General features: G+C 44.8%; 1 protein-coding gene, 1 long non-coding RNA gene and 1 pseudogene across 2 annotated transcripts; all 3 read left to right on the plus strand.

Moving 5' to 3' along the window:
- Window positions 1-22705: 22705 nt before the first annotated feature.
- On the plus strand, window positions 22706-36447 carry LOC141133746 (uncharacterized). Its single transcript, XR_012243117.1, has 3 exons — window positions 22706-23004; window positions 32690-32755; window positions 36372-36447. It is a non-coding gene; the product is annotated as an uncharacterized lncRNA (long non-coding RNA).
- Window positions 36448-45601: 9154 nt separating this feature from the next.
- Window positions 45602-74295, plus strand: LOC141133745 (NACHT, LRR and PYD domains-containing protein 12-like). The gene is made up of 6 exons (XM_073623279.1): window positions 45602-45658; window positions 46577-48293; window positions 54863-54985; window positions 67406-67582; window positions 73999-74072; window positions 74165-74295. The coding sequence occupies exons 1-5, from the start codon at window positions 45634-45636 to the stop codon at window positions 74036-74038; spliced, it is 2082 nt and encodes a 693-aa protein (XP_073479380.1). The 5' UTR covers window positions 45602-45633; the 3' UTR covers window positions 74039-74072; window positions 74165-74295.
- An 863-nt stretch (window positions 74296-75158) lies between these two features.
- On the plus strand, window positions 75159-109014 carry LOC141134381 (nuclear factor 7, ovary-like; annotated as a pseudogene).
- The last annotated feature ends 35165 nt before the right edge of the window (window positions 109015-144179 follow it).

Raw genomic sequence — 144179 nt, forward strand, 5'->3', positions numbered from 1 at the left:
GGAAGGGTGAATTTGATAATGCAGGTGGCAGTGTCTCCACCCAAAACAGGACCTCTGAACAGAGGAGGATCCCTTCCTGGGAAATTCACAATTAATTTAAGTGTAGTGGGACCCCCGTAGGAGTCAACAATTCTATAGGTCCCTGAGTCTTTTCCCCACAACCAAGCACATGTGGGCATTCATCAATGTCCCGCAGCTAGGCATATACGCCTTCAGCTCAAGAAACAGTCCAGGGTTGGCATTTTGAGGTTATAATAAAGTGTTGAACTTGGATGGGGATGGGAAAAAAAATGGGATACTCCAATATATTCCTAGAATAAGCGTGAGTATGCTAAAACTTGCTTCTTTGAACACTGAACACTGTGTTGGGGTGTTTAATGGACTCAAAGACAAAGCTTCTGGGCAAACAAATCTGCAAAGATGAGAATAAAGATAACAAGGAAAACAACTGTCATTGTTAGTATAAGAACACAATGCTGTAGGTGAGCATACACTATACAATCTGATTGTACAATCTCTGCACAATCGCCTTTAGATTTACCAAAACTTTGTAATATATGGACAAACCTAAACAATTAATTTAAGTCATATCCAATCAGGCAGGACTTTGTACTACATAGTTGGTGATAGATCCAAAAGATATTGTACAATCAGGTTGTATAGTGTTTGGTAAGCTGTAGGCTGGCCATAGATGAATCAGTTCTTTTTTTTAGTCCATGTCTGATAAAAAAAAACTGAGCAGATCCCCCCCATCCACACAACTAAGGTGGATGAGGGAATCCTTTCCGCTGAGACATCGATGTCAGCGCTGCAGATCAAAGGAAACATTTTTGCTGGTTTGAGAGAAGTTGATCATTAAAAATATACTTCACCTTGAGCAGGAATGGCCATTGATGGATTGAAACGTATCCGATCATTGCTGTACCAGTCAAATTTCCATCCATCTATGGCCAGCTTTATGTGTAAAATCCCTGTTTTCTTATACCTGGGGAGTTGGGGAGCTTACTAATGCCACGTACACGCGATCGGAATTTCAGCCCGCAAAAGACCGATGAGAGTTTTTCGTCTGAAAATGCAACCGTGTGTATGCTCCATCTGTCTTTTGCTAGCGGAATTCAAGCCAGCAAAAGATTGAGAACATGCTCTCAATTTTTCGGTCGGGAAAATTTTCTATCCGAAAATGTGATCATCTGTGGCAATTCCGATGCGCAAAATTCCTACGCATGCTCGGAAACAATTTGACGCATGCTCGGAAGCATTGAACTTAATTTTTTCGGCTCGTCATAGTGTTGTAGGTCACCGCGTTCTTGGTGGTCGTAATTTCAGCGAACTTTTGCGTGACCGTGTGTATGCAAGACAAACTTGAGCGGAATCCCGTTGGGAAAAGCCATCATATATTTTTCCGACGAGAAAACCGATCGTGTGTATGCGGCATTAGTCTCCATGTACAGGAGTTCTTTAGGGCCCATTCACATGTGGTGCAGACATGTGTGTCCTGTGCAGGGCTCTTTTTTTTATGAGGACAGGGATGGACGGGCATTGTGTGCATCCCTGTGCCAGCATCCTATTCACTTCTATTGGGACCCGCACCTTCATGTCATATTAGGATACAGCTGCTGTGCCCATGCAGCCTCATGTCCCAGTAGATATGAATGGGGTGCTGACATGGTGATGTGCACAACCAGGGCCGTCTTTAAGGCAGGGCAAAAGGGGCAGCTGCACTGGGCCCTGTCATTGTTGTGGGGCCCAAAGCAGCTGCCTCATACTTGCCAACTTCCCCAGTTTAAATCCCCTTGTCCCTTGATGTTTTGGTCTCATGCTGTGTCCTGATATCTCAGTGTGAAGTTCTGTTATTAATGCTGCCCAGCTCTGTCTTGTTGTTGTGTACAGATGACTCACCTGCAGACCCTGTGTTTACATGTAAATACCGGCACTGATATGTAAATAGCAACGGCATTCATATGTAAATAGTGGCAGACCGGCAGCATTCTATGTAAACAGAGGAGGCATTCATATGTATATTATGCCCCCCTGAGATCATATCCACCATCACCTATACTGAATGCTGCCCACTGGGGAGGTAAAGGGGCATGCTTGAAAGTCCTGCCTACAACTGTGGTCATTAAGCCTAACATCAGCCTGTTCTGCAAAGGTAAGCAAATTAGTGGGGGGAGGGTAGTGTGTGGTGTGCAGAGGTAGGCAAAGAAGGAATTACAGTTTGGGGTGCACAGGTGAGCAAGGTCAGTCCATGGTGTGCAGCCAGTGAGGAGATGATGTGCTGTAACCTCTAGCAACCAATCAGTAAGCAGTAAAGATGTGCAGTAACCAATCAGTGAGCAGTATTGATGTACAGTAATCCCTAGCAATCAATCATCAAGCAGAAATCATGTGCTGTAACCTCTAGCAACTGATCAGTGAGCCGAAATGTGTGCTGTAACCTCTAGCAACCAGCGTTAATTATACACTGTAACCTCTGGCAACCAATCACCATCACTGTCTGATCTGATTCAGTAAACTAATTTTGAGGCTAGCTGCTATTTATTGTATGTCTCAGAGCAGGTGGAGAGCAAAACTGCATGGGGGGGCCCCAAGGAAATTTTTGCCCAGGGTCCAATCAATATTAAAGATGGCCCTGTGCACAACACCTATGTAACCTAGGTGCTGATAAAAGTCAGCCCTGCTTGGGAGACACATGTTTGCACCCCTTGTGAATGGATCCTTACTAAAAAGAACAGTTGTCTCCACAGCAATTAACAGTGATATGAAGCCTGAAAGTTACCTGTCAGCTGAGAGACAGAGAACACTCAGTTGGCCGTGCAGCAGAGAGGAGGAGATCTGAGGGGAAGGGCACAGAAGGGGGCACTACACAGAGGAGGAAGATCGATCAGAGACAAATAAAAAGAGAAGCCTAGGTAGGGGCGGAGGTTGTGATCTCCCACGGACATCGGGACATCAGGACACTGTGAAAGATAAAGCAGGAGAGATAGAAATGACTGGAGAGGGGGAAGAGAAGCTGCTGTTCGGGCAAGGAGAGGAGCAGGAAAGTTTTGCATCTAGAATCAATCAGAAAAGCACTGACAACTGATGCCTTCCCAACCTGATGCGCCCTCCTGCTCCACTCTCCTGTTGCTCAGAGAATAGTACAGTGCCCTGTGCAGGCAGGGGGGCGGGTGTGAGGAAAAGATGATCCGCACTCCGGTGATTGCTCTTAAGAAATATAATATTTATTGACAAGCCACAGTGACCAAATGCAAATAAGAACAGTTGACGAGTTTCAGCCTATAAGGCTTTAGTTATAACCACCAGGTGGTTATGACTAAGGCTTTATAGGCTGAAACGCGTCAACTGTTCTTATTTCCGTTTGGTCACTGTGGCTTGTCAATAAATATTATACTTCTTAAGAGCAATCACTGGAGTGTGGATCATCTTTTCCTCATTTCCCTACTCAGCCAGTGACTGTGGATCGAGCACCTGGGATCTCTGCTTTCTATGTGATGTATGGGTAGTAGCACTGACTTTTTGTTTATATATAGGAGGGTGGGTGTAGTGCTATGATGCAGGGTCAAAGCCGCTCTCTGTCTTCTGTGTTACATTCGACAGCAAATTCTGTACTGGGCAGGGCTGTACCCGGCAAACTCCACCCTCCTCCCACACCAAATCATACCGCCCAGGGCAAACGCCCCTCCCGCCCACCCCTAGTACCGGCCCTGCTATAGTGTAGTGTTATTTAGTACAGGTTCTGTGGACCTTGGGCTTGGGGATTATTATATAGGATTTATATAACGCCAACAGTTTGAACAGAGCTTTACAATGTTAGATCAAATGGTACAGTTACAATACAATTCAATACAGGTGGAATCAGAGGGCCCTGCTGGTTAGAGTTTACAATCTAGAAAGGATTAGACATGTGCATTCGTTTTCGTCCGAATTTCGGGTATTTTCGTTATCGTTTTAACAAACGATAACGAATGTGCAGAATCCGAAAACCGAAAGACATAAACAAATGCTTTGTATTCGTTTTCGTTGCGACAACAGTTTGATATAGATAGGAGATTCGACATGGCGCTGACAATAGCGATCTGTGTCCATCGAACCTGCGGTCGAATGTGCCTAACCTTACCTTTATTACTCCAAGATTATTCTACATAGAGAGAAAAGATTTGACATTATAGAGAATATAGCAAAAAAGGTTGAATGTGCCTAACCTAACTTTATTAGTCCAAGATTATTCGACATAGAGAGAAAAGATTCAACATAAAGATTCGACGAAGCAGTCGCTGCGAGCAGGCATTTATGGCCCATAGGCTATAGAAGAATTCTAATGTTGGTTGACTAGTAATAGTAATTAATAAATATAACTATTACTAGTGTCATACAACATTAGAATTCTACTTTAGCTTGTAGGCGGAACATTCGACCAGAAAAGTACGATTGCGGCGTCGCACAGTTTAGCTGCTCTGTCAAATCTTCTTAGAACATTCGACAGACACCATAAGCCTTCAATGACAGATTCAACCTTCATTATATCGGATTTTCAGATGAATGCAATTTTTTTAAACGAAACTAAACAAATAAAAAAGAATTTCGGGAGTAACTAAATAAATGTATTTTCCAGACGAAAACGAAATTCCGAAACAAAATATTTCAGTGTGCACATGTCTAGAAAGGATGGCTTCCCCCAATTACAGAGAACTTTAAGTGGTAGGGGAGGCCCTGGGGCGGTCAAAGGAAGTGTCTGTGGCAGGAAAGTTTTGTACTTGTCAGACAATGCTACAGCAGTAGCATATCTAAAATCACCAAAGGGGCACTAGGTCTGGGAGACTCCGTACTGAATCCTGTGGAGGACAGAGAACAAAGTGCTTTCAGGGTGCAGGCTGATCTCACTGTGGTGGCCGAGATGGTTCTGGTTCCTAACACTGATGAGGTTGTCACCGTCTCCACCAGTGTCTACCGGAAAAGCAGAATTTTCTACTTCTGGGACCATTTTAACACCCCAAGCCGGACTTCTTTTGATTGATGGCTCAGTTATTGAGCGGGAAATCCTAAACAGGAGGGTGTGTTTAGACAAGGTGATAAAGACACTCCTGCGAAGTAGGAAGCCGGTCATGAGAAAAATGTATATTAAGGTCTTGAAAGTATTTCCAATTGGTGCAGAGGGAAAAGGGTTTCCTTCCTGATGGTTCCAGTAATTCTAGATTTCCTCCAAGAGGGGGTAGATAGGGGTGTAGCAAAAACACCCTTAGGATTCAGGTCAAGGACCTATACGTTTTTCTAGACTTAAGGCTCACAAGGTAGCCATTAGTGAAAAGATTTTTGGGAGCAAGAGAGAGGGAGACACTTTTTAGAGTGAGAAGAATCCCTCCTTGGGATTTATCTAAGGTGATAGCAGCTATGACTAAGCACCCTTTTAAACCAATTGAGCAAATTTCCTTTACATTTTTGTTGCTGAAGTTACCCTTGTTGTTGGCCATTACTACAGCTAGAAGGATAGGTGAATTACAAGGTCTGTCTGTTAAGGAACCTTTTTTTTTTTTTTTAATAGTGTATAGGGTTATATAGGACCCCCTGTACTTAATGAAAGTTGAAACACATTTGCATTGGTCACAGAAGACAGATCTCCCCTCCTTCTGCAGTAATTTGAAGATTGAGAGGGAACAAAAGTTTTCACTGTTGGGGGCACATGCGCGACTTTCACGGGACCGGCCGCATGACTGAGTAGCTCCATCCTACTCGATCCGTTTAGCCTGCTTCCCGGGGCCAGAAGTGCACACAACTTTCCACAACTGCCTCCAGCACCCCCCAGACCACATTGTGCATGCCGCCTAAGAATCAAAAGGGACAGAAGTCTGCGCAGAAATCACTAACTAACTATCTGCTGCAGACTCAGGAATGATACAGCATGTCCCAAGATGGCGCCAACAGCCCTGCTTCCCCAGTATTACAGACTTCTCAGGACATCTCTACTCCTTCACAGGACTGCGAGTACTTTCCCCCTCTAGACAAGAGCCTGGAGTCTATTTACAGCAGAATAGCCACCAAGTTTCAAACAGAATTGCACAAAAGCACAAATACCCTAACACAGGAGATCTTGGCTTTAGGAGCCCGTACTGATCGCTTAGAGCAGTGGTTCTCAACCCTTCTAGTGCGGTGACCCCTTGATAAAATTTCCCATGTTGTGGGGACCCCTAACAGTAAAATTATTTTCGTAACGTGGGTTGTCAGTCCCTTCCACTTGTACAGTATTATCTCTATCTATCCTAATTTCTTGGGGGGGGTTCCCCCATTGCTCTCTCTAGCCATCTTTCTTGTTCTTTCTCTTATTTTTTCTCTCCGTTTTTCTTTGTTCCTCCTCCTCTTTTCCATGTATTCTCTATTTTTTCTCCTTCTCTTACTCCTTGGTGGGGGGGGGGATAAATGGCAGTGCTGGGGGGAGTTCTGATCAGCCAACTTAGGTGCTCTTGATCAAGGTCATCTGCTGATCTGGCAGTGTTACTCATTGTGTCTCCGGCTTCACTGCTTCTCCGACTTTGTGGTGTCTCCCAGCAGTGACACCTATGCCGAAATCAGGAGATGGTGTCTCCTCCAGCCCCTCCCACTTCACATTCCTCAACAGTCAGCTGACCTCTAGTCTCTGCCCCCCCAGCCATGCCATCAACTGAATGGACGGTTACGGGCTCAAGGAACAGCCCAGCTGGGCGACCGCAAAAAGACTGGAGAGCGGTGCGGGCTTCAGGAACAGCCCAGGATTCGGTGACCCCTGGCAAATCGTCATTCGACCCCCGAGGGGGTCCCGACCCCCAGGTTGAGAACCACTGGCTTAGAGACTAAGCATGATGAACTCAGTATAGTCCACATTGACCTCTATAGAGAATTTGAATCCCTTACTGCGACTGTCTCTCAATTGCAATCATAAGTCGAAGACCTCGACAACTGCAATCGCAGGAACAATCCCAGGGTCAGAGGGGTTCCTGAGACCACCTCTGACCTTATCACTGCTATGCACAAATTATTCCAGTCCCTCCTGCCAGACCATGAGATTTACTTTTTTACCTGCGATCGTATACATCGGGCACTCCGCCCTAAACCCCCACCTGATAAACCCCCTCGTGACTAGGGATGAGCTTCGAGTATGAGTCGAACTCATGTCGACTCGAACATCGGCTGTTCGCCAGTTCGCCGAACAGCAAACAATTTGGGGTGTTTCGAAAGCCGCAGAACACCCTTTAAAAGTCTATGGGAGAAATCAAAAGTGCTAATTTTAAAGGCTTATATGCATGGTATTGTCATAAAAAGTGTTTGGGGACCCGGGTCCTGCCCCAGGGGACATAGATCAATGCAAAAAGAAGTTTTAAAAACAGCCATTTTTTCAGAAGCAGTGATTTTAATAATGCCTGAAGTGAAGCAATAAAAGTGTAATATTTCTTTAAATTTCGTACCTGGGGTGTCTATAGTATGCCTGTAAAGGGGCGCATGTTTCCCGTGTTTAGAACAGTCTGACAGCAAAATGACATTTCAAAGGAAAAAAATTCATTTAAAACTACTCGTGGCTATTAATGAATTGCCGGTCCGACAATACACATAAAAGTGACGTCAGAAGGGGGCGGGGTTACATAACGGGTGACCCTGCCCCCTCTGACGTCACGGGGAATGCCACAGGGAAGTCCCCGTCAAGTCCTCGTGCGTCAGAGGGGGCGGGGTCACCGGGTGGCCCCGCCCCCCGTTATTTAAGAACTGTCAGACAAGGAGAAGTGTCACACAGCGGGAGCCTCCCTCCATGCCATCATGGATGCGGAGCGGTCCGAGGGGAAGAAGGGAAGAAGACGCCGTGGAGGAAGATGCCGGACGAGAACACCGGAGGAAGAACCAGAAGAACCAGAAGAAGATGGAGGAAGAAACCGAAGGAAGATAGAAGATAGAAGAAAGAAGAAGCATTTAAATAAAGGAATTGTCAAAAACTGTCTCTTGTCATTTTAACATTTTTGACAGTTTTTGTGTGAAATGGTAGGTACCCCCTTACCATTTCACACAGGGGGGGAGGGCCGGGATCTGGGGTCCCCTTGTTAAAGGGGGCTTCCAGATTCCGATAAGCCCCCACCTGCAGACCCCCACAACCACCGGGCAAGGGTTGTGGGGATGAGGCCCTTGTCCCCATCAACATGGGGACAAGGTGTTTTGGGGGGCTACCCCAAAGCACCCTCCCAATGTTGAGGGCATGTGGCCTGGTACAGTTCAGGAGGGGGGGCTCTCTCTCGTCCCCCCTCTTTTCCTGCAGCCTGCCAGGTTGCGTGCTCGGATAAGAGTCTGGTATGGATTTTTTGGGGGACCCCACGCCATTCTTTTTTTAAATTTTGGCGTGGGGTTCCCCTTAAAATCCATATCAGACCTGAAGGGTCTGGTATAGATTATCCATACCAGACCTGAAGGGCCTGGTATGGAATTTAGGGGGACCCCCACGTCAGTTTTTTTTTTAAATTTTGGTTCAGGGTTCCCCTGTGGGGAATTCCCATGCCGTTTTTATCAATTAACTTGGAATTTAGGGGGACCCCCACGTCAGTTTTTTTTTTTAATTTTGGTTCAGGGTTCCCCTGTGGGGAATTCCCATGCCGTTTTTATCAATTAACTTTATGTGTATTGTCGGACCGGCAATTCATTAATAGCCGTGAGTAGTTTTAAATGACTTTTTTTCCTTTGAAATGTAATTTTGCTGTCAGACTGTTCTAAACACGGGAAACCCTTTACAGGCATACTATAGACACCCCCCCAGGTACGAAATTTAAAGAAATATTACACTTTTATTGTTTCACTTTAAGCATTATTAAAATCACTGCTCCCGAAAAAACGTCAGTTTTTAAAACTTTTTTTTGCATTGATCCATGTTCCCTGGGGCAGGACCCGGTCCCCAAACACTTTTTATGACAATAACTTGCATATAAGCCTTTAAAATTAGCACTTTTGATTATTCATGTTCATGTCCCATAGACTTTAATGGTGTTCGCGTATTCGAACAAATTTTTTGCCTGCGGGGTGTTCGGCTCATCCCTACTCGTGACATTGTTCTCTGCTTAAAGGACTTCCTCATTAAAGAAGAGATCCTCAGGGCTGCCCGCAACTCTCATAATATCGCCCTGGATGGTACTCCAATACAAATATTTCAGGACATCTCCCCAGCAACCCTAGACAGATGCCGCAGGATGAAGGAAGTTACCACAGTGCTAGCAAAAAGCACACATTCGCTACAGATGGGGCTTCCCCTTTAAACTCCCTGTTCCCCATAATGGTACAACTTATACAGCAACTACACTCTCAGAGGGACAAGAAATTCTAGTTAAGTTGGGCCTCCTGGATGCTGAATCCCTTCCTCGCCCACCCTCCACACCTAGGCTAATGCCCATCTGGCGTACACCTCCGAGACGAGAGCGCAGACGCCCCAGACAAGACGCCAGTCAAAACGCCCATCAAAATTGACCGCAGGCACTTTGTTGTCACTATGAAGGATTCTTTCCTACTATTCACAATGAATCCTAGCTATCCTTTGGAATCTTCTGATGTCTGAGCACCATCTACTGTCTTTTTTTGGAAGTGCCGGTACACAGTTTATCCGACGTTACAAACTATCTCTTACCTCCTTATTCAGCAAACTTCCAGGCTACCTTGGAGGTTTGACCTTCCCATCCCAGGTGACTTCTACACCCTTATAGGAAACATCTGGAATACCTACATATCTTGCTATTTGTACAACCCTTATTCTGGTTGGCTGAGATACAACCAGTCTCCCCCCCCCTTTTTTTTTTTATTGGGGATGGTTACTTCACCTACTCTTTTTTGATATGGTGATCTTTCCGGGACTTCCTTTGTTTTCTATAAGATACGGTCCTCAGACCTTTAGGCATGGAGACAATCCATATAGATTTATTATTGCATGCACATACAAAATGTTATTTGCTTATGTTGTGACTGGAATGCTTCGGTAACTGAAATAACAAAAACATAATTTGAAACAGTTCAACCAAAAAAAAAAAAAAACAAGAAAAAAAGCCAGCAGAATGATTTTGTGCTGGACTAATGTTAGGTCAGGTTGCAAGTAGCAAGAACCTGAAACAGCAAAATTAGATGTGTAATTAGATTTTGGCGCAGGGTTCCCCTTAAAATCCATACCAGACCTAAAGGGTCTGGTATGAATTTTGATGGGGACCCCTACGTCATTTTTTTTTAAATTTTGGCACGGGGTTCCCCTTAATATCCATACCAGATCTGAAGGGCCTGGTATGGAATTTAGGGGGACCCCCCACGTAATTTTTTTTACATTTTGGTTCGGGGTTCCCCTGTGGGGAATTCCCATGCCGTTTTTATCAATGAACTTTTATGTGTATTGTCGGACCGGCAATTCATTAATAGCCGCGAGTAGTTTTAAATGACTTTTTTTCCTTTGAAATGTCATTTTGCTGTCAGACTGTTCTAAACACGGGAAACATGCGCCCCTTTACAGGCATACTATAGACACCCCCCAGGTACGAAATTTAAAGGGATATTAAACTTTTATTGTTTGACTTTAAGCATTATTAAAATCACCACTCACCACAATCCCGAAAAAACTGCTGTTTTTAAAACTTTTTTTTGCATTGATCCATGTCCCCTGGGGCAGGACCTGGATCCCCAAACACTTTTTATGACAATACCTTGCATATAAACCTTTAAAATTAGCACTTTTGTTTTCTCCCATAGACTTTTAAAGGGTGTTCCGCGGCATTCAAATTTGCCACGAACACCCCAAATTGTTCGCTGTTCGGCGAACTGGCGAACAGCCGATGTTTGAGTCGAACATGAGTTCGACTCGAACTTGAAGCTCATTCCTATTGCTGAGTCTGAGTCATCAACTAACCCTCCCATCCTTTTTCCATCTGTGATTTCCCCAGAGGTTCTCCCCCTTAGGGCGTAACCTGCATTCATATTTTTAGCCTTCAAGTGCATTACTTTACATTTCCCTACATTGAACCTCATTTGCCACGTAGTTGCTCACCCCTTTTATTTTATCGAGGTCTACTTGTAAAGTTTTTATATATCCCGTTGTGAAGTTATTGCTGATGATACAAAGCTAAGCAGGACAACCACTGGGATTTAACTAGTTATACCAACCTCCTATATTGTTTAGAAACAAGTTAACCAGGACAGAGACCAGGGACACCCCACTCACAACTCCAGATCATTCATTAGCAACACTTATTTATCACCACCCTTTTGGATGCGTCCCTGTAACCAGTTTTCTATCCAGGTACATACCCTATGGTCGAAGCCAACAGGCCTCAATTTGTAAATCAAGTGTTTTACATGGTACTGTGTCAAATGCTTTGGCAAAATCCAGATACACCACATCCACAGTCCTTCCTCTATCCAAATTATAGCTCACTTCCCCATAGAAGGTTAATAGATTGGTCTGGCAAAAATGAACTTTTATAAACCCATGCTGGTTACTACTAATGATACTATTTTCATCAGCAAATTCTTGGATATAGTCCCGTATCATCCCCCTCCAATAGTTTACAAACTATTGATGTTAGACTGACTTGCCTGAAGTTTCCAGGTATGTTTCTCAGCTTTCTGCCAGTACACTGCTACCATCACAGTCACTAATCTGTCCTTTAAGAATAACAGTCTATCAATGACCTGGCTAAGATCCTTGAAAACTCTTGGGCGTAAGTCCCCAATGATGATAACATTGCCCTGTCTCGCCATTATTTCTAACTGAGGAGGTCGTTCTCCTATTCGTCCTTCAGGGAAGGGAGCCTGCAGCACACCCCAACTAATATTTCCCTTTTGTTTCTGCCCTGAAGTTCCAGCCACAAGGATTTCACCCCTTCCACTGCCCCGTTAGTAAGGTCATCCCTTGTGCTCTCCAACAAATTGCTCTTGATGGACATTGACAACCCTCCCCCTCTTCTACCTACCCTGTCCCTTCAAATACAGGGAGAACACCTGGACAATTGGAACTTAGCCAGTCATGTGAGATTTCAATCCACGTCTCTGTTACTCCCACAAAGTCATAATCCTCCTCATGTATCAGTAGTTCCAGTTCTTTTGTTTTGTTCACCAAACTACAAGGATTAGTGAATATGCCTTTTAGTTTTGTATGGCTGAAAACTATTTTAACACTGTTTGTTCTGAGGCTACAGTAGGATTTTGCCAACCCACACGTGTTGAACTTAGGTACTCCAGTTACATAGCAGCTGGAAAAGCTTCTGATCCCCCCCCCCCCCCCCCCACTCACCAAGTTCAAATTATGTTTTAACTTTTTAGCCATCCCCTCCCCCAACAGAGCTGCACCCTCCCCATTTAGGTGCAGCCCGTACTTACTATAGAGCAAAAATGCCAGCCCAATTCTCCCGGAAACCAGAACTCTCCTTCCTGCACCAGTAACTTGTTAAGAATCCTAACCTCTTGCTGTCTCTCTGGCGTGTCTCAGGGTACAGGCAGTATTTCTGAGAACACCATATTGGAGGTCCTTTTCCTCAATAAAACTCCGACATCCCTGAAATAGTCCCTGAAATCGTTTTTTTAGGAAGCTCCATCTGCCTCTAAATTTGTCATTGGTGCCATAATGTACCATGACAGCTAGATCCTCCAGCCCCACCAAACAATCTGTCCATCTGATCCACAATGTGCCGAACCCAAGTGCCCAGTAAACAACATACCAGTTAGCGGTCACGGCCACTGTTAGAGATTGCCCTATCTGTCCTAATAACTGAGTTCTCTACCACCAGTATCTGCCTAGCTTTGCCTGTACCTTTGCCCCTCACCAGAGCAGTCATTCCCTGGCAGATAGGGGAAGATGTCTGCTACAACAATGTGACCCCTGGGCTGATAACCCCAACAGCCTGTGACTTGGCATATTGGCATATTTATTGGGATGTACCAATGACTGACCTCTCTAAGACTCTTCCCTCGTAACCCAGCTACCTACCACTGGCTCCTGCACCTCTATAGCCCCTCACCCCTCTCTGCTGGCACCAGCTAGCGCCTGCTGGGAAAAGTCCAAACTTCTTTTCAGTTTGCTGATCCTTTGCAGTTCTTGCCACTTGATTCTCTAGATCCAGGATCTGGGCTCCCAAAGAAACAACTAACTCACATCTTGTAAAACAATATTCACCCTTGAATGGCTCTTTAACCCCTTCATGCCTAAGGGTAAAACACATCTAAATGTCTAAGCACAATTTTGCAATTTTGACTTGTTCATAAAACAGTACATATCATTACAACTACTTTGTGCATCCAGGTGGATTATACCTTTTTTCAGGAAAAATTGGGCTTTCGTCTGGTAGAAAATAGTTATGGATAGCTCCTGTGTTTTTTTTTAATTCTCAAAGGAAATCTGGCCCAAAATAGTAAAAAAAAAAAAATCTTTTTTTTTTTTTTTCTTTTTTTTTTTATATAGCTGTATATTTCTTGTTACTACCATTATCTACCACCAAAGAACAAGCCAAAATAAATTCCCCTGCTCTTTACAATCACAACACTACCACAAATGTGTATGTTAGTTGTTTTTTGTTAGACTTTTTGTAGTACAGCCCAGAAACAATAGTGCACATTTTTCTTTTTTTTTTTTTCCTACCTAGTGGGGGAAAAAAAGAATCCTGCCCAAAAAAATAATGACCCTGACCCTTGACCCTTACTTAACCCAAACACTAACCCTAAGGCTCGATTCACACCTATGCATGTTGCTTTTGAGCGTTTTTGGAGTTTTTTTTTTCATGCTTGCCACGTTTTTGAGCAGCGGTTTTGTAGCGCTTTTGCGGTGTTTTTGCCGCGTTTTGTGTTTTTTTTTTTTACAGTTTTTTTTTGACTGTATACAGTCAAAAAAAAAAAAAAAAACGGCAAAAACGCATCAAAAACACATCAAAAACTCTGCAAAAACGCTGCAAAAATGCTGCACTTGCGTTTTTGATGCTTGTCCATTGAATTCTATAAGGCTCCATTCACACTAGCGCGTTTTTTGATGCATTTTGCATTTTGCAGAAATGCATGGGAATTTTTTAACATGGGTTCCTATGGAACATGTTCACATCAATGCCTTTTTGTATCTCTGCATTTTTGGAAAGGGTCAGGGACTTTTTTTCATGCAAAATGCAGCGTTTTGCATGTAATAGAATTCAATGGACAAGCATCAAAAACGCAAGTGCACCGTTTTTGCAGCGTTTTTGCAGCGTTTTTGATGCGTTTTTGCCGTTTTTTAAAAATTTTTTTTTTAGACTGTAAAAAAAAACTGTAAAAAAAAAAAAAAGAAAAACGCTGCAAAAACGCCGCAAAAACGCTACAAAAAACGCTGCTCAAAAACGTGGCAAGCATGACAAAAAAACTCCAAAAACGCTCAAAAGCAACATGCATAGGTGTGAATCGAGCCTTACATGCAAAACGCTGCATTTTGCATGAAAAAAAGTCCCTGACCCTTTCCAAAAATGCAGAGATACAAAAAGGCATTGATGTGAACATGTTCCATAGGATCCCATGTTAAAAAATTCCTATGCATTTCTGCAAAATGCAAAATGCATCAAAAAACGTGCTAGTGTGAATGGAGCCTAAGGCTCCATTCACACCTATGCATGTTGCTTTTGAGCGTTTTTGGAGGTTTTTTTTCATGCTTGCCGCGTTTTTGAGCCGCGTTTTTGCCGCGTTTTTGCGGCGTTTTTGCTGCGTTTTTGCCGCGATTTGCGTTTTGCGTTTTTTTTTTTTTTTTTTCATTTTTTTTACAGTCTTAAAAAAAAATTACAAAAAAAAAACAAAAACAAAAAAAAAAACGGCAAAAACGCACCAAAAACGCACCAAAAACGCTGCAAAAACGCTGCAAAAACGGTGCACTTGCGTTTTTGATGCTTGTCCATTGAAAACCATTACATGCAAAACGCTGCTTTTTGCATGAAAAAAAGTCCCTGACCCTTTCCAAAAATGCAGAGAAACAAAAAGGCATTGATGTGAACATGTTCCATAGGAACCCATGTTAAAAAATTCCCATGCATTTCTGCAAAATGCAAAATGCATCAAAAAACGCGCTATTGTGAATGGGGCCTTACACTGACCTAGATAAAACCTTGATCTAGGTATTCTTTTCTTTATTTTAACTTTATTTTTATTTTTATTTTACAAGGAAAGAGAAATACATTGTATCTTTCCTCTCCATTTACAAAAAGAAAAAACACAGGGGCGGGATTCAGTGACTGATCACTGTGGTAGCCAATCAGAAGCTACCACAGAGACCAGATGACCTGGAATCGCGAGATCCGGGTCCTGATCGTTAGTAGGGGGGCCGGGGCTCTCGGTGACACCCTGGTCTCTGTCCTGGGAGCGCACTGTGTGGTGTGCTCCCAGCATAAAGGCAGATATGCATACAGTGCCTTGAAAAAGTATTCACACCCCTTGAAATTTTCCACATTTTGTCATGTTACAACCAAAAAACGTAAATGTATTTTAGTGGGATTTTATGTGATAGACCAACACACAGTGGCACATAATTGTGAAGTGGAAGGAAAATGATAAATAGTTTTCAGAATTTTTTACAAATAAATATCTGAATAATGTGGCATGCATTTGTATTCAGCCCACTTTACTTTGATACCGCTAACTAAAATCTAGTGGAACCAATTGCCTTCAGAAGGCACTTAATTAGTAAATAGTGTCCAACTGTGTGTAATTTAATCTCAGTATAAATACAGCTGTTCTGTGAAGTCCTCAGAGGTTTGTTAGAGAACCTTAGTGAACAAACAGCATCACAAAGAACACACCAGACAGGTCAGGGATCAAGTTGTGGAGAAGTTTAAAGCCGGGTTAGGTTATAAAAAAAATATCCCAAGCTTTGAGCAACTCACAGAGCACTGTTCAATCCATCATCGGAAAATGGAAAGAGTATGGCACAACTGCAAACCTACCAAGACATGGCCGTCCACCTAAACTGACCGGCCGGGCAAGGAGAGCATTCATCAGAGAAGCAGCCAAGAGGTCCATGGTAACTCTGGAGGAGCTGCAGAGATCCACAGCTCAGGTGGGAGAATCTGTCCACAGGACAACTATTAGTCGTGTTCTCCACAAATCTGACCTTTGGAAGAGTGACAAGAAGAAAACCATTGTTGAAAGAAAGCCATAAGAAGTCCCGTTTGCAGTTTGTGAGAAGCCATGTGGGGGACACAGCAAACATGTGGAAGAAGGTGCTCTGGTCAGATGAGACCAAAACTGAACTTTTTGGTCTAAAAGCAAAACGCTATGTGTGGTGGAAAACTAACACTACACATCACCCTGAACACACCATCCCCACTGTGAAACATGGTGGTGGCAGCATCATGTTGCAGGGATGCTTTTCTTCAGCAGAGACAGGGAAGCTGGTCAGAGTCAGATGGGAAGATGGATGGAGCCAAATACAGGGCAATCTTAGAAGAAAACCTGTTAGAGTCTGCAAAAGACTTGAGACTGGGGCGGAGGTTCACCTTCCAGCAGGACAACGACCCGAAACATACAGCCAGAGCTACAATGGAATGGTTTAGATCAAAGCATAGTCATTTGTTAGAATGGCCCAGTCAAAGTCCAGACCTAAATCCAATTGAGAATCTGTGGCAAGACTTGAAAATTGCTGTTCACAGACGCTCTTCATCCAATCTGACAGAGCTTGAGCTATTTTGTAAAGAAGAATGTCACCCTCTAGATGTGCAATTGCAGAGAAAGGGGGTTCTACACAATATTGACTCAGGGGGGCGCAATACAAATGCCCCCCCACACTTTTCACATATTTATTTGTAAAAAAATTGGAAAACCATTTATCATTTGCCTTCCACTTCACAATTATGTGCCACTTGGTGTTGGTCTATCACATAAAATCCCAATAAAATACATTTACGTTTTTGGTTGTAACATGACAAGATGTGGAAAATTTCAAGGGGTATGAATACTTTTTCAAGGCACTGTATATGCAGCCCCACAGAAAAAAAGCCCACTTCTGTGAGGCCGCATATATGTGTTACGTTAAGGGATGTATACGCAGTGGTGTAGCGTGGGGGGTGTGGAGGGGGCCGTGGCCCCGGGCGCAACATTTAGGGGGGCGCAATTCCACGCCAGTGTGTGACTACTTGCTGCCTCCTCCTAAATTCACTGCCCTGTGTCCCCACGCTCTGGCCGCCATGTTCAGTCTCCGGCACCCTGTGATTGGCCGTATGGGGTCATGTGCGGCGGCGCGGCTGGCCTGTCCATGATCGCAGTACATCCTGGAGTCCCGCCTCTGCACATGTTCAGTCTCCGGCACCCTGTGATTGGGTAAATGGGGTCATGTGCGGAGGCGGGACTCCAGGAGCAAGCGCGAGCGTTAACAGGCCAACCCTGCCGCCGCACATGACTCCATACACCCAATCACAAGACTAAACATGGCGGAGCGCAGGGGACACAAAAATTCAAGATTTTGAGCCGCCGCTGTCTCCTCCTCCTCCTCCCCTCCGGACCGATGGAAAACAAAGAAGAAAAGGTGAGACTCCCTCGTGATGAGAGTCGTGTTGCTGGCCCGGGGGGCAGGGGGGACACAGTCTGGGAAGAGGGAGCAGCCAACCAGATAGAGAGTGAGTAAAAGAGCAGCTAGAGTCATGCAGTGTAGTGGTCAGTATAGGAATACTGTAGGTAGGATAGTCTAGTGGACAGTAAAGTAGTCAGTGCAGTATAGTGTAGTGGACAGTATAGTGTAGTGGTAAGTATAGCGGACAGTGTAGTGGTCAGTATAGTGGACAGTATAGTGGACAGTATAGTGTAGTGGACAGTATAGTGGGCAGTATAGTGTAGTGGACAGTATAGTGGGCAGTATAGTGTAGTGGACAGCATAGTGGGCAGTATAGTGTAGTGGACAGTATAGTGGGCAGTATAGTGTAGTGGATAGTATAGTGGTCAGTGTAGTGGACAGTATAGTGTAGTGGACAGTATAGTGGTCAGTATAGTGTAGTGGGCAGTATAGTGTAGTGGATAGTATAGTGGTCAGTGTAGTGGGCAGTATAGTGTAGTGGACAGTATAGTGGTCAGTATAGTGTAGTGGACAGTATAGTGGTCAGTATAGTGTAGTGGACAGTATAGTGTAGTGGTAAGTATAGTGGACAATATAGTGGTCAGTATAGTGGACAGTGTAGTGGTCAGTATAGTGGACAGTATAGTGTAGTGGGCAGTATAGTGGACAGTATAGTGTAGTGGGCAGTATAGTGGGCGATATAGTGTAGTGGACAGTATAGTGGTCAGTATAGTGTAGTGGACATTATAGTGGTCAGTGTAGTGGGCAGTATAGTGTAGTGGACAGTATAGCGGTCAGTGTAGTGGACAGTATAGTGTAGTGGGCAGTATAGGGGGCACTATAGTGTAGTGGACAGTATAGTGTAGTGGACATTATAATGGTCAGTGTAGTGGGCAGTATAGTGTAGTGGACAGTATAGTGGTCAGTATAGTGTAGTGGGCAATATAGTGTAGTGGACAGTATAGTAGTGTGGTATAATGGTCAGTGTAGTGGACAGTAGAGTGTAGTGGTCAGTATAGTGGACAGTGTAGTGTAGTGGTCAGTATAGGAATCAGGTTGGTTAGTACTATTGTAGGAAGGGAAGGGACAGGACTCGGGGAGTGCTAAAAGTCCGCAGGTTAGGGGGCGCAAATTACTTGCCTTGCCCCGGGCACTGACAACCCACGCTACGCCACTGTGTATACATGAAGCAAGAAGTGAACTGAGCTGCATCACTGCTCCCTTTGGACATTTTATCTGCTGCCCTAATGGGGATAATCCTGAAGAAATAAGAATTTGTTCCGTATAATTTGCTGTTAACTTTTTCCTTACTTTATCCTTATCTGATAACCATCTGTTTCATTAGCTGTTTGGGATCTCTTGCTCCCTGATAATGCTGCTCAGGATATCAGATCTGTAGGAGCCTTTGGGAGGCAAGCTGTCACTTATAAACAGAGAAGCTGGACTTCTGTGTTTACAAGTGATGATGGTGAGCAGAGAGCAGAGGGCCTGGGCCAGAGGTGATGGAACTGACTTCCACCAAGTTCCAGCTGAATAAAAGCCCTGCTTCTATTAGAGAGTCTGTTAGAAAGAGCCCCCAGACATACTGGAGACATGCTACAGGAGATGGTCAGAGACTGCAGACATGATACAGGAGATGGTCAGAGACTGCAGACATGATACAGGAGTTGGTCAGAGACTGCAGACATGATACAGGAGATAGTCAGAGACCACAGACATGATACAGGAGATGGTCAGAGACTGCAAACATAGTACAGGAGATGGTCAGAGACTGCAGACATGATACAGGAGATGGTCAGAGACTGCAGATATAGTACAGGAGATGGTCACAGTCTGCAGACATAGTACAGGAGATGGTCAGAGACCGCAAACATAGTACAGGAGATGGTCAGAGACTGCGTACATGATACAGGAGATGGTCAGAGACCACAGACATGATACAGGAGATGGTCAGAGACTGCAAACATAGTACAGGAGATGGTCAGAGACTGCAGACATGATACAGGAGATGGTCAGAGACTGCAGATATAGTACAGGAGATGGTCACAGTCTGCAGACATAGTACAGGAGATGGTCAGAGACCGCAAACATAGTACAGGAGATGGTCAGAGACTGCGGACATGATACAGGAGATGGTCAGAGACTGCAGACGTGATACAGGAGATGGTCAGAGACCGAGGACATAGTACAGGAGATGGTCAGAGACTGTAGACGTAATACAGGAGATGGTCAGAGACCGCGGACATAGTACAGGAGATGGTCAGAGACTGTAGACACGATACAGGAGATGGTCAGAGACCACAGAAATAGTACAGGAGGTGGTCAGAGACTACAGACATGATACAAGAGATCAATGCAGCCTCACCAATGCCCACCAAATACAGCCTTATCATTGCCCACCAAATGCATCCTACAAGTGCCCACCAGCTGCAGTTCATCAGTGCCCACCAAATGCAGCCTACCAGTTCCCACCAATTGCAGCCTCATCAGTGCCCACCAATTGCTGCCTCATCAGTGCCCATCAAATGTAGCCTCATCAGTGCCCATAAAATGCAGCTTATCAGTGCCCATCAAATGCAGCTTAGTTGGAGGAGAATGAGTCCAGGCTTTGGGACTCTGGGGATGCTTCTGAGTACCACTTCGGGTGTTAAGGAGGTTGTGAAGCTCTTCTCTCTCCTGGGCTCCCAGCTGCCCTCGGTGTTCACCTTACACGCGAATGCAGCTTCCTTCCTGGGGCCACCCATGCACCATATGGAGATGCCCGAAGACAGGAAGATTATGACACATGGAAGGCTGGAAGACTATGGCACATGGAAGGCAGGAAGGAGCACTATGATACATGGAAGGCAGGAAGATTATGGCACATGGAACGCTGGAAGACTTTGGCACATGGAAGGCTGGAAGACTATGGCACATGGAAGGCAGGAAGGCAGGAAGGAAGGACCACTTTGGCACATGGAAGGCAGGAAGGATCACTATAGTACATGGAAGGAATTACCACTATGGCACATGGAAGGCAGGAAAAGAAGGATCACTATGGTACATGGGAGGCAGGATCACTATGGCAAATGGAAGGCTGGAATAGTATGACACATGGAAGGCAGGAAGACTATGGCACATGGAAGGCTGGAAGACTATGGCACATGGAAGGCAGGAAGACTATGACACATGAAAGGCTGGAAGAGTATGGCACATGGAAGACTATGGCACATGAAACGCTGGAAGAGTATAGTACGTGGAAGGCATAGATGTAGATGACTCTCATGGGGATCCTTGTGCCTCCACTTATCTCTGGGGATCTCTCTGTAATGGATGCTGTCCTTGGGACTGAATAGATAGTAATACCTCCTAACAAGTAATCCTAGGGTTCCACCTAGTCTCCTCCATGATGGTGGTATATAAACAAAAGGGGCTCCAATAGTGTGATATAGTTTCTCAAACAGATTTTATTTTAAAAAACTGCATGGTTTTACTCACATTATAAATGATTAGCAAGACATATAATCCATGAGAAAAAAGCTCGTACTCCTACATCACTTCTGGTCTATCTGTTGCCCAACCGACGCATATCGTCACGTATCACGTGACTTCATCAGGGGTACACAACAGATGGAAATGGTGTCCTTATATAATCCAGAAATGGTGTCCTTATATAATGTAATAGTTAAGTATATGCTGGCGCCATAGGGCCAAGGTTGCCTACCCCTGCGTGTAGAGGATGAATGTAAGAAATAGGCACTAAGAATGTTCCACTATCTGTTGAAAGCTTCCCAAGGGAGTACTGGTTTGGCTGTTATAACACCAATGAAAGTCATTCTTCATGTGAATAGCCTTGGGGCCTTGCAAACTAAAATCTTTGTCACCCGCCATTGCCAGCTAGAATCCTTGTCACCCGCCATTGCCAGCTAGAATCCTTGTCACCCGCCATTGCCAGCTAGAATCCTTGTCACCCGCCATTGACAGCTAGAATCCTTGTCACCTGACACTGCAAACTAGAAATTCCCTAGGGTTCAGAGAATCCAAACCTTTGCAGTATATCACACTGAAGTCTAAAGGATGTATGCTAATGGTCAGTTCTGGGATAGGGATAGGGGTGACAGACATCCCAGCATCTTCCACTAAACGAGGCAGCATAACAAAGTCATGCCACTTACTGCATATTAAGTTGGAAATAGGTTCACCCAGTCCACGGTGAATGATATATACTGTCCCTGCCCATATTTAATAGACAAGGTATCAGCGCCTAACAAGAGTCAGAGATGTGTTTTCTTTCAATGCGGAGGCCATAGGTTGCTTGTTCAAAAAATATAGCAGCTGGATATCTGCACTATGGGGCAGCTGGGGCCATAAACTGGCAGAAGGGGGTTGTTTCCATCAGCTGTTGGAGCACCAGCTGCTCTGCCAAGCCCAGTGTGCAGCTTTTGTATGCTCCAGTAATGGGGAAAGCAAAACCCGACATGGGAAGTTTGCTACAGGACATGGTGGAGCTGGTGTAGGCAAAGGCTGCAAGGTCTGGTCCCAAAAAACAATTAACTACTAGACATAGACAAGGGAAGGTTTCTGGGCCCCCTATTAAACCTTTTCTTTATCTTATTTTATTTTGATTTAGATGATATAGAGCTGAATATTTCAGGGGAATGTGGAGAAACCTGTGGCGGAGCTCCATGCAGTTTGACCTTTATATCTTACAAAAAGTTGCTGGTGCACTTGCTATGACTTACCCTCACAGGTATATAAGGAGAAATGGAAGAGAAGGAAGACAATGATAACTGGCTGCTCTGTGCCTGGGAGGAGGTAGATGATGCCGGCTTTGTGTCAGTCAACTACTGTACCTCCTGTACATTCAGTAGCTGCATTGCTCAGCCACTTTGTCCAAGGAGATAAAGACACGAGCTGCCTCTAGTTTGTGCCATGCTGCTAAGGGAACAATGTGTGGTGGGGGCCTGTCAGTAAGGGCCTTCCTGCTATAAAAGGGGGCAAATTATACCCCTGTCTCTGGAGTCAATAGAAGCTACAGTCTTGCATTAGGTATAATTCTAGAAGGATCATTGTGAAGGAAATCCTCCCTCCTCTTGGTGGGATATTATTACATTAGTAAATATTTCTGCCCACTCAGAGCCTTAGGGTGATGACTAAACTTGTTCAGCTTCTTATACAGGAACAGGTATCTGGACACGCCCAGCGATGTCTTGAAATACAGTAAAGAAGGCTGACAACTGAATAGTCTCTGCAAGTGGAGACCTGCTGTGTTAATCAAATATCCCTCCCCTCCGGCTCCTCCTCCGGGATTTTGGAAGAAGATTATTGGACACAAGGCTGAAAACAATTTTTAGTTCCTCATATGGGAAGTTGAATTTGAATGTGCCCAGTGCCGTGCTATTCTTCCAGATGGCTGCTGTGATTGGACGCTTTTCTAGAAATATTTTCAGGTTTCTTCGTTTCCAGGAAGTACAAACAATCTGAATGGAGGACGGATGGGCAGATCTATCAAGGTGAGACCCCACCAATCATTCTTCTGACTGCTGTAAATGGAGCCAAGTATTCATAATCCATATTCTTAGAGCCAGCAGGAAATGGGAACTCCACTCACTGCTCACAGCACTCTAATTCCAAAAGGACCCAAAGTCTATATATTGTGTACTCTCCATATAGATAGTGTATGATGTCTACTGTATAGTAAGGAGGAGAGTCTGTTTCATTTTATATATCCCTGATTACAACATCCCTCTACGGATATCATGGGATGACTACAAGTCCCAGTATCCCTTCGCTGATATCATAGACCAGAAGTCCAAAATACAGTCCACAAGGGAAATGGGGAATAGAGAGAACCGGGGCATTGTGATACCAAAGTAACAAATATAACACATGAACTGGCATAAAAACAAATATTTATTTAAGAATATTAACCAGTTCCCGACCAGCCGCCGCAGTTATACTGCGGCAGGTTGGCTCCCCTGGGCAAACCGACGTAGCTGTACGTTGGTTCGCCTTTTGACCACTTGGGGGCGTACGCATGCGCCAGTGGCGCCACGCCAGAGCCGATGCGTGTGCGGGCACCCGCGATCCCTCCACACAGAGACAGAACGGAGATCTGCCAATGTAAACAGACAGATCTCTGTGCTGTCAGGGGTGAGGAGAGCGATCTGTTGTTCATACTAAGTATGAACAATGATTGCTCTCATCACCCAGGCAGTCCCATCACCCTACAGTTAGAATCACTCCCTAGCTAACATGGTTAACGCCTTGATCGCCCTCTAGTGTTAACCCTTTCCCTGCCAGTGACATTTACACAGTAATCAGTGCATATTTGTAGCACGGATCGCTGTATAAATGCCAATGGTCCCATGTGTCAAAAGTGTCCGATCTGTCCGCCATAATGTTACAGTCCCCATAAAAATCGCTGATCACCTCCATTACTGGTACTACTAGTAAAAAATAATAAAAATGCCATAAATCTTTCCCCTATTTTGTAGACGCTATAACTTTTGCGCAAACCAATCAATATACGCTTATTGCGATTTCTATCACCAAAAATATGTAGAAGAATACATATCGGCCTAAACTGAGGAAAAAAATTGCTTTTTTTTAAAAAAAATTGGGATATTTATTATAGCAAAAGGTACAAAATATTGTGTTTTTTTTCAAAATTGTCGCTCTTTTTTTGTTTATAACGCAAAAAATAAAAACTGCAGAGATGATCAAATACCATCAAAAGAAAGCTCTATTTGTGGGGAAAAAAAGGACGTCAATTTTGTTTGGGTACAACGTCGCACGACTGCCCAATTGTCAGTTAAAGCGACGCAGTGGCGTATCACAAAAAATGGCCTGGTCATTGAGCAGCCAAATCTTCTGCTGAAGTGGTTAAAATATTTACTGTAAATGATGATAGTTGGGGAAATTACTAAACAATTAAAAGATACATTGCATAAACAGTGCAGAAGAAAAAGAAAATAATACACTCTGAAAAGGTATATCTGTGCAATTCCAAGTGGCCCTGACGTGTATCGACCAGGGTGGTCTTCCTCAGGGCATTGCCCAATGGCTAATTAATCTATCGGGGGCTTTTGAAATTGCCCTCACCATACTATATTTTTGGTCTATGGCTACTACTTTAGCACATACTCTCTGATATTTTTGCGAAAAGGTCATATTACATCTCGACCACGGCTGATATCCCTTGTGCTTGGGACACATGTGCTTGCATCCCTCCCTTCCTGTCCCCCTGTCCTCCAGTATTTCCATCCTTGGTGATCTTCAGCATCATATAACCTACATTGTTTGTTATGCTGTATGAGCCATAAGACCCCTTGATGATCTGCCCAAGGGCAATCCCCTGAGGAAGACCACCCTGGTCGAAACGATTCAGGGCCACTGTGAATTGCACAATCAGATATACCTTTTCAGGGTGTATTATTTTCTTTTTCATCTGCACTGTTTATGCAATGTGTCTTTTAAGTGTTTAGTAATTTCCCCGACTATCAGCATTTACAGGAGATATTTTAATATTCCTAAATAAATATTTATTTTTATGACAGTTCATGTGTTATATTTGTTGCTTTGCTATCACAAAGCCCTGGTGCTCTCTATTCCCCATTTCCCTTGTGGACTGTATTTTGTACAAATTTGGGGCTGATACTTACCATTGGCATGCTCTTTGGCTGTATTTGGGATATAAACTTTTAGCTCTCTCCTGTTTGTATGACCATCTGGGAACTACAACTCCCAGCATCCCACTACTAATTCCACCTGTGTGTCCAGTCATGGGAAATTACAAGTCCCAGCATCCCCTTCACTAATATCACCTGTGTGTGCAGTCATACGAGTACTACAAGTCCCAGCATCCCCTTCACTAATAACACCTGTGTGTCCAGTCATGAGGGAACTACAAGTCCCAGCATCCCCTTCACTAATAACACCTGTGTGTCCAGTCATGAGGGAACTACAAGTCCCAGCATCCCCTTCACTAATATCACCTGTGTGTCCAGTCATGGGGAACTACAAGTCCCAGCATCCCCTTCACTAATATCACCTGTGTGTCCAGTCATGGGGGTACTACAAGTCCCAGCATCCCCTTTACATATTACCTCTATATCCAGGTGGGAATTCAGTAAACACAATTCTTCTTGTGTTTTGTACAGATGGGATGTGAATAGAGTCAAATCCACAAAGGCCCAACCTGCTGACCCCGGTATAAACATGTAATGTAATGGGTGTAGTACAGAGCGCCACCTAGAGACAAGAGAATCTGCCCGGGTTTAATTCATAATGGGGGGGTTCATCTAAATAATCTCGAAATCTAAAAAAACCTGAACTCAGCAGTGATCTCTGTTGAAGTCTATGGGGGGAAACTTGTTGCATAATAATGGCCATTTGAAAGGCTAATAGGTGCAAGCTTTTGTCAAAAAAAGTGCAAGGGGGGGGGGGGGGGTTGGGGGGGTAGAAATGTCATGGGGAACATTTACAAATGCGGGGAGAGGTTCCTTTTATTGGAGCTTCAAAGGTGACATGGGCAAATGCCAATCCTTGTAATTACATGCTTAAGAAATTCCTTTAATCTGTATGAGGCATTACAGAACAATGCGATTAGACAGCGTTAGCCATGGTATCACATATTTTGGATGTGTAAATTGATTTATTAACATTTGATCACAGCTTAAATACAGCAAGACAAACCCCAATCTGATGTATTTCAACCTGAAAAAAGGCTTTTTTTGGTAGTTTTGGCTGCAAAATCTAAACTGAACGGCAGAAGTAGCAGTCACAGCAGATGAAAAAGCTGAAGGAGACACACACCTCCACCCACTTCAGGCTTCCCCTCCATTGCCATTTAAACCGTGGGTGGACACAGATGAATCTCTTGTTCCAGCCACTCCAGGAATCACATGTGTGAGATTCTTGGTGTCTGGTGGGAACTACATACTGCTACACAGGCTTTCACCATGTTTATTTTTATTATGAGTGGGCACTTACAGGACTATTTGTATTTGACAGCTCCCCCAGATCTTCATCGGGCTTATCAGAGACCCAAAAGTGGTCACTTGTGGCTGACATTTCTAATTATTTGGGGAATGAACAACTAATGACTACTGTATATGAAATAGAGAACCTATGTTATATTCAGGAACCTGTAAATGCCATCCTCTGATCTCTGTTCATATTTATATTGTTACTCAGAGAAGCCCATTTTTGATATGATGGTGATTTCTCTTTTTGGCAGTTCCCCCATCCTGTGCTCACCAGTGTATGTCCTGGTGGCCTCAGTGGCTCACAGCTTTGCAGCCCGGTGTTTCTGACCCCTGAGAGGTAATGAGGGATAAGGTGACAACATTTCAGATTTTATACTGCTTTAAAAAAAAAACACATATGTTTATGGAATCTGCACACTTTACTATATAGGTCAGTACTAGTGGCGGCCCATCCATCCATGCTTCCGGCCCCCTAATCTACATGCAGGGCGTCAGATGCATGAATTCCAATTTTTTTTTGTTGAGGTATGTGATTAGAGCCAGAGGCTCTAATAGGCTTCAAAAAAGGGTGGGCTCAGGGCGCAGAGCACTGCACCCGAAGCCCACCCAGTTGTGTGACAATAGCGAATGAATATTCGCTATTGTAGCACTGATTCTCCTCCCCGCCAACCAGGAAGCGGGTCATGAGACCCATCACCCCATTGGCCGAAAGGAGACCCGTTCGGATTGGCCGCCAGGAGGGGGAGGGAGGAAATGCAGGAGAACCGAGAAAGCAGCCGCCACCCAGACCCCCGTGACCCGGCCGGCCCACCAACCGAGGTACTGGTCGGTACTTTATGAGAATATTCAATAGAAGAATGAAACTCTATATGGTATGTGTAGATATTGGTGAGACATTTGTAATGATCTGTTTCTGGTATAGAATCTATATCTGCACGAAATATACACCCCTGAAGAAATAACAAGCAATTATCTTTCGAAATCTGCATCGATCAGCAGATATGTAAGTACTGTAACTTGATCTATATGGTGTTGTATTTTATATGCACACAACCTGTCACAAGACACTATATTTTAAACTTGTTTTATTCTTTTGTATCAATAAAGATTGTATATATTTTTCTGCAACACTTTCTCACCTCCTGTCCATAATTTTTGAAGTTGCCCTTAAAGTCCCACTATTGAGGGTTTACTGTATGTATTATGTAGTGGCAGACCCTCCATTAGGAGCGCCTGGGCGCCGCCCCCTCTATCCATGGCTGCTACCTGCCCCCTTTATCCACGGCCACCACCCTCCCCCTCTATCCACAGCTGCCACCCGCCCCCTCTATCCACGGCCGCCACCCTCCCCCTCTTTCCACGGCTGCCACCCGCTCCCTCTATCCACAGCTGCCACCCGCCCCCTCTATCCATGGCCGCCACCCTCCCCCTCTATCCACGGCCGCCACCCGCCCCCTCTATCCACAGCCGCCGCCCACCCCCTTATCCTCGGCTGCCACCCTCTATCCACGGCCGCCACCCGCCCCCTCTATCCATGGCCGCACACCCGCCCCCTCTATCCACGGCCGCCACCCTCCCCCTCTATCCATGGCCGCCACCCGCCCCCTCTATCCACAGCTGCCGCCCGTCCCCTTATCCTCGGCTGCCACCCTCTATCCACGGCGGCCACCCGCCCCCTCTATCCACGACCGCCACCCACCCCCTCCATCCATGGCCGCACACCCGCCCCCTCTATCCACGGCCGCACACCCGCCCCCTCTATCCACGTCCGCACACCCGCCCCCTCTATCCACGTCCGCACACCCGCCCCCTCTATCCACGGCCGCACACCCGCCCCCTCTATCCAGGGCCGCACACCCGCCCCCTCTATCCAGGGCCGCACACCCCTATTTATGCGCCTGGGCCCCTTTCAGGACGCCGGGCGCATGAATTACAGCGGCAGTTTTTTTTTTTTTAAGTACCTGTTTAGAGCCTGAGGCTCTAATAGGCTTCAAAATAGGGTGGCTTGGGACCGAGAGAATGTACTCAGAGCCCACCCAGGTGTTACAACAGCGAATGAAAATTTGCTGTTGAAACACTGATCCTCAATCCGTCCAATCAGAAGCTGGTGTGAGAACCCATTTTCCGATTGGCCAAAAAGAGAATACTCCCGATTGGCCGCCCAGGAGGAGGGAGGAAACAGAAGCCGCCAACGCTGTGATGACCCATCGAGAGCAAGGGAATGGAAGGCCGCCGCCGAACAAGGGAAGCCGCCGGTAAAACGATGGGGTAAGTGCTACTGACCGGGGGGGTGGTCGTGGCATACTGTTTGGCGCCCCCCCAAAAAAATTACCACCGGCCGCCGCTGGTTTTATGTACACTATAATGGGGATGATGGCAACTGGTAAGGTGGTTATAAGTTTTGCTAACATCTCTCAATCTGTTGGTGACTTGTAAGGGTGATTATTAGTATGTCTAATATCAATATGTTCTTATATCAGGGTTATACATAGAGTATGTTGTTGTGTGCTATGGCTTTGTATAAATAAAGCTGTTATTGCTCTATTTATACAAAATCAATGCCGTGGAAAATAATTAAGGCTCCTTCATCCCTCCACCCTCAGTCCCCCGTCTATGACAGATAGACATTCAGTTTGCTGGTTGAGTATCTCTGCAGATCTTTTTATAACTAGACCCCTCAGGGTGAGACTTTTTCACCTCGTTATACAGGACGAGGAATGTGGACACACCCAGCGCCGTGTCGTGTTAGAGATGAATGACGTCCGAACAGTCTGTACAGGTGGAGGTGTGTTATGTTACTAGAAATCCCTTCTCACCCTCCTCCTGGTTTCTGGAAGGACATTATATGAGACGAGGCAGAAACACGTCTTTGCTCACTTCTGGTCTTCATAAGATAAGAAGAAGTTGGACGCTGCCAGTGCCATGTTTCCAGGTTTTTTCTTCCAGAATCTTCTGTGATTGGACTCTTCACCTTTCTAGAAAATATTTTCAAGTCTCTTCATTGTCGGGAAGTAGAAATAATTTGATTGGAGGATGCATGGGTAGATATAACAAGGTGAGACTCCACCATTCATTCTTAGATCATTCATTCTAATAGAGCCGAGTTCCATATTCGAAGAGCCGGTGTCTTGCCGAGAAAGTTACCCCCGGCGGATAAGGACCCCCCTGTACTGCGCAGGCGCAGCGCTTGCGCAGTACCAACGACTAAGGAGCCACTGAAAATAGCCGAAGCTGAAAACATTCAATCAGCTGTACACGGCGCCTGCGCCCTAGGCCCAGGTTCAAGCCCCACCATCCAAGTGGACCTAGAGGGAGAATATAAAAGTGCCGAGCGAAGCGAGGCCGTGCCCGAAGCGTGGCGAGCGAAGCGAGCCTGCGAGAGGCCCTCTTACAGGCGCCATATACAACTGATTTATAACTATTCCGCTACTGCTATTTCCGGCGGTTCCTACTGCGCAAGCGCTGCGCCTGCGCAGTAGACGGGGTCCTTATCCGCTGAGGGGAACTTTCTCGGCAGAACACCGGCATGAAGTGGGAACTAACTCTAATTCCAAATAGACCTGAAGTCTGTATATTGTGTAGGCTCCATATAGATAGTGTACAGTAAAACCTTGGTTTGAGAGTAACTTGGTTTGAGGGCGTTTTGCAAGACAAGCTAAAATGTTTAATAAATGTTGACTTGATATACAAGTAGCGTCATGTCACAACTGAGTATAAAAGAGAAGAGAGGCACCTCTAAGTGTAGCAATATGGTTACATTTAATGAAGGTACAACATTTAGAAACATATTGCTACGCTTAGAGGTGCCTCTCTTCTCTTTTATACTCTGTAGCTCCTGCTGGATTTTGCTTCTAATCCCCTTGTGGATGGACATTTTATGGTTACACAACCTGGTCACATTGCTATAATCTATTTATATGGACTTTAAACTGAAGGACCTATGAAAAAAAATGGTTATGGAACAAATCATTTGAGTTTCCATTATTTCTTATGGGGAAACTTGCTTTGATATACAAGTGCTTTGGATTACAAGCATGTTTCTGGAACGAATTATGCTTGCAATCCAAGGTTTTACTGTATACTATACATGGACTATGTATACTGTATAGAGAGGAGGAGAGTCTGTATCGTTCTATATATCCCTGTGTTCAGCATCTCTCCTGTTTGGTCTAAACAAAGCGGAGTTCCATATTCTGAGAGCCGGTAGGAAATGGGAACTCCACTCACTGCTCACAGCACTTAAAGTGGTTCTAAAGCCTTAATGTTTTTTTTTTCCCTAATGCTTTCCCCCCATTAAAGTGAAAAACCTTCTGTGCTGCAGAATCCCCCCCAGCCGCCACCTTTATACTTACCAGAGCCCGATCCGATCCAGCGTTTTGCACGAGAGCAGCGGCTCTCACCACTGTCTCCCTCCTCCCTGGGCAGATTGATAACAGCGGAAGCCATTGGCTGCTGTTGCTGTCAATCAAATGGTGTGCTGAGCAAGCGGGGGGCGTGGCTGAGCCACCCCCTCTCTGTCAATGGTAAAACAGACAGGGCTTGTGAGCAAGCCCACACAGGTGCCCCCATAGAAAGCTGCTTTCCATGGGGGGCACTTTTCGAAGAGGGGGAGCCCAGATGAAGAGGATGGTGCAAAACCATTACGCAGAGTAGGTAAGTATAACATGTTTGTTATTTTAATTTAAAAAAATGAAGTTTTAATGTCGCTTTAATTCCGAGTAGACCAGAAGTCTGTATATTGTGTAGGCTTCAAATAGATAGTGTATAAATGGATGGTGTATACTGTATAGAGAGGAGGAGAGTCTGTATGATTCTATGTATCCCCATACACAACATCCCCCTATTGCTATCATGGGGGACTACAAGTCCCTGCATCCCGCCACTGAGATCATGGGGAACTACAAGTCCCAGCACCCCCATACTAATATCATGGAAGGGACTACAAGTGCCAGCATCCCTCCACTGATATCACAGGGACTACAAGTCCCAGCATCCCTCCACTGATATCACGGAGGACTACAAGCCCCAGCATCCCTCCATTGATATCAGGGGGGAACTACAAGTCCCAGCATCCCTCCACTGATATCACGGAGGACTACAAGTCCCAGCATCCCTCCACTCTTATCACGGGGACTACAAGTCCCAGCATCGCTCCATTGATATCAGGGTGGAACTACAAGTCCCAACATCCCTCCATTGATATCGGGGGGGAACTACAAGTCCCAACACCCCTCCATTGATATCAGGGGGAACTACAAGTCTCAGCATCCCTCCACTGATATCACGGGGGACTACAAGTCCCAGCATCGCTCCATTGATATCAGGGAGTACTACAAGTCCCAGCATCCCTCCATTGATATCAGGGGGGAACTACAAGTCCCAGCATCCCTCCATTGATATCAGGGGGAACTACAAGTCTCAGCATCCCTCCACTGATATCACGGGGGACTACAAGTCCCATCATCGCTCCATTGATATCAGGGGGAACTACAAGTTCCAGCATCGCTCCATTGATATCAGGGGGAACTACAAGTCTCAGCATCCCTCCACTGATATCACGGGGAACTACAAGTCCCAGCATCCCTCCATTGATATCAGGGGGAACTACAAGTCTCAGCATCCCTCCACTGATATCACGGGGGACTACGAGTCCCAGCATTGCTCCATTGATATCAGGGGGTACTACAAGTCCCAGCATCCCTCCATTGATATCAGGGGGGAACTACAAGTCCCAGCATCGCTCCATTGATATTAGGGGGAACTACAAGTCCCAGCATCCCTCCACTGATATCACAGGGGACTACAAGTCCCAGCATCCCTCCACTGATATCCTGAGGGACTACAAGTCCCAACATCCCTCCATTGATATCAGGGGGGAACAACTACAAGTTCCAGCATCCCTTCACTGATATCACGGGGGAATACAAGTTCCAGCATCCTTCCAGTGATATCCGGTATGTGTCCAACCATTGGAATTATCTAGCTGTGGTGAACTGCAGGTGAACTACACTCCTTGAGTTCTACCATAAATTCTACCATGATGACTGGAGGAATATGATAAAGACCGGAAGGGATGGATGCCCAGATGACTGTGGACTCTGTACAATGCTGAGTATTACAAAATGTTGGAGATAAAGTTGATGGAGTAGAAAATAAATCTGTATATTTCACCTCCTAACCCCAACTGATCCTTAACCCTTCACCCTAGGTGACCCCAAACCTGAAGTAACGCCTGACCTAGAGGAGTCAGGAGAAGAAGAAATAAAGCTCCATGGTAGGGATCTATCTATATATCTACTGTTTATGTATGTACTGTATGTATGTAGTGTATGTATGTATGTATCCTATCTATCTGTCAGGAAGTTTATACAAAATGTAAGTTGGTAATACTAATTATTTAACCGCTTCAATACCGGGCACTTTCACCCCCTTCCTGCCCAGGCCAATTTTCAGCTTTCAGCGCTGTCACACTTTGAATGAAAATTGCGTGGTCATACAACACTGTACACATATGACATTTCTATTATTTTCTTCACACAAATAGAGTTTTTTTTGGTGGTATTTAATCACCGTTAAAAAAAATGAAAAAAGACCAAAAACAAGTTTTCTTAGTTTCTGTTAGAAAATGTTGTAATAAAGTAATTTTTCTCCTTCACTGATGGGCACTGATAGGCTGCACTGATGAGGCGGCACTGATTAGGTGGCACTAATGTGGAGGCACTAATATGCTGCACTGATGGGCACTAATAGGTGGCAAGGATATGCGGTACAGATGAGCACTGACAGGCGGCATTGAAGGGCACTGATAGGTACTACTGATGATGGGCACTGATAGGCTGCACTGATTAGGTGGCACTGATGTGGAGGCACTAATGTGCCGCACTGATGGGCACTGATAGGTGGCATGGATATGCGGTACAGATGAGCACTAATAGGCAGCACTGAAGGGCACTGATAGGTACTACTGATGATGGGCACTGATAGGCTGCACTGATTAGGTGGCACTGATGTAGAGGCACTAATGTGCCGCACTGATGGGCACTGATAGGTGGCACGGATATGCGGTACAGATGAGCACTGATAGGTGGCACTGATGGCCACTGATAGGCTTCACTGAAGGGCACTGATGAGGCGGCACTGGAGGGCACTGATTAGGTGGCACTGATGTGGAGGCACTAATATGCCACACTGGTGGGCACTGATAGGTGGCACGGTTATGCAGTACAGATGAGCACTGATAGGCAGCACTGAAGGGCACTGCTGGGGCTGCACTGTAATCAGGGCACTGATGATCAGTGTCGTGATTATCTGTACAGGTCTCCCCTGAGAGAAGGCGCCACTAATCGGCTCTCCTTGCCCCACACTCTGTCAGTGTGAGGCCAGGAGAGCAGATAAACAGCAATTCCGTGATTGGACACAGCCGATTACATTGGTAAAGAGCCCAGTCATTGGCTCTTTACCGAGATCGAGACATGGGCGAGCGAGAGCGGTAACACTGGGGCTACATCATATGATGTTGTCCCAGAACGAGAGGAGATCCCGTCGGCGCCTGTCATCATTTTACTATGAGGCAGTTAATCAATCGATATACAACAGTGCCTCCAATATAAAATCAATCATTTCAAAACTAAAACCATGACTTTTACAGCTAAAATTGTATGCCTACGTATAAGATAGATTGGATAATTCACTATCCACTTTTAGGTATACCAACCAAGGTACAGAGTGCCAATATTCTAACTAACCTAGCATTGAACGAAGCCTGTATTTATCAGAACGTCCCCTCTTGCTTCTTTTCCGGCAGAATAAAGGGGTGAAGTCTATCTATAGGCTGTGATAATACAGCTTGGGTTTGGATTACTTATTCCTCTAGGAGATTGTTATACTGTAAGCGGCAGAGAATGTCAAAATCTAGTACACAAATAAGGAAATATATCTAGGTAAGTTATATTCAGGTGTAAGATAGAATTTTTTCAAGGTAATACGTTACCCAGAAAGTGATTGGTGGTGAATTAGAGCCACACCCAGGTAGAACCTTCAAGAAAATTGATTGAGCATCTCAGAACAAGAGAGCGTGCTATATGAGCCTGAGCTGATGAGAATGATCACAGAAGATGATGATGAAGACGATCAAGGATGATGATTTTAGAGGATGAAGATGATTATGAAAGATGGTGATCCCTTTTCTCTCTGAATCTCCCCCTTTTTTTATTCCCCCAAATCCTCTTATTTAGGGACGACCTACAGGGTGTCGTTTGGAATATTTACTCACAACTGATTGGGGACTAATATTACCAAAAAAACTAAAACAAATTGTTTGCACAGCTAGTGGTCCAACTTGTAAATGTAAAGGTTACTGCGCTAACTCTTAGTAAGAAGGAGGAAAAGCTGCTACATAAACAATGTGACAAACGTATGAAGAGTGGATGATAAATAATGTAGCGCTAACAAGTGAACACATATATCAATATATGGGTGAATAGTGCAAAGATCAATTATGCAGAAATAACACAAATGGAAATGTGGAAAGTCCAATGGATGTGAAAGTCCTGAGAAGGGCCGTATGCGTCAACCACCAGATGATGATAAATCAAAGATGGAATAAGCTGGCACTGTCCGGCAAAAGAAGCATCAAGGATGGTACATCTTCAACCAAAAAAAAAAGTGAAGTATATCTACTCTTACCGGAACAGGTGGACTCGAGTGTCGGTGATGCCGAAATCAGCGGATCAACGGAACTCCAAAGGACCCAGGGCCTCCAAACACGACTCCAGGGGTGTCATGGACAACCACCCAACCGAACCTCAGATGAAGGAAACACCAGGGCTGGACCTTAGGCGTGGAAAGACCAACTGGACCACAAAGGAACTCTCATCCGGGAAGTTATGTAAAGAAAAAAAGGCTTCCATATGGTGTAGGCCAAAAATTTTTTTTTTTATTTCTAAAAACCGGCGTACAACGGCATACGATAGGAATAAAAACTGTGATCACAGAATAAAAATGAGGGCAGGAGCAGAAAGCTAAGCTCTAAGTGGTCCAACTTGCTTTCTAGTTGACACTCTAATGCCCCATACACACGATCAGACTTTCCGACAACAAAACCGTGGATTTTTGTTCGAAAGTTGTTGTTGTTGTTGTTCGAAGGATTTTTTTCCGACGGATGTTGGTTCCAACTTGTCTTGCATACACACAGTCACACAAGGTTTTTTCAAATACCCTGGTACTGTCATGATTAATTAAATTTGTAAAAAAATCTTGTTGAAAATGTCTTGCTGTAAGAGCATTAAAATATGTAAAATTTGTATTTGTAACTTCTGTATTCTTACTTATTAGACATGAATATCCACACATGTTCCTGAAGAAGCCGTAAGGAGAAACATGTAGAACAAAAAGTGTGGTATTCTGCTGTATGGAAGAAATGTATTATTATATACCTTTTTTCTTTCATGTATTTTGCGTCTAAATAAAATATTCTTTTTAATTATAAATTGTTGTTGATGACTATATGAATAGCACCCAGAAAGTTCAATTCATTCCCTGTCAGGGGCTCTCCTTCTCTTTTCAACATAAAAGGATGTTGGTGTTAAATTGAACAATTTTTGGGAATCGATCACTTCAAATATTCTACCTAAAAGTCAGAGTCTGTATAAATTGTGGCCCTAAACAGGGTAAAATTCCTTTGTGACCCTGATATACTAAGCAGATGAATGCCAGGATGAAGGTTCTGATTGACCTTCATAGTTATGGGTTGTAAATGACAGAAGTCCATCCAATTCTGTTCTTCTCTGATCAGACAGCTAATGGCTATTCACATAAGGGAACAAAATCCTCCTTATTGGTTCCATTCCGCGCACTACAAAAGAGTTTATTATTGTTTGTGCTCCTTCCAGGTGATGTCATCTTGGGTCACCTCCTGATGTCATGGCAACCTCTTCCTCCCCATCCTCCTCCTCACAAGGTATGACTGTAGTTTCTGACTATCCTTTCCAATGTTTTCCTCCATCTCACATCTCTATGGATTGCAATTAGATGATAGGACATCCTATGTCTCTGTAGTCTGGACATTTCCTGTAGACATCTGGTCAGTTCACCTATTCGGAGAGTTTAGGAGCTTTCATCAATTCCACAATCACATTCCCGTGTCTTCAGATTTTTTTTTTTGATTATTGATGGAAATGATCTTCTGAGTGTTCCATAATGACTGCATGGCCCCACATTTTATGATTATTTGTGTAGTGTTGGGGGAATCCTTTGGAACATGGGCCAGTATAACATGACACTGCTGGAAAAATTTGGGGTAATTGGGTGGGGGCTGGGGGGAATGTTCCTAAAGGATTTATGGTTTCTTTAAGTTTACTATGAAACAATCAATAAACATGAAGTTTTTTTAAGTTGTCATCCATACATATATATTAGGAGGTCATTATATAAAAAATGTACTGGGAGTTTGGGTCAGTTCCACTGCCATCAATGATAATTCTCAGTATATGTCTAATAGATTTACTTACTATGATCATCAGCTCCATCTAGTGGCCATACTACCATATTTTCTTGAAATACCTAAACCAGTAAGATATGGCATTAGGGCCACTAGATGGAGCTGGTGATTATAGTAAATAAACATATTAGACACATTATGGGCAATGTTCACAATCAATAGACCCCCCTAGGTGTTTACATGCGATATTCATCCATCTGAGAGGTAACTCACCATCATGGAGACAGTCGTGTGAGATTATCACAGGAAAACAAATCTCTCTATAGGATAATGTACATACAGACATATTGGGGGGATAATTTCATTTCCCTTCTTTATTCTTTATAACATTGCTGGCTGCCAGTACAACGTTATCTGCTGTCATGTGTCAGGAATCATCCAATCAGAATGAATGTTTATAGTTACTGATTGTCTTCTCTGCAGGGTCGGCTCCTGGAGTCCTGGGAAAGGTCCCACAAACCCCTGGAGATCTTATCATATATTCTCTGGAGGATCTGAAAGAATGTGACTTCAAGAGATTTAGGAACAAATTGTCTGATTTCTCCTATGGAGATAAACTTCCCATCCCCCGAGGAAAACTAGAAAATGCAGACTGGATCACCACCAAGGACCTCCTGATAGATATATATGGAGAAGAAGGGGCTCTGGATGTCACAAATAAAGTCTTTATACTGATTGGTCTGATGGGACCTGCAAATTACCTCCATGAGAGGAGAGAACAGAATGGTGAGTTCCTGTCTATAATGACCATTTCCTACTAATTCCTGATCAATATCTGTGTGAGGAAAAACTAGGAATGTCATCCAGGGAAAGCCAGTGACCAATCAGGAGCTTCTAAATGGATGATCCCCTACCCGCTGACAGTACGCACATATGGGGCCTCACAGAAGTGGGTCTTTATCCTGGGAGTCTCATATCTGTGTACCTTTCTTTGTGCTGGGAGAGCGCTGCACAGAAACTAGGATGTCGCCAAGAGCCACAGGTATCATACTAATGACCAGGACCTAGGACTCCCAGTTTCTGGTCACCTGATCGCTATGATAGCCTCTGATTGGCAATTAAGCTGATCAGTCACTGTACAGTCCACCCTTGTGTTTGCTTTCTTTTCTGAATTGAGAGAATGATACACTGTAAACATACAGAATCCATTATATAATACATTGTATACAAATCCATACCAGGCCCTTCAGGTCTGGTATGGATTTAAGGGGAACCCTGCAGCAAAATGAAAAAAAAATGGAGTAGGGTTCCCTCCAAAATCCATACCAGAACCTTATCCTAGCACGCAACCTGGCAGGCCGCAGGAAAAGGGGCGGGACGAGAGAGTGCCCCCCCCTCCTGAACCATACCAGGCCACATGCCCTCAACATGGTCCCCCCCAAAACACCTTGTCCTCATGTTGATGGGGACAAGGGCCTCTTCCCCACAACCCTTGCCAGGTGGTTGTGTGGGTCTGTGGGCGGGGGACTTATTGGAATCTGGAAGCCCCCTTTAACAAGTGTATGGGTATCAGGTACATTGTATCCCTACTCATTCTCCAAAAAAATGTGTCAAGAAAGTAAAAATGACAAGAGACAGTTTTTCACAATTCTTCCTTTATTCAACAAAAAAAAAAAAGTGTCCCGCAATGTAAATTCATCGTCCATCACAGCGCTGACGACTGAAAAAAAAAAAAAACAGAAAAACTCCGCCTAGCGTCTCTGCGACTGCAGCCTTTTTGCGATGACAGCTGTTATATAGCTGAAGGCGGGGCTTACCCAGTGATGTAACCGGGTGACCCCACCCCTTCTGACAACAGATGATGGCATGTGACATCAGAGGGGACGGGGTCATCCGGTTACGTCCCTGGGTGGCCCCGCCCTCAGCTATTTAACTGTTGTCATCGCAAAAAGACTGCAGTCGGCAGGACGGTGGAGGTGTTTTTCCGTTTTTTTTTTTTCTGGACCGTCGCGCTGTGATTGAAGATGGATGAACATTGCGGGACACTTTTCTTAAAAAACATTTTTATAAAGGCATTGTCCAAAACTGTCTCCTGTCATTTTTACATTTTTGACACTTTTTTGGTGAATGGGTAGGGGTACAATGTACCCAATACCCATTCACATAGGGGGGACCGAGATCTGGGGGGGACACCTGCCTCTTCCCCACAACCCTTGCCCCCAAACCACTGGGCAAGGGTTGTGGGGAAGAGGCCCTTGTCCCCATCAACCTGAAGGGCCTGGTATGGATTTTGGGGGGAATCCCACGCCTTTTTTTTTTTTTTTTTTTACATTTTGGTGCGGGGTTCCCCTTAATATCCATACCAGACCTGAAGGACCTGGTAATGGACTGAGGGGGGGAACTCAAACCGTTTTCTTCAATAATATTTATGTATATTGCCGGGATCTGGCAATACATTACAGCCGCAAGCAGTTTTAGGTGACATTTTTTCCTTTAGAAATGTAGTTTTGCTGCTTTCATTCATTACACTATGTACGGCCGCTATGCAAGTGTGGGCGGTGGACTTAGCCCCCGGAGCCATGATTAGCCAAAGGCAGAGCGCGCTGTGATTGGCCAAAGCATGCAGATCAGGTGCATGCTTTGGCCAATCAGCAGCCATCAATGCACTGTGATCTCACAGTGCATTGACGATCTTGCAGTGCATCTTGGGGTGTTCCGTGGGTGCTCAAATTTCCCGCAAACGCCTCATAATTTGGCAATCAGGCTCATCCCTATACAGGATCTATTATATATAGTATATATACAGCTGTCCTGTGAAGAGCTCAGAGGTTTGTTAGAGAACCTTAGTAAATAAACAGCATCATATAGGACAAGGAACACACCAGACAGGTCAGGGATAAAATTGTGGAGAAGTTTAAAGCAGGGTTAGGTTATAAAAAAACTATCCCAAGCTCCGAACATCTCATGAAACACTGCTCAATCCATCATCCAAAAATGGAAAGAGTATGGCACAACTGCAAACCTACCAAGACCTTGCGTCCACCTAAACTGACAGGCCGGGGAAGAAGAGCATTCATCAGAGAAGCAGCCAAGAGATCCATGGTAACTCTGGAGGAGCTGCAGAGATCCACAGCTCAGGTGGGAGAATCTGTCCATAGGACAACTATTAGTCGTGCACAAATATGGCCTTTATGGAAGAGTGGCAAGAAGAAAGTCATTGTTGAAAAAAAGCCATAAGAAGTCCTGTTTGCAGTTTGTGAGAAGCCATGTGGGGGACACAAACTAGGGATGAGCCGAACACCCCCCTGTTTGGTTCGCACCAGAACTGTCGAACAGGCAAAAAATTTGTTTGAACACGCGAACACCGTTAAAGTCTATGGGACACGAACATGAATAATCAAAAGTGCTAATTTTAAAGGCTTATATGCAAGTTATTGTCATAAAAAGTGTTTGGGGACCTGGATCCTGCCCCAGGGGACATGGATCAATACAAAAAAATGTTAAAAACTGATGTTTTTTCGGGAGCAGTGATTTTAATAATGCTTAAAGTGAAACAGTAAAAGTGTAATATCCCTTTAAATTTTGTACCTGGGGGGTGTCTATAGTATGCCTGTAAAGGGGTGCATGTTTCCCGTGTTTAGAACAGTCTGACAGCAAAACGACATTTCAAAGGAAAAAAAGTCATTTAAAACTACTCGCGGCTATTAATGAATTGCCGGTCCGACAATACGCATAAAAGTTCATTGATAAAAACGGCATGGGAAGTCCCCACAGGGGAACCCCGAACCAAAATTAAAAAAAAAATGATGTGGGGGGTCCCCCTAAATTCCATACCAGGCCCTTCAGGTCTGGTATGGATATTAAGGGGAACCCCGGCCAAAATTTTTTAAAAAATGGCGTGGGGTACCCCTCAAAATCTATACCAGACCCTTCAGGTCTGGTATGGATTTTAAGGGGAACCCCGCGCCAAAATAAAAAAAAAATGACGTGGGGTCCCCCCAAAAATCCATACCAGACCCTTATCCGAGCACGCAACCTGGCAGGCCGCAGGAAAAGAGGGGGGGATGAGAGAGTGCCCACCCCCCTCCTGGACCGTACCAGGTCACGTGCCCTCAACATTGGGAGGGTGCTTTGGGGTAGCCCCCCAAAACACCTTGTCCCCATGTTGATGGGGACAAGGGCCTCATCCCCACAACCCTTGCCTGGTGGTTGTGGGGGTCTGCGGGTGGGGGGCTTATCGGAAGAAAGGGGACCCCCAGATCCTGGGCCTCCCCCTTGTTCTTTCTTCTATCTTCTATCTTCCTTTGGTTTCTTTCTCCATCTTCTTCTTCTGGTTCTTGTTCTCGGCCGGCATCTTCCTCCGCGGCATCAGCGGCTTCTCTCCTTCTTCTCCTTGGGCCACTCCGCATCCATGATGGCATGGGGGGAGGCTCCCGCTGTGTGACGCTTCTCCTCTTTTGGCGGTTCTTAAATAACGGGAGGTGGGGCCATACGGTGACCCCGACCCCCTCTGCCGCAGGGGGACTTGACGGGGACTTCCCTGTAGCATTCCCCGTTATTTAAGAACCGTCAGAAGAGGAGAAGCGTCACACAGCGGGAGCCTCCTTCCATGCCATCATGGATGCGGAGCAGCCTGAGGAGAAGAAGGAAAGAAGACGCCTCGGAGGAAGATGCTGGATGAGAACACCGGAGGAAGAACCAGAAGAACCAGAAGAAGAAGAAGAAGATGGAGGAAGAAACCGAAGGAAGCTAGAAGATATAAGAAAGAAGAAGCATTTAACCACTAAGCCACCGCCCACCGTCATATGATGGCTGGACGAGGCTTCTGTTGTTCTGGGAGGACGTCATATGACGTCCTCGCCCTCTCGAGCCACTAGGCCCGCTTCGTCACTCGGGACCCGGTGCGCGTGCCCGGCGGCCGCGATGTCCGCCGGGCACCCGCGATTGCCGGGTAACAGAGCAGGAGCATGGATCTGTGCATGTAAACACAGATCCACGTCCTGTCAGAGAGGAGAGGATACCGATGGCGTGTCCCTTGTACATAGGGACAGCGATCGGTCACCTCCCCCAGTCAGTCCCCTCCCCCCACAGTTAGAATCACCTCCTTAGGTCATACATTAACCCCTCGAGCGCCCCCTAGTGTTAACCCCTTCCCTGCCAGTCACATTTACACAGTAATCAATGCAATTATATAGCATTGATCGCTGTATAAATGTGAATGGTCCCAAAAATGTGTCAAAAGTGTCCGATGTGTCCGCCGTAATATCGTAGTCACAATAAAAATTGCAGATCGCCGCCATTACTAGTAAAAAATAAATAAATAATAAAAATGCTATAAATCTATCCCCTATTTTGTAGACGCTATAACTTTTGCGCAAACCAATCAATATATGCTTATCGCAATTTTTTTTTACCAAAAATATGTAGAAGAATACGTATCGGCCTAAACTGAGGAAAAAATTTGTTAAAAAAAAAAAAAAAAATTGGATATTTATTATAGCAAAAAGTAAAAAATATTGTGTTTTTTCAAAATTGTCCCTCTTCTTTTGTTTATAGCGCAATAAATAAAAAACGCAGAGGTGATCAAATACCACCAAAAGAAAGCTCTATTTGTGGGGAAAAAAATGATAAAAATTTAATTAAGGTGCAGTGTAACATGACCGCGCAATTGTCATTCAAAGTGCGACAGCGCTGAAAACTGAAAAATGGCTTGGGCAGGAAGGGGGTGTAAGTGCCCTGTATTGAGGTGGTTAAATAAAGGAATTGTCAAAAACTGTCTCTTGTCATTTTTAACATTTTTGACAGTTTTTTTGTGAAATGGTAGGGGTACTTTTGTACCCCCTTACCATTTCACACAGGGGGGAGGGCTGGGATCTGGGGGTCCCCTTGTTAAAGGGGGCTTCCAGATTCCGATAAGCCCCCCGCCCGCAGACCACCATGACCACCGGGCAAGGGTTGTGGGGATGAGGCCTTTGTCCCCATCAACATGGGGACAAGGTGTTTAGGGGGGCTACCCCAAAGCACCCTCCCAATGTTGAGGGCACGTGGCCTGGTATGGTTCAGGAGGGGGGGTGCCCTCTCATACCCCCCTCCTTTCCTGCGGCCTGCCAGGTTGCGTGTTCGGATAAGGGTCTGGTAAGGATTTTTGGGGGGACCCCACGCCATTTTTTTGGTCTTGGTTCCCCTTAAAATCCATACCAGACCTGAAGGGTCTGGTGTAGATTTTGAGGGGGACCCCACGCATTTTTTTTTATTTTAATTTTGGATGGGGTTTCCCTTAATATCCATACCAGACCTGAAGGGCCTGGTATGGAATTTAGGGGGACCCCCCACGTCATTTTTTAAAAAAATTTTGTCGGGAATTTCCATGCCGTTTTTATCAATGAACTTTTATGTGTATTGTAGGACCGGCAATTCATTATAGCCGCGAGTAGTTTTAAATTACTTTTTTTCCTTTGAAAGTCATTTTGCTGTCAGACTGTTCTAAACAGGGGAAACATGCGCCCCTTTACAGGCATATTTTAGACACCCCCCAGGTACGAAATTGAAAGGAATATTACACTTTTATTGTTTAACTTTAAGCATTATTAAAATCACTGCTCCCGAAAAAAACGGCCGTTTTTAAAACTTTTTTTTGCATTGATCCTTGTCCCCTGGGGCAGGACCCGGGTCCCCAATCACTTTTTATGACAATACCATGCATATAAGCCTTTAAAATTAGCACTTTTGATTTCTCCCGTAGACTTTTAAAGGGTGTTCTACGGCTTTCGAATTTGCCGCGAACACCCCAAATTGTTCACTGTTCGGCGAACTGGCGAACAGACGGTGTTCGGGTCGAACATGAGCTTGACTCGAACTCGAAGCTCATCTCTACAGCAAACATGTGGAAGAAGGTGCTCTGGTCAGATGAGACCAAAATTGAACTTTTTGGCCTAAAAGCAAAACGCTATTTGTGGCAGAAAACTAACACTGCACATCATCCTGAACACACCATCCCCACCGTGAAACATGGTGGTGGCAGCTTTATGATGTGGGGATGCTTTTCTTCAGCAGGGACAGGTAAATTGGTCAGAGTTGATGGGAAGATGGATGGAGCCAAATACAGGGCAATCTTAGAAGAAAATCTGTTAGAGTCTGCAAGACTTGAGACTGGGACGGAGGTTCACCTTCCAGCAGGACAACGACCCTAAACATACAGCCAGAGCTACAATGGAATGGTTTGGATCAAAGCATATTCATGTGTTAGAATGGCCCAGTCAAAGTCCAGACCTAAATCCAATTGAGAATCTGTGACAAGACTTGAAAATTGCTGTTCACAGATGCTCTATATCCAATCTGACAGAGCTTGAGATGTTTTGCAAAGAAAAATGGACAAAAATGTCCCTCTCTAGATGTGCAAAGCTGGTAGAGACATCCCCAAAAAGACTTGCAGCTGTAATTGCAGTGAAAGGGGGTTCTACAAAGTATGGACTCAGGGGGGCTGAATACAAATGCCCCCCACACTTTTCACATATTTATTTGTATCATTTATCATTTTTCTTCCACTTCACAATTATGTGCCACTTTGTGTTGGTCTATCACATGAAATTCCAATAAAATACATTCATGTTTTTGGTTGTAACATGACAAAATGTGGAAAATATCAAGGGGTATGAATACTTTTTCAAGGCACTGTACATACTGGATATATTATATAATACATTGTATTTTTCTCTCCTTGCTGGGGGAAAGATGTAATCAAACAAAAGTGTGGGAAAAAAAGAAAGAAAAATAATAGCTAATTTGAGGTTTGATCCAGGCCAGTGCCAGGTTTAGTGTTGGGATCAAGGTAAGGGTCAAAGGTAAGGGTCAGTATATTTTAAGTAAGATGTTTTTAATCAAAAGCATTTTTAAATTAGTATTAGTGTCAGTGTGTTTTAGGCAGAAAAAAATGTAAAATGCACACTATTGTTTCTGGGCCGTACTGCAGGTACAAACAACAACTAACATCCTCAAAAGTGATATCACTGCGATAGTCATGAGCAGGAGAATTCTTTTTTTTTTTGGGTTGTTCTTTGGCGGTAAGTTATGGTAACAGCAAGAAATATACAGCTACATTTAAAAAAATATGTATTTTTTTTACAGAATAAAATAAAATTGGGTTTCAAAATTGTGGAGGAAAGAAAAGGCTCCACAAAATTGTGGAGGAAAGAACACTTCTCCAGAATGCCGGCATTCAGTCACCATAACACAATGTCATCACTCAGCATGCCGAGCAGATTAATACAATTGCAGCCACTTACCTATTATACAGAACATCCATATTGATATCTGTATTCCTGGGAGACCCTCATGACTGTTGCTCAGTGTTTTGACTCTGAGCCTTGTGTCCTATTCATCCATCATTACCTCCATTAGAAAGAGGAGTCAAGGCTCCAGCTTCTAGGTGTGTGCCTGTAAATCCTGCATAGAGAATTCAGGGCTTTTCTGGTCCCCCCCCCCACCCCCACCATGGTCGCATTGCAATGTGCTGAGATATTGCCAAGCAGACAAAGACACTCCCCATCACCTACATGGAGAAAAAGGATGAGAGAGACTCCAATCTACAGAGGGTTGGTTTGATGATGGTGTCTGGGAGGATCTGCTACACTAATAACTCTCTTAGTTATTATTTTATACATTTCACTAAATGACTAATCACTTCCCTATTCTTTTTTCCAGTCAAACTGAAGAAGATGACACATGGCAACAGATTATCAGGTTAGTAGGACATCCACGTTTGATATGAAATATCTTCTAGATCAGGGATCCTCAAACTACGGCCCTCCGGCTGTTGCAGAACTACACATCCCATGAGGCATTGTAAAACTCTGACATGCACAGACATGATTAGGCATGATGGGAATTGTAGTTCCTGAACACCTGGAGGGCCGCAGTTTGAGGACCCCTGTTCTAGATGAACATTTTGTTCTGTTGTAGTCTGAATCAGTCGGGGACCTACCGGGGTTGCAAAGGTTTCATTTGCAACTGGGTCCTGGCATTTCCCCACTGTGGGGGAGCCCAAGATGGCAGGAGGAGGGCCTGCTGCAGAACATGGGTTCAGTTCACACTGCTGCAACCCCAAAGTCATGCGACTTGCTTGCAACTTTTGTAATTCAACATTGCCGTCTGTGGCACTCAAAACTGCACAAAAGCAATAGAAAAATAGGGTGGAAAATTTTTCTTTGTTGCTGCAACTTGAGTTGCAGTGATTTGAATGGCGCTCATTGAAATGAATGTGTATTGACTTGTTTCGCAAGTCCCATGATAAGTTGCAGCAGTGTGAATCTGGGCTTATAAAGGGCCCCACAACAGCAATAAGAGGCAAGGGCCGTGGGCCGGAGGGAAACCCTAAGACCAGAGGAAAGGGCCCAAGGACCAATAGAAAGCACTCTAGCGGTCAGGGGGCCTTTCATGGTTTCTTGCACTGGGGCCCTGAAAGTTCTAATCACTCCCCTGGCCTGGATGATGTGTCCTTAGTTTGGATACTTCCACAATCCTCCTGTATTTCATGGGATATCTTCTTTTAGTGTTACATTCTTGGGGTTTATGGTTAGAATACAATATTTCCAACTTTGTCTTATAAATACAATTTCATGTGTGTATGAGGAATAAAATATTCTCCTTTCTCTCATAAAGACTTTAGTAAGGAACACAAAGAGTCCACGAAAGAGACATTCCAGAGGATTAAAGTATATAATTCCCGTATGGGGGAGGCTGTTCATCTACAGAAAAGATTCATCAAATTATTGATGATAAAGGGACCCAGGAATAAAGAGGTCAAAGAACAAGAAATAAGGAGTTCAGGCAGAAGACATCCACAAATCATGGAGAAAAGATCCCCTGCCACAATCCAGACCCTCTTTGACCCTGATAAAGAAGGTTTCATCCCTAAGATTGTGGTGTTAGAAGGACCTGCTGGGATTGGAAAAACAATGACCTCCAAGAAGATCATGCTGGACTGGGCCTCTGGGGATCTCTATCAAGACAAGTTTGACTTTGTGTTTTATCTGAGCTGTAGAGAAATCAACACCATCCCTGGAAACATAAGCCTTGTGGGACTTTTATCCAGAACCTGCAGACTGAGTTCAGATGACCTGGTGTCTATTCTGAAAGATCCTGGAAGTCATAGAGGACTTCTCTTTCTAGTAGATGGGTTTGATGAACTGAGGTGGACTCTGGAGGAGAAATCTGAGGGTTGTCTTGACATTTCTATGAAAACCCACAAAGAAATAATTCTCCAAAAATTGTTCAGGAAACAGGTTCTCCCACAATCTTCTCTGATCATCACCACAAGGTCACTGGCCATGGAGAAACTTAACACATTCATCGATGATTCTCGCAATGTGGAAATCCTGGGATTTACAAGGGACGATCGAGAGGAATATGTCCATAAATTCTTTGGAAATAAAGAAGATGCAGACAAGGTTCTCAGTATAATAAAAGCCAATGAAGTTGTGTACACCATGTGTGCTGCCCCCATCACATGCTGGATTGTCTGCACTGTAATGAATCAAGAAATAAAAAAAGATTTGGGTCTAATTTGGTGTCATACGACGACTTCAATTTACCTTTTCTATCTGGAGGTTTTACTAACTCATCACAGCAAGAAGGAGCAGTCTGTACACAGGAAACAAACCTGTCTGAAGAAGCTGTGTGCTCTGGCCAATCAGGGAGTTCTTAACCAACAAATCTTATTTGGGAAGAAAGATCTAGAAAGATATGGGCTTACTCTGGATGAGGTGGAGTCTGTATTTCTGAATGAGAACATCTTTCATTGGGACATCCGCAACCAGACCTGCTACAGCTTCATCCATCTGAGTGTACAGGAGTTTCTTGCTGCTCTGTATTATGCACTGGATGATGGTTCTGGTTCTATGGAAGATACTTTCCTCCCAGAGATCTGTAAAGGGAAATCACTCCATGGCTTCAATAGGGATTCCCCGCATTTAGCATTAGCTGTACAATTCCTGTTTGGTCTCCTAAACAAAAAGCTGATGAAGACATTCTCAGAGAGCACGGACATCAACATTTCACTTCGAGCCAGACCTGCAATGAAAGAATGGGCCATGAAGGACATCAAACAGGATTTCTATACTCAGACAATCTTCTGTCTGTATGAGACTCAGGATGAGGACTTCATTAGAAACGTCATGTCTGGTTGTTCAGGGTTGAAGCTCCACAGCTCAAATACTGGTCACTTGTGGATAGACAGTAATTATTCCAAGCAGCTGAGCTATTGCTTGAAGACTTTGAAGAGAGAAAGTTTTCAGTTTTTATATTTTGGATGGCTCACTGTGGGTCCAGAGTGCCAGAAAATGATATCTCCATTACTACACAGGTGTCAGAAGGTTGGGTAAGTGCGTGTGAGGATATCCTAACTGAATATAGAGAATGGGCAGGAACCTGCATACAGTATAACTGTGATTTTCAGACATGTTCTCCACCTAGAACACTTGTTAGAAGTTAGGGGTCTATTTAATAAACAAGCTGTGTGATTGTTCTAGAATTTGCACGGAAGTCACAAAAATTCCTGGCAATGTTTGTAATGTGTGTGAAATGTCAGTTTCTATCTGTTGCCTTTTACAAGGTAAATGTAACATTCCCTAACATTCTATCCTAAGAGAAAATAGCCCTAAGAACATTCAACCAGAAGAGGAAATAATGTGAGGGAGAGCTGTTCTCAGTATATGGAGATTCCTGTGCTCACCACTGACAGTGTAATGATCAGATACTGCAGAGGGAACTGCTATAAGGAATGGATTCAATGTTGCAGAGACAGAACTCCGTTGTGTACCTTAGGTAATCTGTGAAGGGTTCAATCCAGATAACGCGTCACACAGCTGAGTCTCATCTTTGCAACATTGTATCTGTTCTGTATAGGAGATCTGTTCTGTATAGAAGGTCACTCTCTGCACTAGATGATTCATTACACTAAATACTTATTTCCTATGACCATCAGCTCCATCTAGTGGTCATAATGTACATGTAGATAAAGGAAAAACATTTGAACTGTAGAGAAAGTGTTCTTTAAAGTGGAGTTCCACCCATTTAAAAGGTGCCGGCATTGTAACTGTGGGCTTCACGGCCGGGGGGCACCCACTGCGCATGCCCGAGCCACGCTGTGCGCTGTAAATGGCCGGGCAATTTTCTGGGACCTGTGACAAGTCCCAGAAGACTGCAGGGAGGGAGGGGGGAAAGGTGAAATTCATTCCAGCGCCACAGAGCCAGGGGAGGAAGTGTGAGCAGGGTGCCCCGCTCCTCCCCAAAAAAAATGACATGCCAAATGTGGCATGTCAGGGGGTCACCTGCACTTAAAGCGGAAGTTCCATTTTTGGGTGGAACTCCGCTTTAACTCTTCAGGTTGAATGTACTTAAGGCTATTTTCTCTTAAGATTAAATGTTAGGGAATGTTACATTGACCCTGCGAAAAGGCAACAAGTAGAAACTGACATTTCTCACATAGTACTAATATTACAGGATTATTTGTGACTTTTGGGTGAATGTTAAGATATCATACTGCAAATTATTTTATAAATAGACCCCTACAATTATTTTGTATATTTAAAGGATGAGGCTGCGTGGAGTTAATAAATAACAAATCTGTCCAAAGTGTGATCACTTGTGAAATGGTGAGAAACTAGGACCCCCAACATTGTGTATAATCAATGTAAAGTCTTAACAGCTCCTCAATCCAGAGTTCCCCCAAAAGAGGTGGAAAAAGATTCCTCTCCCTTTGGGGTGTGAAGACCCAATAGTTGTTGTACAATAAGTGTGTACATGACCTGTGTGTCCGAGGGGGACGTGTGTGTGTGTGTTTGTGATGGGGGGTGGGGTCTTTCCTTTTTTTGTCTATTTTTTAGGTTTTATTTTTACTTATTATATTCTAAGATTCCTCCACCTTGATTTTCCTATCTTCCAATATACAGCACAGACCCCCAACATGAAAGGATTCTAGCGGGGGTCTTGTTATTATCAGTACACATATAGAGGGTTCCCCTAAAACTGTATGGGGGTGAGATGACCAGTGGGATGAAATGATGACTGCAATCCCTCACATTTAACTTCATAGGCCCCCCAGTATTGTGATATAATGTCCCATCAATAGATTCTATGACCTTCCCAGTGTGTGTGCACCTCATAGAGTTTGTCCAGTGTTCAGCAGTGGTGCCATCTGACATATCGCCCTCCTCCTGCTGGGTCAGGTATGATCTGCTAGTCAGTCATTGGTAGGCATGAATGGGTGTGTCCAGCCAATGAAGGGACAGCTTGGTGTTCGGAGATCTGTGGTATGGAAATAATGCCATTACATTATATATTGGGAACCAAAGAGTTTTTTCCAGATTTTCCTAAAACTGTTGATGATTGGAGACCCCTGTGTAGGTAGGTCAGAGATCCTGTACAGTATCTCACAAAAGTGAGTAGACCCCTCACATTTTTGTAAATATTTTATTCTTTTCATGTGACAACACTGAAGAAATTACACTTTGCTACAATGTAAAGTAGTGAGTGTACAGCTTGTATAACAGTGTAAATTTGCTGTCCCCTCAAAATAACTCAACACACAGCCATTAATGTATAAACCGCTGTCAACAAAAGTGAGTACACCCCTAAGTGAAAATGTCCAAATTGGGCCCAAAGTGTCAATATTTTGTGTGGCCACCATTATTTTCCAGCACTGCTTTAACCCTCTTGGTCATGGAGTTCACCAGAGCTTCACAGGTTGCCACTGGAGTCCTCTTCCACTCCTTCATGACGACATCACGGAGCTGGTGGATGTTAGAGACCTTGCGCTCCTCCACTTTCCATTTGAGGATGCCACACAGATGCTCAATAGGGTTTAGGTCTGTAGACATGCTTGGCCAGTCCATCACCTTTACCCTCAGCTTCTTTAGCAAGGCAGTGGTCATCTTGGAGGTGTGTTTGGGGTCGTTATCAGTCTTTAAAGGGAGGAGAACATGCTCTGCTTCAGTATGTCACAGTACATGTTGGCATTCATGGTTCCCTCAATGAACTGTAGCTCCCCAGTGCCGGCAGCACTCATGCAGCCCCAGACCATGACACTCCCACCACCATGCTTGACTGTAGGCAAGACTCGCTTGTCTTTGTACTCCTCACCTGGTTGCCACCACACACGCTTGACACCATCTGAACCAAATAAGTTTATCTTGGTCTCATCAGACCACAGGACATGGTTCCAGTAATCTATGTCCTTAGTCTGCTTGTCATCAGCAAACTGTTAGCGGGCTTTCTTGTGCATCATCTTTAGAAGAGGCTTCCTTCTGGGATGACAGCCGTGCAGACCAATTTGATGCAGTGTGCGGTGTATGGTCTGAGCACTGACAGACTGAACCCCCACCCCTTCAACCTCTGCAGCAATGCTGGCAGCACTCATACGTCTATTTCCCAAAGACAACCTCTAGATATGACGCTGAGCATGTGCACTCAACTTCTTTGGTCGACCATGAAGAGGCCTGTTCTGAGTGGAACCTGTCCGGTTAAACTGCTGTATGGTCTTGGCCACCGTGCTGCAGCTCAGTTTCAGGTATTGGCAATCGTCTTATAGCCTAGGCCATCTTTATGTATAGCAACAATTCTTTTTTTAAGATCCTCAGAGAGTTCTTTGCAATGAGGTGCCATGTTGAACTTCCAGTGACCAGTAGGGGTGCAGAATTTAATCGCTGCATCGATGCATCGCGATTCGGAGGTCCCTGATGCGGCATTGATGTATGCGACTGGCAAAATCGATGTCGGGTGTGACGTCATCCCGACTTGCTCCGCCCCTCCAAGCGTGGCTGTCAAAATAACTGTTTTGTAATAAATGCAGAGTTATAATCCAGTAAGTACCCACCTCTGTATGTGCTTTTTAAAATATAAGCAGCTTCATACCTCATTTCTTAGTCTGTGTATAACTGTATATGCCGCTCATGTGACTGCCTGGTTTGGCCCGCCTCTCTCCTCTCATGTCTCTCGTCTCATGTCTCTCCTGACGTAAGCCCCACCCGCCTCTGTTCTGATCTAATAGCTACAGTCGTTGGGCGGGGCTGAGAGTTATACACAGACTAAGAAATGAGGTATGAAGCTGCATATATTTTAAAAAGCACATACAGCGGTGGGCACTTAATGGATTATAACTGCATTTATTACCACACAGATATTTTGACAGCAGTAAGAGTACAAACGTGTACACCTCCTACACGTGCTCTGTGCTGACATTTCCCTGGCTTCCCGTTTGCCCATTCCACTGTGCTAACTCCTAGTGTGCTGGAAGGTGCAAGGGAAGGTGCAGGGAAGCCCAGGGGAACTGTCGGCACATAGACAGTAGTACAGGGAACTTCACAGGGCTGTTTGTCAGTTGTGGATTCTAATCCCTCCTGACCTCCCAGCAGCTGTGTGTGTGAATTCCTGTACCCTGTAGTGCACCGGATTAATGCATCTCTCAAAGCGATGTTCCACCCATTTTTTAGTTTATTAAAGGTCAGCAGCTACAAAAAGTGTAGCTGCTGATGTTTAATAAACCAACACTCACCTGTCCCACGGTCCGTCGATGCAGCCGCACAGAGCCCCGCTCCTCTCCCCCTCCTCTCCTCGGCACCATCAAATCTACTGTGGGCAGTGGCACCCGGCCGTGACAGCCTACGGCTTCACGGCCGGGCACGCACTGCGCTCTGCCATTGGCCAGCCAATCTTCTGGGACCTGTGTTGTGTCCCAGAAGATCGCTGGCAGGGAGTGACCACCTATGGCGAGAGGAGTCACCTAGGTGGCCAGGACAGGAAGTTCCACTAAAGAGGACACACCCCCCCAAAAAAATGACATGCATATGTGGCACATCAGGGGGCGAGGAGTGCTTAAAGCGGAAGTTCCACTTTTGGGTGGAACTCTGCTTTAAGTGAGTGAGGTTATTTTTAATTCAAAGCAGAGTTCCAGTAAATTTTTTGTTTATTAAAAGTCAGCAGCTACAAAAAAAGTGTATCTTCTGACTTTTAATAAAAAGACACTCACCTATCCCACAATCCAGTGACGTGGCCACCCGAAGCTTCATTCTCTGTCCACTACTGTGCGCATCCGGCTGTGACAGCTTGCAGCTTCACAGCCGGGTGTGCATGTCTCACTGCGCTGTCCTGCATAGCTGGGAAATCTTCTGGGACCTGTGATGTGTCCCAGAAGATTGCAGGGAGGAAGGGCCGCCTAGGTTTCCCAAGCGGAAGTGGGAGCGCGTCAGTAATCGCGATGCATCGTGATGTATCGTGGTATCGAATCGTTGATCAGATAATCAGAATCGAATTGAATCGTGAGACCAGTGAAGATGCGCACCCCTAGTGACCAGTATGAGAGAGTGAGAGCGATAACACCAAATTTAACAAACCTGCTCCCCGTTCACACCTGAGACCTTGTAACACTAATGAGTCACATGACACCGGGAGGGAAAATGGCTAATTGGGCCCAATTTGGACATTTTCACTTAGGGGTGTACTCGCTTTTGTTGACAGCAGTTTATACATTAATGGCTGTGTGTTGAGTTATTTTGAGGGGACAGCAAATTTACACTGTTATACAAGCTGTACACTCACTACTTTACATTGTAGCAAAGTGTAATTTCTTCAGTGTTGTCACATGAAAAGAATAAAATATTTACAAAAATGTGAGGGGTCTACTCATTTTTGTGAGATACTGTACAGGATCTCTGACCTACCTACACAGGGGTCTCCAATCATCAACAGTTTTAGGAAAATCTGGAAAAAACTCTTTGGTTCCCAATATATAATGTAATGGCATTATTTCCATACCACAGATCTCCGAACACCAAGCCGTCCCTTCATTGGCTGGACACACCCATTCATGCCTACCAATGAATGACTAGCAGATCATACCTGACCCAGCAGGAGGAGGGCGATATGTCAGATGGCACCACTGCTGAACACTGGACAAACTCTATGAGGTGCACACACACTGGGAAGGTCATAGAATCTATTGATGGGACATTATATCACAATACTGAGGGGCCTATGAAGTTAAATGTGAGGGATTGCAGTCATCATTTCATCCCACTGGTCATCTCACCCCCATACAGTTTTAGGGGAACCCTCTATATGTGTACTGATAATAACAAGACCCCCACTAGAATCCTTTCATGTTGGGGGTCTGTGCTGTATATTGGAAGATAGGAAAATCAAGATGGAGGAATCTTAGAATATAATAAGTAGAAATAAAACCTAAAAAATCAACAAAAAAAGGTGATGGACTGGCCAAGCATGTCTCCAGACCTAAACCCTATTGAGCATCTGTGGGGCATCCTCAAATGGAAAGTGGAGGAGCGCAAGGTCTCTAACATCCACCAGCTCCGTGATGTCGTCATGAAGGAGTGGAAGAGGACTCCAGTGGCAACCTGTGAAGCTCTGGTGAACACCATGACCAAGAGGGTTAAAGCAGTGCTGGAAAATAATGGTGGCCACACAAAATATTGACACTTTGGGCCCAATTTGGACATTTTCACTTAGGGGTGTACTCACTTTTGTTGCCAGTGGTTTAGACATTAATGGCTGTGTGTTGAGTTATTTTTAGGGGACAGCAAATTTACACTGTTATACAAGCTGTACACTCACTACTTTACATTGTAGCAAAGTGTCATTTCTTCAGTGTTGTCACATGAAAAGATAATATAAAATATTTACAAAAATGTGAGGGGTGTATTTACTTTCATGAGATACTGTATGTACTGTATATCAGGGGCTTCATCTAAGTTTTGTCTGGAGTGTGACTTCACAGACTGCTCATAGACACCAATGAAAAGTCCTCATCATGTCCAGTATGAGCCAGAGGGAAGGCAGCTATGTGGGAGGGAAATGTTGGGTGTTACATGTTATTCTTGTTGTCAGAGGTCATACATTCTTAGTGGTAATTATTATCTCATTATTGTGTTTTAGGTTTTGGGGTTGTGCTATTTCCAGTAAAGAGGATGAAGATGAGTCCTCCTCTTCAGAAGATAAAATCAAATCTGTTAATATTTCCTTTCTGATGAACCCGGAGAGTAAAATTCAGGAGTTAGAGTAAGAGAAATCTGTGATCCTATAGTGATCGGGAAATGTAATGCCTTGTGATTGTTCCTGTCTCTCACTGTTTCCTTATATATCTGGATGTCTTCCATCCTCCCCAATGTAGTATCTTTCATCCCCTGTCCTCTTCTCCTGTGTTCTCCCCTTTCTAAGGGAATCTTCCTCATTGTTATCTCACCCATGGCATTTTGGGGTCCCCCTTAAAGTAGAACTGTGACCAGGTTATGTACATATGTAATGAACATTAGACATGTGCACACTGAAATATTTCGTTTCGGAATTTCGTTTTCGTCCAAAAAATAAATTTATTTAGTTACTCCCGAAATTCATTTTTATTTATTTCGTTTTTCGTTAAAAATTGCATTCGTCCGAAAATCCAAATTAGGGTCGAATCTGTCATTGAAGGCTTATGGTGTCTGTCGAATGTTCAAAGAAGATTCAACAGAGCACCTAAACTGTACGACGCCGTATAGATTACCTGCTCCGTCAAATCTTCTTAGAACTTTCAACAGACACCATAAGCCAAAGTACGTGTGTACCTAGTTCTAGCTATTTTACTGCTCCTCCTCTTTGGTTACAATCAGCCAATAACATTCATCATCATCATTATTTGTATTTATCTTTTCTCCCCTACGTCAAATCTTTTCTCCCCTACGTCAAATCTTTTCTTCCCTACGTCAAATCTTTTCTTCCCTACGTCAAATCCTTTCTCTCTATGTGGAATAATCCTGGACTAATAGAGTTATGCCGCGTACACACGGTCGGACTTTTCGTCTACAAAAGTCCGACAGCCTGTCCGACAGACTTCCGGCGGACTTTCGGCGGACTTGCAGCAGACTTTCTAACGAACGGACTTGCCTACACACGACCACACAAAAGTCCGACGGATTCGTACGTGATGACGTACACCGGACTAAAATAAGGAAGTTCATAGCCAGTAGCCAATAGCTGCCCTAGCATGGGTTTTTGTCCGTCGGACTAGCACACAGACGAGCGGATTTCGGGGTCCGTCGTAGTTACGACGTAAAGATTTGAAGCATGTTTCAAATCTAAAGTCCGTCGGATTTGAGGCTGAAAAAGTCTGCTGAAAGTCCGGAGAAGCCCACACACGATCGGATTACCAGCCAGCTTTAGTCCGTCGGCGTCCGTTGGACTTTTGTAGACGAAAAGTCCGACCGTGTGTACGCGGCATTAAGGTTAGGCACATTCGACCACAGGTTTGATGGACACAGATTGTTATTGTCATCATCATGTCGAATCTCCTATCTATATCGAACCGTTGTAGCAACGAAAACGAAAATAAAGCATTCGCTTATGTCGGATCTTTCGTTTTTCGGATTCTGCACTTTCGTTATCGTTTGTTAAAACGATAACGAAAATACCTGAAATTCGGATGAAAATGCATTTGGACAAAAACGAATGCACATGTCTAATGAACATCCATATTCTTAACAAGCCATAAAATAAGCTTTAAACCAAAACCCTCACTGACCTCTGTAGCTGCAGATACATCTGCTCTCCCCTCTCCTCTCACTCCTCTGAGTCAATAAGTTGTGAGTGGAAATTACAGCTTGAGCTACTGAGCTCTGGAAATAACATGGTTTGTACAGTGAACCAGGAAAAACAGGCAGGTAAACATGTGAAAAAAAGATTTCAGCTCCACCTGCTGGGTTAAAATGAAAATGCTAATTGTTTATACACAAATCCTGACTATAATTAAAAAAAAAAACACGATACATTCCTCTGAAGGCAAATACATAATATATTTCTCAATTCTGTAAAAAAAATAATAATCAATACAACCCATACTCCAGAAATATTATCTGTCATTGTCTCCCTTCTGCAGGATAGTAGTTATAAATCCTGGAAAGTTACCCATCCCCCATCATTAAAAGAAATGATGAACATCCCTAACACATTCCCTATAGGAGTTCTTGTCTGCCATAAAAAGTCCCAAGGCTTCCTCTGTCCTGACCCTAGGCAGTGAGTACTTATCTCCCCTTCGCTGCTCCTGATGGGGGTTCTGTTCAGGTATGAAGGTTGTATCCTATGGACATAAACCCCCTCCGGAGTCCCCCCACAACCACATATTATACTATGTAGAGCTGGGCAGTCAGCTTCATCTTATTGTACTTTGTTCCTTTCTGTTTGATTTCCTCATTACAAACTACAGTATTTTTCCATAAAATGAGTAGAGCTCTCTACTGGTGAGTAGGGATGAGCCGAACACCCCCCGGTTCGGTTCGCACCAGAACCCGCGAACGGACCGAAAGTTCGCACGAACGTTAGAACCCCATTGACGTCTATGGGACTCGAACGTTCGAAATCAAAAGTGCTCATTTTAAAGGCTAATTTGCATGGTATTGTCCTAAAAAGGGTTTGGGGACCCGGGTCCTACCCCAGGGGACATGTATCAATGCAAAAAAAATTTTTAAAAACGGCCGTTTTTTCGGGAGCAGTGATTTTAATGATGCTTAAAGTAAAAAAAAAAAGTGAAATATTCCTTTAAATATCGTACCTGGGGGGTGTCTATAGTATGCCTGTAAAGTGACGCGTGTTTCCCATGTTTAGAACAGTCCCTGCACCAAATGTCATTTTTAAAGGAAAAAATCTCATTTAAAACTGCTTGCGGGTTTAATGTCATGTCGGGTCATGGCAATATGGATGAAAATCAGTGAGACAAACGGCATGGGTACCCCCCAGTCCATTACCAGGCCCTTTGGGTCTTGTATGGATATTAAGGGGAACCCCGCACCCAAATTAAAATAAGGAAAGGTGTGGGGCCACCAGGCCCTATATACTCTGAACAGCAGTATACAGGCGGTGCAAACAAGACAGGGACTGTAGGTTTGTTGTTAAGTAGAATCTGTTTGTAATTTTGAACATTTTTAACGTGTTTAGCTCCAGCCAAAAAATCTTTTCTAAGCTTTTTGGAAAACATAGGGAAGGGTTATCACCCCTGTGACATTTGTTTTGCTGTCTTTCCTCCTCTTCAGAAGATTTCACCTCACTTTTTTGTCCCAACGAAAAATGTTTTTTGAAAATTTGGGTTTTTTTGTGGAACAAGGATTGGAAAGCATCAGTGGAAAGGAGAAATTGTTTTCCCATATTAACTCTTACAGGAAAGAATTTCCCTTCCTAGGGGTAGATTTCATCTCACTTCCTGTTGTCTCCTTCCGTTTGCAAGTAGGAGTCGTTTGTAAGTTAGATGTTTGAAAGTAGGGTCCTGCCCTATATACTCAGCAGAAATTTGGGCCTTAGGTGTTGCTGTGGCCACAACACTGTAAGCCCTCACAGGGCCCTGCTGTGAAATATTAGATCAAGAATTGTAATTACATGCCCCTGTTGAACAGGAGCTGAAAAATTAGGCCTTAGGCACTGGTGCTGGTGCCACAACACTGCAACCCCTCACAGACACTCTAGTTGGAACGCAGGAACGAGCCCTGCTGCAAAGTATTGCTTCAAAAATTGTAATTACACGCCCCTGTTAGACAGGGGCAGAAAAATTGGGCCTTAGGCACTGGTGCTGGTGCCACAACACTGCAACCCCTCACAGACACTCTAGTTGGAACGCAGGAACGAGCCCTGCTGCAAAGTATTGCATCAAAAATTGTAATTACACGCCCCTGTTAGACAGGGGCAGAAAAATTGGGCCTTAGGCACTGGTGCTGGTGCCACAACACTGCAACCCCTCACAGACACTCTAGTTGGAACGCAGGAACGAGCCCTGCTGCAAAGTATTGCATCAAAAATTGTAATTACACGCCCCTGTTAGACAGGGGCAGAAAAATTGGGCCTTAGGCACTGGTGCTGGTGCCACAACACTGCAACCCCTCACAGACACTCTAGTTGGAATGCAGGAACGAGCCCTGCTGCAAAGTATTACATCAAAAATTGTAATTACACGCCCCTGTTAAACAGGGGCTGAAAAATTGTGCCTTAGGCACTGGTGGTGGCGCCCAGAACCAAAAATGTTCTTACAAGCTATCAGCGTGATGATTGAGGAGGAAGAGGATAATTACTCAGGGATAGTCACTCAGCATCAGCATAGGCAGTCTTTGAAGGGATCTGAGATTTCAAAAAAAATTATTCGGTTACATCAGCATCAGGTGCTTGGTAGCTGGTGGTGATCCAAGACTCATTCATTTTTATGAAGGTCAGCCGATCGACCGAGTCGGTGGACAGACGCACCCTGTGATCGGTTACCACGCCTCCAGCAGCACTGCATGTGCGTTCCGAAAGAACGCTGGATGCAGGACAGGCCAGTAGCTCAATTGCATACTGTGCAAGCTCTGGCCAGTGATCCATCCTCAAGACCCAGTAACCCAGAGGATTTTCGGTGGGAAAGGTGTCCAAGTCTGATCTTGCCCCTAGGTATTCCTGCACCATGTAAAACAGACGCTGGCGATGGTTGCTGGAACCGATCATACCTTGAGGCTGCGGACCAAAAAATTGTCTGAACGCATCGGTCAGACGGCCACCTTCTCCACCGCTCCTTCTTTGACTGACCGAAGCCTCAGCAACACGTTGTCCAGAAACAGGAGTTTGTAACCTCCCAGACTCTGGGAACGCGTTGCACAGACCTTTCTGCAAGGCCTCCCGAAGATGTTTCATCCTCTGCTCCCTCTGCGATGGCAAGATAAGGTCCGCAACCTTACCCTTGTAACGTGGATCAAGGAGGGTTGCCAGCCAGTATTGGTCCTTCTCCTTGATACCACGAATACGAGGATCCTTACGCAGGCTTTGCAGGATCAGGGAGGCCATGCAGCGTAGGTTTGCTGAGGCATTCGGTCCGGAGTCCTCTGGGTCACTAAGAACGACATGGTCCGCAGCCACCTCCTCCCAGCCACGTACAAGTCCATGTGTTTCTTGGGACTGATCCCTTAAAGACTGCTGCTGATGCTGAGTGCCAGGCTCCACCTCCATACTGACACAATCTTCCTCCTCCTCCTCTTCCTCCTCGTCCTCTTCCTGTGTGATCGGCGGGCACGCAGGAACACTGTCTGGATAAAGGGGGCCTTGAGAGCTAAGGAAGTCCTCCTCTTCCTGCCTCTGTTCTGCCTCAAGTGCCCTGTCCATTATTCCACGCAGCGTGTGCTCCAACAGGTGGACAAGGGGGACAGTGTCACTGATGCATGCACTGTCACTGCTCACCATCCTCGTGGCCTCCTTGAATGGCGACAGGACAGTGCATGCATCCCTGATCATGGCCCACTGGCGTGGGGAAAAAAAACAAGCTCCCCTGACCCTGTCCTGGTGCCATAGTCGCACAGGTACTCATTGATGGCCCTCTGCTGCGTGTGCAGCCGCTGCAGCATGGCCAACGTTGAGTTCCACCTGGTGGGCATGTCACAGATTAGGCGGTTCTTGGGCAGGTTAAACTCCTTTTGGAGGTCCGTCAGCCGAGCACTGGCATTATATGACCGGCAGAAATGCACACAGACTTTCCTGGCCTGCCTCAGGACATCCTGTAAGCCCGGGTACCTGCCCAAGAACCGCTGCACCACCAAGTTAAGGACGTGAGCCAAACAGGGCACATGGGTCATTTGTCCCTGTCGGAGGGCAGAGAGGAGGTTGGTGCCATTGTCGCAAACCACCATTCCTGCCTTAAGTTGGCGTGGCGTCAACCACCTCTGAACCTGCCCCTGCAGAGCTGACAAAACCTCTGCCCCAGTGTGGCTCCTGTCCCCCAAGCACACCAGCTCAAGCACCGCATGGCATCTTTTGGCCTGCGTACTTGCGTAGCCCCTTGAACGCCTACGGAGCACCGCTGGTTCCGAGGAAGAGGCCATGGAGGAAGAAGAAGAGGAGGGGGTGGAGGAGAGAGGTGTGTCACAATCAGCATTTTGGAGGCGTGGTGGCGGAACAACCTCCAACACTACTGCACCTTGTCCTGCATCCTTCCCAGCTGCCAGCAGAGTCACCCAATGCGCCGTGAAACTTAGGTAACGTCCCTGTCCATGCCTGCTGGACCATGAGTCAGCGGTAATATGCACCTTACCGCTGACCGCCCTGTCCAGCGAGGCATGGACATTGCCTTCCACATGCCGGTAGAGAGCCGGAATCGCCTTCCGTGAGAAAAAGTGGCGTTTGGGTACCTGCCACTGAGGAACCGCACATTCCACAAACTCACGGAAGGGGGCAGAGTCTACCAACTGAAAAGGCAGCAGTTGAAGTGCTAGCAATTTTGCCAAGCTAGCATTCAACCGCTGGGCATGTGGATGGCTGGGAGCAAACTTCTTTCGGCGGTGCAGCAGCTGGGGCAGGGAAATTTGCCTGGTACAATCTGACGTCGGTGTACCAAAAGCAGATTGCCCACAAGTACTTGGCTGTGACACACCTAATTCTACACCTTCATTCCTCTCACTGCAGGTCTCAGAGAGGACTGAAGGTCTAGTGGGGTTGGAAATCTCAGCTGATGAGGAGCAAGGAGAGATCCTCTTTGTTCTTTGGTGTGGGTCTTTTAGATACGCTTGCCAACGAACTGCATGGCAGGTCAACATATGTCTGGTCAAGCATGTGGTACCCAAGCGGGAGATGTTTTGGCCACGCGAGATACGCTTGAGACATATGTTGCAAATAGCAGCGGTGCGATCTGATGCACTCGTCTCAAAAAAGGCCCACACCAAAGAACTTTTTGAATAACGCGCAGAGACTGCAGCGCCCTGCACATGTGGAGCTTTGGGGTGTGATGCAGTCAATGTGCTGCCCTTAGGCTGGCCCCTGGAGGGCATCCTGCCTCGTTGGTGATGTGCCGCCGCCTCCTCCTCCTCCTCCTCCTCCTCCTCTCTCCTATCAGGCACCCACGTTGAGTCAGTGACCTCATCATCCCCTCCCTCCTCATCACTGGAGCAAACCTGGCAGTATGCTGCAGCAGGGGGAGCATGACTGCCAGATTGCTGTCCTTCTTGGGCACCCCCTCTGTCCGTGCTCATGTTACTGCCTTCATCGAGCTCAGTATCGTCATCAGAGCCTTCCAAACGCTGGGCATCCTCCTGGAGCATGTACCCAACACTGTGGTCAAACAGTTCGAGGGAATCCTTATGAGGACATGGTGGAGCTAGGGAAGGAGTCACTGATGACATTGAGCTGAGGGAAGAGGCCGCTGCTTTGCCAGACAAAGCACCCTGGGCATGGGTGAGAGAGGATGAGGAGGATGAGGACGGCTTGGTCATCCACTCGACCAAGTCTTCCGCATGTTGCGGCTCAACACGGCCAGCTGCCGAAAAAAAGGCCAAGCGTGTCCCATGGCCACGTGCTGATGAGGATGCACCGTCTCCACGACCAGCACTAGACACAGAGCCTGCTTGCCCTCTCTTATTGGCTTGTGACTGTCTGCCTCTCCTTCTTGGCCTTCCAGACATACTAATGGCCTGTAGCTGCACTAAGCTGGGATAGAACATCTGTAATTTTCTTCAAGTAGCTTTATATACTGTAACCAGACAAGCCTGCCTGTCAGTAGGAAGATAACAGGAACGGATCTAGCTGAACACTGTGAGCAGGACGCACTGTACTAAATGTAAATAGTCTAGCTGCCTGACCGTGGTACTAATAGGATCAAATAGAACACCTGTAATTTTCTTCAGGTAGCTTTATATACTGTAACCAGACAAGCCTGCCTGTCAGTAGGAAGATAACAGGAACGGATCTAGCTGAACACTGTGAGCAGGACGCACTGTACTAAATGTAAATAGTCTAGCTGCCTGACCGTGGTACTAATAGGATCAAATAGAACACCTGTAATTTTCTTCAGGTAGCTTTATATACTGTAACCAGATAAGCCTGCCTGTCAGTAGGAAGATAACAGGAACGGATCTAGCTGAACACTGTGAGCAGGACGCACTGCACTAAATGTAAATAGCAGGAACGGATCTAGCTGAACACTGTGAGCAGGACGCACTGCACTAAATGTAAATAGCAGGAACGGATCTAGCTGAACACTGTGAGCAGGACGCACTGCACTAAATGTAAATAGCAGGAACGGATCTAGCTGAACACTGTGAGCAGGACGCACTGCACTAAATGTAAATAACAGGAACGGATCTAGCTGAACACTGTGAGCAGGACGCACTGCACTAAATGTAAATAGCAGGAACGGATCTAGCTGAACACTGTGAGCAGGACGCACTGCACTAAATGTAAATAGCAGGAACGGATCTAGCTGAACACTGTGAGCAGGACGCACTGCACTAAATGTAAATAACAGGAACGGATCTAGCTGAACACTGTGAGCAGGACGCACTGCACTAAATGTAAATAGCAGGAACGGATCTAGCTGAACACTGTGAGCAGGACGCACTGCACTAAATGTAAATTGCAGGAACGGATCTAGCTGAACACTGTGAGCAGGACGCACTGCACTAAATGTAAATAGTCTAGAAGATAACAGGAACGGATCTAGCTGAACACTGTGAGCAGGACGCACTGCACTAAATGTAAATAGCAGGAACGGATCTAGCTGAACACTGTGAGCAGGACGCACTGCATTAAATGTAAATAGTCTAGATAGAAGATAACAGGAACGGATCTAGCTAAACTGAATACAGTGTATATATATATATGCAACACCTGGGATGCATATATATACACAATACACTGTAAGTGCAGCTAACTGACTGACTGTTCTGCCTAATCTATCTAACTCAAATCAAATGACACTGTCTCTCTCTCTCTCTATCTCTCAGCACACCGGAACACACACTACACAGGGCCGCCGTGCAGGCGGCCTTATATAGTGTGGGGTGTGTACTAAATCCCCTGAGCCATAATTGGCCAAAGCCACCCTGGCTTTGGCCAATTACAGCTCTCTCTACTGACGGCGCTGTGATTGGCCAAGCATGCGGGTCATAGTGCATGCTTGGCCAATCATCAGCCAGCAATGCACTGCGATGCCGCAGTGAATTATGGGCCGTGACGCGCCACACGAATTTAGCGCGAACGGCCCATATCGTTCGCAATTCGGCGAACGGGCGAACAGCCGATGTTCGAGTCGAACATGGGTTCGACTCGAACACGAAGCTCATCCCTACTGGTGGGGATCTTCCTCCTTATATTCTCCTTCTGGAAGGTTTTACCTGTTTTGGAATTTCAGTTTTTCTGGGTGATATCAACAAGAAAGTGGACTTTGTGTCTCAAGTCTGTCTGTGCTACTAATTCTATCTACAGATGTCTGACTTCACGAAAGACTTATAGGTCATTTCCTAACCAAGTTTTCCCTTGAGTCCCCTCTATGTCAGGCCTTGTCTGCTCCTAATCAATATGTGCCCCTCATTTCTCTGTGCGGATCTCAGTAATGATATGGGGGACTTTCTACTCCAGAGGCACGCTTTCTACAGAGTGGCTGGACTGCTTGAGATATTTACACTCCTTCTATGGATCATCATAAATGGATTTTACTGACTTTTCTCACCTTGACGATGGCATCCAATTCTCTTTTCTACTAATTTTGTGATGGCCATTCCCTAAGAGTTTTTTGTTATTTCCCTAATATACTATCATGTGTCTGTATTTGTCTCTGCAGTCTGCATGAATGTGGCATGACTTCCTTGTATATTGATGATCTTCATTCCATTCTTATGCCCCGTACACACGATTGGACTTTCCGACAACAAAGCCGTGGATTTTTGTTCAAAGTATGTTGTCCAACTTGTCTTGCATACACACGGCCACACAAATGTTGGCCAACAATTCCGAACGTAGTGACGTACATGGTATCTCCAATATGAACGCTAGTTATATCTCCGGCTCGTACTTGATTCAGAGCATGCGTGGACTTTTGTCCGACGGACTTGTGTACACACGATCGGAAAGTCCGACAACAAACATTTGTTGGCGGAAAATTTGAGAACCTGCTAGCCAACATTTGTTGGCGGAAAGTCCGACAACAAATGTTCGATGGAGCCTACACACGGTCGGACTTTCCGCCAACAAGCTCACATCCAACATTTGTTGTCGGAAAATCCAATCGTGTGTATGGGGCATTAAAGTGGTGCTCAAAAGTTTGCTTTCCCTTGGAGAATTGGTAAAATACAGCATGTACCATTTTGAAAGAAAACATGAGTGAGCTGGCAAAACCCATTTCTTTTATTTCTTATGGGATTCATATATTGTAACTGTAGGTGATAACAGAATGGCACAATCATAAAACAAAACATGGCAACAATCAAACCAATGAAATGCCCCCTGTTCAAAAGTCTGTATCCCCTTTGTTCTTAATCCTGTGTATTGCCCCCTTTAGCATCAATGATGGCAGTCAGTCTTCTGTAATATTTGTCTATAAGGCCCAAATTTTTGCAGGTGGCTGCCCATTCATCTTGGCAAAATGCCTCCAGGTCATGCAAAGTCTTTGGTTGTCTTGCATGAAGCGCACGTTTGAGATCTCCCCACAGTGTCTCAAGGATATTAAGGTCAGGAGACTGTTATGGCCACTCCAGGACCTTCACCAATTTCTGCTGTAACCACTGGAGGATCAACTATGGCCTTGTGCTTATCGTCATTGCCATGCTGGAAAGTCAAAGAGCGTCCCATGCGCAGCTTACGTGCAGCAGAATGCAATTTCTCTGCCAGTATTTTCTAAAAACATGCTACATTCATCTTGCCATCAGTTTTCATAAGATACCCCCCTGCCCTTAGAGCTCACTCTCTCCCAAAACATCAGTGAGCCACCACCATGCTTCACAGTGGGGATGGTATTCTGGTCACTATAGGCCTTGTTGACCCCTCCCCAAACATAGCGCTTATGATTGTGACCATAAAACTCTATTTTGACAAATAACAATGAAAACTCTATGCCACAAACCAATAGAAACCAAAAATAGGGAAACACAGATACATGTGATTATGGCTGCCGTAGTCTTCAAAACTCCATAACTCTAACTCTATAATGTGAACTCTATAAATGCGTATAAAGACTGTGCTACCAAAAATGTGAATCAAAGTTACTAAATATTTTGCCACATATAAAAGTACAAAAAATAAATAAACTAATGAACAACACCAGAAAATTATGTCTAATTAAACTAATGTCCAATGTATCAGAAAGTTCCATTCAGATAATAGTTGCTTAAAAAACAAAAGGTAAGGGAACAGTTGCTGGTGACATTAGTAACAGATGAATACAAGACCACTTCCTTGGTGATTTATACTCCCCACAATGGATGGACCTTCTATCACTAGTTAGGTCTCACTGTGCTTTTTTGGTTGGACCCACTGTGTATATTGTCACCAACTTGACCATTCACATGTGCCAGGATACAATTTCTTCCAATGGAATACACCACCACTCAAAAAACAATAAGTAAAAGTTTAAAGTAAATAAAAACACATCCCCTTTTTGACAAGTCCTTTATTCAAAAACAAAAAAAAAAACAACCCCAAAGTAGATTCAACATCAATCACAATGAATGCTGGCCACTGACCCGAACAAAAAGAAAAAAAAAAAACATCACGGACGCTTGGGTCTTGCCGAATGACAGCTCCACCGCCTCCCGCCGCTAAATAAATGAAGGGGCAGGGACACCAAATAACATCACTGGGTAACCCTGCCACATTGTGACATAATTCGTTAATGTAACGAGGGGGCTGGGTCACCTGTGACCTCATTGGGTGGTCTGCCCCTTCATTTTTTTAGCAATAGGAGGTGGTGGAGCTGTCATTCGGCAGTGGCCAAGCGTCAGTGCATGACGGGTATTTCTTTTTTTGTTCAGGTCAGTGTTTATCGCGCTTGACACTGGATCAACTTTGGGGGACATTTTTTTTTTTTAAATAAAAGACTTGTCAAAAACGGTGTTTTTAATATTCTTTTTGCCTTTTTTTGTGAATGAGTAGGGGTACTATTTATCCCCTACTCATTCACATAGGGGGATCCTGAAATACCTCTGACAGGAGAGTCAGTGGGACATGGCAGCCATCTGATCCATAACAACCATGTTGTTTACTGGCTGTTAAGGATGCTGGCAGCTGCCAGCTCCTTAACAACCAGCACTAATTGAATATATTCCTTGAGCAACACGAGACTAGACCATTCTTTTTCAACAAATGCATTTATTTATTTATATAATTTAGTGAATTGACTTTAGAGTCAGTTTATGCCATATTTACCATGCATTTTTTTTTACTGACAGTGACATTGACATTTTTTAAATATAGCATGAAATAATTGGAAACAATATGTCACATGATCCAATTATCTCCTGCAATATTCTTTAGTGAACTGAGCCCTAAAACTTTTTAGGTGGGTGACAACTCATCTACATTTCACAGGGGAGGTCCAAACAATATTCCATGAAAAAATCCATCCAAATGTCCCAACATTTCATTTTCTAAAACCTCATGCGCTAATTATTCATTGGACTTGTCTACTTCTGCCTATCACTGGAAGAACATTTCACCTCTCTTTCCTGCTTCTCCCAACAGAGTTTATCGATGTAAAATGACATTATCGTGCTGTGATGATCTTTGCTCCATTGTCACCACAAACCAAACTCTGACCAAACTGGAGGTTACATTGGATGATGATGAGAAGATGTCGGACTCAGAAGTGGATCGTTGTTGTGAGGTCTTCCGGAATGCCGGCTTCACTCTGATAAAATGGTAAGATCTGTTACATTGGAGGTAACACACATGCTAAGTCTAATGCCATGTACACACGGTCAGATTTTCCGACGGAAAAATGTTCAATGGGAGCTTTTTGTTGCAAATTCAGACCATGTGTAGGCTCCATCGGACATTTTCCGTCGGAATTTCCGACAAACCAAATTTGAGATCTGGATCTCAAATTTTCCGACAACAAAATCCATTGTCGTAAATTCCGATCATGTGTACACAATTCTGACGCACAAAGTTCCACGCATTCTTGAAATCAAGCAGAAGAGCCACACTGGCTATTGAACTTAATTTTTCTTGGCTCGTCGTCGTGTTGTACGTCACCGCGTTCTTGATGATCGGAATTTCCGACAAGATTTGTGTGACCGTGTGTATGCAAGACAAGTTTGAGCCAACATCCGTCGAGAAAAAAATCCATGGATTTTGTTGTCGAAATGTCCGATCGTGTGTACAGGGAATAAGGCTCAATTCACACTAATGTGTTTTTTGATGCATTTTGCAGAAATGCAGGGACATTTTTTTAACATGTGTTCCTATGGAACATGTTCACATCAATGCATTTTTGTGCCTCTGCGTTTTTGGAAAGGGTCAGGGACTTTTTTCCTGCAAAAGGCTGGATTCATACCTATGCAGTTTTAGTGCTTTTTGCATTTTTCAGATTTGCACTACACAACGTGTTCCATAGGAAACCATGTCAAATGGACTGTAATGCAAATCTGCAAAATGCAAAAAGCACTAAAACTGCATAGGTGTGATTCCAGCCAAATGCAGCGTTTTGGATGTAATAGACTTCAATGAACCTCAATTTTGCCACGATTTGCTTTTTGAGATTTGTGTTTTTTTTTTTTTGCTGTACATACACTATGTATAACTGGTTGCTAAGGAGGGGGCTGGGAAGCTGGCCACCGCGTCCTTAACAACAGAGGAGTCATAAGTTGTCAGCGGGCTTCCCCACCGACAGCTAAACGTAAAAAAAGAATTGCCGGAAAAAACAAAAATGGTGAAAAAAAATGCCACGGGGTCCCCCCGAGGTCCATACCAGGCCCTTTAGGCTAGTATGGATTTGCAGGAGACCCCCCACACCAAAATGTAAAAGAAAAAAATGGTGTGGGGTCCCCCCCAAAATCCATACCAGACCTTATCTGAGCATGCAGCCTGGCAGGTCAGAAAAGGGAGGGGACGAGTGAGCGCCCCCTCTTCCTGAACCGTACCAGGCCACATGCCCTCAACATGGAGGGTGGATGCACCTTGTCCCCATGTTGATGGGGACAAAGACATCTTCTTGACAACCCTTGCCTGGTGGATGTTGGGGTCTGCGGGCAGCCTCCCCCCTATGTGAATGAGTATGGGGTACATTGTACCCCTATACATTCACCAAAAAAAAGTAGTGTAGTGTGAAAAAATACAGTAGACAGTTTTTAACAAGTCTTTTATTAAAAATATCTTCTTCTTCTTCCCCACTTCTTCCTCCATCTTCTCCTGCATCTTCCTCCTCCAGACTTCTCCTTCTCCTGCTGCTTCTTCCGTTCTTCTTCTTTCTTCTGTCTTCTTTGTCCGGTCTGCTTCTTCCTCTGCCGCCGCACCCACCGATGACCCTCCTCTGATTCTGTGTCCCACTGATCTGGCCATCAGATGACGTCATCCAGAGGCCCGCCCCATTATGATGTCACAGAACCGTCATGCCCCTGACGGTGACTTCACAAGAGGGTGGGGTCTGTGGATGATGTAATTCTATGACCACTCCCCCATCATTATCTAAAAAATGCTTGACATCGGCGCGGACAGATCAGCGGGACACAGCATTGGAGGAGGGTCGTTGGCGGGAGAGGTGGCAGAGGAAGAAGCACACTGGATAAAGAAGACCGGAGAAAGAAGAAGTGCGGAAGAAGAACCAGGAGAAGGAGAAGCCCAGAGGAGGAAGATGCAGGAAAACTGGAGGAAGAAGAAGATATTTTTAATAAAAGACTTGTCAAACTGTCTACTGTATTTTTTCATGCTACACCACTTTTTTTGGTGAATGGGTAGGGGTACAATGTATCCCATACTCATTCACATAGGGAGGGAGGCCGGGATCTGGGGGCCCCCTTGTTAAATCCATACTAGACCCAAAGGGCCTGGTATGGACCTGGGGGGGACCCCACAGCTTTTTTTTACATTTTTTTTTGCAGGCAAATTCTTTTTTTTTACATTCAGCTGTCAGTGGGGAAGCCCGCTGACAGCTGACGACTCACTGGTTGTTAAGGATACGGCGGCAGGCTTCCCGGTCCCCTCCTTAACAATAAGCTATATACAGTGTAAAAAAATGCAATGTCCAAAAACACAGCAAGCACTGCAAAAAGCACTGCAGAAACACTCTGCAACATGCATAGATGTGAATCGAGCCTGAGACCCCATGCACACTATTAGAATTTCTGCAGATTTTTGTCTTCAGATTTACCAAAACCATGTAGTACAAGGGCCTGCCTGATTGCATACAAATTGAAACTTCTAAGGTTTGACCTCATATTATTGGTTTTGGTAAATCTGAAGACAAAAATCTGCAGAAAATCTAATAGTGTGTATGGGGTCTCTGAATAGTGAAATATATGCACCATTGGGTGGTGGCAAGATTATGGAAGTGGGACATAATTTTGAGGTCTTCTGACACCCGGGCTGCACTGTAATAAAAAAAATGGAAGGACAGAATGACAAACATTCTATACAATTTCTGTAGAACCCATTGGAGGTGTCTGTAGTTATACAGATAATGAGAGAGATGATTTAGATTTCCTGTGCCAGTCACAGATTCCCCAGATGATGGAGAATTTATTTCTCATCCCAAGTTTTATCAATACAGAAGGGTGGATGAGGAAAATCAGATCTTCCACTAAAAATCGTAGTGAGGTCCTACAATCTTCCACCCCATCCCCCACTGTCTATCCAATTTGGCAGTATAACTGAGCCAATCAGATGGGTGTTCTCATCCTGTACACACGACAGCCCAGCACACCAGGCATGCAGTCTGCTATCCCAATGGTTGGATGGCCACGAGGGGTTTCTGTATTAGGTGGGTGATTTGCAAGGTGGTGGGGGGCCCCATAAAAGGAGGACACCTTTCAAATCTCTAAAGTGTGAGGACAGAGGGGATTGTTTGGTGTAATTACATACTGGTAGACCGTCCTTTAAGGGTGCACGGGTGCTGCCCCCTCTCTCCAGCCAACTCTATGAATAATGGATAGATTCATGCATAGCATGAATCCAACCAAGGCCGCCGCTGCCACCCCCTATTTAGGCATCTGGCCCCTTTTCGGACATCGGCCGCCTGAATTACAGCAGCGGGGGTGTTTTTTTAAGCACCTGATTAGAGCCATAGGCTCCAATAGGCTTAAAAAAGGGGGACTTGGAGCGCAGAGCATTCTGCTCGCAGTCCACCCAGGTGTGTTAGAAAAGCAAATTAATATTTGCTTTTCTAACACTGAACCACCTCTCCGCCAATCAGGAAGCACGGGTCTAATACCCGTCACCTGATTGGCTGAAGGCACAGGCTCCCCTATTGGACGCCTAGCAGAACGGAAGAAGAGAGGAGGGGGAAGTATGGAGGACACAGGAGCCATCCCACAGCTCACTGCCATCAACCACTGCCTGACCCGCCACCAAGATAGGGTAAGTGCTGGGCAGACAGCGGGCGGGGGTTGCAGTGGCTGCATTTGATGGGGACAAAGTGGCGGCATTTGATGGGGCACAAGTGGCTGCATATGATGGGGCACAAGTGGCTGCATATGATGGGGCACAAGTGGCTGCATATGATGGGCACAAGTGGCTGCATATGATGGGCACAAGTGGCTGCATTTGATGGGGCACAAGTGACGGCATTTGATGGGGCACAAGTGGCTGCATATGATGGGGCACAAGTGGCTGCATTTGATGGGCACAAGTGACTGCATATGATGGGGCACAAGTGGCTGCATATGATGGGGCACAAGTGGCTGCATTTGATGGGCACAAGTGACTGCATATGATGGGGCACAAGTGGCTGCATATGATGGGCACAAGTGGCTGCATTTGATGGGGCACAAGTGGCGGCATTGATGGGGCACAAGTGGCTGCATTTGATGGGGCACAAGTGACTGCATTTGATGAGGCACAAGTGGCAGCATTGATGGGGCACAAGTGGCTGCATTTGATGGGGCACAAGTGACTGGATTTGATGGGGCACAAGTGGCTGCATTTGATGGGGCACAAGTGACTGCATTTGATGAGGCACAAGTGGCAGCATTGATGGGGCACAAGTGGCTGCATTTGATGGGGCACAAGTGACTGGATTTGATGGGGCACAAGTGGCTGCATTTGATGGGGCACGAGTGGCTGCATATAATGGGCACAAGTGGCTGCATATGATGGGCACAAATGGCTGCATATGATGGGGCACAAGTGGCTGCATATGATGGGCACAAGTGGCTGCATTTGATGGGGCACGAGTGACGGCATTTGATGGGGCACAAGTGGCTGCATATGATGGGGCACAAGTGGCTGCATATGATGGGCACAAGTGGCTGCATTTGATGGGGCACAAGTGGCGGCATTGATGGGGCACAAGTGGCTGCATTTGATGGGGCACAAGTGACTGCATTTGATGGGGCACAAGTGGCTGCATTTGATGGGGCACAAGTGGCTGCATATAATGGGCACAAGTGGCTGCATATAATGGGCACAAGTGGCTGCATATGATGGGCACAAATGGCTGCATTTGATGGGCACAGTGGCTGAATTTGATGGGCACAATGGCTGCAATTGATGGGCACAATGGCTGCAATTGATGGCACATTGGCTGCATTTGATGGGCACAGTGGCTGCAATTGATGTTTTTTTTTCAGTATTTCTCAGTTTGTTTGCGCCCCCAAAAAATTTTGAGCACCAGCCTCTTATGAAGAGATGAGATCACACATCCTGCCATCTACAGTACATACAATGTACGTCAGATCTACTCCCAGCATATGAAACCACTGACGTACATTGTACATTACACATTGCACACATTTACAGGAAGACAGAAAAATACTACACATTAGTGTGTATAAAAATGTCCCTCATGTCTTACAGAGCACAGTATGAGATCCCCCTTTTCCATCATTTCTTACAGAGAACAGTATGAGCCCCCCTTTTCCATCATTTCTTACAGAGCACAATACGAGCGCCCCCTTTTCCATCATTTCTTACAGAGCACAGCATGAGCTCCCCCTTTTCCATCATCACAGCAACATTTCCTCCTTTAACCACTTACGGACCGCCCAACGTCATTATACGGTGGCACTTTGAAGTGGAATATTGTTGTTATGGCAGCAGCTAGCTGCCACAACACTAGTATCCTCTTCTTCTGGGGGTGGTCCGCTTTCAGATAAAAGTGGTCTCTGTGGCGGATTGGCCCTCTCTGGTGCCATCCGCCGCTTACCGGAGCCGCCGTCAGCGGCGGAGGCAATCGGGTCCTCTTCCATGTTAGGTATGGAGCTGAGTGAGGGGAAGATGGCCACACCTGGCTCCATACCACTGCAGGCCGTAAGTGACGTCAAAACGTCACTTCCGTCTATAGCTCTTAAAGAGACTTTTTTTAAACAATTTTTTTCAAACAACATTTTTTTTTTATTGCATTTAAGTGTAAACATGAGATGTGAGGTCTTTTTGACCCTAGATCTCATATTTAAGAGGTCCTGCCAAGCTCTTTTCTATTACAAGGGATGTTTACATTGTAATAGGAATAATATTACTTGTAATAGGAATAAAAGTGACACCGAACAGTGTAGAAATAAAAGGTAAAATAAATAAAAAAAAACAAAACAAAATTTAACGCGCCCCATCCCGCCGAGCTCATGTGCAGAAGCAAACGCATACGTGAATAGCGCCCTCATATGAAAATGGTGTTCAAACCACACATGTGAGGTATCACCACGATGTTAGAGCAAGAGCAATAATTCTAGCACTGGACCTCCTCTGTAACTCAAAACATGTAGAATTTTTTAAATGCTGACTATGGAGATTTTTAAGGGTAAAAGTCTGTCGCCATTCCACGAGCGGGCGCAATTTTGAAGCGTGACATGTTGGGTATCAATTTACTCGGCGTAACATCATCTTTCTCATTATTAAAAAAAAATTTGGCTAACTTTACTGTTGTCTTATTTTTTAATTAAAAAAAGTGTATTTTTTCCAGAAAAATTGCGCTTGTAAGACCGCTGCGCAAATACAGTGTGACAGAAAGTATTGCAACGACTGCCATTTTATTCTCTAGGGTGTTAGAAAAAAAATATATAATGTCTGGCGGTTCTAAGTAATTTTCTAGCAAAAAAAAAAAGATTTTAACTTGTAAACAACAAGTTTGAAAAGTAGGCTCTGTCTTAAAGTGGTTAACACTCTCATTTGATTCTTTATTGAAGGGAAGAAGGATGGGAGGTATCTATAGACAGAAGAACATAAGAAGGTCTTGGTGAAGCCATCTCCTCCTCTGCAGGTAATACACAGATCCTGATATGAAGAGAATGTCCAGAATGGAATGATATCATTACACTGATTATTCATCATTTTCCTTTTCTTCACATACAGACCATGATGATTCTACTGACTGATATCTACGGAACGTTATTCCGGAATTATCTGACCAGTGATCTGTCCTTCCTCCAATTTCTCCATTTTACATTGTATTGTTATTTCTTAAAGTGTTACTAAACCCACAACAGTAGTCTCTATATGCAGAATAGCATGCTTGTTATACTCACTGTGGAACTTAAGGGGTTAATCCTCTGCATTGTGTAAAAAAGGCTGTTTGATCCTGTATGCACAGATCCTCCCCCTCCTGCAGGGTCACTGGACAAGTCCGGATAAGACACAGCCAGAGTAGTCCTGCTGCACATGCTCAGTTTGGTCTCTATTGCTGGAGAGAATATTTCCTGTTTGAACTGAGCTTTTCATGTCACATGATATTGACATCACACATGTGGGTGTGTATACAGATCCTAAATGACAGCCCAGTCCCTCCCTCCTCCTCCATGCCCAGTAACTAAAAAACAACACAGTGAGTGGGATGCCACATCTTGATTGATGGAAGATCCGCCTCCCATGAAGGCTTTAGGAGGCAGGTATCAGTTATAACCTGCGGACGTATAGATATTTCTAAACTTTTAAAAATACATTTATTTCCCAATTTCTAAATTCATAAATAATACAGATTGTGCCAAAAATGTGTTATGCTTTCTTTTTTTCATATTTGTGATGCTTTTTTCTCTCTTTCTGTGCCTTTCCTTTTTTCTCTCTCCCCCTGTCATCCTCCTCCCACCTGGCACCCCACTGCCACCTTTCTAACACCCCACCCCCTGTCATCCTCATCCTCCTCCCACCTGGCACACCACTGCTACCTTCTGTCAGAAAAGGGTTGCTGGGAGCAACAGTTCTACGCAAGTGGGTGCGCGCTTGCGGGTGCCTATGCGCGTGCGCATGCGCGGGCACACGGGAGTGCGCGAGCGTGCGGCTATTGGCACCAGGTGCACTATTTAAACTCTGCCATGACAAGGAAATCTTGCTGTCTGGCCTACAGCGTTCCATGAGAGATATCCGTGTTCCTGATCCATTCCTGTATTATCCGGCTTGCCTTGTGAATATCCTTTGCCCTCAGCCTGCACCTGACCCCAGCCTGTCCACGATCTTGCTCCTGTCTGATCCTCTGGCTCATCTGTATCAGTCTGTTACCGACCCGGCCTGTCTGACCTTCCTGTGTCTCAATCTCTGGGACCATCCACCTGTATCCTGTGAGAGTGTCTGCCTTCCTGCTTCAGCTTCCAGTCTGCTGCATTCCACCTGCTGTTCCAGTTGTCTCAGCAACATCCGGAGCTTTTAGACCTGCCCACCAGCTGTTGATCCTGCCAGGCACTCGTGCTGTCCTGTACTCCTGTGCTAACTGTCATTCTCATCTTCACCTTGCTAACACCCTACCCCCTGTCATCCTCATCCTTATCCTTATCACAACTGGCAACCCACTGAAACCTTGCTAACACCCTACCCCCTGTCATCCTCATCCTTATCACAACTGGCAACCCACTGCAACCTTGCTAACACCCCACCCCCTGTCATCCTCATCCTTATCACAACTGGAAACCCACTGCAACCTTGCTAACACCCTACCCCCTGTCATCGTCATCCTTATCACAACTGGAAACCCACTGAAACCTTGCTAACACCCCACCCCCTGTCATCCTCATCCTTATCACAACTGGCAACCCACTTCAACTTGCTAACACCCTACCCCCTGTCATCCTCATCCTTATCACAACTGGAAACCCACTGAAACCTTGCTAACACCCTACCCCCTGTCATCCTCATCCTTATCACAATTGGAAACCCACTGCAACCTTGCTAACACCCTACCCCCTGTTATCCTCATCCTCATCACACCTGGCACTCCACTGCAAGCTTCCTAACACACTACCCCTGTCATCCTCATCTTCATTACACCTAGCACCCCACTGCAACCTTGCTTACACCTCCCCCCCTTCATCCTCATGTTCATCACACCTGGCACTCTACTGTAACCTTGCTAACACCCCACCTCCTGTCATCCTCATCCTTATCAAGATTGTAGTGGGGTGCCAGGTGTGATAAGGATAAGGATGACAGGGGGTCGGGTGTTAGAAAGGTTGCAGTGGGGTTCCAGATGTGATGGGGTTGACAGGGGGTAGGTTGTTAGCAAGGTTGCAGTGGGGTGCCAGGTATGATGAACATGAGGATGAGGATGAGAGGGGCTGGGGTGTTAGCAAGGTTGCAGTGGGGTGCCAGGTATGATGAACATGAGGATGAGGATGACAGGGGGGGAAGGTGTTAGCAAGGTTGCAGTGGGGTGCCAGGCGTAAACAGCGTGTGGGGAAAGAACTGCAGATAACCGGCAAGTCTGTTTACATGTGATCATCTGTAATGGGACACAGCTGATCACATGGTAAAGGGCCTCTGTGATTGGCCCTTTACTATGATCAGCTGTGTCTAAAGAACACATTGGTCAGAGAGCGCGCCCCGTGGACGCCCTATCAGAACTGGAGAACTGGAGAACCGCAATGTAGCTGTCTTTTGGCTGGTTGGGAACAAGTTAAACGTTGTACACAGTACAGTCTGATACTGAATAGAAAATCATACACTGTGACCAGTTTTGACACTGTTTGACAATTTGTATGAAGTTGTTAGCTTTAGCTTTATTTTTTACTTAGTGTATAGTTTCTGAAAGAGCTTAGCTATATTGTCTCTACTCCTGCTGCTCAGTTATGACACAAAAAAAAAATCAGTTTTCTTCCTTCAACGCAGTGGGGTGGCTATGGGAGCTAAATTTGCTCCAAGCCTCGTCAATCTTTTTATGGAATTATGGGAAGAGGAGGTCATTTATGCCAGGAATATTGGGAAGTAATTTTTTTGGTGTCTTTATATTGATGACGCCTTTTTTATGGTGTGGTGATGTGCATTCTCTCCAAGAATTCATGTCTTATTTAAACACAAACTCCTGCGGGATCTGATTCTCCTATGAATGGAGTGATATGGCTATTCATTTTCTTGACTTAGTTGTTGATAATATAACAAACCACTAACCAAAACACTAGAAAATACGGAAGTGAAGGAGAGGGTAACAACTATAATTACATGGTCCAGGGAGGGTCATACACTCGTATATAAGACATATCCTTAACCCGTTCCTGGAGAAAAAGCCAAAAAACCTGCTTGTATAACTGCAAAATAAGAGACAAGCAGGTATGTTCCTCTAGATCAAAGCATAAACAAAAAAAATGGGACCAGAAGGTCAAGGGACAGGATCAGTAAAGGAGGAACTCACTGGCTGTAAATATACACTGGAAATCTTTATTACATGGGTATAAATGATAAAGTAAAATTCCACCCACACTTAAAGCAATGGAACTAACCTCCACCACTAAAAAAAAAAAATGTGACATAGTGCAAAGTGACAGTTTCACCACCTGGTACCCTCAACAGACATACCAATTACCTCATAAGTATATAGTAAATGACCACCCTATTAACCCACTACTGGGAATAAACGAAATAACATAAGAATAAATCTTACAAAAAGGGCAGACTGTACAATCAACGCTATGAAATCTGAGGACAAATCTGGAAGAAAACTGAAGTGGATCCTGCCTGAGCAGGTTGCTGAAATAGGAGGACACTGAAACCTGAAGAGAAAAAAGTCCTGTAAAAAACGGATCCTAAGGATGGTATTGATGAAGACAGTCCTGTATCCTGTTTATATATGCATGAGATAATAATGGAACAAATAATCCAGTCAAATTACAGACGATCTACACAGATCTAAAATGATGTTGCTAGACACATACCTTCCATCCTCTGCCCCCTGTATACTCCTGTATGTGGGAGGGGGGAGGGGAAGCAGCGGGTCTCAGGGAAAGCAAACAGGGGTGATCAGATTGCTGCTACGGGGACACATCGGGGCATGTGTGGCAAAAGGTATCTTCTCCACTAGTCCTGTGGCTGCCACGTATGGATCCGAAGTTCCTTCGCTGTAGAGCGTGAAATAGCCGGGGCCCCGCCGAACTTTTCACTGTGTAGACCCGAAGAATTTCCTCGTGGATGCCAGGCACAACAGCCGTATGGCGTAGATGAGAGGTCCCAGCTCTGGCGGTTCACAGCTGGGACGGAGCGCTCCGCAGCCTAGCTCAACTAGACCAGGTATGGTGTCATGATGATTGAAGCGCATTATTTCTATTATTACATTGTAAAATAAAACAAAATAGTTCAACTCACTATAATGCAGAATGAGTGGGAGCCCTGAGCGTGTCACTTGCCACCATCACCTGCCACCAGATGTGGATTGTCACTTGCCACCTTAATTGCCACCACATGTGGATTGTCACTTGCCACATCGCATGCCACCAGATGCAGTCTGTCACTTGCCACGTTTATTGCCTCCAGATTCAGCTTGTCACTTGCCACATTAATTACCGTCAGATGCGGATTGTCATTTTCAACGTCACCTGCCACCAGATGCAGCTTGTTACTTGCCACGTTACTTGTCACTGGATGCAGACTGTCACTTGCCACATTGCCTGCCACCAGATGCAGCTTGTCACTTGCCATGTTACTTGCCACTAGATGCAGATTGTCACTTGCCACGTCACCTGCCACCAGGTGCGGATTGTCACTTGCCACCATTGCCTGCCACCAGATGCAGCTTGTCACTTGCCACATTAATTGCCACCAGATGTGGATTGTCACTTGCTACATCAGCTGCCACCAGATGCAGCCTGTCACTTGCCACATTTATTGCCACCAGATGTAGCTTGTCACTTGCCATGTCACCTGACACCAGTTGTGGATTGTCACTTGCCTCCATTGTCTGCCACCAGATGCAGCTTGTCACTTGCCATGTTAATTGCCATCATATGCAGCTTGTCACATGCCACGTTAATTGCCACTAGATGTGGATCATCACTTGCCACATTACTTGCAACTGGATGCAGACTGTCACTTGCCACATTTCCTGCCACCTGATGCAGCTTGTCACTTGCCACATTTATTGCCACCAGATGTAGCTTGTCACTTGCCACGTTAATTACTGCCAGATGTGGATTGTCACTTGCCACGTCACCTGCCACCAGATTCAGATTCTCACTTGCCACGTTAATTATCACCAGATGTGGATTGTCACTCGCCACGTCAATTACCACCAGATGCAGCTTGTCATTGCCACGTCACCTGCCACAAGATGCAGATTGTCACTTGCCACGTTACTTGCCACTGGATGCAGACTGTCACTCGCCACATTGCCTGCCACCAGATGCAGCCTGTCACTTCCACATTAATTGCCACTAGATGCAGATTGTCACTTGCCACATCGCCTGCCACCAGATGCAGCCTGTCACTTGTCATGTTTATTGCCACCAGATGCAGCTTGTCACTTGCCACGTCACCTGCCACCAGGGGCAGATTGTCACTTGCCACCATTGCCTGCCACCAGATGCAGCTTGTCACTTGCCACATTAATTGACACTAGATGTGGATTGTCACTTGCCACATTACCTGCCACCAGATGCAGCTTGTTTCTTGCCACATCACCTGCCACTAAATGCAGCTGGTCACTTGCCATGTCACCTGCCACCAGATGCAACTTGTCACTTGCCACGTTAATTGCCACTACATGCGGATTGTCAGTTGCCACGTTACTTGTCACCGGACACAGCTTGTCAATTGCCACATTAATTATCACCAGATGCGAATTGTCACTTGCCACGTCACCTGACACCAGATGCGGATTGTCACTTGCCACATTGCCTGTCACCAGATGCAGCTCGTCACTTGCCATGTTAATCGCCACCAGATGCAGAGTTTCACTTGCCACTTTACTTGCCACCGAATGCGAACTGTCACTTGCCACATAGCCTGCCACCAGATGCAGCTTGTCACTTGCCACGTTAATTGCCACCAGATGCAGATTGTCACTTGCCACGCTTATTGCCTCCAGATGCCGATTGTCACTTGCCACATTGCCTGCCACCAGATGCAGCTCATCACTTGCCACGTTTATTGCCACTAGATGTGGATTGTCACTTGCCACGATACTTGCCACTGGATGCGGACTGTCACTTGCCACATTGGCTGCCACCAGATGCAGCTTGTCATTTGCCACGTTAATTACAGCCGGATGTGGATTGTCACTTGCCACGTCACGTGCCACCAGATGCAGCTTGTCACTTGCTACGTTTATTACCACCAGATGCAGTTTGTCACTTGCCACGTTAATTACCGCCAGATGCAGATTGTCACTTGCCACATCCCCTGCCACCAGATGCAGCTTTTCCCTTGCCACATTACTTGTCACTGGATGCAGACTGTCCCTTGACACATTGCCTGCCACCAGATGCAGCTTGTCACTTGCCACATTAATTGCCACCAGATGCAGCTTGTCATTTGCCATGGCAGCTGCCATCAGGTGCGGATTGTCACTTGCCACCATTGCCTGCCACCAGATGCAGCTTGTCACTAGCCACATTAATTGCCACCAGATGTGGTTTGTTACTTGCCACATCGGCTGCCACCAGATGCAGCCTGTCACTTGCCACCTTTATTGCCACCAGATGTAGCTTGTCACTTGGCACGTCACCTGACACCAGGTGCGGATTGTAAGTTGCCAACATTGCTTGCCACCAGATGCAGCTTGTCACGTGCCACATTATTTGCCACCATATGCAACTTGTCACTTGCTATGTTAATTGCTACTAAATGTGGATCATCACTTGCCACATTACTTGCCACTGGATGCAGACTATCACTTGCCACATTGCCTGCCACCAGATGCAGCTTGTCACTTGCCACATTAATTGCCACCAAATGCGGATTGTCACTTGCCATGTTACTTGCCACCGAATGCGGACTGTCACTTGCCACGCTGGCTGCATCCAGATGTAGGCTGTCACTTGCCACGTTAATTACCACCAGATGCTGATTGTCATTTGCCAAATTACCCGCGACCAAATGCAGCTGATCACTTGCCATGTCACCTGCCACCAGATGCAGCATGTCACTTGCCACGTTAATTGCCACCAAATGCGGATTGTCACTTGCCACGTTACTTGCCACCAAATGCAGACTGTCACTTGGCACATTGCCTGCCACCAGATGCAGCTTGTCACTTGCCACATTAATTACCACCAAATGCGGATTGTCACTTGCCACGTTACTTGCCACTGAATGTGGACTGTCACTCGCCACATCGGCTGCATCCAGATGTAGGCTGTCACTTGCCATGTTAATTACCACCAGATGCGGATTGTCACTTGCCAAATTACCCGCCACCAAATGCAGCTGATCACTTGCCACGCCACCTGCCACCAGATGCAGCTTGTCCCTTTCCACATTAATTGCCACCGAATGCAGACTGTCACTTGCCACATTGCCTGCCACCAGATGCAGCTTGTCACTTCCACATTAATTGCCACTAGATGCGGATTGTCAATTGCCACATTGCCTGCCACCAGATGCCACCTGTCACTTGCCATGTTTATTGGCACCAGATGCAGCTTGTCATTTGCCATGTCACCTGCCACCAGGTGCAGATTGTCACTTGCCACATTGCCTGCCACCAGATGCAGCTTGTCACTTCCACATTAATTGCCACTAGATGCGGATTGTCAATTGCCACATCAAGCGACACTAAGGTGGAGCGTTTTTAAGGTGGAGTGGTTATCCCATGAATGAACCAAAGGCACATTATTTAACAAGCATCTGGTGAGAGGCCAATCTGCAAGGTGGTGGTGTGTCACAAAGTCACATATAAATAAGAAGAGACACAAGAGCACGATAAGAATACAGTCTCATTGTTTATGGGACTTGAAAATTGTTATATGCACATGAGGGGCAATTTTCAGCTGTTTTAACAGGTTTTCATGTGTGATTCACACGCAGTAGAAGGCCATTGGTTTACATGCACTTGTTTGATTTGTGTTTTTTTGATTTGTACACAGAAGATGGCTATTTGAACTTTTAGGAGATATTACCGTATGATACATCTCTTTATCACATAGCATTAGGAATAGAAATTTATATTGTAAGTGGTGTAGAGATACGAATAGCGCATTCACATTTACTAATTTTTCACAATTGCCACATCGCCTGCCACCAGATGCAGCTTGTCATTTGCCATGTCACCTGCCACCAGGTGCAGATTGTCACTTGCCACATTAATTGCCACTAGATGCAGCTTGTCACTTGCCATGTCACCTGCCACCAGCTGCAGATTGTCACTTGCCACCATTGCCTGCCACCAGATACAGATTGTCACTTGCCACATTAATTGCTACCAGATGTGGATTGTCACTTGCCACATTGGTTGCATCCAGATGCAGCCTGTCAATTGCCATGTTAATTGCCACCAGATGCGGATTGTCACCTGCCACATTGCCTACCACCAGATACAGATTGTTACTTGCCACATCACCTGCCACAAAATGCAGCTGGTCACTTGCCACATCACCTGCCACCAGATGCAGCTTGTTCCTTTCCATGTTAATTGCCACCAGATGCAGACTGTCACTTGCCACATTGCCTGCCACCAGATGCAGCTTGTCACTTGCCACATTAATTGCCACTTGCCACATTACTTGTAACCAAATGCAGACTGTCACTTGTCACATTGCCTGCCACCATATGCAGCTTGTCACTTGCCACTTTAATTACCACCAAATGCGGATTGTCACTTGCCACGTTACTTGCCACTGAATGCAGACTGTCACTTGCCACATTGGCTGCATCCAGATGTAGGCTGTCACTTGTCACGTTAATTACCACCAGATGCGCATTGTCACTTGCCAAATTACCCACCACCAAATGCAGCTGATCACTTGCCATGTCACCTGCCACCAGATGCAGCTTGTCACTTGCCATGTTAATTGCCACCAGATGTGGATTGTTACTTGCCACGTTACTTGCCACCAGATGCAGACTATCACTTGCCACATTGGCTGTCACCAGATGCAGCTTGTCACTTGCCACATTAATTGCCACTAGATGTGCATCGTCACTTGCCACCATTGCCTGCCACCAGATGCAGCTTGTCACGTGCCACGTTAATTGCCACCAGATGCAGCTTGTCACTTGCCACGTTAATTGCCACTAGATGTGGAGCGTCACTTACCCCAGTACTTGCCACTGGATGCAGACTGTCACTTTCCACGTAAATTACCACTAGATGCAGATTTTCACTTGCCACGTTACTTGTTACCGGATTCAGCTTGTCACATGCCATGTTGATTACAGCCAGATGTGGATTGTCACGTGCCACATCACCTGCCACCAGATGCAGCTTATCATTTGCCACATTGCCTGCCAGCAGATTCAGCTTGTCACTTGCCACATTTATTGCCACCAGATGCAGCTTGTCACTTGCCACATTAATTACCACCAGATGTGGATTGTCACTTGCCACGTCACCTGCCACCAGATGCAGCTTGTCACTTGCCACGTTACTTGCCACCTGATGCAGACTGTCACTTGCCACATTGCCTGCCACCAGATGCAGCTTGTCACTTTCACATTAATTTCCACTAGATGCGGATTGTCACTTGCCACATCGCCTGCCACCAGATGCAGCCCGTCACTTGCCGTGTTTATTGACACCAGATTAAGCTTGTCACTTGCCACGTCATGTGCCACCAGGCATGGATTGTCACTTGCCATGTTAATTGCCACTAGATGCAGCTTGTCACTTGCCACGTCACCTGCCACCAGCTGTGAATAGTCATTTGCCAATTTAATTGCCACCAGATGCAGCTTGTCACTTGCCTCATTGGCTGCCACCAGATGCAGCTTGTCACTTCCACATTAATTGCCACTAGATGCGGATTGTCACTTGCCACATTGCCTGCCACCAGATGATGCCCGTCACTTGCCACATTAATTGCCACCAGATGCAGATTGTCACCTGCCACATCGGCTGCATCCAGATGTAGCCTGTCACTTGCCACGTTAATTACCACCAGATGCGTATTGTCACTTGCCACATTACCTGCCACCAGATGCAGCTTGTTACTGTACACATCACCTGCCACCAAATGCAGCTGGTCACTTGCCACGTCACCTGCTACCATATGTAGCTTTTCCCTTTCCACGTTAATTGCCACCGAATGCAGACTGTTACTTGCCACATTGCTAGCCACCAGATGCAGCTTTTCACTTGCCACGTTAATTACCACCAAATGCGGATTGTCACTTGCCACATTACTTGCCTATGAATGCGAACGGTCACTTGCCATATTGCCTCCCACAAGATGCAGCTTGTCACTTGCCATGTTAATTGCCACTAGATGCAGATTGTTACTTGCCACATTGCCTGCCACCAGATGCAGCCTGTCACTTGCCACATGTATTGCCACCAGATGCAGCTTGTCATTTGCCATGTCACCTGCCACCAGGTGCGAATTGTCACTTGCCACCATTGCCTGCCACCAGATGCAGCTTGTCACTTTCCATGTTAATTGCCACCAGATGCAGCTTGTCACTTGCCACATTCATTGCCACTAGATGTGCATCGTCACTTGCCACCATTGCCTGCCACAAGATGCAGCTTGCCACTTGCCATGTTTATTGACACTAGATGCAGATTGTCACTTGCCACGTTACTTGCCACTGGATGCGGACTGTCACTTACCACATTGCCTGCCACCAGATGCAGCTTGTCACTTGCCACATTAATTGCCACTAGATGTGCATCGTCACTTGCCACCATTGCCTGCCACCAGATGCAGCTTGTCACTTGCCATGTTTATTGACACCAGATTAAGCTTGTCACTTGCCACGTCATGTGCCACCAGGCGTGGATTGTCACTTGCCACGTTAATTGCCACTAGATGCAGCTTGTCACTTGCCATGTCACCTGCCACCAGCTGTGAATAGTCACTTGCCACTTTAATTGCCACCAGATGCAGCTTTTCACTTGCCACATTAATTGCCACCAGATGCACCTTGTCACTTGCCACGTTAATTGCCACTAGATGTGGAGCGTCACTTGCCCCAGTACTTTCCACTGGATGCAGACTGTCACTTGTCGTTGTAAGTCGTCGTAGCTATATGTCAGGTCCTTTAAGCGGGATAGCAGGCGCATGCGCACTCCTGCTTCACTCGGGGATGCCAATGCTCGAGGCTGACGGTCGTGATGACCGCTGGCCACGGGTGATTGCGGGCACAAGAGGCAAAACAGGGACGTGTGTGTGTGTGTGTAAACGCACAAATTCCAGTTCTGTTCTGTGAGGAGAGACAGATCGTGTGTTCCTAATAGCTAGGAATCATGATCTGACATTTCCTCTGGGTCAGTCACCTCCCCCTTCAGTTAGAAACACACACAGGGAACACAGTTAACCCCTTGATCGCTCCCTAGTGTTAACCCCTTCCCTGCCAGTGTCATTCTTACTGTAATCAGTGCATTTTTATAGCACTGATCGCTGTATAAATGACAATGGTCCCAAAAATGTGTTAAAAGTGTCCGATGTGTCCGCCATAATGTCGCAGTCCCAATAAAAATCGCAGATCGCCGCCATTACTAGTAAAAAAAATAATAATAAAAATGCTATAAATCTATCCCCTTTTTTGTAGACGCTATAACTTTTGCACAAACTAATCAATATACACTTATTGCTATTTTTTTACCAAAAATATGTAGAAATATGTAGAAGAATACATATCAGCCTAAACTGAGGAAAAATTATCTTTTTTTTTTAAAAAAAGGGGATATTTGTTATAGCAAAAAGTACAAAATATTGTGTTTTTTTCAAAATTGATGCTCTATTTTTGTTTATAGCGCAAAAAATAAAATTTGCAGAGATGATCAAATACCACCAAAAGAAAGCTCTATTTGTGGGAAAAAAGGGTGTCAATTTTGTTTGGGCGCACCGTGGCATGACTGTGCAAATATCAGTTAAAGCTACGCAGTCATAGGTGTGCGCACAGGGTGTGCCAGGTGTGCCTGGGCACACCCTAATCGCTTTGTGTGGTGCATATTCCCCCCTGTTTAGACCACTGATGTTTCATCCAAAAAAAAATGTTACAAAATAAAATAATTTTAAAAGAATAAAAATACAACTACTGACACTGTCCACTGCCCTACACATGCATATGTATTTGAGCTTTGGGGTGCACACCCTAATGCAATAGGCTGCGCACACCTATGTACGCAGTACTGAATCGCAAAAAATGGCGTGGTCATTCAGCAGCCAAATCTTCCGAGGCTGAAGTGGTTAAAGGGCCATTTTTTTTTTCAAATGACGAATTTTATATTTTTCTAATTGCATTTTAGTGTAAATAGTGTCAAAAAGACCTCAGATCTCATATTTAAGAGGTCCTGTCATGCTTTTTTTTCTATTACAAGGGATGTTAACATTCCTTGTAATAGGAATAAAAGTGACACTTTTTTTAAAGAACAGTGTAAAAATAAAAAATAAAAGGTAAAATAAATAAGAAAAAAAAAATTGAACGTGCCCCGTCCCGCCAAGCTCGCGTGCAGAAGCGAACGCATATGTGAGTAGCGCCGCATTTAAAAACTGTGTTCAAACCACACATGTGAGATATTACCGTGATCGGTAGAGCGAGAGCAATAATTCTAGCCCTAGACCTCCTCTGTAACTCAAAACTGGTAACCTGTAGAATTTTTTAAATGTCGCCTATGGAGATTTTTAAGGGTAAAAGTTTGCCGCCATTCCACGAGCGGGCGCAATATTGAAGCGTGACATGTTGGGTATTATCAATTTACTTGGCGTAACATTATCTTTCACAATATAAAAAAAATGGGCTAACTTTACTGTTGTCTTATTTTTTAATTAAAAAAAGTGTATTTTTTCCAAAAAAAGTGCTCTTGTAAGACCGCTGCGCAAATACGGTGTGACAGAAAGTATTGCAATGACCACCATTTTATTCTCTAGGGTGTTAGAAAAAAATGTATAATGTTTGGGGGTTCTAAGTAATTTCCTAGCAAAAAAACCTGTTTTTAACTTGTAAACAACAAATCTCAGAAAGAGGCTCGGTCCTTTAGTGCCGGTTCACACAGGGGCGACTTGTCAGGTGACCTAGCCGCCTGACAAGTCGCCTCCCGTTCTAATAGGAGCGACACAAGTCGCTCCGACTTAGAAAAAGGTTCCTGTAGTATTTTTGGGGCGACTTCAGGCGACTTGCATTGACTTCTATACAGAAGTCGTTTTGCAAGTCGCCGCTGAAGTGGTGTGCAGGTCTCCTCGGTGAGGCGACCTGCAAGTCGTGCCGCCCCTGTGTGAACCGGCACTAAGTGGGCAAATTATTTAACAAATTCAACAAATGACTTGTCACACACAGGATGAGATTACTTCCAGTTACACCCACAGATACATTCTGATACTTCTCCTGAGTATGAGGTAGACAGGTGCAAATTGTTTTGGTCTGAATCTAAATTCGGACACGTTTTGGTTTGGATTTTAAGGGGAACTCCATGCTTTTTTTTTTGCTTTTTTTTATTGCTGGAATCTCTGCAAACAAACAGCGATCATTGCGCAATATATAAAAGCTGTTTATTGTAGCCAAGTTTAAAAATAAGTTATTCACTCACATTTGGAAGTGCCCATGAGCCGGCACCAAGCTGTTCCAACAGCTTATGATGGGTGTGGGTATGGTGTCATTCGATTCCCGTGCCGGCGTGCGATACAAGCCTTGTTCGCAACCAGCTTGCACTCCACCCCTCGCTTTCGCCCGGTCCGGAAGTGACGTATTGGCGTGACAAAAGAATCTCCCAGCAGCCTCTATGCGTCCTGATGACGCATACTATGATGCGAAACGCATAGAGGCTGCTGGGAGATTCTTTTGTCACGTCAATCTGTCACTTCCGGACCGGGGGCGAAAGCGAGGGGTGGAGCGCAAGCTGGTTGCGGGACGGGAATCGAACGACACCATACCCACACCCATCATTAGCTGCTGGAACAGCTTGGTGCCGGCTCATGGGCACCTCCAAATGTGAGTGTATGACTTATTTTTAAACTTGGCTACAATAAACAGCTTTTATATATTGCGCAATGATCGCTGTTTGTTTTTTATGAGGATAACAAGGCTCATATAATACTCATTGGGGTCAGCAAAAGCACGATACAGGTGGAGTGGTTATCCCTACTAATGAACCGAAGGCGCATTCTCCACTGACAGCTGGTGAGTGGCCATTCTAGACGGTGGTGGTTTTTGTCATGACAGTGGTGGAATTGTCACGTATAACACTGATCTAAAGGAAGGCTGCATTGCACATTGCACTTTGCACACGAATTTGGACTTTTGGGGAAAATGTTATATATTTTTTTTGTATGCTGTTTACATGCTGATATTTGCAAATGGAAGGTTGCATTGCACATTGCACTTTGCACATGAATTTGGACTAATTATTTTTATTTTATTTTTGGGGGAAATGTTATATATGCCTTTTTGTATGCTGTTCACATGCTGATATTTTGGAATATTTGGTTATTGAAGGTATTGGTACACATGGCAGTAGTTAGGATATTTATGCAGGATAAACACTGAACAGGGAGGTGTATTGCAAGGGGAGTAGCACACTCAACATATACAATTTCAGTATACATTTATTGCAATTTTTTTTTTACCAAAAATATGTAGAAGAATACATATTGGCCTAAAGACATTATTTTTTTTATATTATTATTATTATTTATTTATTTATTATAGCAAAAAGTAAAACATTTTTTTTTTCAAAATCGTCACTTTTTTGTTTATAGCGCAAAAAAAAACAAAAAAAAAAATGCAGAGGTGATCAAATACCACCAAAACAAAGCTCTACTTGTGGGAAAATAAGGACATCAATTTTGTTTGGGTACAGCAAGACCGCAAAATTGTCAGTTAAAGCAACACAGAGCCGTATCGCAAAAAAATGGCCTGGTCATTAAGGGGGCAAATCCTTCTGGTCCTTAAGTGGTTAATAAACGCACTGCAAATAGATCTCATGGTACCATGATCCAGTGCAGGCAAACACGCTGCATTTGTGACCTGCGTTTGGGGGGGTTAACTTAACACTGACATCTGCTGCAGATCACAACTGCAGTGTATTCTGAGTGTGATTCTGGAAACACGCATGGAACTAGGGTTATCACCTCATCCCTTTAAACCCGAAAATATATGAATTACACAGGTTCTGAGGCTAATTTAATGCCGATAGTGCACCAAGTGAGTTTAATTACCAACTTAATCAGCCACAGAACCTGTGTAATTCACGTTCATGTGTTCGGGTTTAAAGGGATGAGGTGGCAACCATACATGGAACGCAGGCTTCCTGCACTGCATTGTGGTGTGAAGGAGCCCTCAGGCTTTCAAGGGACATACATGACCCATCTGATGTCCTCATCTCTGCAGTAGAGGGTCTGGCAGGGAGTCTGGAAAGGTCCTGTTCAGGATTTACACATCTCCCAGGCTCCTTTCTTCCCCCCCTTTCCAGCCCTCTGATCCTCTGTACACTCCGGGTTTTGCTCTCTCCCTTTTGGGCAGGTTAGGGTCACCTGGGACATCCAGGCAGAGCTCTGTAGTCTGGGGAGAAGACAGGAGGGATCTGATAGAGCTGAGGTTGGTGATCCTGGGAAGAGTTTGTATTGTGAAGATGACAAGTGTTAGGACTGTGCAGCTGGTGAACTAGGACTGCTATTGTGTAGTTAGTGGTGGGACGCGGCTAGGGGTTTGGTTGGAAGGTTGGAACTGGTTATTTCTGGAGCTCTGTACACCATCTGTACATAACCTGGAAATATCACCAATAGATGGACCACTGCTGGTCAGGAGATTACTGGACTGTATTTTTTATTTTTAATGATGGATGGTGGTAGGGATTTAGTGGCAATATAACATGCTTGATGGGTAAATAATACATTGTATAGAAGTCTACGCTTCAGACCAACAAGAGGGACAACTGAGAAGGAGATGGGAACAGAGGGGCTTGGTTCCATAGAGGGACAATCCCTCCAAATAAAGGACAGTTGGGAACTTTGCATAACGTGTATGTCCAGCCAAAATTCTTTTCCTAGTTCTGGATGGAGTTGGGGTTGCCACCTCCATCCCTTTAAACCCGAACACATATTAATTACACGGGTTCTGAGGCTAATTTTAATGCAGATAAGGCACCAAGTGAGTTTAATTACCACCTTAATCAGCAACAGAACCTGGGTAATTAATGTGTTTGGTTTAAAGGGATGAGGTGGCAACCCTAGATGGAGTGGGGAAGGATTACACCCCCTGTCACGTTTTACTGCTATCTGGGACCCCATGGGAGGTTTCCTCCCACTTCCTGTCTTGGTGACAACATTTTTACCAGACAGGAAGTGAGAGGAACTCTTTGGCAGCAATACAGACAGAAAATAGTTTTTCTATAATGGTGTTATAAACCGTGTCCCTGTTGGAGTTTTTACTTCACTTCCTGTTGGAGAAACTGTTGTCAGCAGGACAGGAAGTGAGGGGAAATCTCTTTTTAAGGCCTCATGTACACTGCTGCTGGTAAACGGACATTTAGGAGCAGTTGGGAGTTTTTTTCAACTGCTCCTGAACTCTCCTCTGTTATCTTAGCAGTACATGTACACAGGGGCGTTTTATAGTCATTTCTAGGCAGTTGCTTTTTGGAGGAATTTTTTGGAACCCCAGAAAATGCATTCAGAAGCTGAGTTTAGAGGGATTTCAAACGCAGCTACTTCCATTTTAGGCGCGTTTTCGTCTAGTAGCGTTTTCTTTAGGAAACATTTTTATTTATGATTTTTGAGCCTGGAAAATTCTAAAAACGCTCCAAAAACTCAATTATCACTGTATGTAAGCTTGATATACCATGTGATATTCTCCTCATCAGCCAATTATGCTTTACAATACACAACTTGCATTACTTGATGCTGAAGTTGAATAGGAATTTCACTCACCCGTCAACCATTGAGGATTTAACCTGATGACCCCCACATTGAGCTTGAGACCCTAATGTCTGGTTGTTTGCATTTCTATGAGGAAGTTCACCGCTCACAGGTAATTACCTCTCCTAGGTTCAGCTGTCTCCACAATCTAGCAGGGTGCAGGCTCTGTTTGCAAAAGGAGTGATAGGAAAAAATAAATCGCTGGATGGCCGCACTCCAAAAAATTCACCTTTTATTGAATAAAAATGGATATCAAAGCATCACAAATGGGTGCTGACGTGTTTCACACCAGGCACGGTGCTTGGTCATACATAGGTGCTACATATACAGATGCATATATACAATTTAACATAATGGTCAAAACATGTGTACCATTAGTGGTCGAGTTGAAAACATCTGTGAGCGTCTAAAATCTACATAACCACCACAGAAAATAGAAGATTTTTTACTAGAAAGAAGACAGCAAGTGCAACAAAACATACCATAATCATATAAAATGATCCCATGTATAGTAAAATCAACATGGACCAGCATATGCGACAAGGAAGGTGACCAAAACGCCTATCACCCAACCATAATAACCAGTGCATGATACACAATGATTTTGATCTGCTAAAACATTAAAGCTCTATTAAGGCTCCGTTTCCACAACTGCGAGTTGTTGTGCGATTCAACACATGTGAAGTTGCATTACAGGTCAAAAGCCATATATTTCAATGGTGCGTGTTCTAATTGGTGCGACTCCAAAAAAAGTTTTTAGCACTACTTTGTTCCGAATTCAGTGCAACTTGTTTTAACATGGTTTTCACCGGTTGCATGAAATTGCATTGCAAAGTCGCACTGTAAATTGCGCAACCTTGGGGTTGCAATAGTGGAAACAGAACCCCAAGGTATCCCTTCTTTAAATAGACTTGTATATAAATACCGGTAATATTTGGTAGATGGTTAATGGGTATATCTATCTCTTTGGTGACTCTGTTTTGTAGCTAGGTGCCTATGCCTGTGTATATACAGAAACATGCATATATCGGGAGTTATTATAAACATGACCGATGTTGTTTTGTTGGTTAAGTGTGGTCTATCTTTGATAAATTAACAGGGAGGTTTTTATGGAATTAGGATGGATCAGTAGTCTGTAAGAATGTAACTATTTATTTGATCATAATGTGATTAGATATAAATTGTACACAGGGCTCTGTACATCATAGACCAGGCTCTACATTATACACAGGGCTCTGTACATCATAGACCAGGCTGTACATTATACACAGGGCTCTGTACATCATAGACCAGGCTGTACATTATACACAGGGCTCTGCACATCATAGACCAGGCTGTACATTATACACAGGGCTCTGTACATCATATACCAGGCTGTACATTATACACAGGGCTCTGTACATCATAGACCAGGCTGTACATTATACACAGGGCTCTGCACATCATAGACCAGGCTGTACATTATACACAGGGCTCTGTACATCATATACCAGGCTGTACATTATACACAGGGCTCTGTACATCATAGACCAGGCTGTACATTATACACAGGGCTCTGCACATCATAGACCAGGCTGTACATTATACACATGGCTCTGTACATCATATACCAGGCTGTACATTATACACAGGGCTCTGCACATCATAGACCAGGCTGTACATTATACACAGGGCTCTGTACATCATATACCAGGCTGTACATTATACACAGGGCTCTGTACATCATAGACCAGGCTGTACATTATACACAGGGCTCTGTACATTATACACAGGGCTCTGTACATCATAGACCAGGCTGTACATTATACACAGGGCTCTGTACATCATAGACCAGGCTGTACATTATACACAGGGCTCTGTACATCATAGACCAGGCTCTACATTATACAGGGGGCTCTGTACATTATACAGGGGGCTCTGTACATTATACAGGGGGCTCTGTACATCATATACTAGGCTGAGTTATCCCTGTGTGAGCAGCAACCATTTCCTATGAAGATATAGTATTGGCATATTTATATACAGTATAAACACACAGGTGATCAAGTGTTTTGATAGTGTGCTAATGTCAGGTCACATAATGTATTCTAAAATATAGTAACTTGTAGGAATTCACTAAACAGTAAACTATTTCCTGTGTGATCAATAATAATTTCTTATGAAGATATATTATTGGCATATTTATATACCATGAGAGAACCGAACCAGAAGGATAATAAGACATCAGTAAGGTTACGTTCAGACTGAGGCACTTTACAGGCACTATAGCGCTAAAAATGTCGCCTGCATAGCGACTGTAAAGAGCCACTCCTGTCTCTCTAGTGTGGAAGCACTCGGGCTTTCACACTGGAGCGGTGCGCTTGCAGGACAGTCAAAAAAGTCCTGGAAGGGGCATCTTTGCAGCGCTGTAGGAGCGGTGTATACACCGCTCCTAAAGTGCCCCCTACCCATTGGAAATAATGGGAAAGCGCCGCTGCAGCGGCACTTTGCGGGCCGCTGCAGGGGTTAAAACCACCCCACTACGGCCTCATAGCGCATCTAAAACGATGCTAAAAATGGCGCAGCTGTGTACCGCTTTAGACATATGCAGTACGTCTCAAAGAAGAACTATCAAAATGTTTTCATGTCTGGTGTGCTTTTTGATATCTGTGCTGTAATTATCCAACCCAAAAATTGCTCCACTTTTTGCTTTAATTCATAATGGTAAATGAGCATGTCCTATTATAAAGAAAGAACACATAACAAGATTAAACTTGCTCTAATGATACCTGCAAAGAATTACCCAAACCTCCAGCTAACCAAACAAGCAGAGACACCTGCGGAGGGTACTGTTCAGTCCTAGTACATTAGCTGTTCAGTAACCACATGCAGAGTGTCTCTAGAGAATAGGGATGAGCTGAACACCCCTCCTGGTTCGGTTCGCAGCAGAACATGAGAACAGGCAAAAAGTTTGTTCGAACACCGTTAAAGTCTTTGGCAGGGATATGCAATTGGCGGACCTCCAGCCCTTGTAGAACTACAAGTCCCATGAGGCATAGCAAGTCTCTGACAGCCACAAGCATGACACCCAGAGGCAGAGGCATGATGGGATGATAGTTGATAGGCATGATAGTTTTGCAACAGCTGGAGGTCCGCTAATTGCATGTCTATGGGACACGAACGGGAAAAACAAAAGTGCTAATTTTAAAAGCTTAAAAAAAGGTTTAAAAACGGATGTTTTTTCGGGAGCAGTGATTTTAAGAATGCTTAAAGTGAAACAATAAACATGAAAAATTCCTTTAAATATCATGCCTGGGGGGTGTCTATAGTTTTCCTGTGTTTAGAACAATACCACAGCAAAATGACATTTCTAAAGGAAAAAATATCATTTAACATTGCTTGCAGCTGTAATGTATTGTCGGGTCCCGGCAATATACATGAAAATCATTGAGAAAAACGGCATGGGTTCCCAGCCCATTGCCAGGCTCTTTGGGTCTGGTATGGATATTAAGGGGAACCCCGCACCCAAATTAAAAAAAAAAATGGCATGGGGGGCCCCCAGGCACTATATACTCTGAAGTGTATATATACTATATGGCCTGCCCTATATACTCTGCAGAAAATTGGGACTTATTTGTTGGTGGTGCCAGAACACTGTAAGCCTTCACACTTACTCTTGGGTGCAGGAACAGGTCCTGCTGTTAAAAATTATTTCAAAAATTGTAATTACATGTCCGTGTTAAACAGGGGCAGAAAAATTTGGCCTTGGGTGGTGGTGCCACAACACTGTAACCCCTCACAGAGTCTCTTGTTGGACGGGCGCAGGAATGGGCCCTGCTGTGAAATATTTGATTAAAAATTGTAATTACAAGCTCCTGTTAAACATGGGCAGAAAAATTGGGCCTTAGGCAGTGGTGGTGGTGCCCTAAACCAAAAATATTGTTGGAAACTAGCATCATCAAGATTGAGGAGGAATAAGATCGTCACTCAGCATAGGCAGTCCTCAAGGGATCCCACATCCATAGAAAAATCAATCAGTTACATCAGCATCAGGTGCTTAAAGCGGAGCGCCGCCGAAAAAAATTTTTTTTAAAAGTCAGCAGCTACAAATACTGCAGCTGCTGACTTTTTAAAACATGGACACTTACCTGTCCAGGGCGCCCGCGATGTCGGCACCCGAGGCGGAACCGTCTCTCTGTCCTCGGGTGCTGCCGCCTCCATCTTTGGTAAGGGAATCAGGAAGTGAAGCCGTGCGGCTTCACTTCCCGGTTCCCTACTGTGCATGCGCAAGTCGCGCAGCGCAATACGGATGGTCCCTGCTGCCTCTGGGACCCGTGTGTTTCCCAGCAGGCAGCGGGGAGGGAGCAGGAAGTGGCGTAAATAACCGCGGATTCTGCGGCTATCTATGCCGGAAGTGAGCACAGATACCTGTAATATACAGGTATCTGTACTCCCCTCCCCCCGAAAGGTGCCAACTGTGTCACCGGAGGGGGGGAGGAATCTGATGAGTGGAAGTTCCACTTTTGGGTGGAACTCCACTTTAATAGCTGCTGCTGATCCAAGACTGATTCATTTTTATGGATGTGAGCCTATCAAGAGTCTGTGGACAGGCACACTCTATAACCTGTTACCCTCCAGCAGCACTGAATGTGCATTCAGAAAGAACGCTGGATGCAGGACAGGCCAGTGGTCCATCCTCAAGACCCAGTAACCCAGTGTCTGGTCTGCTGGAAAAGTCTCCAAGTCTGCTCTTGCCCCTAGATATTCCTGCACCATGTAATGGAGATGCTGGCGATTGTTACTTGAACCGATCAGACCTTGGCACTGAGGACTGAAAAATTGTCTAAAGGCATCGTTCAGCTGGCCACCTTCTTTACTGCTCTTCCTCTGACTGAACGAAGCCTCAGCAACACGTTGTCCAGCACCAGGAAATTGTAACCTCCCAGGGTCTGGAAACGCATTGCACAAACCTTTCTTCATGGCCTCCTGCAAATGTTTCATCCTCTGCGAAGGCAGGATGAGTTCTGCAACCTTACCCTTGTAATGTGGATCAAGAAGGGTTTCCAGCCAGTAACGATCCCTCTCCTTGATACGACAAATCCTAGGGTCCTTTTGCAGGCTTTGCAGAATCAGGGAGGCCATGCAGTGTAAGTTTGCAGAGGCATTCGATTCTGGGTCACGAAGGATCACATGATCCGTAACTACCTCCTCCCAGCCACGTACAACTCTTTTTTGGTTTCTGGGGACTGAAAACCATTCCTTGAAGACTGCTGCTGAGTGTTATCCTCTGCGTCCATGCTGACACAATCCTCCTCTTCCCCTTCCTCTTAAATACTATCTGGATAAAGGGAGCCTTGAGAGGTAAGGAAGTCCTCTTCCTCCCGCTGTTCTGCCTCAAGTGCCCTGTCCATTATTCCACGAAGCGTGTGCTCCAACAGGAAAACCAGAGGGACATTATCACTAATGCATGTATTGTCACTGTTCACCATCCTCGTGGCCTCCTGAAATGGTGACAGGACAGTGCATACATCCTTGATTAGTAGCCACTGGTGTGGCAAAAAGGAAAAAAAAAAAGCCAAGCTCCCCTGACCCTGTCCTGGTGCCATACTCACACAGGTACACATTGATGGCCCTCTGCTGTGTGTGCAGCCGCTGCAGCCTTGCCAACGTTGAGTTCCACCTGGTGGGCATTTCACAAATGAGGCGGTTGGTGGGCTGGTTGCATTCCCTTTGAATGTCAGCCAGCCAAGCACTGGCATTGTATGAGCGGCGGAAATGACCAGAGACTTTTCTGGCCTGCCTCAGGAGATCCTGTAAGCCTGGGTACCTGCTCAAGAACCGCTGCACCACCAAATTCAGGATGTGTGCCAAACCTGGGACATGGGTCAAGTGTCCCTGTCAGAGGGCGGAGAGAAGGTTGGTGCCATCGTCTCATACAACCATTCCTGGCTAAAGCTGGCATGGCGTCAACCACCTCTGAGCCTGCCCCTGCAGAGCTGACAGAATCTCTGCCCCAGTGTGGCTCCTGTCTCCTAAGCAGACCAACTCAAACACCGCATGGCATCTTTTTGCCTGAGTACTTGCGTAGGCCCTTGAACGCTTACGGAGCATGGCTGGTTCAAAGGACAAAGTTGCAGGAGGGGGTGGAGGAGAGAGCTGTGGCAGAATGACCACTAACATTTTGGAGGTGTGGTGGCGGAACAAGCTCCAACAATACTGAACCCTGTGCTCCTTCCCAGCTGCCAGCATAGTTACCCAGTGCACTGTGAAGGAAAAGGTAGCGTCCCTGTCCATGCCTGCTATACCATGAGTCAGCGGTAATATGCACCTTACTGCTGACTGCCCTGTCCGAGGCCAAAACATTGCCTTCCACATGCCGGTAGAGAGCTGGAATGGCCTTCCATGAAAAGAAATGGTGTTTTAGAACCTGCAACTTGGGTACAGCACATTCCACAAATTCACGAAAGGGGGCAGAGTCTTCTAGCGCTGCAACTGCTGCCTTTTCAGCTGGTAATTTGGCCAGGCTAGCATTCAGATGCTGAGCATGTGGATGGCTGGGACCAATTTTTTTTTTTTTTTTTTTTTTTTTTTTTTTTTTTTTTTTTACGGTTTAGCAACTGGGGTAGGGAAATTTTTGTCTGCTAAAATCAGATGGAGGTGTACTGCTAGCATATAGCCTGCAAGTACGTGGGACACCTATTGCTATACCTTCATTCCTCTCAGTGCAGGTTTTTGAGAGGGCTGGAGGTATAGTGGGGTTGGAGATCCCAGATGAGGAGCAAGAAGTCTGCCTTTTTTCTTTGATGTGAGTCTTTCAAGTGCTGTTGCCCAAGGACGGCATGGTAGGTCATAATATGTCTGGTCAAGCATGTGGTGCTCAAGTGGCTGCTGTTCTGGCCACGCTTGATCCACTTCAGACATGGGTTGCAAACGGCAATGGTGTGATCTGCTGCACACGTGTCAAAAAAGCCCACACCAAGGAACTTTTCAAAATCAGCAGGGAGTCAGCAGCACCGTGCACCTGCGGAGCTCTGCGGTGTGATGCAGTAGGGGTGGCTGGCCTTAAGCTGCCCCCTAGAGGACAGCCTGCCTAGTTGGACTTGTGCCTCCTCCTCCCTCCTCTCTTCTATCAGGCACCCAAGTAGTCAGTGACATCATCATCCTCCTCATCACTGGAGCAAACTTGGCAGTATGCTGTGGCTGGGGGAACATGACTGCCAGTTTCTTGTCCTTCTTGGGCACCCCCCTCTCTCTAGGCTCATGTTACTCCCTTCCCCAACCCGGGAACCAACATCGAAACCTTCTAAATGCTGCGCATCCTCTAGCAGAATGTACCTGATACTGTGGTCGAATAGCTCGAGGGACTCCTCCATGCATGATGGTGGGTTTACGGAAGGAGTGGCTGTGGACAAGGAGCCAGTAGAATAGGCCACTTTGGCAGCTGCATTGGAAGGCAAACTACTCTGAGACAGAGGATGAGGACAGCTTTGTTATCCACTCCACCAACTCTTCTGCATGTTCTGGCTCAATAACACGGCCAACAGCAGAAAAAAAAGGACAAGCGTGCCCCACAACCACCTGCAGAGGATGGACCATGTCCACTACCAGCACTGTTGACACAGGGCCTGCTTGCCGTCTTTTAGTGGCCTGTGAGTGCCTCTCCTTGGTGGCCTTCCAGACATGATGTATATTTTGTTTTGCTGCACTGTATTGTGTAATGTGTACACCACAGTGTACTGTAGATATAGGCTACACTGTATGCTGCAGAGTGTGTGTCTCTATTGCCTCATTTCCACTGAGCGGATCGGTTCGGTTCGGTACGCTATTTTGGGTGTTTCCATTATGAAAGCGGCCCATACAACCGAACCGCTCCATTCAGGGTCCTGCTTCAGATGTGGGGGTCATAGAAAATAGAATGGTTTGGTTAGGGTGGAGCTACGATACATTCCACTGATTGGCTGAGAGAAAACCCTCTGCTGTGCTATGCTGAGGCATTTTTTCTAAACCCTATATGGCCCCTTGTGGTCCCCACTTGCAGTGGAAACGCTCTCCAGAATAGACCGGACAATTCCTAGGCCATTCAAACTGTACCGAACCGATCCACTCAGTGGAAAACGAGGCATATCTCTCCATCTCGTCCCCTTGAGCCATGATTGGCCAATTATTCCTCTCTTAGCAGAGGGCGCCCGGGATTGGCCAAAGCATGCAGGTCAAGTGCATGCTTTGGTCAATCGTACAGCAATGCATTATGGGGCGTTCCGCAGGTGCTCGAATTTCCCGCAAACGCCCCATAATGTTCGTTCTTCGGTGGACAGCCAAGGTTCGAGTCAAACTTATGTTTGACCCGAACATCGAGCTCATCCCTACTAGAGAAGCATGCAGGGTACAGTTTACTATTAAGTCTTTCATAGGCTTACTCAGTGGTTTAGTATTACTTAACTTTATAGTCATGCTGAGCCCTATTTACCCCACAGAGCATTGTTTAATTATATCGGTATGTAAGTGTTTCTCACATCTAGTCTGCCACCATGGAAATACAAGTTTACATCCTTGGCTTCACTTTTTTTGATGAAGTAATTCCATAGGTTCATAAATATACGGTTATATACCCCTTACATAAACAATGGAGAAAACACATAAGCGAGAGCACCCCAAGGCTGCACAACCCAAAAGTATAATACAAAAAAGACAAAAATTCCCCAGGGGGTTTTTTAGGCAGCAATACATTATTATTATTGTAACAATAAAATAAGTCAAGTACATATGGAATTCGAATATACAACAAATTTAATATAAAATACAGACTCTGGTTCACGTGTAACAGACATCGGCATAAAACATCAACCATGGCTAAAAAAGGGCCCCCAGATGAATTAGCGTATCATCAAATTAATATCCACATGAATACCCCGATGCATTTCGACCCATTGGTCTTCTTCAGGGGGATTTAGATTCTAGGGAGATATATCACAATTAGAGTTTGAACTTGAAACTTCAGTCAATATGTAAGATATATACACAGCATTTAGCGTTAATAAATAACTGTATTACATTGTATCTATGGAGGTATATTTACCATTGAGTGGATGATATGGTGGAGATGCACCACACGAACCAGATTGTTTTAAACGCATGAAGGCCCAGAGATCCCAGAGACCACACGTATCCCTCCGTGCCCCACAGGCACATCTGCAGTCCATCGGACTTACAAGGGGCCACACACTTGGACGGGGGAGAGGACGGGGGGCGAGGCACCTGCCACTGTATATAAAAGGGACTTTGTTATAAACCTTAGTAATTGTATTCTATAAGTATCTAAAAGTATCTAATGCCGTAGGGCAATAGCTGATTAGCCCTCACTGAGGTAGTTATTTGTATGTATGTATATATCTTATTGGTAGGACCTATTACTTTAAAGTATGTAATTTATTGATAATATAGTAATTATGAGATGCAAATAAATAAGAGGGGTATAATGGGTGGTAAAATAAATTAGGAGTATTGAGTCCAATTTGATCATGAGTGAAAGAAGTGAATGTGCTGATAGTGCCCGTGGTGACAGCAATAGATGTGGGATGAACGTGTGGGAATGCACTGTGGAGCGTTAGTGAAAAACCAAAGGGTGTAAAAAATGACTGAAACAAACCAAACTGTGATAAAAACGAAAAATGTGTATGGGTACCAGTGAACGGAAAAAGCCATGTCTCAATTATTAAGTTAAATACCATGAGTGTATGGGGTGAGTGTAAGAATGTGAGCTTGTGTGTAAAATAGTGGTGACAGAAGTGAAACAAGTATGCTAAGTAAGCATACCTGAAGCCAAAAAGTAGTGGGTTAGTGATAGTACTATTAGTAATAATAAAATCAATAGTAGTAAATATACCAAGCATAGCACTTACCTAGTGCTAGATACTTCTCAGTGGAGTGGCAGCTTTCCGGAGGTACAACTAAGGATCAACCAGGAACTGCCAATTTATACAATCTCAGGGGGCTAAACCTACGACTTCCAGGTGGTAAACTCCTCCCCAACACACCAACCCCCCACACGTCCACTGCCGCCAACTGGCGGCGTCTGTGTGGCCCCCCTCGGCGTTCCGGAAGGCGGAAGCCCCCGGCAGTCGCCGTCACCTCCGACGCAACTGCGTGACGTCACGACGCCACGCGCTAAGTGCGCGAGGGAACCCGCACGCACGTGACGTCACTGACAGTCCGGCGGTGATCACGGGACGCCGCCGGCACGGGAGAATCTCCCCACGGCTGCTCTTAAACAAGAGCCTTGTCGTGGAGACCACAGAAGGGAGAATCGCATAAATGTAATGCGTCTCCCCCCCCACGTGCCGGGAAGTCAGATGGAGATAGGAATGCCACCCCGGAACACGAGGCGGACACAGCAGTCCGTGGGCAGTGAGCCTTGCATGCCAAAACAAAATAATGTAACCACATATAATAGTTCATAGATTTTAGGGTGGTAATGTAAATCTAATAATATACAATTGATTAAGGAAGCCAGGGACATATTATAAAACCAAAGAGCTCAAAAGATGGGGAGGGGAAAAAGAGTGTTTTCCTTCATCCCAGGAGCACTGTTCTCCCATGCTTATGGTACATGTGTTCTACACCAGGCAACACTCTCAAACCATTGGAAAGAGAGCCAATTGGAGCGAGGATGGGGAGGGGGAAAAATAATTGTTTTCCCCCATCCCAGGAATAATGTTCTCCTATGTCAGTTAGTGGTAAGTACAATCTATACCAAGCAACATCTTCAAACCATTGAAATATGCCCTGGCTTGTGTGGGGTCTCTCATGTGCTAGAGGGGGAAACGGGTGTTTAACCCACCCAAATAGACGAAAACAATGGAGAAAACACATAAGCGAGAGCACCCCAAGGCTGCACAACCCAAAAGTATAATACAAAAAAGACAAAAATTCCCCAGGGGGTTTTTTAGGCAGCAATACATTATTATTATTGTAACAATAAAATAAGTCAAGTACATATGGAATTCGAATATACAACAAATTTAATATAAAATACAGACTCTGGTTCACGTGTAACAGACATCGGCATAAAACATCAACCATGGCTAAAAAAGGGCCCCCAGATGAATTAGCGTATCATCAAATTAATATCCACATGAATACCCCGATGCATTTCGACCCATTGGTCTTCTTCAGGGGGATTTAGATTCTAGGGAGATATATCACAATTAGAGTTTGAACTTGAAACTTCAGTCAATATGTAAGATATATACACAGCATTTAGCGTTAATAAATAACTGTATTACATTGTATCTATGGAGGTATATTTACCATTGAGTGGATGATATGGTGGAGATGCACCACACGAACCAGTATCTAGCACTAGGTAAGTGCTATGCTTGGTATATTTACTACTATTGATTTTATTATTACTAATAGTACTATCACTAACCCACTACTTTTTGGCTTCAGGTATGCTTACTTAGCATACTTGTTTCACTTCTGTCACCACTATTTACACACAAGCTCACATTCTTACACTCACCCCATACACTCATGGTATTTAACTTAATAATTGAGACATGGCTTTTTCCGTTCACTGGTACCCATACACATTTTTCGTTTTTATCACAGTTTGGTTTGTTTCAGTCATTTTTTACACCCTTTGGTTTTTCACTAACGCTCCACAGTGCATTCCCCACACGTTCATTCCCACATCTATTGCTGTCACCACGGCACTATCAGCACATTCACTTCTTTCACTCATGATCAAATTGGACTCAATACTCCTAATTTATTTTTACCACCCATTATACCCCTCTTATTTATTTGCATCTCATAATTACTATATTATCAATAAATTACATACTTTAAAGTAATAGGTCCTACCAATAAGATATATACATACATACAAATAACTACCTCAGTGAGGGCTAATCAGCTATTGCCCTACGGCATTAGATACTTTTAGATACTTATAGAATACAATTACTAAGGTTTATAACAAAGTCCCTTTTATATACAGTGGCAGGTGCCTCGCCCCCCGTCCTCTTCCCCCGTCCAAGTGTGTGGCCCCTTGTAAGTCCGATGGACTGCAGATGTGCCTGTGGGGCACGGAGGGATACGTGTGGTCTCTGGGATCTCTGGGCCTTCATGCGTTTAAAACAATCTGGTTCGTGTGGTGCATCTCCACCATATCATCCACTCAATGGTAAATATACCTCCATAGATACAATGTAATACAGTTATTTATTAACGCTAAATGCTGTGTATATATCTTACATATTGACTGAAGTTTCAAGTTCAAACTCTAATTGTGATATATCTCCCTAGAATCTAAATCCCCCTGAAGAAGACCAATGGGTCGAAATGCATCGGGGTATTCATGTGGATATTAATTTGATGATACGCTAATTCATCTGGGGGCCCTTTTTTAGCCATGGTTGATGTTTTTATGCCGATGTCTGTTACACGTGAACCAGAGTCTGTATTTTATATTAAATTTGTTGTATATTCGAATTCCATATGTACTTGACTTATTTTATTGTTACAATAATAATAATGTATTGCTGCCTAAAAAACCCCCTGGGGAATTTTTGTCTTTTTTGTATTATACTTTTGGGTTGTGCAGCCTTGGGGTGCTCTCGCTTATGTGTTTTCTCCATTGTTTTCGTCTATTTGGGTGGTTAAACACCCGTTTCCCCCTCTAGCACATGAGAGACCCCACACAAGCCAGGGCATATTTCAATGGTTTGAAGATGTTGCTTGGTATAGATTGTACTTACCACTAACTGACATAGGAGAACATTATTCCTGGGATGGGGAAAACAATTATTTTTCCCCCTCCCCATCCTCGCTCCAATTGGCTCTCTTTCCAATGGTTTGAGAGTGTTGCCTGGTGTAGAACACATGTACCATAAGCATGGGAGAACAGTGCTCCTGGGATGAAGGAAAACACTCTTTTTCCCTCCCCATCTTTTGAGCTCTTTGGTTTTATAATATGTCCCTGGCTTCCTTATAATCAATTGTATATTATTAGATTTACATTACCACCCTAAAATCTATGAACTATTATATGTGGTTACATTATTTTGTTTTGGCATGCAAGGCTCACTGCCCACGGGACTGCTGTGTCCGCCTCGTGTTCCGGGGGTGGCATTCCTATCTCCATCTGACTTCCCGGCACGTGGGGGGGAGACGCATTACATTTATGCGATTCTCCCTCCTGTGGTCTCCACGACAAGGCTCTTGTTTAAGAGCAGCCGTGGGGAGATTCTCCCGTGCCGGGCGGCGTCCCGTGATCACCGCCGGACTGTCAGTGACGTCACGTGCGTGCGGGTTCCCTCGCGCACCGCGCGTGGCGTCGTGACGTCACGCAGGTGTGCGTCGGAGGTGACGGCGACTGCCGGGGCTTCCGCCTTCCGGAACGCCGAGGGGCCACACAGACGCCGCCAGTTGGCGGCGTGGACGTGTGGGGGTTGGTGTGTTGGGGAGGAGTTTACCACCTGGAAGTCGTAGGTTAGCCCCCTGAGATTGTATAAATTGGCAGTTCCTGGTTGATCCTTAGTTGTACCTCCGGAAAGCTGCCACTCCACTGAGAAGTATCTAGCACTAGGTAAGTGCTATGCTTGGTATATTTACTACTATTGATTTTATTATTACTAATAGTACTATCACTAACCCACTACTTTTTGGCTTCAGGTATGCTTTACTTAGCATACTTGTTTCACTTCTGTCACCACTATTTACACACAAGCTCACATTCTTACACTCACCCCCATACACTCATGGGTATTTAACTTAATAATTGAGACATGGCTTTTTCCGTTCACTGGTACCCATACACATTTTTCGTTTTTATCACAGTTTGGTTTGTTTCAGTCATTTTTTACACCCTTTGGTTTTTCACTAACGCTCCACAGTGCATTCCCACACGTTCATTCCCACATCTATTGCTGTCACCACGGCACTATCAGCACATTCACTTCTTTCACTCATGATCAAATTGGACTCAATACTCCTAATTTATTTTTACCACCCATTATACCCCTCTTATTTATTTGCATCTCATAATTACTATATTATCAATAAATTACATACTTTAAAGTAATAGGTCCTACCAATAAGATATATACATACATACAAATAACTACCTCAGTGAGGGCTAATCAGCTATTGCCCTACGGCATTAGATACTTTTAGATACTTATAGAATACAATTACTAAGGTTTATAACAAAGTCCCTTTTATATACAGTGGCAGGTGCCTCGCCCCCCGTCCTCTCCCCCGTCCAAGTGTGTGGCCCCTTGTAAGTCCGATGGACTGCAGATGTGCCTGTGGGGCACGGAGGGATACGTGTGGTCTCTGGGATCTCTGGGCCTTCATGCGTTTAAAACAATCTGGTTCGTGTGGTGCATCTCCACCATATCATCCACTCAATGGTAAATATACCTCCATAGATACAATGTAATACAGTTATTTATTAACGCTAAATGCTGTGTATATATCTTGCATATTGACTGAAGTTTCAAGTTCAAACTCTAATTGTGATATATCTCCCTAGAATCTAAATCCCCCTGAAGAAGACCAATGGGTCGAAATGCATCGGGGTATTCATGTGGATATTAATTTGATGATACGCTAATTCATCTGGGGGCCCTTTTTTAGCCATGGTTGATGTTTTATGCCGATGTCTGTTACACGTGAACCAGAGTCTGTATTTTATATTAAATTTGTTGTATATTCGAATTCCATATGTACTTGACTTATTTTATTGTTACAATAATAATAATGTATTGCTGCCTAAAAAACCCCCTGGGGAATTTTTGTCTTTTTTGTAATATACCCCTTACATGTCCCCCTTCCAGCCTTCACAAAAGTTCAACGCTCAATGATTGATTACTGCTGCCAGTGTTATAAATCCTTCCCTCGTATGCTCTCTCATTACTTACATTCCAGCTCCGCTCGGACCATGCGAAGCACAGAGCTGCCAACATCACTTCCAGTTTCCCTCTGGTCCAGGAAGCCGAAAGCAACCTCTATTCTTAAACAGCACAGCTCCCGCCCATAGTAATACTATGGGCGGAAGCTGCTCGGCGATCGGATTGCGCTGCAAAGCAGGTAAAAATCCTGCAAATGAAGTGCCACATCTACAATCTCGTGATTGCACTGACGTGGCGCTTCCCATAATGCACTGTGTCCGGCGCCCGAACACACTGCACTTTAAAGACATTTTTTTTTTTTTTGTGTGACTACAGGATGAATGGGCCATCACTGGTTTATTAACTATTTTTGCTGCCCTACACTGATTTTACTTTGAAATTTACTATAGATGTTGTGGAATCATTTTCACAGTGTTTGGTTGTGCAAATATATATATATATATATATATATATATATATATATATATATATATATATATATATATATATATATATATAAAAATTTGAGTGATTTATTTGTGGCTGGTGTCGGTCCTCCACACTGTAATGTGCAGGGACACTAATAAAGGGACTGCACTGTAAAGGGGTGCTGTAATGATTAATGTGCCCCTTTACAGTGCAGTCCCCTTTTCTATTAGTGTCCCTGCAATCGTGCCCCTCTTTTACCCTCTGTTCACTGTGCAGATCTACAGCTCCTCCTGCCCCCTATTCCCTTACATCAGAGTCTGCACAGTTCCCCCCCCCCCCCCCCCCCCCCCCCTTACATCAGAGTCTGCGCAGACTCCTTTTTATATATACACTGGGAGGCAGGAGAGAGGGTGAGCTTACTCACCCCAGGATGGATGCTCAGGCACAGGCTGTCTGAAGCTTTTATCCTCTGTGTTCAATCCTCCTTCACATCTCCCGGGGGATGTGTGGGTGGGGCAGACAAAGGAGTGGAGGAGTTGAAGCAGTCCCTCCGAGTGGAGAGCGGAACTGTCGGTGTCGGCTCTGAGGCTGAGCTGTGTGAGAGAGACTCACAGCTCAGCCCATGCATTCATTGACCTCAGTTGTAGTTCAGCTGGAGATGAGACAGGCATGGCTGCATGGCGGTAGGCAAGTGGCGGCTGCGGCCTGTGTTAGCCCTGTCCAGGCCATGGTTGCTGCTTACCTCCCACTGTGCGGCCTTATCAACAGGCCATGGAGCGGGCGGCCCTGGCCCACCGGGCAAGTGCCCCGGTCTGCCCTATGGCTAGTCCGGGCCTGCTTATCACTATCATGTGAGGTGACCCAAAATGGCCCAGGACAGGTTTACTTTAAATTGATTAAGCAGCCACATAGTACAGTGATGAGTCAGTGCAACATGGGGCTCTGAAAAATGTGATCAGCCATACTGTAGAATAATGTTATGTTTATCTTATTTATGTCCTGTAACAGTCAACCATGAATAATACTTTTTGTAATTTACAGCAATATCCAAAGGTCCATGAAACAATTCAAGAGATAAGCTCAGAGAATATCAAAGGCTCCAACTCCACTCTTCTGCTGTCAGCGATGGCATCTGCTGATCTGAGCTGGAATGTTCAGTCTGTCTGAGCATTTATACGGATCCTGTAACCCTAAAATGTGGTCACAATTTCTACCGGGTCTGTATTGATCGTGTGCTGGATACACAAGAGGGGTCTGGAGGATATTCCTGTCCTGAATGCAGAGAGAAGTTTCCAAATCGTCCTGCACTGCAGAAGAACATGAAACTACGTAACATAGCAGAGACTTTACTGTCTGCTCAGCACGATCAGGAGTCTGGGGTCTTCTGTACTCACTGTGTGTACTCTCCTGTACCTGCTGTTAGATCCTGTCTGCTCTGTGAGGTTTATCTGTGTGATAAACACCTGAAAGTCCACACAAAGTCCCCAGAACACATCTTATGTGACCCCACCTTGTCCATGGAGAGCAGGAAATGCTCCGTCCATAAGAAGATCTTGGAGTATTACTGCACTGAGGATGATACCTGTATCTGTAAGCTTTGTGTGATTGGAGAACATAAAGGACATGAAATGGAATTATTGGATGAGGCTTCTGAGAAGGAGACACTGAGGAATGTTCTGCAGAAACTTCTGACAAAGAGAGAGGAGACGGAGGAAAGAGTCCAGAGTTTGCATGAACACAGGAGGAAAGTAGAAGAAGAAGCAGCTGGTGACACCGAGAGAGTCACTGTCCTGTTTAGAGATCTCAGGAGACGTCTGGAAGACCTGGAGAAAAGAGTCCTGAGGGACATCTCCGGGAGGGCAGAGTGGATCTCCATCTCCATCCGGGATCTGGAAATAAAGAAGGAGGAGCTGTCCAGGAAGATACGTCACATTGAGGAGCTGTGTAACAGGACGGATCCACTGACTGTCTTACAAGAATCAGACACAGATGACTTGTGTGATACTGAGGATGGAGATAATGAGGACAGAGAGAGACATGAGGAACTCCTCCATGATGGAGGGGGTCTGGATGTGACGGTGGTCTTGCATACACTATCTGATATAATAACCGAGATAAATGTATTCTATATACAGGGAGCTGCAGACATATTACTGGATGTAAATACAGCTCATAATAAGCTACAGATATCAGATTACAGGAAAACGGTATCCTGGTCAGATAGGAACCAGAATCGCCCAGAAACGCTAGCGAGATTTCAGAATTATTCTCAGGTGTTGAGCAGTCAGAGTTTCTCCTCAGGGAGACATTACTGGGAAGTGGATGTCGGGGGATCAGATATATGGAGAGTCGGGATGTGTTACCCCAGTATAAAGAGGAGAGGGGGGGAGTCAGCGATTGGATATAATAAGAAGTCCTGGGGATTGATCAGGTGTTATAATCAGTATTCAGTGATACATGACAGTAAATCGATCCCCTTACCCACCAATCTCTCCAGTAACAGAGTCAGGATATATCTGGATTATGAGGCCGGGCGGATCTCCTTTTATGATCTGTGTGACCCAATCCGACATCTCCACACCTTCACCACCACCTTCACTGAGCCCCTCCATGCTGGGATATGTGTATATGATGGTTGTATAAAGATATGTGGGGGGAGGCGGGAGATGTGAGAACTCCGCCCACAGTCTGGTGGATGAAGGAGGGGAATTCATTTAATAATCATCCAATAGTATATAGCAGTGGGCGGGGCTTCCTGCAAGTTTTTCTACTATAAATAAATGTGAGATTTCTTACTGATCGTTGTGATTGGGTAGAATATCTGTTCAATTATTGGAGTAACAATAACCTGTTTCTATTGGTCAGTGAAAAATCTATCTCTCTATCTCCTCCTCTCTCCCCTCTGAACAAAAAAAATGTGATCAGAGAGCCCAGACTGTTTTTAGGCAGAGTGGGTCAGGATTAGATCCCCTGTCAGGTTTTTTTCTTCTCTCCGGGGCTTCATTACAGAGATTTCCCCTCACTTCCCGGTGACATTTATCTAGACAGGAAATAAGGGAAATAAGAATATGTTTAGTATAATAAGGAAGGGGAAGGTTTAGAGCCCCTGTCAGATTTTTATATTTCCGTGTGATGTGAATTCAGCTGTACAAACTGTGCGACTGAAATCACATTCACACCAAAATGGTGCCGGACCCTTTTTTTGGTCCTCGCTGGAATCTGATCACATTGGGTGTCACATCTATACAATCCGATTCCTGCACCGTTTCAGTGTTTGCACTGCGATCTGTGAAGCGATCTGGGGGTGTCATTAACCTTCCATTGACCCCCCCCCCCCCCCCCGCAGCGGTTCTCAGATGTCAGTGTGAACGTCCGGTGATTGAGGTGCCCTCACACCTATGCAGGTTCAACGTTTCTGCTGTGCTTTTTGCTTTGCTTTCCACAGGTTGGTTTTTTTTTTCCGCAGGTTTTTTTTACCGTGATTTGCATTTTTGTGTTTTGTTTTTTTTTATTGGGAGGAAAATTTGTTGCAGAAAAAACACTACCACGGCGAAGGAAGACACGGGGGAGCAGAGGGGAGAGGAGAGGGAATTCTTTTTTTTTTTTTTTTTTTTTTCCCGGTGGGGTGGGGGGGGGGGGTAAATGTGTTAAAGTATGGTAAATGGTGTATACGACAGTCTTGTATTGATGTCGTTTTTTTTTTTTTTTTTTTTTTTTTTTTTTTTTTTAGACTTTTTTCTTTTGTATTTGTTACTGAAATATGGAATAAAAGACGGTATAAAAGTGAATTAATATGTTGAATTCTAAATAAAATTTGATTATAAAAAAAAAAGAATTTGTTGCTGGGTAAATTGAACCGCTTGGTGCCCACACTTTTTAGCCGAATGACGGCTACAGCGCTGTCTTAAAATGCCGGGAGGGCGTCCATGTACATCCTCCCGTTCTCACACTGTCCACGCCCCCCTTGGGATTCCGCTGATCACGGAAGTAAACAGTAAAACAAAAATTATGTGTAGCGCTAAAAGTTCAACATATGTCCAACAAATGACAAAGATGTCAAGGAAAAACATAGTCTAATCTATCCAGTCTAATCTATCGTATCATATCTAATCTATCCTATCTAATCTATCTATCCTTCGTGTGAGGAACATATCAAATGTGTGACATCTGGGGTGAACACAGAAGAGACGCACCACCACCAACTATAGGGAGGCTTACCAGATGACGTGGACCCAAGAGGGCATACGCCCGACTGGGTCAAACCAGGCTTAGGTGGTGGGTAATGATGGATGTTCCAGGAAAACGATCAAAGTGGAAGTCCGAGCGCAGACCAGAGGCTGGTGGGTCCCTCAGGATAATGTTGGAAAGCCACATAGTGTGATTCCGTAAAACAAGTTCCAAATGTATGTAAAAGAGATACACTCGCATGAAGTTCTTAAAATCAGCGCTGTAGAAAATATGGCAGCAGTGGGGTCCTACCCGACGCGTTTCTTCCTCTTAGACATCGTCTGGGGGTTCCCCCCACTGCAGCCAGTAAGAGATCTATCTATCTATCTATCTATCTATCTATCTATCTATCTATCTATCTATCTATCTATCTATCTATCTATCTATCATAGGTAGTGTGATTCTGAAGAGGGGAGGCCACTCCAAACTGTACTTAATTGCCACTTCCGGTTTTATGGCAAAATGGCCGCTCGGTGTGCGTTCCACGCCTCTGTGAGGCCAGGTGCCGGTCCCGGAAGTTGAACCAATGGGGTTAATGAGACCTCAATGAAACAATCAAAAAATGTCAAAAAAATATATTCCATTAAAAACTGTGATTAGTTGACATCATATGTAGGTGCTAGATGTGTGGCTATACAAATATGTTAGCCATGGAAAGAAGTGTACTGTGAGTCAGCCGTCCAAGGTGCGCGCACACCATGATACATCCTGGCCCGTGTAGAGTGTAAAGTAAACACTGATGTGCGTGCGCACCAGTTAAAAGGACGTGACTAGAATGACATGCCTTGCAGACAGCGGTCCGCCCTCTGCTCAGGGGAGACTCCGCCATTGGAGAGCGCACTCCACAAACAGGGAACGACCTATCGCCGTACAAGGCATAATCGCATGTGTTAGTGCGGTGGCCCCAAACCAGCAAAGATTATGGGGTCAGCGTGGACACTTTGTGCTAAATGCAAAAGAAAATAAGGAGTATAAATGTATATGCGTGTTGCAAGGAGAGATGTTTATTATTGTCTCAGCCAGTGGGGGGACAACATAAATATTGGATGTGTATAAATGTAATCGCTATATACAGATATCCAAGAATGTGCAAACAAATGCCAATGGGGGGGAAGGTCATGAATTAGAGCAATAAGTGTACGAATGTGCAGTGAACTCCCCTCACAATGTGAAAATGCATGTTTGTACAAATAAACATGGAAATAGATTAAAAGCATGTAAGAAAACATTTCATACAAATAAACATAAATTGAAAGCTTATAAGTGTTTATATACCAAAAATGGTGGAAATACAAAATAGAAAGTTGTGGCTAAAATCCCATGAAATTGCATCAACGTTGAACTGGACGTCAATGCCTTCATCAATATGGCTTGATGCCCAGCTCCACCATTATTCTTCCTCATTCCAACTTCATTTATATGCTCTCACTTAAACTCATTTAGCAATTTCCTGGGATTTTAGCCACAACTTTCTATTTTGTATTTCCACCATTTTTGGTATATAAACACTTATAAGCTTTCAATTTATGTTTGTTTGTATGAAATGTTTTCTTACATGCTTTTAATCTATTTCCATGTTTATTTGTACAAACATGCATTTTCACATTGTGAGGGGAGTTCACTGCACATTCGTACACTTATTGCTCTAATTCATGGCCTTCCCCCCATTGGCATTTGTTTGCACATTCTTGGATATCTGTATATAGCGATTACTTTTATACACATCCAATATTTATGTTGTCCCCCCACTGGCTGAGACAATAATAAACCTCTCTCCATGCAACACTCATATACATTTATACTCCTTATTTTCTTTTGCATTTGGCACAAAGTGTCCACGCTGACCCCATAATCTTTGCTGGTTTGGGGCCACCGCACTAACACATGTGATTATGCCTTGTATGGAGATAGGTCGTTCCCTGTTTGTGGAGTGCGCTCTCCAATGGCGGTGTCTCCCCTGAGCAGAGGGCGGACCGCTGTCTGCAAGGCATGTCATTCTAGTCACGTCCTTTCAACTGGTGCGCACGCACATCGGTGTTTACTTAACGCTCTACACGGGCCAGGATGTATCATGGTGCGCGTGCGCGCACCTCGGACGGCTGACTCACAGTACACTTCTTTCTATGGCTAACATATTTGTATAGCCACACATCTAGCACCTACATATGATGTCAACTAATCAGTTTTTAATGGAATATATTTTTTTGACATTTTTTTGATTGTTTCATTGAGGTCTCATTAACCCCATTGGTTCAACTTCCGGGACCGATACCTGGCCTCACAGAGAGGCGTGGAACGCACGCCGAGCGGCCATTTTGCGGTAAAACCAGAAGTGGCAATTAAGTACAGTTTGGAGTGGCCTCCCCTCTTCAGAATCGCACTACCTATATTTATCTTGCTGGCTGCAGTGGGGGGACCCCTCAGACGATGTCTAAGAGGACGAAACGTGTCAGTGAGGACCCCACTGCCGCCATACTTTCTACAGCGCTGATTTTAAGAACTTCATGTGAGTGTATCTCTTTTTAATAAATTTGGAACTTGTTTTACGGAATCGCACTATGTGGCTTTTCTCCTTCTTATCATATCACACGGCCATTTGCTTTCCAACATTATCTTGAGGGACCCACCAGCATCCGGTCTGCTCTCGGACTTCCACTTTCATCGTTTTCCTGGAACATCCATCATTACCCACCACCTAAGCCTGGTTTGACCCAGTCGGGCGTATGCCCTCTTGGGTCCACGTCATCTAGTAAGCCTCCCTATAGTTGGTGGTGGCGTGTCTCTTCTGTGTTCACCCCAGATGTCACACATTTGATATGTTCCTCACACAAAGTCATTTAAATTATATCAACTAATTTTTGAGTCTTCTATATATGGAGGACTTTTTCTTTATGTTTTTCCTTGACATCTTTGTCATTTGTTGGACATTATGTTGAACTTTTAGCTCTACACATAATTTTTGTTTTATTGTTACATATGTATATCTTATTGGTTGTGTTAGCTGCTTATTTTAACCCCCCCCTTTTTTTTTTTTTTTTTGGCCGCGCAGAATTTCTTGTTACCCCATTTTCACGGAAGTAAACAGGAGCCGGTCAACAGCTTTTTTTTCCCCTCAGGTTGTCAGCATTAAGAAAAGAAGAAAGCCGTTAACCGGCTTCTTTGTGCCCACCAGTGCTGCTAGTCAGTGCCCCTCAGTGACATCTATCAGTGCCCACTAGTGCTGCTAATCGATGCCCCTCACTTCCATCAATCGGTGCTGCAAATCAGTGCCCCTCAGTGCCATCTATCAGTGCCCACCAGTATCACCTGTCACTTTATCTGTCACTATCTTTCTGAAAGTATCTGATGAAAGCCGGGACCACATATGTCACATGGCCTGGGGCCCCATAGTAGGTGACATTGTCTGGGTCCCACAAATGGGTCACATTGCCAGGAATTTTGATGATATAACATTGTCTGGGGGCCCTAAATATTTTGAAAGGTCTGGGGGACGGGGCCAAGCTAAGGGTTTTGTAAAAGACGGCCACCTTGGGGGCTTCATCAGGAGCGGGGCACAGAAATGGGTGGGACCTGAAATCTATGGTGCTGAAGTAGTTAACAGTTCATGGGGGGCACATGTTGGCCTTTTGTTTCTTGTCCTATCACTGCCTGGGGGCCCCAAGTATGTCATATTACTTCGGGACCCATTATGTGTCACGCTACTTTAGGGTTCCAAACTTCTACCCCCTTTTTATAGCCCCCCCATCAATCCATGTCAGATCCCTGAGTCCTCACCCATGTAAGATACATGATGGGTTATGTCGGAGTTTACACAGGATTGATGTTACCTCCATCATGTGACGGTATGTAAGTCCTGTGATTGTCCACTTAGGCCTGAACACTGCATGCTGGGAGAAGGTCACATGATCCCTCAATACCTGGGGAAACTGGGGACTTAGTGAGGACTTTGATGGAGGAACAATAAAGGAAAATATAAGTGGGTGTGTACGGCTCTTGGGTCACCTACAGAAGGGGGTGGGGAATTGGTTCTAATGGCTCATCCCAGTGTGTGAGCACTGTGTATAGTGAGATGGGATGGTGAAGAATTGTATAGAGTGCCAGAACTGAGACAGAGCGCAGAGTGTAATATGACTTATTGTCTCTGTCCGAGCTGTGATGTCATAGTAGAGAAATGGTTACCCACGGACCCAATGTGGAAAGTACAGATATAGGCGGACTGGCTCTTTAAGATCCTATCTATCCTAATAATCACTAGATGTGTCCTGGTGATGAGGGAGAATTAGGAAATGTTAATGTGAAAAAGTTTCTTTGTGAAATTATTATTATTATACAGGGTTTATATAGAGCTGACAGTTTACACAGCACTTTACAACATGAAGGCAGACATTACAATTACAGTGTAATACAGGAGGAATCAGAGCCCTGCTCCTTAGAGCTTACAATCTAGAAGGGAGGGGTCAAGAAATACAAAAGGTAATAACTGTGGGGGATGGGCTGATGGAGAAAATAAATGTACAGTTGTTAGGTGGGGGCAGGATAGGCTTCTCTGAAGAAATGAGTTTTCAGGGATTGTCTGAAAGTGGACAGAGTAGGAGATAGATGGACAGATTGGGGTAGTGAGTTCCACAGGATGGGAGAGGCTCTGGAGAAGACCTGGAGGCGAGCATGGAGTAAGGTGATGAGGGAGTTGGTGAGCAGGAGGTCTTGGGAGGAACAAAGAGAGCGGTTTGGTTGGTAGTTTGAGACTCTGTTAGTGATGTAGCTGGGGCCAAGTTGTGGAAGGCTTTGTAAGTTATTGTTAGTATTTTGAATTTGATTAACTGGGTGAGTGGAAGCCAGTGAGGGATTGGCAGAGAGGGGTGGCAGATACTGAGCAGTTCGTAAGGTGGATGAGCCTGGCAGCAGCATTCATAATGGACTGAAGAGGGGATGACCTGTGTAAAGTTAAGCCAATGAGAAGGGAGGTGCAGTAGTCGAGACAAGAGATGACCAGGGAGTGGATTGGAAGCTTTGCGGTGTCACTGGGTAAAAAGGGGCATATCTTGGAAATGTTGTGGAGGTTGAGGCGGCAAGCTTTGGACAGTGGTTGGATGTGAGGTCGAAAGGAGAGTAAAGGATAACACCCAGGGCCATGACATGCGGGGACGGGTTGATAGTTGAGCCTTTGATTCTGACTGAGAAGTCAGGGGAAGAGGTTCGTGGGGGAGGAAAAATTATGAGCTCGGTTTTGAATAGATTGAGTTTGAGGAAGTGGTGTGACATCCAGGCTGATATGTCTGTTAGTAAGTTGGTGATATGTGAGGAGACTGATGGAGTGAGCTGGGGAGGTGGAGAGAGAGAGATTTGGGTGTCATCAGCATAGAAATGAAATTTGAAAGCCATGGGAGGCAATCAGCTGACCCAGGGAGGAGTTGTAGCTTGAGAGTAGGAGAGGTCCAAGGACAGAACCTTGGGGAACCCCCCACGGAGAAGGAAAGAGGGGAGGTAAAAGTAGAATTGTAAGTAGCGCTAAAGGCGTGGTTGGATAGGTAGGATAAGAACCAGCAAAGAGTACAGTCACGGGGACCAAAAGAGCAGAGTGTTTTTTTGTTTTTTGTTTTGTTTTTTTTTTGTTTTGAGGAGGAGGATGCTCCACTGTGTCAAAGGCAGCAGGAAGGTCCAGGAGTAGTAGTACAGAATAGTGTCCACTGGGTTTAGCCATTAGTAGATCGTTTGTGAGTTTAAGGAGAGCAGTTTCCGTGGAGTGTTGAGAGTGAAATCTGGAGTGAAGGGGATCAAGAAGTTTGTCCTCAGTGAGATGGTCACTCAGTCGGTTGTTGACCAGACATTCATGGAGTTTGGAGGAAAAGGGGAGTAAGGTTGTTAAGATTTGTGGGGTCCAGTACGGGCTTTTTAAGGAATGGGGGTGACTAGTGCATACTTCAGAGAATTGGGGAAGAGGCCAGAAAAGAGGGAGAGATTGAATATATGAGTTAGAGAGTGTAGAATAGATCCTTGCAAAGGAACAGGGTCCAGGGGGCAGGTGGTTAGGTGGGTGTTAGAAAAAGTTTAGCAAACTTTGTCTATAGTATCGGCCGGGTTGAATGAGGGAAATAATGATTGTACTTGTGGACATCTGTACAATGGAGATCTCACTACTTGTATCAATCTTACTTTTTTTTAAGTGATTGGCAATCTCCTGGGCAGTGAGCGAGTTAGTGGGTGGAGGAAGAAGAGAGTTAAAGGTAGAGAAGAGTTGATGGGGATGGGATGATAAGTTAATAATGAAAGTGATTAAAATAGGTCTGCTTGGCAGTAGTGCATTTAGGTTTTGTGCTGCCCTAGGCCTGACTAAACTCGTGTACCTCCTAATTAAAATATGACCCACCCCTTCCTGTCAAGGCCACACACCTTGCTTTTTAAGACCTGCTCTGAAATTTTCGAGTGGGGACACTAGTTCTGAGAGCTGGGGGGGCAAATGGATTCCCTTAATTTGCATAGATTTCCTCTCACTTTCTGTTTGGCTATGGAACAGGAAGTGAAGGGAAATCTGTGCAATGGGACATAGGCTATAACCCTCCCTTACTCTATCCAAATGGGGAAAAAAAGTGTTGCCTAAAGTTCTACTTTAAGCACAAATTTCTGATAATTTTATGGAGAGGACTAAGAAGATAGAACCATGCCAATGGTGCAGCAGAAAACAAAGCACAGCAAGGAAGGTTTGTGGTCCATGATGATAGGACAGTCAAAACAGTTGCGGAATGCTGGCCACCCACATACCGGAAGCGGTGTGGCTGCTTTATGTGGGCGCTAGACTAATTTGCCTCTCAGCCCATTAGACTGGCGCTGCACTAACAGTGTAGCGCAAGCCAGCGGGGACTCTTTCCGTGCTGCCCCCTGCAATGTGCTGCCCTGGGCCTGGGCCTTGTCGGCCTAGGCCAGGATACAGCACTGCTGCTTGGCAGTATGGAGGCAAGAATTTTATTTTTGGAGGGCAGATTTATATTGGTTGAAGTCTTTGAGTCTTACACCACAGGCGCTCAAGAGAGTGGCTATGTTTTTTTGAGACTTTTGGTGTTAACTGACCTAGCGTGGGTTTTCGTCCGTCGGACTAGCACACAGACTAGCATACAGACGAGCGGATTTTTCGACCGGACTTGAGTCCGTCGGAAAGATTTGAAGCATGTTTCAAATCTAAAGTCCATCATATTTTCGACTGGAAAAGTCAGCTGAAGGTCCGATGAAGCCCACACACGATCGGATTGTCCGCTGGACCAGTCCGATAGAAAAGTCTGTTCGTGTGTACTCTGCATTACAGTGAGCTGTTTTAGACAGAAGTGGCTAAGTTGGGGCAGGACAGAGGTGAGATTTTGTCATAGAGGTGGTCAGTAGCAGTGAAGATGTGAGTTAGGTGACAAATGTTTCTACAGGTAATTGTTAGGTGGTTGGAGGGAGAGGAGGTGGAAGTCGGGGAGAGAGCAAAACTAATAAGGTGGTAATCTGACAGAGGGAAAGGATTGTTGGAGAGGTTGCATAGGTAGGAGAAAACAAGGTCAAGGGTGTTGCTATTGGAGTGAGTAGGAGCATGTATTCGCTGCTTCAGGTCAAAAGAGGAGCCTAGACTGAAGTTTGGAAGTAGCAGGAGTGTTAGTATTAAGAGGGATTAATAGTTAGTAGTAGTTAGTAGTAAGGGAGAACTCGGCTGGGAACACTGAGGTAAGGGAGAACTCGGCTGGGAACCCTGAGGTAAGGGAGAACTCGGCTGGGAACACTGAGGTAAGGGAGAACTCGGCTGGGAACACTGAGGTAAGGGAGAACTCGGCTGGGAACCCTGAGGTAAGGGAGAACTCGGCTGGGAACACTGAGGTAAGGGAGAACTCGGCTGGGAACACTGAGGTAAGGGAGAACTCGGCTGGGAACACTGAGGTAAGGGAGAACTCGGCTGGGAACACTGAGGTAAGGGAGAACTCGGCTGGGAACACTGAGGTAAGGGAGAACTCGGCTGGGAACACTGAGGTAAGGGAGAACTCGGCTGGGAACACTGAGGTAAGGGAGAACTCGGCTGGGAACACTGAGGTAAGGGAGAACTCGGCTGGGAACACTGAGGTAAGGGAGAACTCGGCTGGGAACACTGAGGTAAGGGAGAACTCGGCTGGGAACACTGAGGGAAGGGAGAACTCGGCTGGGAACACTGAGGGAAGGGAGGACTCGGCTGGGAACACTGAGGTAAGGGAGAACTCTGCTGGGAACACTGAGGTAAGGGAGAACTCTGCTGGGAACACTGAGGTAAGGGAGAACTCGGCTGGGAACTTCTCTAGGGATCCAACTCCCCATCACTGTCCCTCTATCACGCTGTCACTTATTTTCTCACACTGTGTGTCCCTCTCTATCAATCTCTGGGTGACAAAGAGGGAGAGAGTGACAGAGATACAGTCAAACTCTGGGTGAATGTCACCCCCACTCTGTATCACAGAGATCATGTCAGTGAAGTTGTGAAATGACACTGTACATGATGCAGAGTATGTCGGTTTCCCTTCCTCATAATCTCGGTGTAACTCACACTCCATCACAATGTCTAAGCCACTCGCTCACACACTCTGTGAGACACAAACATAGAGAGAGTCACACACACTTTTTGTAGGACTCTCTCACAATCGGTGTCACTCCATCATACACCCCCAGTAAGACACAGACACTTCTCCACTCTGTCACCCATTCTCATCCCCTTTGTGTCACTTGACCCATCTCACACTATGTGTGTGGGAGAGAGAGACGCACACTAATTCACATTGTGTGACTATCTTTTACAGAGACTGTGAGTCTGAGTGTTCCTCTCTCTGTCATAGACAGTGTTAATCCTCTCCATTGTATGAAAGGTACTACAGGAAAGAAAGGGAGAGGTGGATCCTTTTGTGTCTGAAATCTGTATAGGTTGCCAGCGACATCTGTTATCACAGCCAGTTGTCCCAATTCCTGGTTTGAGCCCCCTAACCACGGCTGGGAACCCGTACATGGACACCCCCACAATGAACATCTTTGAAAACAAAATAGAACCCACATGTTTTATTTGGTAAGGGTTAAAGAGACACTCCAGGGTGCATTTACAAACATGTCAATTACGTTTTTTTCCATATAATGTGTTACAAAAATCATTTTTTTCCTGATCCGTGCTGCAGATCATGTTTTTTAATCTCAGAACTGTTTATCTTGTGTTTTAAATATAATAATGTTTAGTTTGTTAATATATTATAATATAGTCCTATGTTGCTAGGGCTACACATGGTATATAGCAATATGTTCATCTGAGCCTCAATCTATATTAATCGCTCTAGGAGAGCATTTTTAATCAATCCTTGAAATATTATTTCTAAGGCTGGGGTGTAGGTGAATTGGGTGTAGGTTTCCCCCGGATCCAATTGGCATAGCAGGAGAATGTGAGCGGCTCTCTATGGAGCCGGTTTGCATATCTGCGGAGCGGCTTGCACAGAAATGCTGTGCGTCTTTGGCTCAGTTTCAGGGCCAAATTCAGGCAAAGATTCAGCCATGAACAAGGGCACGCGGCGTTCCCGTGCGATCCGCATCCGTTTTAGGTTTGACCCGAGCCTAACAGAGGCTGAAAGTCATTCCATCCAGAATCCCCCTAATTAAACACAGCAAACAAAAAAAAAACTTGAGAATGTCCAACCCCACAAAGAAAATTTGAACTGCTTCAGCCCTGAAAGATTTTACCCCCTTCCTGACCAGAGAACTTTTTACAATTCGGCACTGCATCGCTTTAAATGACAATTGTGCGGTCATGTAATGCTGTACCCAAACTGAATTTGTGTCCTTTTTTCCCACAAATAGAGCTTTCTTTTGGTGGTATTTGATCACCTCTGCAATTTTTTATTTATTTTATTTTTTTGCGCTATAAACAAAAAAAGCAACAATTTTGAAAATAAACGCATTATTTTTTACTATAATATCCCCCAAAAAAATATATAAAAACATTTTTTTCCCCTCAGTTTAGGCCGATACGTATTCTTCTACATATTTTTGGTAGAAGGGGGGAAAAAAAAAAAATTGCAATAAGCATATATTGATTGGTTTGCGCAAAATTTATAGCGTCTACAAAATAGGGGATAATTTTATGCCCTTTTTTTTTTTTTTTTTTTTCTATCGAGACTGCGACATCACGGCGGACACATCTGACATTCAGACAGTGCTATACAAATGCATGGATTCCTGTGTAAATGACACTGGTAGTGAAGGGGTTAACCGCTAGAGGGCAATGAAGGGGTTAAGTGTATCCTAGGGAGTGATTCTAACTGCGAGGGGGAGTGGCTTGAACACACAGAACAGTGATCACTGCTCTCGTTCACAGAGAGCATTAGATCACTGTCCTGTCACTAGGCAGAACGGGGAATGCTTTGTTTACAAAATCTTCTCCCCGTTCTTCCTCTCCGTGACACGATCGTGGACACCCGGCGGACATCGAGTCCGCGGGACCCACGGTCACGGAGACCACATCGGGCGTGCACGCCCGCGGCACTGCTTGTTAAAGGGGATGTACGTACATGCCTTTTTGCCTGCCAGTGCCATTCTGCCGACGTACATTGGCTGCGCTGGTTGGCAAGCGTTTAAAAACATTTTTTGGGGATATTTATTATATCATAAAGTAAAAAAAATAATTTTGTGTCCGCCATAATGTCGCAGTCTCGATTAAAAATTGCATTACTAAAAAAAGAAAAAAAAAAATGCCATAAAACTATCCCCTATTTTGTAGATGCTGTACATTTTGCGCAAACCAATCAATATACGCTTTTATTTCTTTCTTTTTTTTTTTTTTTTTTTTCTTTTACCAAAAATATGTAGAAGAATACGTATCGGCCTAAACTGAGGGAAAAAAATGTTTTTTTATATATTTTTTGGGGATATTTATTATAGTAAAAAATAAGCAGGAAGCAGCAAGGAAAGAGGTTGAAGGAGAGCTGCAGGAAAGTTCAAATACCTTTTTCTTGGTTTAGTATTTGGAATTTAGACTTGTAGATGAATGTACTATCTCTTTAGAGTTGAATCTTTGCCCGCCTGGATAGGTTTCTCTCACTAACCTAACAGCTAGTACGCAGCACGAACAAAAGTCTCTGCCACAGACTTGATTGGAACAAAACCCGTACGATCCTCTGCCACAGGATGTAATGGTTTAAGATGAATAGCAAACACAGCACTAGAACCTTTTAAGCCGACCCGGCAGTACTATGCGGTAGGATACGTCCTCCAACCGAGTCACCAGGCCCCTCTTCAGAACAGCACTCTGCATGATCCTTTCATGACGGGTCCTCCCCTGGGATCTTCTCAGTTGTCCAGCTTCTTCCCTCTAGGACAGACAGCCCAGGACCATTCCTCTGCCACCATGGTAGGCCCCAGGCAGGCTTCTGGGCCCACCCACGTGCTGCAGCTGCATGGGCCTCCCGGACGGAGGACCACAAGGTAGTACTCCTAGCACATACCCTGTTTCCCCTAAAATAAGACCTAGCGTGACTGTCGGCGATGGCTTCAATATAAGCCCTACCCCCCCCAAATAAGCCCTAGTTAAAGTCTTTGTAGGTCTTATTTTCAGGGTAGGGCTTATTTTGGGGGAAACAGGGTAGGGCTTATTTGGAGGGTAGGGCAGCCATCTCCGACAATCACGCTAGGTCTTATTTTAGGGGAAACAGGGTACCTGTCGGCCAGGAGGACCAGCAGGTAGAACTAAAACGAACCCTAAAACATGGCATCTGTCCTATAAATACCCTCTCCCAGAATGCAACTCGGAGGACCTTCTCCACCGAGTTATCTCCGGGACAGAGGAGCACTCATACACTTTAGCGTGTTGCCTTTCCAACACCGACCCATGGTGACAACAACACCCACAGGCACAGTGTGAAATTACATGCAACTCAGCCAAGCTGGATAAGAGGCAAATCTGACTATGTATGAACAGATAACCCACTAAATTTACCTATAAGCGGTAGATCTACCAGTGCTACATACTCCCCCCGCTACAATAGACGTTGTCCTCGACGTCTGCCAGAAATAATTCCCAAGCTTGAGAGTAGGTATTTGAACTTAAAACTTGGGCAAGGAAAAAGAAAAGACAGTATAGAAATAATACAGTTTCAACATTTATCAAACCACATGTTCACATCCCCAAACAAAATCACATTATGACTGTCACAACCCCACTGTCTATCTAGCTGAAAAGCCAGCTTGATAGGAGATCCAATTATTCCTGAAAAAAACAAAGTTAGACACACACTAAATATATACAGTATCCTTACTAAACAGTTTAGGAGCAAAGTCTCATTCCAAAAGAAGAATGACACTCTCTTCCCGTATATTTTTTCTCTTTTAATAAAACGAACTAAAGTAACTTGAGAAGTCCATCCCTATTTTTAATGGAGAAAATCCAACTATCAAAGAGTCCTTGGATTTTAAAAATACTGAAATGAACATTATCTCTTGATCACGAAGATCTCTAAACCCTGACACTCTTTAACTATACACCCCAGAGTTCTTTGTTCACAATCACCAATAAAACCGAGGATCTGGCAATGTCAGTTTCTTTCCCAGTTTATCCACTGTGGTGATAAAGTACACAATGGCATCTTTTCCAGGTCTGCAAATGACCACTTTGATGTGCCGACCATAGTTCAAGTGTAGGAAACATCCACTGAAGCGCTCGTCCATGGCAACAGAACATCCAGTCTTCCGGAAAGGCTTTAGCACAGACAAATAGTCCCAAACAGCTTCACTGTACCACAGTTCCCGGATGGCCTCAATTTCCTGCATAATCTCCTGAGGAACATAGGGAAACTCCAGCCCATATTCTGTGGCAACACGTTTGGAAAGCACTCTCTGTAAACGTGCAAGTTTAGGCAAAGATCTATTTTTCCCCAAACCAGGAGGCACACAAGAGTTCAGTGATTTACTCACCATAGACCCGACGGGTGTCGGAAGCAAATTAGCAACTTTAGACCATGTCTCCTTAGTAGTACTGTGCGGCGCCACACAAGGTGATGTCTTCCCAGAGTCCATGGCTGTCCACTCTGAGAAAGTCTAGGCAGAAGCAACATCTTTGCCCTGGACCCACAATAGTTCCTTTGACATTGTCTCAAATAAATCATCATCACCAGAGAGATCCGACATGGAATCTATCTCCGAATCTCTCAACTCTTCTGCCGGCAAATATTTACACAGAGTCCCAGATATGCCCCCCTTTTATCTCTCACCCATTCCTGACGTGGACTTCCCTGGATCCATGCATTTCTCTGGCTCCGGTTTGGGTAGTCTCTGGGGTAGGCCTCGACCACGGCCGCGGGAAGTCTTTACATATCCCACCTTCCTCTGGACAGGTGCAATGAGGATAGGTGTAGTGGACGTGGAAATGAAAGTGATGTCCGCTGATGAAGTAGTGACAGCGGTATATCCCTCAGGAACACTCTTGGTGGCAACAGGCGAAATCACAGTCTGTTGTTCTCCAACAGCAACAGTAGCAGCTTCCACTTTAGCAATAGCTGTAGCCCAGTCCATCCGATAAGCACAAGGCGACATAGTAGGCTGCTCCACTATAAACAAATATTCTCTGCACCGCAAACAACGAACAAATGAACGGAGATGTATGGCCAGTCCTTCATACTTGTGGCAAAGCATGCCCAGCCCTTCAATGTCTCCAACCGTGTAGAGAACAAACCTCCCTTGCGGTTTCAGACGAATACTGGTATCTGTCAGCAAGGTTCCGGTCAGCATAGCACCCACAGCGGTACTCGTAGGGAACATCCTAGGTCCCATAGTTGGCGGTATCAATGAAAAAGACATGGCCCACTCTGATCTTCTCAGCACAATCACAAGGCCTCTCTTCTCCTCTGGCGTCAAACAAACACACGCGTCCCACGCGGCAACAAGTAAGTTAGGCTCCTCCCACTTGTTCTTCTGATCACGTAGCTCCCAGGCTTTTACTGCTCACCCACAGCCTACGCAGTCAGAAATAAAGTCCTGCACTTTAACCCCTTCGTCTCTCCAAAAAATGACAAAGTCCAGAAATTTGTTCCAACATAAACTCCCGGTGAAACACTTCTCAAGGCTGCGGGAGGTTGACGGCTAACAATTCCGGACGACACCCGCACATGTAGCACTAACTCTCCGTGGAGCTGTTGGTTTATTGCGGGCTGTTACCGTCACCTTCGCTACCCCTATTTCACCAGAACCGGGTCTAGGATCCCGTTGAGTTTATCACCACACGATGTAGGCACCGGACACTTGAGTATCTTTTCCATTGCTTTAATAAACATAAGTTGAAGGAAGCAGCAGGATGTAATGGTTTACGATAAATAGCAAACACAGCACTAGAACCTTTAAGCCGACCCGGCAGTACTATGCGGTAGGGTTACTTTAGGATACGTCCTCCAACTGAGTCACCAGGTCCCTCTCCAGACCAGCACTCTGCATGTTCCTTCCAGGACGGGTCCTCCCCTGGGATCTTCTCAGTTGTCCAGCTTCTTCCCATAGGACAGACAGCCCAGGACCATTCCTCTGCCACCGTGGTAGACCCCAGACAGGCTTCTGGGTCCACCCACACGCTGCAGCTACGTGGGCCTCCCGGACAGAGGACCACGAGGTAGTACTCCTAGCACATACCTGTCGGCCAGGAGGGCCAGCAGGTGGAACGAAACAAACCCTAAAACATGGCATCTGTCCCATAAATATCCTCTCCCAGAATGCAACTCGGAGGACCTCCTCCACCGAGTTATCTCCGGGACAGAGGAGCACTCATACACTTTAGTGTGTTGCCTTTCCAACACCGACCCATGGTGACAACGACACCCACAGGCACAGTGTGAAATTACATGCAACTCAGCCAAGCTGGAACAGAGGCAAATCTGACTATGTATGAACAGATAACCCACTAAATTTACCTATAAGCGGTAGATTGAAAATCTACTAGCGCTAAAAATATAATACTTCTTGATGTAAAAGGTGCAATACTGAAAACCAGTGGAATGCAAAAAGAAAAATGGAAATAAAAAAAAATATTATGTTTAAATGTATGAAATATAATGTGTAGCTTATGTAAAATAAGATATTGCTTTAAGAACATTTACCTTAATAAACTGCAATGGCTGCATAACTTTCAACGGTTTTCCCACCTTCTGACACTTATCACGTTCCAGGACCTTCAAAAAAAAGAATCGTTAATGTGTGCAGCTTTCACAAGTATGTAAATACACAAAAATAAGTAGATCGCTTACCCAGCTGTCAATATTGAGTGTCATGGGATTCCAGTAGTATCTTGAGCACACTGCAGAGCTTTATAATGCCTGTGTGACCCCCAATTGGAGAATGATGAAATTCAAAGATTTTTTTTGCCTCTTCTTTGGTTTGGATGGCTCTTCAGTTGCCATAGAAGAGCTTTCCATCTATAATGAAAGTGGACATTAAAAGCTGCATTCATTAAAGAGCTCTCTTACCAAACCTGCGCAACAGATTGCATTTCTGATACTCACCATTTATTGTGAATTTGGAGGCGTACTTCCGAGGGTTCCTTTGTTCATTTTTAGAAAACCCTGATGGGTAAGCTCCCACAGAGAGGAAATTAAAAACCTCTTCCCACTTCTTCTCCATACCTAAAAATGTTGCAGACCACTATCAGCTAACGTGGCGCATCATAACCTGTACGCACAGGTTGGTAAGATCTTACTACTAAACAAATGCACATATCTTGATAAAGCCAAAAAATAAAAAATAGTTTTATAGAGGTAAGGAAATTTACAGTCTTACTATGTTTTGCAGCTGTCTGTAACTGCCTACTGTGGTAATATACTGAATATTCAAAACTACCCTTATTGCAATATATAAGCATTAAAGGGGTTGTAAACCCTCTCCGTTTTTCACCTTAATGCATTCTATGCTTCTTTACTGCAGCAGCGCCCCTGAACCCCCCTTATACTTACCTGAGCCCCAAAATTCGCATGACGGGAACGAGCACACCAGCTCCGGCCAGTGTCACGTGTCCTGATTGGATAGATTGATAGCAGCCATTGGCTCCCGCTGCTGTCAAATCCAATGATGCGGGTGCCGGGGGGCGGGGCCGAGACCTGCATTCTTGTCTATGGATGCAAATGCTGGACTCGGGAGCGCACCCACAAGGCAACCCCCTCGGAAGAGCACTTCTCCTAGGGGGTTATCTGATGTGGGGAGGAGCCGCAAGAGCTGCCGGGGGACCCCAGAAGAGAATGTTCAGGGCCACTCTGTGCAAAACGAGCTGCACAGTGGAGGTAAGTATGATATGTTTGTTATTTAAAAAAAAAAAAAAGATCCTTTACAATCACTTTAATAAAAAATGTTCTTTATCCATCAAAATTGATATATGCCCCAGCAATTAGGATTATTAAGATATCACTGGTAGGGGAGCCTGAGAGATCCGGACTGCTATGCAACGGGCCGAAACCAAATGCAAAGCCTGTGAAGGTAAAATGTAAGGGGGGCGTGGCCTAACTCCGGACCAAGATGGATGCTTAGACCGAGCTCTCCAGCACATAGCTAATTTGAGCCTCAGGATCCAATAACGCTTACCCGAACATGAGAAAGGGTGACCGGAGCTCCTCATCCTCCCGGGAACCACAGGAGTCAAGCCAGTATCAAGTTAGCAACATCCCCGCAATGTTCCGAACATCGCAAGGTGAAGGCCTCAAAGCCGCGGCCTCGCCTAAACATCCTGTCCCGCTCGGCGGCCCCAGCCCTGCCATGGACGGTGCGAACGATCCTGCAATACAAGCAGGAATCACAGCACAACAACCTCAAGCCCTATGCCTAGCAGACCTACAAACTGTGGCCCTTGATATTAAAGCAACCCTAGCAGCAGCCATCACAGATCTCAAAACTGACATACAGGCTGTAGCAGCAAGGATGGGATCAGTGAAGCAGGCCACAGCACATCATGCAGAAGCCATCAAACAGGTACAGAAAACTTCAGATATGCACCTCTCTCATATTATTGAAATTCATCGTCACCTAGAGGACCTCGATAATAGAGGAAGGAGGCATAACATAAGAATCAGAGGAGCCCCAGAACTAGCAGATCAAAACCCAATAGCACAGACTGCTGCAACAATCTTTAATGATCTGTTAGACAGACCCCCAGACTCCCCCATTGCTTTTGAAAGAATCCATAGAGCCCTCAGACCGAGAGGAAGGGACACTGATCCTCCTAGAGACATTATATGCTGCTTGGTAAACTTCCCTCTGAAAGAGCCATTCTAAAAAAAACAAGGGAAAAAACAGAGTCCTATTTAACGGTAATGAAATTAAGCTATACCAAGACTTGTCAAATATTACATTACAGCAACGCAGAGCCCTGCATCCAATTCTTGATCAATTGCGTACCAGAGGAATACCGTATAGATGGAAGTTCCCATTCTGTCTTTCAGCCTCATGGAGAGGCCACACAGCACTACTACGCACACCCGACGATCTTCAATCCTTCTGTGACACATTAAATAAGCCCTCAATTGAGGTCCCAGAATGGTACAATTCATTCATGATAAGTGACTCATGGATTGAAGTAACCAACAACTACACTCCCAGAGCTCAAAGGAACCGGGATCGCCGTCGCAGATCGCCATCAGCTCAACATAACAGAAGAAGATTAAACCAAGGGAGCCCTGGAATCTCACCACCCAGACGCAGAGACTGCATGGACCATCAGGATCATATGGACACCTGAACTCTATCTGCCTATAGTTGATATGACTGTCACCCTCTGCCCAAACAGTCATCTTCATCTAAGTTACAACAATATGCCTCTTCACCTTTCACAGGAAACAGAAACAAGAAGATTAACAGACTTCTATCCAACCACAGAGATCTAAGTTTAAAGTTAAAAAAAAAAAAAAAAGTTGACTGTTAGCTTTCACCTCTCCCCACGTATTTACTTTTTATCCACTTACATCTATGATACATACCTCAAACAAGGCAAGTATACCATGCTCAAAAATACTCGATTATTTACAACCCCTTTGGGAAAAATCATTATCTTAAAGGTATGTTGAATAAGCCTGACCTATGGGAAAACGATTGTAAGTATTGTAATTTTTGCTACTGCTCTGATACTCGGGTAATCTAAAGGGAAAGGAAATTAAAAAAAATAAATAAAATCCCCCCCAAAAAAAAAACATTATTCATAAGCTCAGTTACCCAGTACCAGACATGCTTTATATTCTAAAAATTACAATATCTGCATGCACTGGATTCCCCAGGAAATATATAAAACTTTAAGTGAACATAATCAAAGATGGATGTGAAATATGCTCTGTTATAAAATTATAAGGAGAGTTATTAGTAGCTTGTGATACAGTTCACAGATCCAAGCTAAAGTTACATTTATATTGTTCAGGCACAGTTTAAGTTACTATTACTATATTTTGTTGACCTATCAAACTTAGTACAGAGGAAAGATATCAAGGTGGAATATAATAAATATCTTCAAAAATCCAAGCTTCAAGATAATTAATTCAAAGGTACCCAATCACTCCCTCAAAGAACACATAGGGTAATGTGCTATACAGCTAGATGAAAACCTCCTCAATCAATTGGAGGCATCAATCATATTATAACAACATATAATTCATGAGACCACCATGGTGCCTTTCATCTGTATCTGGTGAAAATATACAGGTAAATGCAAGTATTTACTGTTATTGGATACACTCAATAGATGATTAAACAGTTGCTTAATCATTATGGTATAATCTACTAAAACTTGTGGTTTCTCTCTCATTTTTTTGTATTTTATTTTCCTTCAATATGATATGCACTGTATTTCTTTAACCTACAAGAAGTTTATATTCTTAAATACAAGGGATCTCTCTAGTGGCCGAAAGGCATAACTGTAAAAGATGGCCTCAATAATTTCTGACCTAAAGAACTCTACTCATATTAAGACATAGGTTTATGTATTACCTCAAGAACATACAAAAGTTCAACACACCCTAGCCCACAAAGTATATTAGACAATAATTAACCTAATAAGGTATCCATTATGAAATTTAATATAATATACCCGATTCCTGAATTATTAGAACACTATATTATGCTAGCTGCTCTGAAGTGCTAGAAAATAGAAAAAAGTAAAAAAGGACTGTTGTATCTCATACTGCTTAATAAAAATAGAAAAAGAGAAAGAAAAACATTATAAGAATTCATCTTGTCATACTTAGACCTCGAACCCACACAAAGGGTAGAATTTTTTTTTTTTTTTTACCCTTTGACCCTACCGGATCCTTTTTTATAGGGTAGACTAGCTGGTCTAACCTACCTCCGGAACATTTACTCCCCCCACTTCTAGTCGGGGTATTTTTTTTTTTCCCCTCCCCAAATTTGAATACTCTTCTTAGACTAACATAAAGGCGAACAGATATAATATTCAAACTTTTCAAAACACAGATCCTTAATACAACATCAACATCTTAGAATCCATTTTTTCAATCCAATGCCCACATAACACAGACAAGAGAACAAAACTCATTCAAAACTTTCTAGAGAAATATAGCCCCCCTCAAATAGCAGAAAATATAGCCCAAGAACTTGAAGCTCTTATATCAGGCCCAGAATTTGACAAATCTATAAAGGATATGAAAATAGGCAAAGCCCCAGGACCAGATGGACTACCCTTGCAATATTACAAGACATTCGCCAATATACTGAAACCACGATTTTTGAAAACCTTCCAATCACTACATACTCAACAACAGCCCCCAAAACAATTACTAGAAGCACACTGTAATTCCCAAAGAAGGCAAAGATACTAATCTGGTTACAAACTACAGACCAATTTCACTAATAGATGTGAACGTAAAAATATATGCTAAAATATTAGCTAACAGACGTCTACCCTTATTAACCTCCCTTATCTCTTTGGATCAGGTGGGGTTTATCCCAGGGAGAGAGGACGTGACAATACAATCAAAGCATTAAACATTAATCATTAGTTAACATCCAATAAGAAACAAGGATTTTTTCTCTCCCTGGATTCTGAGAAGGCGTTCGACAGAGTGGCCTGGGACTTCATTTACACAGTATTAAAACATATAGGAATTCTTCCTCTAATGAGATCATACATAAGAGCATTATATTCAAATCCAACAGCACGAGTTTGTGTCAACGGCCACCTGTCGAATGCCTTCCACTCACGAAACGGTACTAGACAGGGATGCCCCTTATCTCCACTTTTGTTCGTCCTCACACTAGAACCATTACTAAATAAAATAAGATCAAATCCAGATATTAGGGGAATAGAAATCCAAAATCATATGTATAAAGTTGCAGCTTTTGAGGATGATTTGCTCCTCTTCCTCTCAGAACCACACATCTCTATACCCAATCTTGTACAAGACCTAGAACACTACCAACTACTATCAAATCTAAAAATCAATCACTCAAAATCTAACGCCCTCAACATCTCATTACCCCCAAGTTCAGTAGAAATTTGCCAAAAAAAATTCTCCTTCTCATGGGCCAGACATAGTATTACATACCCCGGAATTGAAATTCCTAAAAATCTAAATGATCTCTTTAAACTTAACTTCACTCCCATTCTAAAAGAAACGCATGACGATTTAAAAAGATGGAATTCCTTGAACGTATCTTGGTTTGGAAGAGCTTCCCTAATAAAAATGAAAATCCTGCCCCGATTTCTATATGTGATGCAAACAATTCCCATTAGACTACCAACGTAATTTTTTGAGTCCTTTCGCAAAGCTTGCTCCACCTTCATATGGAAAAGCAAATCTCCCAGAATCAAATTCACTAGACTTAATTTACCCAAAAATAAGGGGGGAATTGCATTACCTGATCTAAAGAAATATCATCAGGCTGCCCTCTTAGCTCAAATAGTAGACTGGAACATCCATCACACAGTGAAAGACTGGGTATCATTAGAGCAAAAACAATTCTCCCAACAGCTTAAATCTCTTCCATGGATTCATCCTAAAAATCATTCAAAAGACATCAAAGCCCACCCCCTAATAGGCCCCACATTAGAAACCTTTCGCAACACCTTTAAAAGAACGAATCCTTCTCCTTGGCTTAGCCCCCTTACACCATTGAGAAACAACCCAGACTTCCCCCCAGGTTTAGAACAAAACTTCCTCGCAAATTCATGGCCTCATAAGGAAATCCTGGTCAGCGATTTCTTTAGGAGTAAGAGACTTCTGTCCAGAGATGAACTAAACAAAGATATTAACCCAAACCAAATTCCACAATGGAACTATATACAAATCAGACATTTTTTTACCAGAAACGAGACAACCCAATCATGGACAAGACACCTCACGACGTTAGAGGAACTATGTATAAGAAAAACCCCTCAAAGACATATTATATCTACCCTCTACAATTCGCTTTTTGGGGACAAAACGGAGTTCTCCAGTGCGTCGTGCCAAGCTTGGGAACAAGAGCTTGATATATCTCTTACAGAAGCAGACTGGGAAACAATATACATGTATGCTCATAAAGGATCTCTTAACGTAGCCACCCAGGAGTGTGGCTTCAAACTAATTACCAGGTGGTACAGAACTCCCACCTTATTGCACAAATTCTCCCCATACATCTCAGACAGGTGCTGGAGATGTAAATGGGAGGAAGGCTCGATGCTTCATATTTGGTGGTCATGCCCTCTATTACAAAACTTCTGGAAAATGGTTCACAAAACCATTACCTCACTCACTTCAGAGAACATAAGTTTTAATCCAGCACAATACCTCCTACACTACAACTCAATCCCCAAAAAACAATATTTAAAACTTTTACCCATGTTCATGATAAATGCAGCAAGACACTCTATCCCATGCCACTGGTGCTCAAACTCTATTCCATCGAAAAAAGAATGGTTCCGGAGAATAAACAATATAGAAAATATAGAAGAACTTATAAGTATATCTCAGGAGAAGATTTTGAAATTTGCATCAACATGGTACAACTGGTTTGAATTCAAAAACTCACAGACTTACAAAGCAATTATTAATTAATAATAGGATCCCTCCACCAAAACAAATCATACAGAAATGCCAAAGAGATTTTTAGACTACTGTAATAAATAAATCGTCTTTACTCACCTTATCCCCTTTCCACTTCTTATTTTTCTTATTTTTTCCCCTTTTTTTTCTCTCTCTCTTCCTTCTCCCCATCCCATCTCGCTCCTATAGTGAGTTATCTCACCTCAGTATTTATTACGTAAGAATGCTTAGTTATATGATATGTATATGCTTTAAATCTATCTATTAACACTGTCCAAAATAATTTCGACATCATTACATAGTACGTGAGGTTGAAAAAAGACACAAGTCCATCAAGTCCAACCTATGTGTCAGTATTACATTACATATCCCTGTATGTTGCGGTTCTTTCAGGTGATTATCTAATAGTTTCTTGAAGCTCTCAATGCTCCCCGCTGAGACCACTGCCTGTGGAAGGGAATTCCACATCCTTGCCGCTCTTACAGTAAAGAACCCTCTACGTAGTTTAAGGTTAAACCTCTTTTCTTCTAATTGTAATGAGTGGCCACGAGTCTTATTAAACTCTCTTCTGCGAAAAAGTTTTATCCCTATTGTGGGGTCACCAGTACGGTATTTGTAAATTTAAATCATATCCCCTCTCAAGCGTCTCTTCTCCAGAGAGAATAAGTTCAGTGCTCGCAACCTTTCCTCATAACTAATATCCTCCAGACCCTTTATTAGCTTTGTTGCCCTTCTTTGTACTCGCTCCATTTCCAGTACATCCCTCCTGAGGACTGGTGCCCAGAACTGGACAGCATACTCCAGGTGCGGCCGGACCAGAGTCTTGTAGAGCGGGAGAATTATCGTTTTTTTCTCTGGAGTTGATCCCCCTTTTAATGCATGCCAATACTCTGTTTGCTTTATTAGCAGCAGCTTGGCATTGCATGCCATTGCTGAGCCTATCATCTACTAGGACCCCCAGGTCCTTTTCCATCCTAGATTCCAGAGGTTCTCCCCCCAGTGTATAGATTGCATTCATATTTTTGCCACCCAAATGCATTATTTTACATTTTTCTACATTGAACCTCATTTGCCATGTAGTCGCCCACCCCATTAATTTGTTCAGGTCTTTTTGCAAGGTTTCCACATCCTGCGGAGAAGTTATTGCCCTGCTGAGCTTAGTATCGTCTGCAAATACAGAGATTGAACTGTTTATCCCATCCTCCAGGTCGTTTATAAACAAATTAAATAGGATTGGTCCCAGCACAGAACCTTGGGGAACCCCACTACCCACCCCTGACCATTCTGAGTACTCCCCATTTATCACCACCCTCTGAACTCGCCCTTGTAGCCAGTTTTCAATCCATGTACTCACCCTATGGTCCATGCCAACGGACCTTATTTTGTACAGTAAACGTTTATGGGGAACTGTGTCAAATGCTTTTGCAAAATCCAGATACACCACGTCTACGGGCCTTCCTTTATCTAGATGGCAACTCACCTCCTCATAGAAGGTTAATAGATTGGTTTGGCAAGAACGATTCTTCATGAATCCTTGCTGATTACTGCTAATGATATCGTTCTTATTACTAAAATCTTGTATATAGTCCCTTATCATCCCCTCCAAGAGTTTACATACTATTGATGTTAGGCTAACTGGTCTGTAATTCCTAGGGATGTTTTTTGGGCCCTTTTTAAATATTGGTGCTACATTGGCTTTTCTCCAATCAGCTGGTACCATTCCAGGCAATAGACTGTCTGTAAAAATTAGGAACAACGGTCTGGCAATCACCTGACTGAGTTCCCTAAGTACCCTCGGATGTATCGAATGTAAATTCCATTACAACCCAAATGTTACTCAGATGATTATGTGATTATGCCAACACTATGTTGTATTACATTTCTATGTTCAATCAATAAAAATTTTATGAAACAAACAAACAAAAAAAGTAAGATATATATATATATATATATATATATATATATATATATATTCACACACACATACATATATAAATAAATAACGGAATTGCGCTTGAAGGGACCAGTAACCATGCATAAGAGAATAAGACAACTTGACAATTGATAGTCCATCAAAGGTGCATTACTGATTTACAACAATGAAAACAAAAGTTTGTGTGTATATAGTTCATATAAATCACCCAAGTGAAACCATCAGAATAATCTGGTATTCCTGCTGTATAAGTAAACGTGCTTGATCCACCACCATGAGTAAAGACTGGCCGCTTACCAGAAATTTGTGACCCCCCACTACAGAGGGTCAAAAGAAGCTTGTTTGTAAATAGTGATCCGGATCATAACCAGTGGATCAGAAGCCTTGCGTTGGGATGGGACATCAAAAACCCTGGTGCCGTGATGGAGATAATCACGCTGGCAGATAATAGGGCATCAGCCCACAGCAGAGTAGATATGGCATGAAAAATAGAAAGGCTCCAATAGTGTAAAATCATTTAACTTTATTAAAATAATCAAAAATATTGCACTCACATGTTGGTATTTGAAAATAAGCGCCTAGAAACAGTCTGGAGCACCGGCTGGAGGCTCATAGACAACCCATCCTACTGGTAACCACAGCAGCGATGGGAGGTGACGCGAACACGTCGCTCCGCCCTGCGCGGCGTTTCGTAATAGAGTTACATCGTCCAGGGGCACGGGCAGCGCATCGCATCACCTCCCTTTATAGCACAACGACAGCCTGATCAAGCCTCATCATCATTGGACATGCGCAATAGATCCAAGTCCCTGACAATAGATGGTACCGAATGCGCAAGTGTAACGATAGCCAATGGGAATTAAATCAATTCTGAGATTGACAGAGCCTTACTAGCTAAAAGTAGACTATAAGATCAGGCATCATAAAAGGTTCGAAAATATCAAAACTATAATAGGAAAATACCATACAGGCACTGAGTAAATATATACGTATCAGTGTCACCATAGTATAAACCTATAAAAACCACGGCTAATGCCGTTGGCAAGCAAAAAGTTTTTATTATAGATGTAAAGACATCCAGGCTCATAGTCGCTCAAATGGCGAGAACAGAGCATGGAAATAGTAGTGTCCGAACCAAGAACAAACCGCGACGAAGCCATAGGTCTTACAGTCACGGTAGCTAACTTGGTCCGTGTTACAGACCGGAAATTGCTAAATAAAGAACAAGGGGACTCGCTCATAAAGGGCGATAGCCCCCCAGTGGTCGTGTCAGCAATTACAGGCAAAAGATTAGTCCAGACCAAAGAAAATCATAGGTAAGTACAAAAATTTCAATTAAAATAACTAAAAAGTGCTAATATCAAAGAATATGCAGACTCAAATATTAGCAGGGCATAAACGTTCTTATACAATTCGTTACTGTCCATAAAAAACAGGGGCATATCCAAGCCCCAAGTCCATATAGAAGGTCTATAAAATGAAGTCTCAAATATGAAAAAAACTTGCAATCCTATGTTAAAATTACACTGATAGAGTTATGGATTAATCTGGTTGGAAAACCTACAACCTGCATAATGTATAAAAGTAACGGGTCGAGAAGAAACCCAAAAAAAGGGGTTATGGAAGTTTCAAGCTATCCCCACCTCCCCATTATGCTAAAGCTACCTGAGTGGTCCAGATGCATGAGAACTCAGAGCAAAAGGCTTTTACAAAAAAAAAATCTATGAGCATCATGCTTCCAAAATGCGATAATAACCTCTACATAAGGCATTCCAAGGCCCTAGGTTGAAAAAGGCCAATCACACCTGTCTAGTTTGGAAGTGGTAGGGAAAATCTTGTGAGTTCTTGTCAGGCATTATTGATAAAGGCATTCAGTTCTGTATCGACGTTCATGCCGAATGGTGTATAACTTCAGAGTCTATAGATCCAGGACATCTCTTTCTTGGAGATCTCCCTGACCAAAGAGCTCCCTCGCCAATGTGGTCTATATTTATCAATACCCACATAGAGTGTATTAGAGGGGTCCCTTTTATGTACCTGGTCATAATGCCTGGAGACAGGGTGTTTGTCATAGCCTCTCCTTATGTTTCCTATGTGTTCGTTCAGGCGGACGCGCAGGGCCCTTTTGGTCCTCCCCACATATTGAAGCCCGCAAGGGCATTGTAAGAGGTAGACTACCCCTTCGGAAGTGCAAGTAATGAAGGGTTCGATCTCGTATGATCGCAAGGTACTGGTTGATGTAAACGTGGTGATCCGCCTTGCTCTGTTGACGTTCAAAGAGCAAACTTGGCATTTCCCACACTTGTAATAGCCAGTTAAGTTTTGGAGAAAACACCTGTTTTCCCATGGGGGGTCTTGAACAGATGGAGCTATTTTGCTCCCTTCAAAACTATTCTGGGTCTAGCTGGCAAAATAGTGCCAAGGATTTGGTCACTACCCAACATATGCCAGTGTTTCTGTATCAATTGTTTAACATTGCGATGTTGTACCGAATATGTAGTAATAAACTGCACATCATCAGAAACATCTGTCCTACGTGGGGGTGCATCGGACAGAAGTGAGGATCTGTCTCTGTCGCGTGCCATTTTCACAGCCCAGGACAAGGAGGCTTGATCATACCCTTTTTCAATGAACCTATCCATAAGGATGGATGCTTGCTCATAAAAGGTGTTAACATCTGAGCAATTGCGTCTGAGACGTAAAAATTGGCCCTGGGGAATAGCCCTGAGCCAAGGTTCATGATGGCAACTGTCAACAGAAATGTATGAATTCCTATCGGTCGCCTTAAAGTAGGTATATGTCACAAAGCGATCATTCACAATATATAATATATATTTAGTAAATTCTCAGATATATGCCCCAGCAGTTTTCTCTGGGACAATCCCACTTCTTTGCAGAATGACACAGGGTGGGGTAAACTATATTGAGCAACAAGACACACAGGTATACTAAAACTTTTCAACAAATAATTAAATCAGTAACTGGGGACCCGGACAGCCTTTAGGAAGGGATGCTAATAGCTGACCGTGATTTCATTAACCCATAAGCCAATCCACATAAACATATACATCACATAATAGGTTGCTCTCAAGGCAGACAGAAACAATTGAACAATAGGATACAGCCACTTAACAATAAACACATAACAAACCCCACCTCACATTATCTGCAACAGCCTATGAGACACTCCTACAATATTCCAGCAGCCTGATAGGTGGAATCATTTTATCTTCATATATTTCACCGGATATTGTTGATCACTATTACTGTCCCAAGTGAAGGAGCCTCTCCAACTTTCAACACAAACCACACATATAAGACCCGGGATAACAGGAGTAAAAGGAAATACCGAGTCCGATGTGGTTGTACTATGAGTCTGGTTAGTGCAGATCAGACTGGGCCTTTTGGTCACCCTGCGCCCCTAATAGTCACAGAGTGACTTAAACATAGGAGGGGCATATGGAGCTGGAAAAGGGGTTTACCTAGTGCTGTATCCTGGCCTAGGCCAACAAGGCCCAGGCCTAGGATACACTTTGTGGGGGGTGGCAAAGAAGCCACATCCACCCGCTAGGGTGATGGCAAAAAAGCCGCCCCCTGCTATGTCCCACAATGAAACACATAGCAATCCGAGAATGCAGGTAACAAGGGCAGAAAGAGCCACCGTATCGCTGGATCCACCCCCACCTAAAACTGGTCACTAGTTGCTAGAGCTGCTTGGCGTCTAGCAACCAGTGACATCACAGCCACGACTCCCTGGCTTTGCCCAGCATTCAAAGTGCAGGAGGATTCAACCTACTCCTCTGCGCCTGGTGCTCGTGGGGCCCAAATCAGCTGCCAAGTTGAGCCCTTGACATGTAGAGTTCTAGTGGCGGGCTACAGGGCAGCACAACTAAATCAGCAAATCAGCATGTTCACACAGCGAGCGGGCAGCCCTGGAGTCTGTGGGGAAAGCGAGCAGCACTAGCACGAGGCTGTCTAAAACCGGAAGCCTGGAAGGTAGAAGACATCCACTGAGAGGGGCGTGGCCTGACCTGGCATGAAGAAGGTCGCTTGATTCCTAAGCTCCTGCCGCCACAGAAAAAAGCCGTTATATAGCGAAGGTATTTCTACTAAAAACATCACCAGACCATGGGGACAGCTTCCCGGACCTCGTCCACCTCCCGTTCTCGCTCACCCAGGGCCCACTCGGGGTCCCAGAGCCATAACATCCCGGAGATGTTCCGGAATAACAGATGCAATATGGCGTCCTCTCAGCACGGGCCTTCCCGCTCCCATGCACAGCCGCCACCATTGCTCGCTCCACCTCAGTCAACGTCCCCTCTTATTCTCCCTCCTGGAGGAGGACTTTGCCCAGAGACTGGTCTTCAAACGCCAATATACCTACAGGATCTCCGCTCCATTGCGGATGAAATTAAAGACACCCTAGCCGCAGCCATCTCGGAGCTGAGGCTGGACTTACGCGACCTCACAGACAGGGTGCACACGGTGGAGAAGGTGACGGACCGCCATGACTCAGCCCTCCGCTCTACCGCCTCCTCCATTGACTCACACACAATGCAAATGCGGGACATGCAGAGGCACATCGAGGACCTCGACAATCGAGGCAGGCGCCATAACCTCAGGATCAGAGGCATGCCGGAATCGATAGAGGGCGACCAAATCACACCTGCAGTCACTGATCTCTTTAACAACCTCCTCCGCAGGCCTCCTCAGACCCCCATTCTCATGGAAAGAATCCATCGAGCCCTGCGCCCTAAAGGCAGGGAAAATGACCCCCCGCGTGACATCATATGCTGTCTGGTAGACTTTAAGTTAAAAGAAGAAATAATTCGACAAGCAAGGGGAAACAACAAATCCTTCACGACAGCGCATCCATTCAAATATACCAGGATTTATCTGGCATTACACTGCAGCACAGAAGAGACCTCAAACCCCTGCTAGACGCCCTGAGGGAGAGGAACATCCCTTATAAATGGAAGTTTCCAGTTTGCCTGTCCGCCTCCACGCATGGCCGCACAGCCCTCCTAAAAGTGCCCGAAGACCTGCCACACTTTTGTGACACGCTAGGCATACCACTGACACCAGTTCCTAACTGGTACGCAACATTCCGCCCTCTGTCCTCCAGCAACGGCACAGTGCGGGAAGAACCCATGGAGACCCAGTCCTCCAGATTTCGCAGGAGATGCTCCCCTTCGGCGCTGAGATACCAGGTCAATTCCCGCGGATACAGAGACCCAGTCTCTCCAGAGTCCCCACGATCCAGGAGAGCCCGCAGGGACCGCTGAAATAAATACGCTGTGCATTAACTTGTTCTCTCCGTTGGCTCCGTTTGGGCCCCTTTGAAAGGCACACTTTTTAGACTCCCCTGACTCTGTTCCTACCTAACTGCAGATTCCATGAACTTTTTTCTTTCATTTTATTTAAGTTTTATTTTCTACGTTGCAACATCAGCACGAATGGACGATCAGGACTCCCCCCCCACGGTTTTGATCCCCCTCACAACCCTCCAGCGATGCCCAAGATGGCCGAACGCACTCTCTCTAACATCGCAGCTTGGTAGGCTAAGTCAACACAGATCACTTTCCCTGTCTCAAAGCTCTATCTTTCAATCCGAATACGCCACTAAACCTTACAATCTGCCCGGCAACAAGCCTCTGGTCCTATACTACATCTACCAGAATCCTAGATGGCACATACTCCCGCCCCCCGCTGGGATGACGACGGGCTGGACGCTGCTCCTCACTTCCTGCTCCAAGGCCGCATTCCATGGGACGCAGTTTGTCACACTGGAGGACGGAGCGTAACAACAGCGGGATCCACTTCCTCCGTCCTCACCGCAAGTCCGTGACACATGCAGCTACGACACAGAGTGAACAGCCAACGAAACCGGATCCATCGTCCACAACACAGCTGCCACCGCCGCAATTTACCTCCAGACTGCAGTCCGAGCCCGAGGCACATTCGACACAATGGCCAACCTACACCTCAGAATGACTTGTTGCATGGATCGACGGAACAGGTACCTGCTATGAGCTGCTCTCATAGCCTGAAAGTGACGCTACTTACCCCTCAGGTGCTTCTCCCACTCCACTTCAATGTGGACTTAAGGTTTTCTCATGTTGTAAACTCCAATAGCCTTAACCTACTAGCCTCTTGAACTGTTTTATTTTTGTTGTCACCACGCACTGACTGGTCTAATGCTAGGACTAATGAGACGCCCCCTTTGATTTACAGAGTCGCATATATTGGCTACTCTCCTACACTTTAGTATCACTGCTACTGTATTATTAATTTCTTTTGTCATGACACCAACTTTCGGGCCAAGCACTGATATTCACCTAGTCTAGACCCCCTGGTTTTTCAGAGGGGGCTGGCATGGTGTGTTCCAAATAGGCACAGTCAGGCTGAGGCAGATACCTGGTCTCATAAGATGCTACTTACCTGTCCGATCATACACTTCCCTATACTGTCCATGCAACTAAGCTCCAGACAAAACTACCCCACTTTGCACATTTAACACCCACCTTCTTCAATACTAGCTACCGTTCTGTGGCGGCGGATGATAGAATCAATTTTTTTTTTCCTTTGAAGTTTCGTTTATCACCCTAATTTGCACCCTCTTCGCTGCCTCGTGTTAGACCAACCCCCACACAGATACGGGCCGGAGCGTTGTACCTTCATAAGGGACACGTATACCGTCCACGTACTGTACCCTACCGATAACCACCTTTTCTGAGGTCTGTGGACACCCCTCTCCACACCTCATCGGTTTCCTACTAGTGACTGACGTGCCATCACACTGCTACCCACACCCACCGGAGGCACTTAATACCTATCATCCCCTTACCCTCACCCCTGCATACATTATGGCAGACACAATTACCGTTAACCCCCAGAATAAAGACACACAACTCCCAATGAACTCCATCAAATTTTGCTCTCTCAACATTAGGGGTCTCAACACTCCTGAAAAGAGGTCCAAACTCCTGTACTGCCTGCGCCAATCAAAGACCCAGATAGCACTTATACAAGAGACACACTTTCGTACGGACGCGATCCCTAAACTAAAGGACAATCACTTCCCCACAGTGTACCACTCCTCCAACAACGAGGCGAAATCAAAGGGAGTGTCTATTTTGATTTCCAAAAATTGCCCCATTGTGATTACTGATGTTCAAAGAGACCCACATGGCAGATTCCTCTTCCTTAAGGGCTCCATCTACGGTAAACAACTCACGATTGCCAACATATATGCCCCCAACACCAAGCAAGTAACTTTCCACACTCCACCATCTCACCAGTTTCCAAACTGGCACACTGATTGTTGGCGGCGACTTCAATGTCGCTCTCAACCCCTCCATGGATACCTCCAACGGCACCTCATCTTTGACATACAGGGCCCTCAAAGCCATTAAACTGCAACTTAACAACCTACTGCTTCATGACACGTGGCGCACATTGCACCCCAAAGTAAAAGATTTCACCTTTTTCTCAGCCCCACACGGTAAATATACTAGACTGGATCATTTCTTTTTGTCCCAGAACGATCTGAATAATCTCACCAAAGCTACCATTGAGCCGTCTGTACTCTCTGACCACAACCCCATTTCTATGACCCTCCTTCTACCTACAGCACCTCCCAAGACCCACATATGGTGGCTTGACAGCTCCTTATTGACGGACCCCATTAACGCTCAATGAATAACTGACTGCCTCTCCAATTTCTTCACTGAAAACTCCCCAGAAACTGCTGCACCATCGGTCATATGGGCCGCACATAAATGCGTCGTGCGGGGTGAACTGCTATCTTTAGCAGCACAATGGAATAAATACAAAAAAGCGCGCATTACAGAACTGACTACACGCATCCGCACGTTAGAAGAGGCACACAAGGCGTCTCTAGCGACATCCTCTTTAGCGGACCTCACAACAGCAAGGGAGGAACTCCTAGAAACACTCAACAGCACTCTAAAATTCACTGACGCAAAAGCTTTACTATGAATTTAGCAATAAAGCAGGCAATCTCCTGGCGAGAGCTCTCCAATCTAAGAGAGCAGCCCAGACGATCCACAAAATACACCGACCATCGGGTGATGCAGCAGTTACTAATGAGGAGATTTCGGACCAATTCGTACAATACTTTTCCGAACTGTATAACCTCCCAACGACACACACCTTTGAAAACAATGCAAACCGTAAGACAGCTATCACGGACTTTTTAGCTCAATACAGCCCAACCCCCCTCTCGTTAGAAGATTCTCAAAGTCTAGACCGGCCTCTTTCCACAGAAGAAATCCTTCTCGCACTAAAACAAATTAAACCAGGCAAGAGCCCTGGGCCGGACGGCCTATCGGTCTGTTATTATAAAACATTCCCCACTATCCTGGTCCCTCACCTCACCAAAGCCCTCAACAATCTTACACCCGATTCAGCGGCCCACAAAGATATCCTGGAGGCACATATTACTCTTATCCCCAAATCTGGCAAAGACCCCACGCTAGTATCGAATTATCGCCCAATTTCATTACTAAATGTGGACCTAAAACTGTACGCCAAGACCCTAGCGAATCGCATTCTTCCTCTCATCCCGAACCTTGTCTCACTAGATCAGGCTGGCTTTGTCCCAGGCAGAGAGGCTCGGGACAACATCACTAAGGCTCTGAACATTCACCACTGGCTCTCCAAAACCTGAACCCCAGGGTTTTTCCTTTCCCTCGACGCAGAAAAGGCGTTTGACAGGGTAGCCTGGGACTATATGGAAGCCTCGCTACGGGCGATAGGCCTACCACCACGAATGCTACAGATGATACTGGCCCTATACTCATTCCCAACGGCAAGAATTATAATTCATGGTAACCTGTCAAGTGCCTTCTCTGTCGCCAACGGAACCCGACAGGGCTGTCCCCACTAATTTTTATCTTGACCTTAGAACCCATGCTCCGCAAACTCAGGGACAATCCCTCTATTAAAGGCGTAGAAATCAATCATAAGCAATACAAAATGGCCGCATACGCCGACGATATTTTACTATTCTTTACTGATCCCATCACCACCATCCCTAACCTGCTGGCAGACTTCTCGCATTTCAAATCTATATCCAATCTGAAAATTAATTTTGAAAAATCTAAAGCCCTCAATATTACACTGCCGAATACCATGGTGTCCCAATGTAAACTTAACTTCCCTTTTGGCTGGGAACGAAATGCCATATCATACTTAGGAATCAAGATCCCAACAAATTTAAATGACCTTTATGCCAGTAATTTTTCTCCGACGCTTATGTCAATCCAAAGCGATCTTCAGAAGTGGCATCTGGGATCCTTTTCTTGGATGGGCAGAATCACCATTATCAAAATGAACGTCCTTCCCAGACTCCTCTACCTTCTTCAGGCATTTCCCATCAAATTGCCATCCTCATTCTTTAAGTCATATAAACATATGTTCAGACTCTTCATTTGGGCTTCCAAAACCCCACGTCTAAGCTGGGATAGGTTGGCCCTACCTAAACCTCTGGGAGGCTTAGGCCTTCCAAACATCCAAAAATATCACTGGGCCTGCCACCTCACCAGGGTGGTAGACTGGCATGTACACCGTCTTACCAAGGACTGGACAAATGTAGAAGACGCCTTTGCCAACCTACCGATAATGAACTCACCATGGATCGAACTTGCCTCCATGCCCAAAGAATACACGACACAC

This window comes from Aquarana catesbeiana, linkage group LG03 (genome assembly GCF_042186555.1).
Source record: "Aquarana catesbeiana isolate 2022-GZ linkage group LG03, ASM4218655v1, whole genome shotgun sequence".
NCBI classification, from domain to species: domain Eukaryota; kingdom Metazoa; phylum Chordata; class Amphibia; order Anura; family Ranidae; genus Aquarana; species Aquarana catesbeiana.

What these genes read in the sequence shown, in the direction of transcription:
- LOC141133745 (XM_073623279.1), top strand. Translation starts at nt 45,634, where the DNA reads ATGACACATGGCAACAGATTATCAG. An exon ending in ACATGGCAACAGATTATCAG is followed by an intron (nt 45,659 to 46,576) that starts GTTAGTAGGACA and finishes TCTCTCATAAAG; the next exon opens with ACTTTAGTAAGGAACACAAA. An exon ending in AGTAAAATTCAGGAGTTAGA is followed by an intron (nt 54,986 to 67,405) that starts GTAAGAGAAATC and finishes TTCTCCCAACAG; the next exon opens with AGTTTATCGATGTAAAATGA.